Source organism: Oncorhynchus tshawytscha, linkage group LG09, assembly GCF_018296145.1.
Source record: "Oncorhynchus tshawytscha isolate Ot180627B linkage group LG09, Otsh_v2.0, whole genome shotgun sequence".
Lineage (NCBI taxonomy): Eukaryota > Metazoa > Chordata > Actinopteri > Salmoniformes > Salmonidae > Oncorhynchus > Oncorhynchus tshawytscha.
In genome coordinates this window covers 9,534,915-9,679,093 of record NC_056437.1, presented here as the reverse complement: position 1 = coordinate 9,679,093, position 144,179 = coordinate 9,534,915, and the positions used below count along the sequence as shown (strand labels likewise).

Sequence of the window (144,179 nt, the reverse complement as noted above, 5' to 3'; positions counted from 1 at the left end):
GTCTGTAACAGGGAAGAGAAAGTCTGAGAGGGACAGTCTGTAGTAGGGAAGAGAAAGGGAGAGACAGTCTGTAGTAGGGAAGAGAAAGGTGAGACCGTCTGTAGTAGGGAAGAGAAAGAGAGACCGTCTGTAGTAAGGGAAGACAGTCTGAAAAGAGAAAGGAGAGACAGTCTGTAGTAGGGAAGAGAAAGATGAGACAGTCTGTAGTAGGGAAGAGAAAGATGAGACCGTCTGTAGTAGGAAGAGAAAGGAGAGACAGGGAAGAGGAAGGAGAAACAGTCTGTAGCAGGGAAGAGAAAGGAGAGACCGTCTGTAGTAGGGAAGAGAAAGGAGAGACCATCTGTAGTAGGGAAGAGAAAGGAGAGACCGTCTGTAGTAGGGAAGAGAAGAGAAAGGAGAGACAGTCTGTAGGGAAAAGGAGAGACAGTCTGTAGTAGGGAAGAGAAAGGAGAGACAGTCTGTAGCAGGGAAGAGAAAGGAGAGACAGTCTGTAGCAGGGAAGAGAAAGGAGAGACAGTCTGTAGCAGGGAAGAGAAAGGAGAGACAGTCTGTAGCAGGGAAGAGAAAGGAGAGACAGTCTGTAGCAGGGAAGAGAAAGGAGAGACAGTCTGTAGCAGGGAAGAGAAAGGAGAGACAGTCTGTAGTAGGGAAGAGAAAGGAGAGACAGTCTGTAGCAGGGAAGAGAAAGGAGAGACAGTCTGTAGCAGGGAAGAGAAAGGAGAGACAGTCTGTAGTAGGGAAGAGAAAGGAGAGACCGTCTGTAGTAGGGAAGAGAAAGGAGAGACCGTCTGTAGTAGGGAAGAGAAAGGAGAGACAGGGAAGAGAAAGGAGAGACAGTCTGTAGCAGGGAAGAGAAAGGAGAGACAGTAGCAGGGAAGAGGAAGGAGAGACAGTCTGTAGCAGGGAAGAGAAAGGAGAGACAGTCTGTAGTAGGGAAGAGAAAGGGAAGAGAAGACAGTCTGTAGCAGGGAAGAGAAAGGAAGAGACAGTCTGTAGTAGGGAAGAGAAAGGAGAGACAGGGAAGAGGAAGGAGAGAGTCTGTAGCAGGGAAGAGAAAGGAGAGACAGTCTGTAGTAGGGAAGAGAAAGGAGAGACAGGGAGGAAGAGAAAGAGAACAGTCTGTAGCAGGTGAGACAGTCTGTAGCAGGGAAGAGAAAGGAGAGACAGTCTGTAGCAGGGAAGAGAAAGGAAGAGAAAGGAGAGACAGTAGCAGACAAGAGAAAGGAGAGACAGTCTGTAGCAGACAAGAGAAAGGAGAGACAGTAGCAGACAAGAGAAAGGAGAGACAGTCTGTAGCAGACAAAGAGAAAGGAGAGACAGTCTGTAGCAGACAAGAGAAAGGAGAGACAGTCTGACAGAGAAAGAAAGGAGAGACAGTCTGTAGTAGCAAGAGAAAGAGAAAGGAGAAAGGAGAGACAGTCTGTAGCAGACAAGAGAAAGGAGAGTCTGTAGTAGGGACAAAAGGAGAGACAGTCTGTAAGGGAAGAGAAAGAGACAGTCTGTAGCAGGGAAGACAAGAGAAAGGAGAGACAGTCTGCAGACAAGAGAAAGGTAGTAGACAGTAGAGAAAAGAGACAGGGAAGAGGAAGGAGAGTCTGTAGCAGGGAAGAGAAAGGAAGAGAAAGGAGACAGTAGTAGACAAGAGAAAGGAGAGACAGTAGGGAAGAGAAAGGAGAGTCTGTAAGGGAAGAGAAAGGAGAGACAGTCTGTAGCAGGGAAGAGAAAGGAGAGACAGTCTGTAGCAGACAAGAGAAAGGAGACAGTCTGTAGCAGGGAAGAGAAAGGAGAGACAGTAGCAGACAAGAGAAAGGAGAGACAGTCTGTAGCAGGGAAGAGAATGGAGAGACAGTCTGTAGCAGGGAAGAGAAAGGAGAAACAGTCTGTAGTAGGGAAGAGAAAGGAGAGTCTGTAGCAGGGAAGAGAAAGGAGAGACAGAGAAGAGAAAGGAGAGTCTGTAGCAGAGAAGAGAAAGGTGAGACAGTCTGTAGCAGGGAAGAGAAGACTCAGTCGGCTGTTCAAATTGCTTAAACATCCGTCCTCTCCTCCCCTTCATTTGCACTGACAGGAACAGGCTTGATGGGTAAAATACTATATGGTGGAAGAAAGCTCATCACTGTATCATATAGTGGTTTATCTCAGAATTGAGATTAGATGGCAGTAGAGAGAGTATTTCCCAAGGAGGGGCTGATGCCTGATCATGTGCAGTCGACATCAGGGGCAGAATTCAGAATTTATTATTGACATCAAGAACTGCTTCTACACAAACATCCGACATCTCTAGCGAACAAGCAGCAAGACACATTCTAAGAAACAAATAAGAACCATTGACAGCTTCTCTCATGCACGTTGAGCTCTACACAAATAGATTCATATGTCATTTTCAGAGAATAAAAAAGTTACTTCCAAAAACAATGTGTCCTTTTATGAAATACATACATGACAACAACAAAAAACATGGAAATAAAAATGTACAGTATCGTGATCGTTTTCTAGTACAATTAATTTTCTCTTTTCAAATGTAAAACACATCTTGAAATGTAAAGACACTGAAATGAGGAAATGGGTTTCAATTCCAGTCTCACATTCACATTGACATTGTTTAATGTGAAGGAAAGTTTTTTTTCTATTTAATTGGTTCATTTACACTCTGAACTATGATCAGAGAAATGCATTGGCATCCTACAACCTTCCAAATGGTACACTTGGTGTTCAGGAAATCCAGAATCATAACTATTAGCCAGTGTAATCTTGTTAATTTGGCCAAATGAAAAGGCTGATATACAGTATGGTCAATTGAAAGGCAGAAGGCTATATACTGTATCTGTGTGTACATGCAAAGAAAGACACGTTGCTATCATCATAACTCAATTAATATCAAAACTGAGCTGCCAGAGAATAAGGAAATTGAAAAGACAAACATTCCGAGACATTCTGAAACAAAATGTCTCCGGTTTCTTTAAACAAAGAACAGAACGAATTGGCCCATAGACTGACGGAATAGAGGTGTGAAATAGACAGGCTACTCTCGCGTGGTCTAGTCTGGAGTCTGGACTGATTGTCCTGACAATATGAGCAGAGTTCGGGTCAAATCCATTCTATATCAGTCGAGTCAATTCTAGAACTGACTTGAATTGACAGAATTGAAACAGAATTGATCCAAACCCTGTGAGGATGACAAAGTCATGCAGAGATAAAGTGTTTCTTTATAAGTTGACCCCAGATCTGTTTGTACTGCCTAGGCAATAGCCATAGGAGTTGACGGGACAGCACAAACAGATCTGGGACCAGGCTAGTTTCTTCAGACATTCCATGGACATTAGCAGCAGTTATAAAAACGTAACACTGCCAATAGTTGAGAAGTCATCTCCCATGACATAAACATTTATACAGTACCTAACACTTTCCCATACTAGTGAGAAGACAACAATTGAAACCTTTTCAAAATAAACATTTTCCTACAAAAGATCTATCCAACATCCATAGAAACATCTATATCGTAAAGTGTACAAAATGTTCTCATAGATTGATTTAAATACACATACATTTACTTTAAATATATTACATATTTTAAAACACATTAGAAATGTGTATATATATTGTGTATATACTGTATATTTAATATATGTGGGTAGACGAGTCAATGGAGAATGTCTTATTCCTACTCTAGCATTTACAATGCAACATTCTGAGGCAAATTTGGTCAGAGACAACATTCTGGTAGATGCCACTACGCTTCAACAATAGTGTCCCGACGAGGCTGCTCCATCTCTATTTCTCTGTTGCGTTCAATCTCTTAGACCTGATAAAGGCCATGCCATGTGTCCTCATGTGTGTGTTCAAACTCCCCTCTGTCTCAAACATCTTGTCACACACTTTACATTTGGTTTCAGGAGTCCCGTCGTCCAGGCCGTCCCCCGAGCCGGAACCCAACTGGTTCTCTCTCTGGTTCTCATCGGCAGCAACGGTTCCATTACGTCTGGCCAGCTCCCGCGGCTCCTTCTGCTTGTGGATAATGAAAAGATGTCGGGCCAGGGAGCGGGGAGAAGTGTAGCACAGACCACACTCCCTGCACTGGAAGGAGGATCTGTCAGACTTGTGCTGCGGAATGTGGTCGTGGAAGGTGACGAGGTCCTCGGTGGTGAAGCTGCACACGGCACACTTGTGGACCTTGAACACGTTAACCTTGAGCTTCTTTAGGGGCTGGGTGGGTGTGGAGCCCCTGGAGCGAGAACCGGGAGGCCCCTCGTCATCCTGCTGCTTCCTCTTGGGGCTGAGGGCCTGGAGGGGGGCGAAATAGGGACATGAGGGTTGCTGCATGTACAGATTGCCATTCAATCATACACAAATAAACAATCTTTGCATTGCCGTGATTTTTAGAGGCAAATTCCCTCATGTTCGCAGAGATCACGTTTGTTTTAAATGCCGTAGATGTTAGATGACACCTAACCCCCTTTAAAAGCAGTGGCAGTGCACAAGCCGTTAATCTGCGTTTCTTTGAATCCTGGTCACAGTATCAGGGAGAGGAACAGCACAAACTATGGATCAGTGGGTGCAGCTGATTGGTCAGTTACTGTGCCTTGTCGGGAGGGCGGGTGCAGCTCATTGGTCAGTTACTGTACTTTGTCAGGAGGGTGGGTGCAGCTGATTGGTCAGTTATTGTACCTTGTCAGGAGGGTGGGTGCAGCTGATTGGTCAGTTACTGTACCTTGTCAGGAGGGTGGGTGCAGCTGATTGGTTGGTTACTGTGCCTTGTCAGGGGGATGGGTGCAGCTGATTGGTCAGTTATTGTACCTTGTCAGGAGGGTGGGTGCAGCTGATTGGTCGGTTACTGTACCTTGTCAGGAGGGCTGTCCTCTGTGTGAGCTGGGTCTGGCGCCATCTTCCCCTCAGCATCTTTAATGCCACCATGCATCAGCTGGATGTGTTTGTCCAGCATCACACGCTTAGTGAACGTACGGTTGGGGTCTGGACAGTGACTGTAGAGTCATACAAAGAGAGAGAGAGAGTTCTTAAAGAAGAGGCCATACACATTTGACATATTAAATGCAAACATGTCATCACAGGAATTTGTTGCCCTGTTGAATCTGTGTAGACTGAATAGTTGTGCATCCACCTGACTGTTCTGCCTTAGGCATTTAAACATTTGAACATCTTGGCCATATTCTCCACCCGTAGCCAAAGAGGACTGCCACAATAACCTGGTTCCTCTCTAGGTTTCTTCCTAGGTTTTGGCCCAAAACACCTGCATGCTTGCTGTTTGGGGTTTTAGGCCTGTACAGCACTTTGAGATATCAGCTGATGTACGAAAAAAATAAATTTGATTTGATTTGATTTGATGTCATCAAGGAATTTGTTGCCAGAATCTGTGTAGACTGAATAGTTGTGCATCCACATGGAAACAGGAGTAGACCTGTACCCCCCCAAAAAAAATGTGATCCAATCCAGCCCACGGACAGGAGTTGTGCTTGATCCTGTTGTGTCGACACAAGCTGTGGGAGGAGCTGAACGACTTGTCACACTGTCGGCACGGGTGCTTCTTCAGTTGCTGCAATCATAGTGGGAGAAGAAATTGAATTGAACAGTTATGGTTTTATTACGGTCACCACGGCGATAGACTGTATCACAGCAGTCTGAGGCTCTGTCACTACAGACACCCTGGTTCCACTCCAGGCTGTATCACAGCAGTCTGAGGCTCTGCATCTCAGTGCTAGAGGCATCACTCCAGACTGTATCACAGCAGTCTGAGGCTCTGCATCTCAGTGCTAGAGGCATCACTCCAGACTGTATCACAGCGGTCTGAGGCTCTGCATCTCAGTGCTAGAGGCATCACTCCAGACTGTATCACAGCAGTCTGAGGCTCTGCATCTCAGTGCTAGAGGCATCACTGCAGGCTGTATCACAGCAGTCTGAGGCTCTGCATCTCAGTGCTAGAGGCATCACTGCAGGCTGTATCACAGCAGTCTGAGGCTCTGCATCTCAGTGCTAGAGGCATCACTCCAGACTGTATCACAGCGGTCTGAGGCTCTGCATCTCAGTGCTAGAGGCATCACTCCAGACTGTATCACAGCAGTCTGAGGCTCTGCATCTCAGTGCTAGAGGCATCACTCCAGACTGTATCACAGCGGTCTGAGGCTCTGCATCTCAGTGCTAGAGGCATCACTCCAGGCTGTATCACAGCGGTCTGAGGCTCTGCATCTCAGTGCTAGAGGCATCACTCCAGGCTGTATCACAACGGTCTGAGGCTCTGCATCTCAGTGCTAGAGGCATCACTCCAGGCTGTATCACAACGATCTGAGGCTCTGCATCTCAGTGCTAGAGGCATCACTCCAGACTGTATCAAAACCGGCCATGATTGGGAGTCCCATAAGGCGGCGCACAATTTTCCCAGCGTCGTCCGGGTTAGGGTTTGGCCGGGGTAGGCAGTCATTGTAAATAATAATTTGTTTTTAACCTACTTGCCTAGTTAAATAAAGGTTAAATAAATAAATAAATATATTGTTTCAACCTTTCCAATCCTTTCAGATCTACAGTTGAAGTTTACATACACTTAGGTTGTCATTAAAAGTAATTAAAAATCGTTTTTCAACCACTCCCCAAATTTCTTGTTAACAAACTATAGTTTTGGCAAGTCGGTTGGGACATCTACTTTGTGCATGAAAATACATTTTTCCAGAAATGGTTTACAGACAGATTAATTCACTGTATCACAATTCCAGTGGGTCAGAAGTTTACATACACTAAGTTGACTGTGCCAGCTTGGAAAATTCCAGAAAATGTCATGGCTTTAAAAACTTCTGATAGGCTAATTGACATCATTTGAGTCAATTGGAGGTGTACCTGTGGATGTATTTCAAGGTCTACCTTCAAACCCAGTGTCTCTTTGCTTGACATCATGGGAAAATCAAAAGGAATCAGCCAATACCTCAATTATAACAATTATACACCTCCACAAGTTTGGTTCATCCTTGGGAGCAATTTCCAAACACCTGAAGGTGCCATGTTCATCTTTACAAACAATAATACACAAGTATAAACACCATGGGACCACGCAGCCGTCATACCACTCAGGAAGGAGACACGTTCTGTTCTGTCTCCTAGAGATGAACGTACTTTGGTGCGAAAAGTGCAACTCAATCCCAGAACAACAGCAAAGGACCTTGTGAAGAAGCTGGAGGAAACAGGTATAAATGTATCAGTAAAACGAGTCCTATATTGACATAACCTGGAAGGCCCCTCAGCAAGGAAGAAGCCACGGCTCCAAAACCGCCATGAAAAAGCCAGACTACGGTTTGCAACTGCACATGGGGACAAAGATCGTACTTTTTGGATAAATGTCCTCTGGTCTGATGAAAAAAAAATAGAACTGTTTGGTCATAATGACCATCGTTATGTTTGGAGGAAAAAGGGGGAGGGTTGCAAGCTGAAGAACACCATCCAAACCGTGAAGCACGGGGTGGTAGCATCATGTTGTGGGGGTCTTTCCTGCAGGAGGGACTGGTGCACTTCACAAAATAGATGGCATCATGAAGTAGGAAAATTGTGGCTATATTGAAGCAACATCTCAAGACATCAGTCAGGAAGTTAAAGCTTGGACGCAAATGAGTCTTTCAAATGGACAATGACCTCCAAGCATACTTCCAAAGTTGTGGCAAAATGGCTTAAGGACAACAAAGGCAAGGTATTGGAGTGGCCGTCACAAAGCCCTGACCTCAATCCTATAGAACATTTGTGGGCAGAACTGAAAAAGTGTGTGCGAGCAAGGAGGCCTACAAACCTGACTCAGTTACACCAGCTCTGTCAGGAGGAATGGGCCAAAATTCACCCAACTTATTGTGTGAAGCTTGTGGAAGGCTAAACGTTTGACCCAAGTTAAACAATTTAAAGGCAATGCTACCAAATACTAATTGAGTGTATGTAAACTTCTGACCCACTGGGAATGTGATGAAAGATATCAAAGCTGAAATAAATCATTCTCTCTACTATTATTCTGACATTTCACATTCTTAAAATAAAGTGGTGATCCTAACTGACCTAAGACAGGGACTTTTTACTAGGATTAAATGTCAGGAATTGTGAAAAACTGAGTTTAAATGTATTGGCTAAGGTGTATGTAAACTTCAGACTTCAACTGTACACACGTACTACGGGGTATTGGCTCAGGGTTGATTTGGGATTCAAACTAGGACTACACGGTACCTTGCCATGCTCCTGCCTGACGTGGGCTACGAACACCTCTCTCTGGATGAAGAGACGGTCACAGTCTCCACATGTCCAGACAGGAGCAGGTGGCTTCTGGGGGGCTGAGGTAGGGGTGATCTGGGCCTTTTTCAGGGGGGTAGTTGGGGTATTCTTGTCCACCCTGTCCAGACCGTTGGTGTTGGTGTTGGGGCTGGAACTGAGGGGCAGGTTGATACCCAGGTTGGGGGGACCCTCGATGGTCTTTAAGGTACCATGCATCGTCTACACAGGGATGACAAACAGCTCCGGTAACAGGCATATTAACTATTCATACAGACTGCACAAGGACAATGACTTATAATTATCACTTGCTGATTAGGATTATACACAAATATATTTCAAGTGCTTGTCATTACATTGTAGTAGATTTCAAAAATGTTCTGAAAAATAGAAGTGCCTGTTATAAGTTTTTCTAAGTTAAATAAGTTATTTGTTCACATCGAGCACAAGAGAAGAAGATCTTTTCCCCTTCATACAGTACCTTGATGTGGTCCAACATGAGCTGTTTCTGGGCGTAGTGCATGGAACAGTCTGGGCATTTGAAGACAGACACCTTCTGGTTGGCTATGTGTTGATCAAAGTGTGACTGAAGCAGTGTCTGCTGGGTAAACACTGTATCACACATGGAACACTTGTAGATCAACCTGGAAGACAACACAAAGAATGTTTTAACAACATATACCACTCTGAGAGACATGTGGCTTGATAAAAATGAATGAGTTTCATTAAATCCTGTATACAGAAAAGGAATAAAATTAATGTTATCTAATAACAATTATTTTTTTCAATTGTACTAATGCATTGTATACGACAACAGTACCTATTCATGTCCATGAATACACTTAATAATGTTGATGTCCATAATAGGAGTTAATGATTTATTTAAAAACAATCCGTCAGTTCAAAAGGTTGTATCACAGAACCTGGCAGCACACTGTCTGTTCTGTCTGGTCTGTCTGTTCTGTCTGGTCTGTCTGTTCTGTCTGTCTGTTCTGTCTGTCTGTTCTGTCGGTTCTGTCTGTCTGTTCTGTCTGTCTGTCTGTCTGTCTGTCTGTCTGTCTGTCTGTCTGTCTGTCTGCCTGTCTGTCTGCCGGTTCTGTCTGTCTGTTCTGTCTGTCTGTCTGTTCTGTTCTGTCTGTTCTGTCTGTCTGTCTGTTCTGTCTGTCTGTCTGTCTGTCTGTCTGCCTGTCTGTCTGTCTGTCTGTCGGTTCTGTCTGTCTGTCTGTCTGTCTGTTCTGTTCTGTCTGTTCTGTCTGTCTGTCTGTCTGTCTGTCTGTTCTGTCTGTCTGTCTGTCTGTCTGTCTGTCTGTCTGTCTGTCTGTCTGTCTGTCTGTCTGTCTGTCGGTTCTGCTTGCCTGCCTGTCTGTCTGTTCTGCCTGCCTGCCTGTCTGTCTGTTCTGTTTGTTCTGTCTGTCTGTCTGTTCGTTCTGTCTGTCTGTCTGTCTGTCTGTCTGTCTGTCTGTCTGTCTGTCTGTCTGTCTGTCTGTCTGTCTGTCTGTTCTGCCTGCCTGCCTGCCTTTCTGTTCTGCCTTTCTGTTCTGTCTGTCTGTCTGTCTGTCTGTCTGTCTGTCTGTCTGTCTGTCTGTCTGTCTGTCTGTCTGTCTGTCTGTCTGTCTGTCTGTCTGTCTGTCTGTCTGTCTGTCTGTCTGTCTGTCTGTCTGTCTGTTCTGTCTGTTCGTTCTGTCTGTCTGTCTGTCTGTCTGTTCTCTGTCTGTCTGTCTGTTCTGTTCTGTTCTGTCTGTCTGTTCTGTCTGTCTGTTCTCTGTCTGTCTGTCTGTTCTGCCTGCCTGCCTGCCTGCCTGCCTGTCTGTTCTGTCTGTTCTGTTCTGTTCTGTTCTGTTCTGTTCTGTCTGTCTGTCTGTCTGTCTGTTCTGCCTGCCTGCCTGCCTGCCTGCCCTGTCTGTCTGTCTGTCTGTCTGTCTGTCTGTCTGTCTGTCTGTCTGTCTGTCTGTCTGTCTGTCTGTTGTGTCTGTTCTGTCTGTTGTCTGTCTGTCTGTCTGTCTGTCTGTCTGTCTGTCTGTCTGTCTGTCTGTCTGTCTGTCTGTCTGTCTGTTCTGTCTGTCTGTCTGTCTGTCTGTCTGTCTGTCTGTCTGTCTGTCTGTCTGTCTGTCTGTTCTGTCTGTCTGTCTGTCTGTCTGTTCTCTGTCTGTCTGTCTGTCTGTTCTGCCTGCCTGCCTGCCTGCCTGCCTGTCTGTTCTGTCTGTTCTGTTCTGTCTGTCTGTTCTGTCTGTCTGTCTGTTCTGTTCTGTTCTGTTCTGTTCTGTTCTGTTCTGTTCTGTCTGTCTGTCTGTCTGTCTGTCTGTCTGTCTGTCTGTCTGTCTCTGTGTGTGTGTGTGTCTGTCTGTCTGTCTGTCTGTCTGCCTGTCTGTCTGCCTGTCTGCCTGTGTGTGTGTCTGTTTGTCTGAGAGACCACCTGGCACCTGCTCCTGAACAGGTTCAGTCATCAGTGTGTGTGTGTGTTCATTAGAGTGTGTTGACGGTGTTAGGAAAAGGTCAGGGTGCTGGAAAAACACTCAGTTAAAGCTACTGTGTCTAATAACATTAAACGCAAACCCATTCAACATTGAAAATGAAGACGGTTCTGACAGGAACATGACTTGGATATGGATATCGGATAACTTTCCCTCATTAAAGCAGAATTAATTTGTGTTAAACAACTGAGGATGTTGGTGTCACCTTTCCAATCAGTGATAGAACAGCATACAGTAGAATAGAACAATAAGATTGTATATTCTATTAAATAGAAGACAAAGGTCTTCAACATAGAACGAAAACTTTCTAGGATAATATTATGTTTCGATAAATACTTTAATAGACTAGACTAGACTAGACTATACTAGATCACATGAATAATGGGTTGTGAGAATCTGAGACCTACTTGGGCTCTCCTATCTTGACCCCAGGGTGCTGTGTGCGTGCGTGTGAGTGTGTGCCAGGAGCAGACTTGAAGGCCATGGGGCAGATGGGACACTTGTAAAAGATCTCACAATGAGAGCTCTGGATGTGAGTCTTCAGAGCAGCCACGTCAGAGTAGATGACGCTACAGTGCACACAGCTGGAGAGAGAGAAGGGGGGAAGAAAAACATACAGTACATACAGTGAGCACCATAATTAATTGGACAGAGACCATTTTTCTGTTATTTTGGTTCTGTACTTTGAGTTTGAAAGGATACAATGACAATGAGGGTGAAGTGCAGACTGTCAGCTTTAATTTGAGGGTATTTTCATCCATATCGGATGAACCGTTTAGAATTTATAGAAGCTTTTGTACATGGTCCCACCCATTTTCAGGCATCAAAAAACATTGGACAGTTTAACATAATGTAGAATAAAGTAGTCATTGTTAATATTTGGTCGCACATCACCAGAGGCTGGGTATCTTCCCTGGTGATGCTCTGTCAGGCCTGTACTGCAGCCATCTTCAGTTCCTACTTGTTTCGGGGACTTATTGCCTTCAGTCTCCTCTTCAGCATGTAAAATGCATGTTCAATTGGATTCAGATCCGGTGATTGACTTGGCCAGTCAAGGATTTTCCACTTTTTGGCCATCAAAAACGCCTTTGTTGCTCTAGCAGTATGTTTAGGGTAATTGTCTTGTTGCATGATGAAGTGCTGTCCAATGAGTTTGAAGGCATTTGGTTTTATCTGAGCAGATAAAAATAGAGTTCAGAATTAATTGTTCTACTTCTGTCTACAGTCACATCATCGATGAAGACAAGTGAGCCTGTTCCACTGGCAGCCATAGCCTGTTCCCCTGGCAGCAATAGCCTGTTCCCCTGGCAGCCATAGCCTGTTCCCCTGGCAGCCATAGCCTGTTCCCCTGGCAGCCATAGCCTGTTCCCCTGGCAGCCATAGCCTGTTCCCCTGGCAGCCATAGCCTGTTTCACTGGCAGCCATAGCCTGTTTCCCTGGCAGCCATAGCCTGTCCCCCTGGCAGCCATAGCCTGTTTCCCCTGGCAGCCATAGCCTGTTTTCCCAGCCATGGCAGCCATAGCCTGTTCCCCTGGCAGCCATAGCCTGTTCCCCTGGCAGCCATAGCCTGTTCCCCTGGCAGCCATAGCCTGTTCCCCTGGCAGCCATAGCCTGTTCCCCTGGCAGCCATAGCCTGTTTCCCTGGCAGCCATAGCCTGTTTTCCCTGGCAGCCATAGCCTGTTTTCCCTGGCAGCCATAGCCTGTTTTCCCTGGCAGCCATAGCCTGTCCCCTGGCAGCCATAGCCTGTTCCCCTGGCAGCCATAGCCTGTTCCCCTGGCAGCCATGGCAGCCATAGCCTGTTCCCCTGGCAGCCATAGCCTGTTTCCCTGGCAGCCATAGCCTGTTACCCTGGCAGCCATAGCCTGTTACCCTGGCAGCCATAGCCTGTTTCCCTGGCAGCCATAGCCTGTTTTCCCTGGCAGCCATAGCCTGTTCCCCTGGCAGCCATAGCCTGTTTCCCTGGCAGCCATAGCCTGTTCCCCTGGCAGCAATAGCCTTTTTCCCTGGCAGCCATAGCCTGTTACCCTGGCAGCCATAGCCTGTTACCCTGGCAGCCATAGCCTGTTTCCCTGGCAGCCATAGCCTGTCCCCCTGGCAGCCATAGCCTGTCCCCCTGGCAGCCATAGCCTGTTTCACTGTCAGCCATAGCCTGTTTTCCTGGCAGCCATAGCCTGTTCCCCTGGCAGCCATAGCCTGTCCCCCTGGCAGCCATAGCCTGTTTCCCCTGGCAGCCATAGCCTGTTCCCCTGGCAGCCATAGCCTGTTTCCCTGGCAGCCATAGCCTGTTCCCCTGGGCAGCCATAGCCTGTCCCCCTGGCAGCCATAGCCTGTTTCCCTGGCAGCCATAGCCTGTTTCACTGGCAGCCATAGCCTGTTCCCCTGGCAGCCATAGCCTGTTTCCCTGGCAGCCATAGCCTGTTTCCCCCTGGCAGCCATAGCCTGTTTCCCCTGGCAGCCATAGCCTGTTCCCCTGGCAGCCATAGCCTGTTTCCCCTGGCAGCCATAGCCTGTTCCCCTGGCAGCCATTGCCTGTTTCCCTGGCAGCCATAGCCTGTTACCCTGGCAGCCATAGCCTGATTCCCTGGCAGCCATAGCCTGTTTTCCCCTGGCAGCCATAGCCTGTTCCCCTGGCAGTCATAGCCTGTTTCCCTGGCAGCCATAGCCTGTCCCCCTGGCAGCCATAGCCTGTTCCCCTGGCAGACATAGCCTGTTCCCCTGGCAGCCATAGCCTGTCCCCCTGGCAGCCATAGCCTGTTACCCTGGCAGCCATAGCCTGTTCCCCTGGCAGCAATAGCCTTTTTCCCTGGCAGCCATAGCCTGTTACCCTGGCAGCCATAGCCTGTTACCCTGGCAGCCATAGCCTGTTTCCCTGGCAGCCATAGCCTGTCCCCTGGCAGCCATAGCCTGTCCCCCTGGCAGCCATAGCCTGTTTCACTGTCAGCCATAGCCTGTTTTCCTGGCAGCCATAGCCTGTTCCCCTGGCAGCCATAGCCTGTCCCCCTGGCAGCCATAGCCTGTTCCCCTGGCAGCCATAGCCTGTTCCCCTGGCAGCCATAGCCTGTTTTCCCCTGGCAGCCATAGCCTGTTCCCCTGGCAGTCATAGCCTGTTTCCCTGGCAGCCATAGCCTGTTTCACTGGCAGCCATAGCCTGTTTCCCTGGCAGCCATAGCCTGTTCCCCTGGCAGCCATAGCCTGTTTCCCCCTGGCAGCCATAGCCTGTTTCCCCTGGCAGCCATAGCCTGTTCCCCTGGCAGCCATAGCCTGTTTCCCCTGGCAGCCATAGCCTGTTCCCTGGCAGCCATTGCCTGTTTCCCTGGCAGCCATAGCCTGTTCCCCTGGCAGCCATAGCCTGTTTCCCTGGCAGCCATAGCCTGTTTTCCCTGGCAGCCATAGCCTGTTTCCCTGGCAGCCATAGCCTGTTTTCCCTGGCAGCCATAGCCTGTCCCCCTGGCAGCCATAGCCTGTCCCCCTGGCAGCCATAGCCTGTTTCCCTAGCAGTCATAGCCTGTTCCCCTGGCAGCCATACAGGCCCAAGCCATAACACCCCCTCCACCATGTTTCACGGATGAGGTGGTATGCTTTGGATCATGGGCATGTCTTTTTTTCTCTCCACACTTTCCATCATTCTGGTACATGTTAATCTTTGTCTCATCTGTCCACAATACTTGTTTCCAAAACTATTGGGGCTCTTTTAGGTGCTTTTTTAGCAAACTGTAATTGGGCCTTTCTGTTCTTCAGGCTTATCAGTGGTTTGCATCTTGTAGTGTATCCTCTGTAGTCCTGCTGGTGTAGTCTTCTACGTATGGTAGACTTTGACACATCTACACCTGCATCCAGGAGATTGTTTTTGATCTGTTGGGGTGTTGTCAGGGGGGTTTCTACACCATCGAGAGTATTCTCAGTGGTCTTCCTCAGTCTACCGGGTCTTTTGACATAATTGAGTTCACCGGTTGTTTTTTTCTTGTTAATGATGAACCAAACTGTTGACTTGGGCCCAGCGTTTTTGTAATGTTCCTGATTGATTGATGTTCATTTCTGAGCCTTATGACGGCCAGCCTCATTTGCATCGACACTGCTGTCTTCCTCATGTTGTCACACCCAAACAACAACCTCCAAAAGCAATAGCAAAGTCTAGAATCAATCCTCTTCATCAACAGCTCTCCTGCATTCACTAACGACACAAATCTGTGAAGCCAATTCAACAAATACTTGTAGTACCTTAAAATGGGGGGACCATGTACAAAAGGTGCTGTCATTTGTAAACGGTTCATCCGATATGTATGAAAATACCCTCAAATTATAGCTGACAGTCTGTACTTCGCCCTCATTGTATCCTTTCAAACTCAAAGTGCTAAGAGTACAGAACCAAAATAACAAAATAAGTATGGTGCTCACTGTATATATATAAAACAAAAATATACAGGACCTTTTAACTCAACACTTTGGATGATTTTGATACTCAATGCAAGTTACAAAATCAACTGACATTGTAATTACTGTGATTAGCAAGTGGCACATTGATAGGTGAAATAAATCATTTTCATTGTGGAGACTTAAAGGTGACATTATCAAAGAACTACAGTATTGCCTCTTCCAAGTGTGCACCCTCCACATTGGGAAGAGCGGATATGGGTCTCGTTGCTGTTGATTTCTGTAGGAAGAAAGTTGCCTTTCTGTATGACGTCATATTGCTACGTCTACCTGAGTGAGTGGACCTTTTAAACAAAAGTCATCTGACTGCTCTAAAAGAAAATCTCTAGAGAAGAAGAGGAACCATGGTAACAAGCTAGACAGAAGTGTTTCCTGTTCAGGCAGGAAGCAATGTCAGACTGACCGGTAGCCCACCCTGCGGGTGTAGTGCAGACAGTTCCTGGTCACATGGGACTGGAAGTGGATTGAGCGACAGATAGCCCCACACTCAGGGCAGATGTAGGGAGACTTGTGCTGGTGGATCCGTTGGTGCGACGCAAAGCTGCACACGTTAGGTAGTAGCATTTGGCAGATTGTGCAGGTTTTCTACAGACGTAAACAGAGACAGAAATACACAAAACGGTATTATAATTCTCGAGGAGGAATGCAATCTTTGAGAGTTGGTTCAATAATGGAGTTAAATTAACAAAACATTTGATAATTTATATAATTAGCTGGTGCTATAAAGGGATGACATGATGAAAAAACACAATGGCATTAAAGATGGCATCTGCAGTAAAACAGCGCCACTGGCCGCCCCACCACCGTTGTTATTGTTGTTGTTGCTGAGCTGAGGAGCGTCGTGCAGCATGGTGAAAACAAGGCATTAAAGATGGCATCTGCAGTAAAACAGCGCCACTGGCCGCCCCACCACCGTTGTTATTGTTGTTGTTGCTGAGCTGAGGAGCGTCGTGCAGCATGGTGAAAACAAGGCATTAAAGATGGCATCTGCAGTAAAACAGCGCCACTGGCCGCCCCACCACCGTTGTTATTGTTGTTGTTGCTGAGCTGAGGAGCGTCGTGCAGCATTCTCCGTTTGCAGTAACTTCTTTGTTGTAATATCACAGATGGACGTGGTTCATTTACCATAAAGGATTCCAGCTTCAATATATATATATATATATATATATATATTATTTTTTATTCAGTGATGGATGGAGTGTAAAAGGGAGTGTTGATTAGAAGTGGTGACACAGTGGGTGTGACTCACAGAAATACACAATAGACAAGGGAAGTTTAAAAAGGGCAAGAAAACAATCACTCAACACCCGCTTATAGACATAGACACAGTAACCACACATACACACCTGTCCGCTGGACTCTGGCGCCTGCTGATAGTGCATTGCTAGAGAGTTCTCATCCAGGAACATCTCACTGCACTCTAAACACTTCAGACTGGTTCTGCAGAGCCGGGACACATCCTCATCCAGGGGCATGGCAGCAACCGGAGGGGCGTTGGAGGGGGCACAGATCACCGCTGCCTGGGCCTGAGTACCAGCACCCTTCCCTGGGTAGTGGCCGGTGGAGCTGTAGGTAGATCCAGCGGTGGTGGTGGAGGATAGCGGAGGTGATGTAGTGATCATCTGGTCTGTAGGGATGGGCTTGAGGATGAGGTGGGAACACTGCATAACCACCCCTTTGAGGAGAAGAGAAGAAGAGACGAGGTTAGAAGACAAGAGGAGAGGAGACAAAAGGAGAGGAGAGAAGACAAGAGGAGAAGAAAAGAGGAAAGTACAAGAGGAGATAAGAGGTTTTTATTAGTCTCAATTTAGAAGCATTGCAGAGTATCAACGGCAGTGAACGCTTTAGGCATTTCATGTATGAAGAAAAGTCACCTTTGTCTTTGTGTCCCCGGGCGTGGGAGAGCAGACTGCACTTGTTGTAGAAGACCAGGTTCTTGACACAGTGGTTGCAGGTGACCTCGATGCGGACACTGCGGCGGTCGTAATGCTGGCTCAGGCTTCTCTCCAGGGCAAACGAGTCACCGCACTCCAGGCACCTGTAAATAATAATATAAATGAATATACATTCATTCGAACATGTATATTATATACACTGCATTTCAAGAAGCCCAAGGACACTGTATAAAATAGGAAGAAACAATTAAAATGCTATATAGCTAGCTAGCATTTTACCTATAGCCGCGGGAGGGTAGGGAGATACAGGCGGCCGAGGGGGGGCTGAGGTTGGGGACGTAGACTGGGACGGGGTTGATGCTGCTCAGGACCTTATTGAAGGCCTCCACTACAGAACTCTGGGAGCTGGCTAACACCTGGACTCTAGAGAAACCCTTCTTCTGGGCCTGGGCAGCCAGCAGGGCTTGCTTCACCGGCTGCTGCCCCTGCGGCTTGGAGCTGGACAGCACCTGGTGAAACGAACAGACATTCAAGGAGTTACTGAATGAAATGTTAGGGATTTATTGTTGTTATTAATCTATTGAGTTATTTATTTATTAGAATTATTCCTCATGTTTATTTCATTATTACTGTATGACGTTATATTTTGTTGTCTATAGCATGTTAGCATAGAAGATTAGTTCTGATGTACAAAATGAGGTATCTTAATAAACCAAACCTGGTGGAGCTCAGACACAGAGGTGGTCTTAGTCAGAGGGAGTAGGTTGAGGTTGGTGAGGTGGACAGTCTTTGGCACAGTGAGTTTGGCGTTTGCCAGGCTGGATGCGGGCACCATGACGGTCTGCTGTTGTTGTTGATGGATGGCGTTGGCAGCTTTGAGGATGGCGCTGCTAGCACTCTGTACCGACGCAGCAGGGATCACTGTGGCTTTGACCATGGTGTTGTTGGCCAGCTTTAGGTTAATGACCTGAATAGGGGGAGGAGAGGATGGGAAATACAATTGTATTCACACAGTGAATACAGTGAATAAGGCATAACAATAACATAAAAATAACATGGCTTGGCACAGTGGTTAAGGGCGCTGTACTGCAGCGCCAGCTGTGCCATCAGAGACTCTGGGTTCGCGCCCAGGCCCTGTTGTAACCAGCCGTGACCGGGAGGTCCGTGGGGCGACGCACAATTGGCCTAGCGTCGCCCGGGTTAGCCGGTAGGGATATCCTTGTCTCATCGTACTCCTGTGATGGGCCGGGCGCAGTGCACGCTAACCAAGTATTGCCAGGTGCACAGTGTTTCCTACGACACATTGGTGCGGCTGGCTTCAGGGTTGGATGCTCGCTGTGTTAAGAAGCAGTGCGGTTGTGTATCGGAGGACGTCTCTCCCGAGCCCGTACGGGAGTTGTAGCGATGAGACAAGATAGTAGCTACTAAAAACAATTGGATACCATGAAATTGGGGAGAAAACGGGGTGAAAAATAAATAATAATAATTTGTAAAAAAATAACATGGCTATATACAGGGGGTACCAGTACCGAGTGGATGTGCAGGGGTAAGAGGTAATTGCTACAAATGGAGGATTCTTTGACGAAAGCAAAGTTTGAAGGACACAATTATTATTTCAATTAAAAGTCATTATTTATAACCTTGTCAACATTTTGACTATATTTCCTATTCACTTTGCATCTCATTTCATGTATGTTTTCATGGAAAACAAGGACATTTCTAAGTGACACCAAACTTTTGAACGGTAGTGTACGTCCATTTGTAGCAATTACAGCCTTGCAGACCTTTGGCATTCTAGTTGTCAATTTGTTGAGGTAATCTGAAAAGATTTCACCCCATGCTTCCTGAAGCACCTCCCACAAGTTCGGTTGGCTTGATGGGCACTTGTTACGTACCATACGGGTCAAGCTGCTCCCACAACAGCTCAATAGGGTTGAGATCCGGTGACTGTGCTGGCCACTCCATTATAGACAGAATACCAGCTGACTGCTTCTTCCCTAAATAGTTCTTGCATAGTTTGGAGCTGTGCTTTGGGTAATTGTCCTGTTGTAGGAGGAAATTGGCTCCAAATAAGCGCTTTTCCACAGGGTATGGCATGGCGTTGCAAAATGGAGTGATAGCCTTCCTTCTTAAAGATCCCTTTTTACCCCATACAAATCTCCCACTTTACCACCACCAAAGCACCCCCAGACCATCACAATGTCTCCACCATTTACAGATGGCATCAAGCACTCCTTCAGCATCTTTTCATTTTTTCTGCGTCTCACAAATGTTATTCTTTGTGATCCGAACACCTCAAACTTAGATCCGCCTGACCATAACACTTTTTTCCAATCTTCCTCTGCCCTGTGTCTGTGTTCTTTTGCCCATCGTAATCTTTTATTGGCCAGTCTGAGATATGGCTTTTTCTTTGCAACTCTGTCTAGAAGGCCAGCATCCCAGAGTTGCCTCTTCACTGTTGACGTTGAGACTGGTGTTTCGCAGGTACTATTTAATGAAGCTGCCAGTTGTGGTCTTGTAAGGCGTCTGTTTCTCAAACTAGACACTCTAATGTACTTGTCCTCTTGCTCAGTTGTGTACCGGGGCCGCCCACTCCTCTTTCTATTCTGGTTAGGGACAGTTTGTGCTGTTCTGTGAAGGGAGTAGTACACAGCATGGTATGAGATCTTCAGTTTCTTGGCAATTTCTCGCATGGAATAGCCTTCATTTCTCAGAACAAGAATAGACTGACCAGTATCAGAAGAAAGTTATTTGTTTCTGACAATTTGAGCCTGTAATCAAACCCACAAATGCTGATGCTCCAGAAAAAAATCAACTAGTCTAAAGAAGGCCAGTTGTATTGCTTCTTTAATTAGAACAACAGTTTTGCTAACATTGCCTGTGAGTTCAATCTTTGGTTTCATCAGACCAGAGAATCTTGTTTCTCGTGTTCTAAGAGTCTTTAGGTGCCTTTTGTCAAAATAAAAAATCTTTATTTAACTAAGCAAAGACAGTTAAGAACGAATTCTTATTTACAATGTCGGCCTAGGAACAGTGGGTTAACTGCCTTGTTTAGGGGAAGAACGACAGATTTTTATCTTGTCAAGTCTGGGATTCAATCTAGCAACCTTGTGGTTACTGGCCCAATGCTCTAACCACTATGCTACATGCCACCCTAATCATGTGCCTTTCACTGAGGAATGTCTTGCCACTCCACCATAAAGTCCTGATTGGTGGAATGCTGCAGAGATGGTTGTTCTTCTGGAAGGTTCTCCCATATCCACATAGAAACTCTGGAGCTCTGTCAGAGTGACCATTGGAGTGACCATTCTTGGCAACCTCCGTACCCAAGGCCTTTCTCCCCCATTGCTCAGTTTGCCCGGGCGACCAGATCTAGGAAGAGTCTTGGTAATTCCAAACTTCCTCCACTTAAGAATGATGGAGGCCACTGTGTTCTTGGGGACCTTCAATGCTGCAGACATGTTTTGGTACCCTTCCCCAGATCTGCGCCTCGACACAATCCTGTCTCGGAGCTTTAAGGACAATTCCTTCGACCTCATTGCTTGGTTTTTGCTCTGACATGCACTGCCAACTGTGTGACCTCATGTCAAATCAATGGAATTTACCACAGGTGGACTCCAATCAAATTGTAGAAACATCTCAAGGATGATCAATGGAAACAGGATGCACCTGAGCTCCATTTGGAGTCTCATAGCAAAGTGTTTGAACACTTACAGTTGAAGTCAGAAGTTTACATACACCTTAACCAAATACATTTAAACTCAGTTTTTATTACAATTCCTGACAATCCTAGTAAAAAATTCCCTGTCTTAGGTCAGTTAGTATCACCAATTTATTTTAAGAATGTGAAATGTCAGAATAAGAGTAGAGAGATTGATTTATTTCAGCTTTTATTTCTTTCATTTCGGGGAGCCTTCCACAAGCTTCACACAATAAGTTTGGTGAATTTTGGCCCATTCCTCCTGACAGAGCTGGTGTAACTGAGTCAGGTTTGTAGGCCTCCTTGCTCGCACACGCTTTTTCAGTTCTGCCCACAAATTTTCTATAGGATTGAGGTCAGGGCTTTGTGACGGCCACTCCAATACCTTGACTTTGCTGTACTTAAGCCATTTTGCCACAACTTTGGAAGTATGCTTGGGGGTCATTGTCCATTTGGAAGACCAATTTGCATCCAAGCTTTAACTTCCTGACTGATGTCTTGAGATGTTGCTTCAATATATCCACATCATTTTCCTATCTCATGATGCCATATATTTTGTGAAGTGCACCAATCACTCCTGCAGCAAAGCACCCCCACAAAATGATGCTGCCACCCCCGTGCTTCACGGTTGGGATGGTGTTCTTCGGCTTGCAAGCATCCCCCTTTTTCCTCCCTTTTTGTTTCATCAGACCAGAGGACATTTCTCAAAAAAGTACGATCTTTGTCTCCATGTGCAGCTGCAAACTGTAGTCTGGCTTTTTTTATGGCAGTTTTGGAGCAGTGGCTTCTTTCTTGCTGAGTGGCCTTTCAGATTATGTCGATTTAGGACTCGTTTCACTGTGGATATAGATACTTTTGTACCTGTACCTGTTTCCTCCAGCATCTTCACAAGGTCCTTTGCTGCTGTCCTGGGATTGATTTGCACTTTTCGAACCAAAGTACTTTCATCTCTAGGAGACAGAACGCATCTCCTTCCTGAGCGGTATGACGGCTGCGTGGTCCCATGGTGTTTATACTTGCGTACTGTTGTTTGTACAGATGAACGTGTTACCTTCAGGCATTTGTCAATTAGGCTATCAGAAGCTTCTAAAGCCATGACATCATTTTCTGGAATTTTCCAAGCTGTTTAAAGGCACAGTCAACTTAGTGTATGTAAACTTCTGACCCACTGGAATTGTGATACAGTGAATTATAAGGGAAATAATCTGCCTATAAACAATTGTTAGAAAAATGACTTGTGTCATGCACAAAGTAGATGTCCTAACCGACTTGCCAAAACTATAATTTGTTAACAAGAAATTTGTGGAGGGTTTGAAAAACGAGTTTTAATGACTCCAACTTAAGTGTATGTAAACTTCCAACTTCAACTGTATGTATATATATAGAGAGTACTGGTCAAAAGTTTGGACACACCTACTCATTCATGGGTTTTCTTTATTTTTTAAAACTATTTTCTACATTGTAGAATAATAGTAAAGACATCAAAACTATGAAATAACACATATGGAATCATGTAGCAACCAAAAAAAGTGTTAAACAAATCAAAATATATTTTATATTGGAGATTCTTCAAAGTAGCCACCCTTTGACTTGATGACAGCTTTGCACATTCTTGGCATTCTCTCAACCAGCTTCATGAGGTAATCACCTGGAATGCATTTCAATGAACAGGTGTGCCTTGTTAAAAGTTAATTTGTGGAATTTCTTTCCTTCTTAATGCGTTTGAGTCAGTCAGTTGTGTTGAGTCAAGGTAGGGGTGGTAAACAGAAGATAGCCCTATTTGGTAAAAGACCAAGTTCAAACACTCCCATATACAGTGACCTCCATAATTATTGGGACAGTGAAGCATTGTTTCTTCTTTGGCTTTATACTACAAAATATGAGGTTAAAGTGCAGACTGTCAGATTTAATTTGAGGATATTTTCATCCATATCGGGTGAACCATTTTGTTCCCCTAAACTAGTCCCCCCCCCCCAATTTAAGTGTAGAAAAAGTATTGGGACAAACACTAACACTGTATTAAAGTAGTAGTCAACACATCCATCAACACAGGGGCCACTCAGGGGTATGTGCTTTGTTCTATGTCATCTCTGTGGACTGGGGAGAAAATGCAATAACTCTCCCCAAATATGGGGAAGGTTTTCTGTGCAAAATTTCCAAATGACATCTGTTTGACCGGATGTAAGGTAATAGAAAGCTGTGTAAACGACCCAACATGTTTCTGATTAGATTTCAGTTCAGCTTGGATGCATATGGATGTGGTTGAAATACTATCAGCTTTAATGACGCTGATAAAAGACAGCACCTGTCACGTTATGACCTTAGTTCTTTTGTTATGTCTTTGTTTTAGTATGGTCAGGGCGTGAGTTGGGTGGGTTGTCTATGTTCCGTTTTATATGATTTGGGATTTCTGTGTTTGGCCTGGTATGGTTCTCAATCAGAGGCAGCTGTCATTCGTTGTCTCTGATTGAGAACCATACTTAGGTAGCCTGGTTTCACTTTTGAGTTGTGGGTGATTATTTTCTGTGTCAGTGTTTGTTCCACATGGGACTGTATCATTTATTTCATTTATTCACGTTGTTATTTTGTACTTTTCAGTGTTCTATTAAAAGTAAGCAATATGAACACGTACCACGCTGCGCATTGGTTCTCCGATCCTTCCTACTACTCCTCTTCATTAGAAGAGGAGGAGGACAATCGTTACAGAATCACCCACCACCAAAGGACCAAGCAGCGTGGTAATGGGCAGCAGCAGCGATCTTTAGACTCCTGGATATGGGAGGAGATCCTGGATGGCAAGGGACCCTGGGTACAGCCGGGAGAGTATCGCCGCTCCAAGTCAGAGCTGGAGGCAGCAAAAGCCGAGAGGCGGTGGAATGAGGAGGCAGCACGGCAGCGCTGTTGGAATCCCGAGAGGCAGCCCCAAAAATGTATTGGGGGAACACGGGGAGTGTGGCTAAGTCAGGTAGGAGACCTGAGCCAACTCCCCGTGCTTACCGTGGAGAGAGAGGGACAGGGCAGGCACCGTGTTATGCCGTGAGGCGCACAGTGTCCCCGGTGCGCAGGCATAGCCCGGTGCATGGCACCAGCCCTACGCATGGTGTCCCCAGGTTCGCCAGCACAGTCCAGTGCGGGCTATTCCACCTCGCCGCACTGGCCTGGCTACAGGAAGCATCCAGTCAGGTAGGGTTGGGCAAGCTCGGTGCTCGAGACCTCCAGTGGGCCTTCACGGTCCGGTCTATCCGGTGCCACCTCCAAGCACCAGCCCTCCGGTGGCAGCCCCCCGCACCAGGCTGTCTCTCCGTCTCCTCCCTACAGGTGCTCCCGTCTGTCCTGAGGTGCCAGATTCTCCCGTCTGTCCTGAGGTGCCAGAGCCGCCCGTCTGTCCTGAGGTGCCAGAGCCGCCCGTCTGTCCTGAGGTGCCAGAGCCGCCCGTCTGTCCTGAGGTGCCAGAGCCGCCCGTCTGTCCTGAGGTGCCAGAGTCGCCCGTCAGTCAGGAGCTGCCAGAGTCGCCCATCAGTCAGGAGCTGCCAGAGCCGCCCGTCAGTCAGGAGCTGCCAGAGCCGCCGTCAGTCTCTCTGCCAGAGCCGCCCGTCAGTCAGGAGCTGCCAGAGCCGCCCGTCAGTCAGGAGCTGCCAGAGCCGCCCGTCAGTCAGGAGCTGCCAGAGCCGCCCGTCAGTCAGGAGCTGCCAGAGCCGCCCTTCACTCTGGAGCTGCCAGAGTCTCCAGCCTGTCCGGTGCTGCTGGAATCTCGCGTTCGTCCGGTGCTGCCGAAATCTCACGTCCATTCGGGACCCGTGGCTAGGGTCCTCAGTCCGAGGTCGGCGGCAAGGGTCGCCGCTCGAAAGGCGCCACGGAGGCGAGTTAAGAGGCGGATAAAGACTATGGTGGAGTGGGGTCCACGTCCCGCGCCGCCACCGCGGACAGACACCCACCCAGACCCTCCCCTATAGGTTCAGGTTTTGCGGCCAGAGTCCGCACCTTTGGGGGAGGTACTGTCACGTTCTGACCTTAGTTCTTTTGTTATGTCTTTGTTTTAGTATGATCAGGGCGTGAGTTGGGTAGGTTGTCTATGTTCTTTTTTCTATGATTAAGGATTTCTGTGTTTGGCCTGGTATAGTTCTCCATCAGAGGCAGCTGTCAATCGTTGTCACTGATTGAGAACCATACTTAGGTAGCCTGGTTTCACTTTTGAGTTGTGGGTGATTATTTTCTGTGTCAGTGTTTGTTCCACATGGGACTGTATCATTTATTTCATTTATTCACGTTGTTATTTTGTACTTTTCAGTGTTCTATTAAAAGTAAGCAATATGAACACGTACCACGCTGCGCATTGGTTCTCCGATCCTTCCTACTACTCCTCTTCGTCAGAAGCACCTCTACAAACTATCCCTAACTGTGCATTTGCATTCTCTCAAGATTCTGAAAGAAAATTCATTGACCTACAGTCAGTGTCCAGATTACAGTTTCCATTTAATGATGAGTGAGAAAGTTACAGACGCACAAATGTCATACCCCCCAAAAATGCAAACCTCCCCTGTTATTGTAATGGCGAGGGGTATGATATTGGTGCATCTATAACTTCCCACACATCATTTTTAACGATTCATTCAGAATTATCCGTAATCATCCACATTAATGTAGAAGTGTTTAGAAACATATTATATCCATGTTTACAATAAAAATGACACAGTACATTATTTACCATTCATTTCTATTGGGCTAAAATGTTCATGTGACAACCAAAACAAAGAGCAAATACACCCAACAAATTTGTAGTCACAAGCTTGATGTAGTCATTATTGTGCTATATATATGGGACCAAATACTTAACTTTTTACTACTTTAATAAACATTTAAGTGAATTTGTCCCAATAATTTTGCTCCCGTAAAATATGGGGACTACTGTATGTACAAAAAGTGATTTCATTTCTAAACTGTTCCCCCGATATGGATGAAAATACCCTCAAATTAAATCTGACAGTCTGCATTTTAACCTCTTAGTCATTGTTTGATTTCAAATCCAAATTGCTGGAGTGCAGAGCCAAAACAAAACAAAATAGTCACTGTCCCAATACTTACAGAGGGCACTGTACAAAGGAAAAGGTTGGTTACCTGGGAACCCGCCGTCTTGACTGCCGACACAGGGAGGAAAGCAGTGGCCACAGGTTTGATGGTCATCTGCTTGTTGATCTCCATGGCAACACCTGGGGTGGTGGTGGGCAGGCAGGAGGTCCGCGTCGAGTTCGGGGAGGACAGGAAGGAGGAGACCATGATGGAAGACCCTCTCTTCAGGCGTTCAGGGTCTGACTCTACCTGGGCCAACGGCAGCACTCTGGTGACGGTGCGTTTGATCTGGCCAGAGGAGGTCTTAATGGTTTTGATCCGGACCTTTGGGATGACGGGTGTGGACGGGGAGGAGGAGGGGGAACCAGAGCCTCTACTGCTGTCCTCACTGGTGGTTGGGCTGCCGGGGCCCTCTGGCTGTTTGGACTGCAGCCTCCTGGCCACCTAGGATAGGATAGAATAGGATAGGATGAACTTTTTTGTCCCCCGGCAGAAATTTGTCTGGGACTAATCTATTGTGGACAGACTGCATAACATAAATGGTACCGTAGTCGTTAATGGAGCATCTAACCCTTCCTAGAGGTTAGTCTTAGACACATAGTACTGATGTATACAAGTAGACAGTACAGTAAAACATTTACACACATGACTTATACACAATCCATACCTCCAGAGCTGAGGGGGACTCCTGGTCTGGGGGCTTCTCCGGGACCAGGTCCCTGGGGCTCTCCCTCTCCTTGGCCTCCTTGGGTACTTCCCTCTGGGTGTGGATGTCAGGGATGGTGGTAAATGAATCTCTCTGGGTGGTAGCGGGGGACTCAGAGACTACAGAGTTAGTGGTGTCTGATACTGTGGCTTTCTTAGCACTGAGAGCTGCAATAGCAGCAATGCAGGAGGAAAGTTTGGCTGATGAATTGGCTTGTTTGGCCTGCGAGAGACTGGTGGACACAGCCTGGACACAGGGCTCCCCAGCCTCCCTCCCTGACCCCTCCTGGGTGCGAGGGGCCGTTGTCTCTTTGGCTTTCTCTTCTTCAAGTTTCCTTGATTTAGAGGACTCGTAAAGGTTCAGACTAACGGTGACCAAGGTCTTGTTGTTGTTTTTATCAAGTTTTGATTTGTCGCAGTCTCCATTAGACTTGTTCGCAGGTTTGGCCGTGCTATGGGAGTCTGCCAGTACGGCTTTTGTGGTCAGCTCCTCCTCTCTCTTGGCAGGTGGTTCTGTCAGAGGGTTTGTCCTAAAAAATGGCAGGGCGCTCTGCTTGACCCTGTCCAGAGAGTCATCAACTTCAATCTTATCATCATCGTCAAACTCCTCAGCGCTGGAAATGGGACTGAACTGGTTAAAAGTAGAGTGGGAGATGAAGTTGGAGGTGATAGCCAATCCATGATGAGCCTCCACATCTCTCAGAGCCTTTTCGGCTCCGTTGTTCTTACTGTACTGGTCGTTAGGTGACATTGAAAGGTACCCGTTATGAAGCCCATTGTGGTTCACCATGGTGGTGGGGTCAGCCTGAACCACCTCCTCTGGTCGTGTGTGTTCTTCACCGCCGGCGTCCATTTTGTGGACATTCTTGACGATGACGCTGACGCCCACGTCTGGAGCTCCAGGGGGGGTGTGTGCCTCGTCCTCGTGGGGGACACTTGGGTGTTTGAGCTGGCCATCATGAGGGTCCTCGTGGGGGACGCTGGGGTGTTTCAGCTGGCCATCGTGGGGGTCCTCGTGGCCTGACTCTATGGCTGTCTTCGGGTCCACCATGTCTGGGATGTCAAAGGCTGCCAGGAGGTCGTCAAAGTCTGGGGTCTTCATATCGCCCATGTTTTTGATGTGATGATGCAAGAACCTGGAAGAGATATAACAAAAAAAATACAACTAGTTAGCTAGTACACAAATTAATACACAAACTCATTAAATCTGAATAATATTGTCAAGACACAAAAGAAGGGTGAGGAGAACGATTAAGCCTCCAGATTCTACCCATAATGCCATTGGAGTGCTAATGTAACAAAGTCATGACAAGCATTCATGGTTTTGACTAGGTGGTATAGAGCTATGACCGGAAGTGACTTTTTCATAGCAGGTTAGGATAACTAATGTAGAAGGTTAGAATAACTAAATGTAGCTAATTTCCCTCCAACATCGGACACCCCCTAAATTCGGACACTCTCTAGAGGTTGGATGATTAAATCACCGAGCTCAACGGTACATTTTGGGACTGAAGACACGCTTCTAGCTAGCTGACCACAGATTTTCATTGCAGTTTAAGTAAGTTAAGTTAGGTTTTGAGAGTTTTCAATATATATATATATACACACACACATTTTGTAGGACACGCTGTATATTGTCAAATTCGACTGCGAGACAGACCACACATCATTTAATGTCCAACTTTTTACCTAAATTATTCATACTTATTTATATGTTAGTATTAAACTGTTATCTACTTTCTCAAAACATAAGATTAATCTGTAAAATAAACAAGACTTTATTTGGTTACAACACTGAAGAAGATGTTGGTGAAGAACCAGGCTACGCAATGAAAAGTTGACAGGCAAGTCCTTTTTTTATTACTGAAAAGCTTTCCAACTATCTAGTAAACACTTCTGACACGAGGTTGGTGTCTCTTTTTTGAACAAAATTAAATGGATATAACTTGTAATTGAACAAAATAGTAAGGTGTCCAATAACTGGAGATTTTTACGACACCAATAATCACAAAATATTGATAGCTCGATCACGAGACAACACTGTTGAGGGTAATATATTTCTTAAACGCTGTTGAATACTCCGATAATAAAGGGTGCTACGTAGCAGGTTAGGATAACTAAATGTAGCAGGTTAGGATAACTAAATGTAGCAGGTTAGGATAACTAAATGTAGCAGGTTAGGATAACTAAATGTAGCAGGTTAGGATAACTAAATGTAGCAGGTTAGGATAACTAAATGTAGCAGGTTAGGATAACTAAATGTAGCAGGTTAGGATAACTAAATGTAGCAGGTTAGTATAACTAAATGTAGCAGGTTAGTATAACTAAATGTAGCAGGTTAGGATAACTAAATGTAGCAGGTTAGGATAACTAAATGTAGCAGGTTAGGATAACTAAATGTAGCAGGTTAGGATAACTAAATGAAGGTTAGTATAACTAAATGGTTAGTATAACTAAATGTAGCAGGTTAGGATAACTAAATGTAGCAGGTTAGTATAACTAAATGTTTAGGATAACTAAATGTAGCAGGTTAGGATAACTAAATGTAGCAGGTTAGGATAACTAAATGTAGCAGGTTAGGATAACTAAATGTAGCAGGTTAGGATAACTAAATGTAGCAGGTTAGGATAACTAAATGTAGCAGGTTAGGATAACTAAATGTAGCAGGTTAGGATAACTAAATGTAGCAGGTTAGGATAACTAAATGTAGCAGGTTAGGATAACTAAATGTAGCAGGTTAGGATAACTAAATGTAGCAGGTTAGGATAACTAAATGTAGCAGGTTAGTATAACTAAATGTAGCAGGTTAGGATAACTAAATGTAGCAGGTTAGGATAACTAAATGTAGCAGGTTAGGATAACTAAATGGTTAGGATAACTAAATGTAGCAGGTTAGGATAACTAAATGTAGCAGGTTAGGATAACTAAATGTAGCAGGTTAGGATAACTAAATGTAGCAGGTTAGGATAACTAAATGTAGCAGGTTAGGATAACTAAATGTAGCAGGTTAGTAACTAAATGTATAATAAAAATGTAGCAGGTTAGGATAACTAAATGTAGCAGGTTAGGATAACTAAATGTAGCAGGTTAGGATAACTAAATGTAGCAGGTTAGGATAACTAAATGTAGCAGGTTAGGATAACTAAATGTAGCAGGTTAGGATAACTAAATGTGGCAGGTTAGGATAACTAAATGTGGCAGGTTAGGATAACTAAATGTAGCAGGTTAGGATAACTAAATGTAGCAGGTTAGGATAACTAAATGTAGCAGGTTAGGATAACTAAATGTAGCTAAATGTAACAGGTTAGGATAACTAAATGTAGCAGGTTAGGATAACTAAATGTAGCAGGTTAGGATAACTAAATGTAGCAGGTTAGGATAACTAAATGTAGCAGGTTAGGATAACTAAATGTAGCAGGTTAGGATAACTAAATGTAGCAGGTTAGGATAACTAAATGTAGCAGGTTAGGATAACTAAATGTAGCAGGTTAGGATTAGGATAACTAAATGTAGCAGGTTAGGATAACTAAATGTGGCAGGTTAGGATAACTAAATGTAGCAGGTTAGGATAACTAAATGTAGCAGGTTAGGATAACTAAATGTAGCAGGTTAAATGTAGTAAATGTAGCAGGTTAGGATAACTAAATGTATAATAACTAAATGTAGCAGGTTAGTATAACTAAATGTAGCAGGTTAGGATAACTAAATGTAGCAGGTTAGGATAACTAAATGTAGCAGGTTAGGATAACTAAATGTAGCAGGTTAGGATAACTAAATGTAGCAGGTTAGTATAACTAAATGTAGCAGGTTAGGATAACTAAATGTAGCAGGTTAGTATAACTAAATGTAGCAGGTTAGGATAACTAAATGTAGCAGGTTAGGATAACTAAATGTAGCAGGTTAGGATAACTAAATGTAGCAGGTTAGGATAACTAAATGTAGCAGGTTAGGATAACTAAATGTAGCAGGTTAGGATAACTAAATGTAGCAGGTTAGGATAACTAAATGTAGGGTTAGGATAACTAGGTTAGGATAACTAAATGTGGCAGGTTAGGATAACTAAATGTAGCAGGTTAGGATAACTAAATGTAGCAGGTTAGGATAACTAAATGTAGCAGGTTAGGATAACTAAATGTAGCAGGTTAGGATAACTAAATGTAGCAAGGATAACTAAATGTAGCAGGTTAGGATAACTAAATGTAGCAGGTTAGGATAACTAAATGTAGCAGGTTAGGATAACTAAATGTAGCAGGTTAGGATAACTAAATGTAGCAGGTTAGGATAACTAAATGTAGCAGGTTAGGATAACTAAATGTAGCAGGTTAGGATAACTAAATGTAGCAGGTTAGGATAACTAAATGTGGCAGGTTAGGATAACTAAATGTGCATAACTAAATGTAGCAGGTTAGGATAACTAAATGTAGCAGGTTAGGATAACTAAATGTTAGCTAAATGGTTAGGATAACTAAATGTAGCAGGTTAGGATAACTAAATGTAGCAGGTTAGGATAACAAATGGTTAGGATAACTAAATGTAGCAGGTTAGGATAACTAAATGTAGCAGGTTAGTATAACTAAATGTAGCAGGTTAGGATAACTAAATGTAGCAGGTTAGTATAACAGGTTAGTATAACTAAATGTAGCAGGTTAGGATAACTAAATGTAGCAGGTTAGGATAACTAAATGTAGCAGGTTAGGATAACTAAATGTAGCAGGTTGTAACTAAATGTTAGGTTAGGATAACTAAATGTAGCAGGTTAGGATAACTAAATGTAGCAGGTTAGGATAACTAAATGTAGCAGGTTAGTATAACTAAATGTAGCAGGTTAGGATAACTAAATGTAGCAGGTTAGGATAACTAAATGTAGCAGGTTAGGATAACTAAATGTAGCAGGTTAGTATAACTAAATGTAGCAGGTTAGGATAACTAAATGTAGCAGGTTAGGATAACTAAATGTAGCAGGTTAGGATAACTAAATGTAGCAGGTTAGGATAACTAAATGTAGCAGGTTAGTATAACTAAATGTAGCAGGTTAGGATAACTAAATGTAGCAGGTTAGTATAACTAAATGTAGCAGGTTAGGATAACTAAATGTAGCAGGTTAGGATAACTAAATGTAGCAGGTTAGTATAACTAAATGTAGCAGGTTTAGGATAACTAAATGTAGCAGGTTAGGATAACTAAATGTAGCAGGTTAGGATAACTAAATGTAGCAGGTTAGGATAACTAAATGTAGCAGGTTAGGATAACTAAATGTAGCAGGTTAGGATAACTAAATGTAGCAGGTTAGGATAACTAAATGTAGCAGGTAACTAAATGTGGCAGGTTAGGATAACTAAATGTAGCAGGTTAGGATAACTAAATGTGGCAGGTTAGGATAACTAAATGTAGCAGGTTGGGATAACTAAATGTAGCAGGTTAGGATAACTAAATGTGGCAGGTTAGGATAACTAAATGTGGCAGGTTAGGATAACTAAATGTAGCAGGTTAGGATAACTAAATGTAGCAGGTTAGGATAACTAAATGTAGCAGGTTAGTATAACTAAATGTAGCAGGTTAGGATAACTAAATGTAGCAGGTTAGGATAACTAAATGTGGCAGGTTAGGATAACTAAATGTAGCAGGTTAGGATAACTAAATGTAGCAGGTTAGTATAACTAAATGTAGCAGGTTAGTATAACTAAATGTAGCAGGTTAGGATAACTAAATGTGGCAGGTTAGGATAACTAAATGTAGCAGGTTAGTATAACTAAATGTAGCAGGTTAGGATAACTAAATGTAGCAGGTTAGGATAACTAAATGTGGAAGGTTAGGATAACTAAATGTAGCAGGCTAGTATAACTAAATGTAGCAGGTTAGTATAACTAAATGTAGCAGGTTAGGATAACTAAATGTGGCAGGTTAGGATAACTAAATGTAGCAGGTTAGTATAACTAAATGTAGCAGGTTAGTATAACTAAATGTAGCAGGTTAGAACTAATGTAGCAGGTTAGTACAACTAAATGTAGCAGGTTAGAACTAACATAGCAGGTTAGAACTAACGTAGCAGGTTAGAACTAACGTAGCAGGTTAGAACTAATGTAGCAGGTTAGTATAACTAAATGTAGAAGGTTAGAACTAACGTAACAGGTTAGAACTAATGTAGCAGGTTAGTATAACTAAATATAGCAGGTTAGAACTAACATAGCAGGTTAGAACTAACGTAGCAGGTTAGTATAACTAAAGTAGAAGGTTAGTATAACTAAAGTAGCAGGTTAGTATAACTAAAGTAGAAGGTAAGTATAACTAAATGTAGCAGGTTAGAACTAACGTAGCAGGTTAGAACTAACGTAGCAGGTTAGAACTAACGTAGCAGGTTAGTACAACTAAAGTAGAAGGTTAGTATAACTAAAGTAGCAGGTTAGTATAACTAAATGCAGCAGGTTAGTATAACTAAATGTAGCAGGTTAGAACTAATGTAGCAGGTTAGTATAACTAATGTAGCAAGTTAGTATAACAAATGTAGCAGGTTAGGAGAACTAAATGTAGCGGGTTAGGAGAACTAAACGTAGCAGGTTAGGATAAATAGGTTAAGGTTAGGAAAGGGATTAGGGTTAGCTGAAATGTTCTCCTAACCTGCTTCAAAAATTCCCATTGGGCTCTCGAGTGGCACAGCGGTCTAAGGCACAGCAGCGCAGTACTAGAGGCATCACTGCAGACACCCTGGTTCGAATCCAGGCTATATCACAACTGGCTGTGATTGGGAGTCCCATAGGGCGGTGCCATATGCATCATCTGGGATTGGCCGGGGTAGGAAGAATTTGGTCTTAACTGACTTGCCTTGTTAAATAAAAAAATATACTCCATCTAGTCACAACCAGTATTCAGACATGCAACAAATTCCCAAGTTAATTTGGTTGGCATCCTAAGTATGGTGGCTAATAACGCACACTCTAAATCAGTAATGCCTTTCGAGGCCACATGGAGTGCTATTGTATACATTTTAAACAGAGTCACGACAAGCATTCAGCATACCTATTATTCAGACAAGGCACATTCGTGACAGGTTAGTATAACCTCTCATTGAAGCCACAGAGGTTCAAGGCCCACCGCAGTACTGCAGGCATTTTAGCGTGTACATTATATATATATTTTTAAGGCAATCATAGTCCCAATAATTGCTTTTAATACACCACATGCATGTCCTTGAACCGATTATTTTAAAATCGCACATAGAAATTATAAAAAAGAGCAAGAGGCGAAGCGAGAGGGATAACTGGACCCAACATCTGGTCTTCACCAGCAGGTGGCATTTATTTTATTTTATTTGCTCACCAATCAAGTTTTTGTATGGAGGTCAATGAGAGAGTGTAGAATTTGGTTAACGAAAAATGTAATGACTAATTTGCTACCTGTGGCTTATTTGATTGAGTATACTTTTTTTAATGATTAGGTTGTTCCGAGTGTACTGATATCTGGAGTACTTATTATTATTATTATTGGACCATGCTGGTTATTTATGAACATTTGAACATCTTGGCCATGTTCTGTTATAATCTCCACCCGGCACAGCCAGAAGAGGACTGGCCACCCCACATAGCCTGGTTCCTCTCTTGGTTTCTTCCTAGGTTTCGGCCTTTCTTGGGAGTTTTTCCTAGCCACCGTGCTTCTACACCTGCATTGCTTGCTGTTTGGGGTTTTAGGCTGGGTTTCTGTACAGCACTTTGAGATATCAGCTGATGTACGAAGGGCTATATAAATAAATTTGATTTGATAAGTATACGTGATATCCTGGATCCTCAACACTGGGGCCCCACAAGGGTGCGTTCTGAGCCCTCTCCTGTACTCCCTGTTCACCCACGACTGCATGGCCAAGCACGCCTCCAACTCAATCATCAAGTTTGCAGACGACACAACAGTGGTAGGCTTGATTACCAACAACGACGAGACGGCCTACAGGGAGGAGGTGAGGGCCCTCGGAGTGTGGTGTCAGGAAAATAACCTCACACTCAACGTCAACAAAACTAAGGAGATGATTGTGGACTTCAGGAAACAGCAGAGGGAACACCCCCCTATCCACATTGATGGAACAGAAGTGGAGAGGGTAGTAAGTTTTAAGTTCCTCGGTGTACACATCACAGACAAACTGAATTGGTCCACCCACACAGACAGCATCGTGAAGAAGGTGCAACAGCGCCTCTTCAACCTCAGGAGGCTGAAGAAATTTGGCTTGTCACCAAAAGCACTCACAATATTCTACAGATGCACAATCGAGAGCATCCTGTCGGGCTGTATCACCGCCTGATACGGCAACTGCTCCGCCCACAACCGTAAGGCTCTCCAGAGGGTAGTGAGGTCTGCACAACGCATCACCGGGGGCAAACTACCTGCCCTCCAGGACACCTACACCACCCGATGTCACAGGAAGGCCCTAAAGATCATCAAGGACAACAACCACCCGAGCCACTGCCTGTTCACCCCGCTATCATCCAGAAGGCGAGGTCAGTACAGGTGCATCAAAGCTGGGACCGAGCTTCTATCTCAAGGCCATCAGACTGTTAAACAGCCACCACTAACAGTGAGTGGCTGCTGCCAACACACTGACACTGACACTGACTCAACTCCAGCCACTTTAATAATGGGAATTGATGGGAAATGATGTCAAATATATCACTAGCCACTTTAAACAATGCTACCTAAAATAATGTTAACATACCCTACATTATTCATCTCATATGTATATGTTTATACTGTACTCTATATCATCTACTGCATCTTTATGTAATACATGTATCACTAGCCACTTTAACTATGCCACTTTGTTTACATACTCATCTCATATGTATATACTGTACTCAATACCATCTACTGTATCTTGCCTATGCCGCTCTGTACCATCACTCACTCATATATCTTTATGTACGTATTCTTTATCCCCTTACACTTGTGTCTATAAGGTAGTAGTTTTGGAATTGTTAGCTAGATTACTTGTTGGTTATTACTGCATTGTCAGAACTAGAAGCACAAGCATTTCGCTACACTCGCACTAACATCTGCTAACCATGTGTATGTGACAAATAACATTTGATTTGATTTGATTTGAACTTTGAGAAGAAAAAAAAACTTCATATTGACGTTGTGCCTGGTTGTCACTAGTTACCACAAATACAAAGTCATAAACCCTTCCTATTTCTACAATTTATCTTCTTCAAATTTGATTTTAAACCTAACCATGTGCCTAACCCTAACCTTTAATTAAGACCAAAATTCAAATTTTGGGGTTCATGAATTTTTTACGATATAGCCAAATTAGACTTTGTGGCTGTGGTAACTAGTGGAAACCGTTGTGCTTGGTGGTCACACACACGTATCTTCCCTCTCATTAGCTAGAATGGTCCCACCTGCTCTCGCTTCCTCCCGACTGCCTTCCAATTTTTAAGACATTTATTTTCATTATTAGAGTGGCCACTTGAGTTTCTTGTCAATATAATGGATAATCTGTGGTTATAATCTGTGGTTATAAGGATCATTTAATGGTAGCCTATAAGTACCCCTGTCGGCCTTCAACTTGAGTTACTCAATGAGAGGGGGCAGCACTGAGCTAGTCTGCAACGCCACTTCCTGGACTAGCTCAAACTACACATGTTAATGTTTCTATGGCTGCATTTAGGCAGGCAGCAGAATTCAGATCTTTGTTTCACAAATTGTGGGTGGCAGGTGGCCTAGCGGTTAAGAATGCTGGGCCAGTAACCGAAATGTTGCTGGTTTGAATCCCAGAGCTGGCAAGGTGGAAAAATCTCCTGTTCTGCCCTTGAGCAAGGCAGTTTAACCCAACCCGGGGAGCAGTTGTTGGTGGTTAATGTGGAAGACACATTTCGGTTGAAGGCATTCAGTTGTGCAATTGACTAGGTATCCCTTTTCCCTTCTCTTTTGCGATTCCTGTATGCCACATCTTCAATTTAAGCCTAGAAGAGGATGTGTGTCCTCAGGCCTGGAGGGAGGCAAAGGTCATTCTGCTGACCGCTACTGAAGAATAGCAAAGCACCCTTTAATGGTTCAAACAGCCAACCAATCAGCCCGTTACCGGTGTGTTTGACAAAAATAGAATAGTTATTTTAAAGAAAACTCAGTAACAACAGACTTTCAGCATGCTTATAGGGAAGGGCACTCAACATGCCCAGCACTGACACAAATGACTGATGATTGGCTAAAATAAATGTATAATAAGAAGATTGTGGGAGCTGTTTTGTTAGACTTCAGTCAGTCTTTGATATCATTGATCATAACCTATTGGTGAAAAAACTTAGGTGTTAAGGATTTACATCCTCTGCCTTTTCATGTATTGAGAGTTCCCTATATAATAGAACACAGAGTTACTTATCAAATTAAATCAAAGTTTATTTGTCACGTGCGCCGAATACACCAGGCGCCCTTACAGTGAAATGCTTACTTACAGGCTCTAACCAATGGTGCAAAATGGGAGCCTCTGCTACAACCACAAACAAATTTGGTTGAGTGTGGTGTACCGCAGGACAGCTGGCTTGGGCCCATTGACCTTGAATAAAGCCTCGTGTGTCTATGCACGCTGACGACTCAACAGTATAGACGTCATCTATGACAGTAAAATAAATAACACTCAACATAGAGCTCCAGTCAGTTTTAGAATGGATAACTAGCAATAGGCTGGTGCTAAATTTTAAAAAATAACTACAAGCATTGTTTTTGTGACAAATCACTCGCTCAACCCTAAACCTCATCTGGATCTATACTGAATAATGTGGCTATTGAGCAAGTTGAGGAGACTAAACTGCTGGGTGTAACCCTAGATAGCAAGCCATCATGGTCAAAATATAGAGACTCAATGGTTGCTAAAATGGAAGGAGGTCTGTCCATGATAAGGCGTTGCTCTGCTTTCTTGACATCTAAATCAACCAGGCAGGTTCTACAGGCCCTAGTTTTGTCGCACCTAGACTACTGCCCAGCTGTGTGGTCAGGTGCGGCAAAGGAGGACATAAGTAAATTGCAGTTGGTCCAGAACAGAGCTGTACACGGAGGGTGAATGTCAGTGGTATGCATGTCAATCTTTCCTGGCTCAAAGTTGAGTAGATATATATATATACTGCAGAGATAGCCTGCAGAGTTCTGTCTTTCTATCCAGGTCTGTACCCAAACAATTTGAGCTTCTACTTTTAAGAATCCACCTTTCCAGAAACAAGTCTCTCACCGTTGCCGCTTGCTATAGACCACCTTCTGCCCCCAGCTGTGCCCTATATGGGGGGCAATCAATTCACATATGGTGTATACGTGAATTGATTGCCCCCCATCTATCTTCAGAGCTCGTGCTGTTAGGTGACCTAAACTGGGACATGCTTAACACCCCGGCCATCCTACAATCTAAGCTTGATGCCCTCAATCTCACACAAATGATCAATGAACCTACCAGGTACAACCCCAAATCTGTAAACACGGGTACCCTCATAGATATCATCCTAACCAACCTGCCCTCCAAATACACCTCTGCTGTCTTCAACCAGGATCTCAGTGATCATTGCCTGCATCTGTAATGGGTCTGCGGTCAAACAACCACTCCTCATCACTGTCAAACGCTCCCCAAAAGCCTTCAGCGAACAGGCCTTTCTAATCGCCCTGGCCCGGGTATCCCGGAAGAGCAGTTGGAGGCCACGGAAGGAGAGTTGTATGGCATTGAAGCTCGTCTGGAGGTTAGTTTACACAGTGTCCAAAGAATGGCCAGAAGTATACAAAATTGTGTCATCTACGTTGAGGTGGATCAGAGAATCACCAGCAGCAAGAGCGACATCATTGATGTATACAGAGAAAAGAGTCGGCCTGAGAATTAAACCCTGTGGCACCCCCATAGAGCCTGCCAGAGGTCTGGACAGCAGGCCCCCGATTTGACACACTGAACTCTGTCTGAGAAGTAGTTGGTGAACCAGGCGAAAGCAGTTATTTGAGAAACCAAGGCTGTTGAGTCTGCCGATAAGAATGTGGTGATTGATAGAGTCGAAAGCCTTGGCCAGGTCGATGAATACAGCTGCACAGTATTGTCTGTTATCGATGGCGGTTATGATATCGCTCCATTAGTTTCTGTTTCTTTTTCATCCTAAAAAAACTCCCCAGTCTTTATTGATAACACACATACACCTAACATGATACAGCCACCACTATGCTTGAAAATATGGAGAGTAGTACTCAGTAATGTGTTATATTGTATTTCCACCAAACATAACACTTTGTATTTAGGACAAAAAGTGAATTGCTTTTCAGTATTACTTTAGTGCCTTGTTGCAAACAGGATGCATGTTTTGGAATATTTTTTATTCTGTACAGGCTTCCTTCTTTTCCCCTCGGTCAATTAGGTGAGTATTGTGGTTGTGGTTAGTATTGTGGAGTAACTACAATATTGTAGTTACTCCTCAGTTTTCTCCTATCACATCCATTAGTCACCATTGGCCTCACTGTGAAATCCCTGAGTGGTTTCCTTTCTCTCCGGGCAACCGAGTTAGGAAGGCCGCCTGAACCTTTGTAGTGACTGGGTGCTGATACACCAAAGTGTAATTAATAACTTCACCATGCTAAAAGGGAAATTCAATGTCTGTTTTTTTTTTACTCATCTACCAATCGGTGTCCTTCTTTGCGAGGCATTGGAAAACCTCCCTGGTCTTTGTGGTTGAATCTGTGTTTAAAATGGACTGCTCGACTGAGGGACCTTACAGATAATTGTAAGTATGGGGTACAAATAGGGTTGAAAAAAGGCAGAAACAGTCTGGTAAATTTCCATGGCAACTTAAGCCCTGGAATTTGGGGAATTTAGCTTAAATTCATTAAAAAAAAGTTAGCTTATAACAGTGAACCTTTTTTTGTGGGATACACATAAGGCAATTCTAGGTCTTTTGGCATATTATGGTTAAACTATCCTCAATTCAATGGAATTGTAACCCTCTGCATGCACAGTGCACTCTTCCATCACATGCACAGCTGATTCTTAAGATCTTGCACACTAATGAGATGCTATTGAGCCCACACTACTACACTGTCTGAGCCAAGGACTACATGCTTTCTGGTAAGTTTTGATTACAATACTGGGTGGGGTGAATATATTTTATACGACATACATGATTTTTTGTTAACTAGTAAACAGTAGCCTACAGCAAAGTGTGTTTAAATAATTTATAACTAGTTTGTTTCTGCTACCATGTGGGTTTTAGCTTGCTTGAGCCTGCTAACTGAGGAGTGTTGATTCACCTGTTTCCATACATGTTTCATTTTAAAACATTTATTTTACAAAGGAGCTGTTTCATTTAACTGCTTAACTATTTATCTGTACATGGAATTGTATTTGGGTTTTTACTTATTTTTTTTCTAATCTTTACAGGAAAATGCCACAGGCACTATCTGATGTGTGGAGACATTTCACTGCAGCTAATGTAGAAGGAAAGGTTGTGTACATTTGGAAATACTGTGCCAAATCATGTGCATAAGGTTCCCTCAGCGCTCACAACAAGCCACCTCTGACAAAAGTCCCTCTACTTCTTTTCGAGGTGAAAAGGATGAATCAGACAACTTATCGATAGCAAGTTTTTTTTTTCCTCAATGGAGGAACATAGTCAGAGAAATGCTGATGAATGTCTTGCTTCGAGCTGCGTATGCAACTGGTTCACCTCTAATGCTCACAGGCAATGTGTATTGGAAGAGATTTCTGAATGTTCTGAAATACATCAAAGAGCGTGAAGACTTCTGCCTGAAGCCCATACACGCCACAGCGTACATGTTGGACCCCAAATATGCTGGCAAGGGCATCGTGTATGGTGCAGAGATCAACAAGGCCTATGGTGTCATCACTACCGTGTCTCGCCACCTAGGCCTGGATGAGGGCAAGGTTATTGGCAGTCTGGCGTAGTACACTTACAAGCAAGGGCTTTTTGATGGAGATGCAATATGGCAGTTGTGCCAACATATCTCATCAGCCACCTGGTGGAAGGGACTTTGTGGATCTGAGGCTCTTTCCCCTGTTACCTCCATCATCCTCCAAATCCCACCAACATCAGCAGCCTCAGAGTGCATCTGGTCCTTGTTTGGGAACACACATACCAAAGCAGGCAACAGGCTGACCAATACAAAGGCCGAAAAATTGGTGGCCATCCGGGGAAATATGAGGCTTTTTGAGCCTGACAACGAGCTATCCTCAACAAGGTTGGAAAGTGACAGTGAAGATGAGGCCTCAGAGTCTGATGTTCAAGAGGTGGACATAGAGGAGGTCCAGGGAGAAGACATGGAAGCCTGAGAGGAGGACAACCAAAGCTTTAGTTTCTAGACTATCATTTTACAGATGTATGTTGAAAACGTTTTTGGGAGATGCGATGGATCATTGAGGATCATTCAATATTCCCTTCCTTTTGTTGTTCAGTGAAATCATCCCATGTGAAGAGTCAACTCACTTAATTAAAGTTACATTTGTAACTAAATTGTTTTTTAAAATTTCTATTGGAAGGATTTAATCATTTGTAATTATGTCTACTTATGATAAGGTAAAAGGTTTATGTTTCTGTCTCCATATGATATGGTAAATATATCCAATGCAAAAAAACATCTACATTTAAAATGGTATTAATATTAATTTGCATATATTTCCGTTAATTCCCATATATTCCCGTTAATTCCCATATATTGCCGTTAATTCCCACGGAAAGTTTCCACCTCTGAATATTCCCCAAAATGTGCAAGTAGTCATTCAAAATTCATGTTAAAATGCTATTATTGTCAATACAATTTATTGTGACTTTTTTAAGAACATTTTTACGCCTGAACTAATTTAGGCTGACCATAACATACTTATTGACTCAAGACATTTCAGATTTAAAATTTGTAACATTTTTGAAAAAAACATAATTGCACTTTGACATTGAGGCCAGTGACAACAACAACAAAAAAATCTATATTTAATAAAATGTTAAAATCAGTCTGTCACACAGCAAAATGTGGAAAAAGTCAACAGGTGTGAATACCTTTTGAAGGTACTGTACATGGAACTCTCTGTCACCCCAGGTAACTCAAGTTAGCAATAAAAACAGATAAAAAATTAAAAAAAAACAGATAAAATAGCTCCTTCACTGTGAAGAGACTAACATTTTGATATATTTTGTATTATATTATGTATTGCATTACGTAGTGTTATATATACTATGTATTTTATGCATTTTGTTTTGTTTCATGTTTGGACCCCAGGAAGAGTAATTGGGGATCCTCATAAAATCAGAATTGGGCTGCCTGTCTAAACGCAGCCAATGAGACACTATCTTAAACCGACTTAATTTGGCTTCAATGCGCTATTGAGTCTTCACATAGGAATGCATTGTGTCATGTGATCGATGGCTTTGTCCATTCATGTATACAGTCATTGATACAAATTCACTACTTTTTTTGTTGTAGAAAATCGCCCACTAATGTACAAGTAGGAACTCATTCGGCTCCAATTCCCCTCCCAACTCTCAGTTGCCCAATTCAGGGTTTTTCAAAAACCTCTCCTCTGGGATCCCTAGCCGTTCCATGCCATTGAACTATTCCACAGCTGGCACACCTTATTTAACTCGTCAACTAATTATCAAGTCCTTGAATAGGTGAATCAGGTGAGCTAGTTCAAGGCTAGATCAAAATTGTGAAATGTGTGGGGGTCCCTGAGGAGAGGTATGAAAACCACTGCCTTCAATCAAGCCCTCCTAGAGAGGAACAAAGGAAATCAGAGGTAGGTAGTCAACTAGGCCCACTTAAGACCCAGGACATTCAAATCTGGCCACTAATTTCCTACTGCAATCACTTCATCCATAGAATTAGGCTAAATCGCAGTAGCTAATGCCCATTTGAACGTAACAAAATGCAGTGGACCCTCATAAAACCAGCATCCAAATCAAACTCTGTGAATACTCATCAGTTGGAAAAACCAGACTACACTTTTGGTGATCTTCATTCAAATTGGCATTTTTCTCTTCTTTTCACATATGTCAGATGACTTCAGACCAAGGTCACTAGGTGTTTACAGAGAATGAATGACATATCTCCAGTGATTATGCTGGTTTGTTTATGAAGGAAACATGAGAGAGGTATACAGTAACATGGCTACTCAGCGCTAGATGAGCTAGCTTATCATTCTGACCTACTTTATGAATGGGATGGAGACAGATAATGCCTGTCCTCTAAATAGCTAATAACTAGCCAAATTGCTTCATGTACATTAGCCTGTATCTGAAGTATTATAAATAAGTTTATTTCAAACAACCCAATAGCAATGGACAGTTCGGAGGTGGATGTACTGTATGTATGTACAATGCTTCTGAAACAAGTAGTGCTTTTTGTGTTGTTGTACTGAAATGAATTTTCACAAGAGGAATCCTCGTAGGAAATGTGATGGATGAAGACAATGGGCTACGGATATCATATCATGTGGTGCACTGCCTCTTCAGTCTGCACGTAGCATGTAGCCAAGGAGGGCTGCCTGAATGCTTGCTGCCTCCTCATTAAAATGGATGACAGATCAGTCTGCACACTGCACTGCAGTCCTGGCCACATCCATTTCACCTATTAACGTCTGCACTCCCCAGTCTCCCTCCCTGCTAAACCACCAGTGAAATGGCCTCCTCTCCTCAGCTGCAGACAATGAGATAACCAGGCAGTATTGAACAGAACAAGAAAAGTAGAGAACGAGAGAGAGCGAGAGAGACAGAAACAGATTTGGAGATTGGAGAAAAGGAATGGCTGCTGCCGAGCTGAGGTGAGGAAAAGCTGCATCAGAAAAAAAGGAAAGATGGCTGCTGCCGAGCTGAGGAAAAGCTGCAGCAGAGGAAAGAGAATCGCAGGGCCTAGTGCAAGAATACGGCCAATAAAAGCAAAGCTGTCTGACATAGAAAAAATGATATTTAATGAAGAGAGATGAAGAATACTGTACTGTATACATATTGACGCCCAGCTATATTAACCCCAGTTTCATGTATATGCTGTTCTCACCACCACCCCTTTCAAGTGCACATACAGTACATCTACCTACAGAGTAACTCACATTAGGAAACACAGCAGTAGAAAGAAACATGAAACAGTCCTCACCCTGTGATCTGTAGCCAGCCTGTCCCCAGCCAACCACTACTGTAGTCACAAAACCACCTTCCTTCCTTCCTGCTACCACACAGTCAGTCAGGCACAACAACCACCCCCCTTTTCCTGCAGAAAAAAAAATCCATTTCCCAAAGCAGGCAGGGCCCAAAAAGAGGCAGAGAGATGGAGGTGGTGTGATCCCGATCAGTCATCCATTTCCTCCTGTCCTGCACCATCACCAGCTGACTGACAATGACCCTGTGCTGTGAGACAGGCCTCCAGAGTTGCAGTCTCATCCCCTCTCCCCTGCCTGAGCACTGCTCTCTCTGCCTCTGCCTTCAGCGAGGTGGCCAGCCCTGCTTGCCCCACATCCCACAGCCTACACCCTGTATCCCATAGCCTAAACCCCCACACCCAGTGTACTGTACCACCACCATACTGCTGGGGATCGATAGTGCCTTTCTGCAGCCTCCTCTGTTAGGCTACAGCCTTCTAGTTTGGCTGCCATTATTAAGCAGCCAGGGAAGCTCTCTCTCCCCCTGTAGCACAGAGCCGGCATTGTTCCTCAGCCCTCTGTCTGCTGGCTCAAACCTGTTTCAGCCGGTTCCGGTCACCACACATAAAGCCTGCTCTGCTGCAGTACAGCTACACACACACAGACAGGCAGAAAGAGACACAGCTAGTGCCCACTTCTCAGGCTGATCACAGAGCACTGATACTGCACCATTTTGACCTGAAATACAACATCTGGATGTGGTTAAAAGATAACAGATGATTAAAAAGGTAATAGTTTTCTGGGCTCAAAATACAAAAGGTTTGAAGAGATCCTTGTCCAAAACAAATCTGGAATCCAGGTCATTACCCCAGCAACAAAAAAACAGCTAGGCCTCGAGAGTACAAACCATAACATCCTCCTCTGGGTTGTGCAACGGGACAAAATACACACGCAGTTAGAAATCTAACTCTGTTACAGATACAAAACGAGATGGCAGGAAAAAAGCACACAGCTCAAAACACAGACAATAATACAGCCTGAATCCGGATGGCTTATTATGTGAGTCATGACAGTTACGATTCCTGGTCTGGGATGAGGACGTGCCACAACGCTGGGTGAAAATGGAGAGGGAGGAGGCTGAAGCAGCCATGACAGAGTAGTAGTAGTGGTAAAAACCTTGGTCTATACGTGGCCTGCTTGTCTGCATGAGCCCCAGTGTTTTAGTACAGCCCTCGGCTGAGCTGGTGAGGGTCTCTCCACCTCTATCCTCTCTATTCCATGCCCATGGTTCCCTAATCTCTGTCCTAGAGAGGCTGATCTTTGTCATGATAATCCCTGTAGCCTCAGGCAATTGAGCATCCCATCCGTCTGTCTGTGATAAATGACAAGGAAAACAAAGGGCCATCATGATGGCACACACCCTATCCCTGTCACAGGCACAATACATGCAGACACACACAATATATATATATAATATATATGTATCTGATATAGATAGATATAGATATATATATAGATATATCTCTCTATATATATCTATCTATATATAGATAGATAGATATATATACACACAAATACTAGGGGAGGAAAAGGAGATTGTGCCATACCCTTGTGATCCCCTGACTCTGATTTTCCACTAAGAGAGGAGAAATCTTCCTGTTGAGGCCTGCTTCATACACACAGAGTCAATCCAGACTAGCAGCCCCCATCCTGCCAGGCAGCCCCCTATAAACAGTGCTGTGCCTCTGCTCTGTGGCTGCAGTAGGTCAGCCAGTCCAGGCTGCTCCCTCCAGATGAAGCCGAGCGCTGCATGGAAAAAGGGGGCAGTGTTCGACAGGCGAATCAGGCCTTTTGTCTATGCATGTATGTGCAGGGTAAGGGGGTGAGGGGACTCTCCAGGCTCTCTCGGCTACGGCAGGGAGCAGCAGCTGGTGCAGGAAGGAGAGGAGAGGGGGAAAGGAAAATATAGAAATATGAGAAGAGGGCACAAAGAAAAGGATACCAAGAAATCTCCTAAATCTCTCTTGACCAATGACAAATATAGGCTAAATATTGACTTGAAGAAAATAGGGCCTAGTATGGTCTGTGCAGTCTGCATATTGTAGAGATATTGTCATCAATTGATACTGATAGGCTACTTACTCAAATAATTTAACAAAGGCTCACTTTGTACATGGTACTGCATAATGCAATTATTTAAAACCATGTTCTTTCTGAGTAATTAAAAAGATAAATAGCAGACTATAGACTAACTACTTTAAAAAGACAGCACATTATTGTTTATGTTATATAACAGATCCTCACAAGGCCCGGGCCTGTACCTATAAAGTCATCAACCCAAACCCCAGATTCAGACAATTCATCAACCAACACGTGAACAATAGATTATTACCTACCTGGGTAGTGGGTATGGTGACAGATTAGCACATAGCTGTCTCTCTGCAGAATGTTTTTTATATATGACAGCAGCTCACTCTCAGACAATGAAGTCATGGGTAGCCCCTTCTGTAATAGGTTCAGCACCTTTCCATCAGCAACACATCAAAATGCAAAGGCATCAGATTGCATTTTATCTAAGAGGGGGATATAAACTGCCCTGCTCCAGACTGTTGTTTCCAGATGTTGAACATATATGTTCATAATGAAGAAAGGCCTATAAAATACCCCCCCTGCTCACTGCTCTCCGGTGAAGTCTATTCTTTTCTGAGCTGAGCAGAGCAGAGGTTGCTGCTCAGTGCTGCCCACCCCCAAGATTGCCATTGTCACGTGATGAGAAATATTGCCTTGACGCTTGATCATAACGATATCTCAAGTCAGCAGATCAGCCATGTCGTACCTATTATAATGTAGACAAATCAATATTGGAACGTTACGTATGTAAGGTCGTAGGTATCAGACGTTTATTTTATGGATACTTTGTTTTGACAAGATGTGATGACGTTGAAAATCAGAACACAGTTTTCTCACACCCAGAATGCATTTCGCGGTCGTTCAAACGTGTAAAAATAAATAACGCTTTCTTCGGGGAAATATTGATCGTCTTGTTGGCGGTGTCATCACCGATACATTTCAAGGAGCATTCGTTACGAGTCTCGTTTTTATTTCATTTTTTAAATCTGATATATTTGATATAAGTGAACTGCGCTAGCTAACTGGCTAGTTTCTTCTAAGAGCTGCACTTAATCATCAGCTAAATCCATGCAAAGAAATTATCTCGTCCATAGTTCAATACTTACCCGCATCCTCCGTGATTAAAACGGTCATTAATTATTAGGAATGCTGGCTTTGTGTAACTACATTAGAAACGTAAATACTCGAAAGTATTCTGTTTGAATCTTTTGGCAAAATGTATTTTTGGATAGAGCTGTAGACTTGAGTGTCAGTTCCTGATGTGTGTCAGTCATGTATCAACTCAGCCCTCCATCATCACCGTTACAATTGTTCATATTTTCAGCTTGGCAATTATTTTTTAGCATTTGCTTGTTTTCAGAGTTATGCAGCAGCATAATAATGCCGAATTTAATTCAACAGGTTTAGATTTTTTTTTTTAACATCCTTTGTGCTGCACCTTTGGACTTGATAGATCAATTAATCAATCACATGTATTTATAAAGACATTTTTATATCAGCAGAGAGCACAAAGTGGTATACAGAAACCCAGCCTGAAACCCCAAACAGCAAGCGATGCAGATGTTGAAGCACTTCATTGTAGAAGAGCTACAAATGGAAAAACATGTGGTGTTTTTTATTACAGGAATAAGGAATCTGAAAATGGTCTCTGTTCCTATGTGACACCTTTGTTAACCGGAGGTCTTTCCTTGATGGGCTACTACACTAGATCATTTTGTCAAAACGATATATGGCTTTCCTATGACATCATGTGACCTTTTCATCATATTTTCCTTCAGGTCTTTTTGGCTATTGTTCATATTGGTCTTCATTTTTGAGGTAATGGAGTTTATTTAAATTCACGTAACAAAATGTATCCCCCCCTTTTTTTTTACTACTTGTACATAGGCTACATGGGACGTAAACAATTTTTAAAAGCTACTTTGTAAAGTTATTCAAACAATATCTGTGTTTGAATATAACACTTGTCTTGCTTCAATGAAGGTTTTTTACACACGTATCAATATAATTATTTAATGTGCAAGATAGCTATCATTTTGTCATTATTTCAACAAGTGTGATTTCATTTCAGGTAGTTGAATGGAAGGACACCTCATATTTCATATTTGACTCATCCTACCAGTCAGCGATGTGACAGACAACAGAGGTTTTAATTAACACTCGCTGCCCCTTAAATTACCCCTATTACCCATTAAAACGCCACTGTGGACATGTATCAAAAAGAGGACGAATGAAATGTGGGGCTTTTTTAGTCATGTTTGCAAATGTCAAGTAATTGTAGTTCTTCTCAACAATGTACATGGGATCCTGTAATATGACTCCCGTCTAGCCTGCTCCAAGCGATTAGAGGGCGCCGCTATGTAATATGAAAATACAGTATATTTGACTCTTGCAAAAACACAATTGCTACATTCAACCTCTAAAGTGTGTTGAAATGAATATCCGCTAAATTCACTCAACACTGCCATCTAGTGTTCATGCTAGACAGATACAAAGTGTCCGTACAGCCTTCTACAACGTCACTTATCTCATATGTTGGTCAGCTAGTGGGAAATCAATCAACTCGTCGTGACATGTGTCTTGATCGATGGTTGTCATTGATGACTCGGAAAAATACGAGGTCAAATCATGACGTAAGTGATCTTCAGGTCGGGAAGTTGGAGCTCTAGGAAGAGGCCCGAGTTGGATGACCGTCAAATCGATTTTTTTTCAGTCGGAGCTCGTTTTTTTCCGAGTTACCAGTTGCTTTGAACGCCTTGATGTCGGAAGTCGGAGTTATCCGAGTTCCCAGTTGTTTTGGACGCGGCATAAAATACCGATGACGTAACAAGTGATCGTTCAAATGACAGCTAATAATTACGTGTGACCTGAGTTGACTGTGATGCCTATGGCATGAGTAGATGAGCCGGTCTCTGTCTGTCTTACTTTCTATGTGATCATTATCTTATCATTATTCAGACTATTGAATGGCTGACAGCTGCAGAAGTGTTCATGCCAATATCTGGTCACAAACATCTGACTGTATCGTGAGACATATGTTCTAATAAATATTCAATGTGACTCATATTTCTACTTTTCTATTAGTATATTCTAGGACATTGTGAAAAGAGAATGAAGACAAAACATTACATAGAACATCTCCGGAAACAAGTTGTTACATTGACTAAAAAATAACTGACAATATGTGAAACATTGCCAAAGACTCCAGCCACCCAAGTCAAACACTACTCTCTCTGCTACCGCAAGGCAAGCTGTGTTGGTCCAAAAGGCTTCTTAACAGCTTCTACCCCCAAGCCATAAAACTGCTGAACAGCTAATCAAATGGCTCCCTGGACTATTTGCATTGATCCCCCCCCTTTTTTAACACTGCTGCTACTTGCTGTTTATTATCTATGAATAGTCACTTTACCACTACGTACATATTACCTCAATTACCCCGACTAACCTGTACCCCGCACATTGACGCGGTACCGGTACCCCCTGAATATACAGCCTCGTTATTGTTATTTTATTGTTGCTCTTTATGTTTTTTTATTTATTTAAATAACTCTTATTTTTCTTCAAACTGCATTGTTGGTTAAGGGCTTGTAAGGGCTTGTAAGTAAGCATTTCACAGTAAGGTCAACCTACACCTGTTTGATGTGATGTGATATGCTCAGATCTGACTAACTCATGATCTATGTGCACAAAAACCTTATTTCTCTCAAATGTTGTGCATTTGTTTACATCCATGTTAGTGAGCATTTTTCCTTTGCCAAGATAATCCATCCACCTGACAGGTGTGGCATATCAAGAAGCTGATTAAACAGCATGATCATTACACAGGTGCAACTTGTGCTGGGGACAATAAAAGGCCACTCCAAAATGTGCAGTTTTGTCACACAACACATTGCCACAGATGTCTTAAATTTTGAAGGAGCGTGCAATTGGCATGCTGACTGCAGGAATGTCCACCAGAGCTGTTGCCAGACAATTTCATGTTAATTTCTCTACCAACGTCATTTTAGAGAATTTGGCAGTATGTCTAACTGGCCTCACAACCACCGATCATGTGTAACCACGTCAGCCCAGGACCTCCACATCTGGCTTCTTCACCTGCGGGATCGTCTGAGACCAGCCACCTGGACAGCTGACAAAACTGAGGAGTATTTCTGTCAGTAATGAAGCCCTTATGTGGGGAAAAACTCATTCGGATTGCCTGGCTCCTCAGTGGGTGGGCCTATGCATTCCCAGCCCCACCCATGGATGTGCCCCTGCCCAATCATGTGAAATCCAAAGATTAGGGCCTAATTAATTTATTTCAATTAACAGATTGACAGATTTCTATATGAACTGTAACTCAGTAAAATTGTTAAAATTGCTGCATTGTTGCTTTTATATTTTTGTTCAGTATAGTTCCATCGGAGCCTGACTTTTTCCTATGGCCCAAACTGACTCATAATGTTTCCACTTATAGGTTTATTCTCTTGATGTCATCCAATGAGGAAGAGCTGAGTACCAGGCCAACTCACCAACTTCCTGCGGGGCTTTCCTGAGATGTGACAATGCCCCCGGGCACCACTCAACCTTATCAGACCAAATGTTATCTGTATGTACCTTCCAAAGACCGGCGGGTGGACAACGGATCTGTCAACACTAATCCTCTATTACTTTACCTCTGCAATGATCTGTATGTCAATACAGGATATGAATGTCATCATTTGAGTATGAATGTTTCACAAGGATGTGTACTTACAGTAATAGACTCATTTAATTGAATGAAATAACATGGACATGTTTTTGTACATGTTGTTGATCTTTCCTATTCACTGATGCAGATTCCATAATATCATTTCTGCATGGTAACCAACCAATGGTTGTGTGGGTCATTCATTCATCATTGTGTCTAAATTAATGAACACAAGTCAAACCACTTTTGTTTGTTAGCCTTGACCCTACAGTACCATTCTTGGCACCTGTTTGTCAGCTGTGTTTCTACCAGTCTCCAATATAAAACCTCTTTCAGCTGTGTTCCTACCGGTCTCCAATATAAAACCTTCTTTCAGCAGTATATGTTTATTTATTTAACTAGGCAAGTCAGTTAAGAACAAATTCTTATTTTCAATGACGGCCTAGGAACAGTGGGTTAACTGCCTTGTTCAGGGGCAGAACGACAGATTTTTACCTTGTCAGCTCTGGGATTTGAACTTGCAACCTTTCGGTTCTTAGTCCAACGGTCTAACCACTAGGTTTCGTATCGAAACCCATTGTGAGAGTCTTAACACTTGGACAGAAGTTAGTGTGTCACCGGATAGGTGTGGCTGGTCTCATTCACATCCAGTGGAATAGAACTGCAATTACTAAATAGCTATTGGTGTAACGTTTAGTTTGTTTCTAATGTGGGTGATGAAATGTATTCTATTCTACTCTAATGTATTCCATTTAATGTGATTCTACTCTAGGCCTACTCTACTCTAATGTATTCCATTTAATTTGATTCTACTCTAGGCCTACTCTACTCTAATGTATTCCATTTAATGTGATTCTACTCTAGGCCTACTCTACTCTAATGTATTCCATTTAATTTGATTCTACTCTAGGCCTACTCTACTCTAATGTATTCCATTTAATGTGATTCTACTCTAGGCCTACTCTACTCTAATGTATTCCATTTAATGTGATTCTACTCTAGGCCTACTCTACTCTAATGTATTCCATTTAATGTGATTCTACTCTAGGCCTACTCTACTCTAATGTATTCCATTTAATGTGATTCTACTCTAGGCCTACTCTACTCTAATGTATTCCATTTAATGTGATTCTACTCTAGGCCTACTCTACTCTACTCTACTGAAAGGGGATACATCAGATGCACAGCTGAATGCATTCAACTGAAATGTGTTTTCCGCATTTAACCCAATCTCTCAGAGAGTTGTTGCAGGGGCTACCTTAATCGACATCATCGGCACCTGGGGAGCAGTTGTTGGGGGTTAACTGCCTTGCTCAAGGGCAGAACAGCAGATTTTTCCACCTTGCCTGGCTCAGGGATTCAAACCACTGACCCAACGCTCTTTACCGCTAGGCTACCTAATGTTTTCAATTTGATTTTATTATTCTCTACTATCGTCTCTTATACTGTTGTCACACCCTGACCTTAGTATTCTTTGTTTTCTTTGTTATTTTGGTTAGGTCAGGGTGTGACGAGGTTGATATATGTGTTTTTGGCTTGTCTAGGGTTTTTGTATGTTTATGGGGTTGTATCTAGTCTAGGTGTTTTTATGTCTATGGTTGCCTAGATTGGTTCTCAATCAGAGGCAGCTGTTTATCGTTGTCTCTGATTGGGGACCATATTTAGGTAGCCATATTCCTTGGGTATTTTGTGGGTTAGTGTCTATGTAAAGTTGCCTGTGTCAGCACCAGTGTTTATAGCGTCACGGTCGTTTTTGTTAGTTTGTTTAAGTGGTCTTCCTTTAATAAAGAGGAATGTATTCTCATCACGTTACAACGAACGTGACAACTGTACTATACAGTCGTGGCCAAAAGTTTTGAGAATGACACAAATATTAATTTCCACAAAGTTTGCTGCATCAGTTTGTATGATGGCAATTTGCATATACTCCAGAATGTTATGTAGAGTGATCAGATGAATTGCAATTAATTGCAAAGTCCCTCTTTGCCATGCAAATGAACTGAATCCCCAATAAACATTTCCTCTGCATTTCAGCCCTGCCACAAAAGGACCAGCTGACATCATGTGAGTGATTCTCTCGTTAACACAGGTGTAAGTGTTGACGAGGACAAGGCTGGAGATCACTCTGTCATGCGGATTGAGTTTGAATAACAGACTGGAATCTTCAAAAGGAGGGTGGTGCTTGGAATCATTGTTCTTCTTCTGTCAACCATGGTTACCTGCAAGGAAACACGTGCCGACATCATTGCTTTGTACAAAAAGGGCTTCACAGGCAAGGATATTACTGCCAGTAAGATTGCACCTAAACCATCCATTTATCGGCTCATCAAGAACTTCAAGGAGAGCGGTTCAATTGTTGTAAAGAAGGCTTCAGGGCGCCCAAGAAAGTCCAGCAAGCGCCAGGACCGTCTCTTAAAGTTGATTCAGCTGCGGGATTGGGGCACTACCAGTACAGAGCTTGCTCAGGAATGGCAGCAGGCAGGTGTGACTGCATCTGCACACACAGTGAGGCAAAGACTTTTGGGGGATGGCCTGGTGTCAAGAAGGGCAGCAACGAAGCCACTTCTCACCAGGAAAAACATCAGGGACAGACTGATATTCTGCAAAAGGTACAGGGATTGGACTGCTGAGGACTGGGGTAAAGTCATTTTCTCTGATGAATCCCCTTTCCGATTGTTTGGGGCATCCGGAAAAAAGCTTGTCCGGAGAAGACAAGGTGAGCGCTACCATCAGTCCTGTGTCATGCCAACAGTAAAGCATCCTGAGACCATTCATGTGTGGGGTTGCTTCTCAGCCAAGGGCTCACTCATAATTTTGCCTAAGAACACAGCCATGAATAAAGAATGATACCAGCACATTCTCCGAGAGCAACTTCTCCCAACCATCCAGGAACATTTTGGTGACGAACAATGCCTTTTCCAGCATGATGGAGCCCCTTGCCATAAGGCAAAAGTGATAAATAAGTGGCTCGGGAAACCAAACATCAATATTTTGGATCCATGGCCAGGAAACTCCCATTGAGAACTTGTGGTCAATCCTCAAGAGGAGGGTGGACAAACAAAAACCCACAAATTCTGACAAACTCCAAGCATTGATTATGCAAGAATGAGCTGCCATCAGTCAGGATGTGGCCCAGAAGTTAAATGACAGCATGCCTGGGCGGATTGCAAAGGTCTTGAAAAAGAAGGGTCAACACTGCAAATATTGACTCTTTGCATCAACTTCATGTGATTGTCAATAAAAGCCTTTGACACCTATGAAATGCTTGTAATTATACTTCAGTATTCCATAGTAACATCTGACAAAAATATATAAAGACACTGAAGCAGCAAACTTTGTGGAAATTAATAATTGTGTAATTCTCAAAACTTTTGGCCTTGACTGTACTCTACTCTTCTATACTATACTGGACTATACTCTACTGTACTCTACCGTACTCTACTGTACTATACTCTACTGCACTCTACTGGACTCTGCTATACTCTACTGTACTCTACTCTACTCTACTCTACTCTACTCTACTCTACTCTACTGTACTACAGCAGGTAGCCTAGTGGTTGGAGCCTTGGGCCAGTAACCGAAAGGTTTCTGGATTGAATCCCCAAGCTGACAAGGTACAAATCTGTTGTTCTGCCCCTAAACAAGGCAGTTAACCCACTGTTCCCCGGTAGACCGTCATTGTAAATAAGAATTTGTTCTTAACTGACTTGCCTAGTTAAATATAAAAAAATACTATACTGTATTACATTTTGTTTTATTTGTTCTACTCTGGGCCTACCCCACTCTACTCTAGGCCTACTCCCCTCCATTCCACTCTACTCCACTCTACTCCACTACTCTAGACCTACTCCACTCCTCTCTTATCTACTCTACTCTACTCTACTCTACTCCACTCTACTCTAGGCCTACTCCACCCCACTCTACTCTAGGTCTACTCCACTCTACTCTAGGCCTACTCCACTCCACTCTACACCACTCTACTCTACTCTACTCTACTCCTCTCTACTCCACTCTACTCTACTCCACTCTACTCTAGGCCTACTCCACTCCAATCTACACCACTCCACTCCACTCCACTCCACTCCACTCTACTCTACTCTACTCTACTCCACTCTACACCACTCTACTCTAGGCCTACTCCACTCCACTCTACTCCACTACTCTAGGCCTACTCCACTCCTCTCTACTCCACTCTACTCTACTCCACTCTACTCTAGATCTACTCCACGCCACTATACTCCACTCTACTCCACTCCACTCTAGGCCTACTCCACTCTACTCCACTCTACTCTACACTTCTCTACTCTACTCTACTCTACTCTCTACTCCTCTCCTCTCTACTCCACTCTACTCTACTCTACTCTACTCCACTCTTCTCTAGGTCTACTCCACTCTACACCACTCTACTCCGCTCCACTCCACTCCACTCCACTCTACTCTACTCTACTCTACTCTACTCCACTCTACTTTAGGCCTAATCTACTCTACTCTACTCTACTCTACTCTACTCTACTCTACTCTACTCTACTCTACTCTACTCTACTCTACTCTACTCTACTCTACTCTAGGCCTACTCCACTCCACTCTACTCTCCTCTACTCTACTCCAGTCTAGGCCTACTCTACTCTATCTAATCCACTCCATTTAGTTGTATTATATTCTAATCTAGCATAGGCATACTGTAACTGATCACCAGAACACAGGGCATGACACTGATCATCACACAGCCTAGTGGAGAACTGGCATACTGTAACTGATCACCAGAACACAGGGCATGACACTGGCCATCACACAGCCTAGTGGAGAACTGGCATACTGTAACTGGTCACCAGAACACAGGGCATGACACTGGCCATCACACAGCCTAGTGGAGAACTGGCATACTGTAACTGGTCACCAGAACACAGGGCATGACACTGGCCATCACACAGCCTAGTGGAGAACTGGCATACTGTAACTGGTCACCAGAACACAGGGCATGACACTGGCCATCACACAGCCTAGTGGAGAACTGGCATACTGTAACTGGTCACCAGAACACAGGGCATGACACTGGCCATCACACAGCCTAGTGGAGAACTGGCATACTGTAACTGGTCACCAGAACACAGGGCATGACACTGGCCATCACACAGCCTAGTGAAGAACTGTAATAAGTAATATGAATGAATAACCTGCTGTAAGGGGAAGCAATTAACTGCCTGTTATTAATAACAGACTGTCGCAAATGGCACCCTATTTGCTACATAGTGCACTACCCCTTATAGGGAATATATAGGAAATAGGTTGCCACTTGGAATGTCCCAGGCTATACAGGCTCTGCAAAGAGGAAAAAACAACCCGTCAATGTTAATGAAATGACGCTGACGTGCAAATGCAATCTCTACACACACATTATCCAGGCGTGTTTCGTAATGGCAGGTTATCACAATTTGTCACATTTTCATTTAACATCACGGGTGTATTTTTTATTTTTTTTAAGGATCTCTGACGTATAACACTCAGGAAAGGCATTTAACTTTCAACGTCGCCTACTTCAGAGCTATCGCCCTTATGGAGTCACTCCCGTATAACTTCGCAAAGACAACAAACATGAAGGTCGGTCGCGGTATTATATAAATGAACTGATTATGGAAGACCACCATTAGTTTAGGAATTTTTCAACTGGACGGATATACAGCCAATAAGGATTATAATACCTTATTATAACGCTTGCTCCTCTCTCTGCGATATAATGGGCGACCTGTGCCATGCATGGACCTACAAACCTTCCTTATCGATTGCTATTATATTGGTATCAATTTTATGTATGGTGCATTGTTCAGAGAATACTGGAGCCATTGGAAAAGTGTTCCCACGAGGGAATCACTGGGCAGTAGGTAAGATACCTATTATTGTTGCTATTTATATTACAGAATAATATTTTATTATTTATAATAAAATTACAAAGTGTTATTATTGTTATGATCTACTTCGGTTTTTGAGATTCTGCTGGATAGATGAAAAGTTTGTTTCGAGATAAATAAATAAAAATAACGATGGGAAACCACTGCACAAACTATGTTTAATGGTGTATTTTCTGATTGAATTGTTGAACTGATGTATATATATTAAAAAAAATAGGACTTAATGTGGACAGCCGAATGTTGCCTTTGTTTTGATTAATCACCTTGGTTACCCAGAAAAATGAGTATTCTATTTGGTGGGCAAGTTACATTTCCTGTGGAAAGTTTAGGTGAAATGTTCCCGGGTGAGAAAGCTCAGAGCAAACGAAGACATTGTGACGCAGGACATCGGTTGGTCAAATAACAACCCAGCGTTGGCTTGTCTTACTCTCCGAACCAGAATTGGCCTCAAAAGAACACTAACTTCAATATTCAATCTTCCTCAATGTCCATCCGTACATTCTTTATGTATAAACCTTTTTTATTAGGTCACTTGATGGGGAAGAAAAGCCTTGACAGTCTCTCTGGATCAGAAGATAGCAGCGACAGGGACAATATACCGTCTTCAGAGGAAGACACGCTGTTGGATAGATATGTGCAGCCGTCCAAGCTGGTGCAAGGCTTCATCAGGACTCTCTGGGGACTGGAGAACAAGAGGCAGAACCAGACCCAGAGACAGGGACAGGAACATGTTCTCTCTCGAATGGGGGTACTCAAGACCACAAAGTGGGAAGAGACAGATAGACACCGATACCTCAAACAGGTTAGTAATGGTGAGAGGTTAGTGTCAATTAGGTGAATGTTGTTCCTCCGGTCTTTCCCTTTATAGTATGTAGCCTATGTATTCATCGCATCCCCTAATATCCAGTAGGCTATTTATCAGAATATAAATGTTTGACTTCATTCTTAACTTAACGTTTGAGTTCAGTAGAAACAAACATATTTATGAAGTATAATTATTTAAAAACGCATGTTTATGAAGACTGATTATTTAAAACCGGTAATGATATTTTATTGCATGTTTACGTGGTTCAGGTATGAGTGCTAAATCGTTGTTTTTCTGCGTTTCTTCTCCGTAGCTGACAGACCTCATTCGATTGGCTTTCAACATGAAGGAGAACACTATCTTCAACTGAAGACAGTCAGTCAGCTCTAGTCTGCAGCTGTCCTATGATGAACGGCACTACACGCCTCAGAGACTCAGTTCGAGTCGTTGCATCCAGCGCACCTGTTCACAATATTTTGAAAACAATATAGCCTATATTAGAGTTGACTTTATATGATATATAATAACATAATTATCATAATAATTACATGACGTCATCTACTATTTATTGTATCCTACTCAAAACACTACCCCCCCCACAACAATGTGTAAAGAACATTGAATAAATCTGAAATTGTTGTGATAACTGCATTGTGGATATCTGAGTGTTCCTTTACATAACCATACAGAGGTATCCAAAACAAATATTTAAAAAAGACTTGATAAAATATTGAATTTGGCCTTTATTACCATAACCCATAGAAACACATTGAATGACACATTCATAAATGGCAAATAAGACCGTCCAAAAGTAAATAATGAGGAATAAGGTTTTGAAGTGTCTATACCTCCTTACTTCCATAAAACAGTTTTAATGTACTGGTTACCTTCAGATGAGTCCCAAAGGTTCAGTCAAACCGTTCGGATGCTACAGACGTTTTCATGAGAAGACTGATTTTCGGGATGTCTCGTGCTCTGACCAACACCGCTCTATCTCTGGCACCTTTCACCGCAGATGTGAACGTGTTACAAACAACAGATATCGCTAGCTTAAACTGGCAGTATTTTGATGGGGATTTTTATTATGTTAGTTAGATAATGGACTCTAGGAGGTATATATACTATAGTACTGTATGTACTTCATTTTCAACTGACAACGGGTGAAGAAGTGCTGAGGCAACATATTCACCACAAGATGGCAGACAAACGTCTCATCAGAGCCTTTTCACAGTTACGACTGCGTTCCCCATTCCACTTTCTAATAAAGACATTTTTAATTATATCCTCTTTTTTGATTTTTACAAAATGTTTATCTATCTATCCCATATTTAAATCTGACAACTGATATGCATCCTTACATTTCTCTAAACTACCTAAGATACTCAAAGTTTAAAATATAAGCTTCCGTATCAATGAAGTTAGTTCTTAAAGCTATTCAATTTCTGTTAGAAGTTTTCGGGCAACAATTTGGCAATCACTACGATTAGGCTACATTTTGACAAAGAACAAAATACTGGCTTGTATCTTTCAGTGAGCCAGCAATACATAAATCTAATGACAAGCTGATCTTTGTGAGGTATAATGTGCAGACAGACAGTTATTACGTTCCAAATGGCACCCTACTCCCTATACAGTGCACTACTTTAGACCAGAGCCCTATTGGAAAGTGGTGCACCATATAGAAAATAGGATGCTATTTGGGACGTAAAACAGTGTGTAAGGAAGGACTCATGCCTCTCTACTCAGCTGTCCCCTGACAACAATGGCCTCAATTATCTGCTCCAGACTTTCTCACAATGAGAAATCATAATTGGAACAATTTAATTTGGTTAAGGCGCATCCTGTTGGCATAAACCAGGCTTGTTCTCCACTCTGTTTTCTCCCCTCATTTGTCACAGATAATAGTAGATAATATTAGTGGATAATAGTAGATACAGTGCCTTGCAAAAGTATCCATCCCCTTTGGCGTTTTTCCTAATTTGGTTGCAATACAACCTGTAATTTAAATGGGTTTTTATTTGGATTTCATGTAATGGACATACACAAAGTAGTCCAAATTGGTGAAGTGAAATGGAAAAAAATGACTTGTTTCAATATATAAAAAAATGTAAAAGTGGTGCGTATGTATTCACCCCCTTTGTTATGAAGCCCCTAAATAAGATCTGGTGCGACCAATTACCTTCAGAAGTCACATAAATAGATAAATAAAGTCCACCTGTGTGCGATCTTAGTGTCACATCATCTGTCACTTGATCTGAGTATATATATATATATATATATACACTGCTCAAAAATATAAAGGGAACACTAAAATAACACATCCTAGATCTGAATGAATGAAATATTCTTATTAAATACTTTTTTCTTTACATAGTTGAATGTGCTGACAACAAAATCACACAAAAATTATCAATGGAAATCAAATTTATCAACCCATGGAGGTCTGGATTTGGAGTCACACTCAAAATTAAAGTGGAAACCCATACTACAGGCTGATCCAACTTTGATGTAATGTCCTTAAAACAAGTCAAAATGAGGCTCAGTAGTGTGTGTGGCCTCCACATGCCTGTATGACCTCCATACAACGCCTGGGCATGCTCCTGATGAGGTGGCGGATGGTCTCCTGAGGGATCTCTTCCCAGACCTGGACTAAAGCAGCCGCCAATTCCTGGACAGTCTGTGGTGCAACGTGACGTTGGTGGATGGAGCGAGGCATGATGTCCCAGATGTGCTCAATTGGATTCAGGTCTGGGGATTGGGCGGGCCAGTCCATAGCATCAATGCCTTCCTCTTGCAGGAACTGCTGACACACTCCAGCCACATGAGGTCTAGCATTGTCTTGCATTAGGAGGAACCCAGGGCCAACCGCACCAGCATATGGTCTCACATGGGGTCTGAGGATCTCATCTCGGTACCTAATGGCAGTCAGGCTACCTCTGGTGAGCACATGGAGGGCTGTGCGGCCCCCCAAAGAAATGCCACCCCACACCATGACTGACCCACCGCCAAACCGGTCATGCTGGAGGATGTTGCAGGCAGCAGAACGTTCTCCACGGCGTCTCCAGACTGTCACGTCTGTCACATGTGCTCAGTGTGAACCTGCTTTCATCTGTGAAGAGCACAGGGTGCCAGTGGCGAATTTGCCAATCTTGGTGTTCTCTGGGAAATGCCAAACGTCCTGCACGGTGTTGGGCTGTAAGCACAACCCCCACCTGTGGACGTCTCATACCTCATACCACCCTCATGGAGTCTGTTTCTGACCATTTGAGCAGACACATGCACATTTGTGGCCTGCTGGAGGTCATTTTGCCGGGCTCTGGCAGTGCTCCTCCTGCTCCTCCTTGCACAAAGGCGGAGGTAGCGGTCCTGCTGCTGGGTTGTTGCCCTCCTACGGTCTCCTCAACGTCTCCTGATGTACTGGCCTGTCTCCTGGTAGCGCCTCCATGCTCTGGACACTACGCTGACAGACACAGCAAACCTTCTTGCCACAGCTCGCATTGATGTTCCATCCTGGATGAGCTGCACTACCTGAGCCACTTGTGTGGGTTGTAGACTCCGTCTCATGCTACCACTAGAGTGAAAGCACCGCCAGCATTCAAAAGTGACCAAAACATCAGCCAGGAAGCATAGGAACTGAGATGTGGTCTGTGGTTATCACCTGCAGAACCACTTCTTTATTGGGGTGTCTTGCTAATTGCCTATAATTTCCACCTGTTGTCTATTCCATTTGCACAACAGCATGTGAAATTTATTGTCAATCAGTGTTGCTTCCTAAGTGGACAGTTTGATTTCACAGAAGTGTGATTGACTTGGAGTTACATTGAGTTGTTTAAGTGTTCCCTTTATTTTTTGGAGCAGTGCATATACCTGTTCTGAAGGGCCCCAGAGTCTGCAACACCACTAAGCAAGGGGCACCACCAAGCAAGTGGCACCATGAAGACAAAGGAGCACTCCTAACTCACGGACCAGGCAAGGAAGGCATTAATCATAGAGGCAACAAAGACACCAAAGATAACATTGAAGGAGCTGCAAAGCTCCACAGCGAAGATTGGAGTATCTGTCCATAGGACCACTTTAAGTCTTACACTCCACAGAGCTGGGCTTTACGGAAGAGTGGCCAGAAAATAGCCATTGCTTATAGAAAAAAAGAAGCAAACACATTTGGTGTTTGCCAAAAGGCCTGTGGGAGACTCCCCAAACAATGGAAGAAGGTACTCTGGTCAGATGAGACTAAAATGGAGTTTTCTGGCCATCAAGGAAAATATGTCTAGCACAAACCCAACACCACTCATCACCCCGAGAATCCCATCCCAGTGAACCCCAGTGAACCATGGTGGTGGCAGTATCACGCTGTGGGGATATTTTTCAACGGCAGGGACTGGGAAACTGGTCAGAATTGAAGGAATGATGGATGATGCTAAATACAGGGAAATTCTTGAGGGAAACCTGTTTCAGTCTTCCAAAGATTTGAAACTGGGACGGAGGTTCACCTTCCAGCAGGACAATGACCCTAAGCATACTGCTATTGCAACACTTGAGTGGTTTAAAGGGAGACATTTAAATGTCTTGGAATGGCCTAGTCAAAGCCCAGACCTCAATCCAATTGAGAATCTGTGGTATGATTTAAAGATTGCTGTACACCAGAGGAACCCATCCAACTTGAAGGAGCTGGAGCAGTTTTGCCTTGAAGAATGGGCAAAAATCCCAGTGGCTAGATGTGCCAAGCTTATAGAGACATACCCCAAATATTTTGCATCTTCAAAGTGGTAGGCATGTTGTGTAAATAAAATGATACAAACCCCCCAAAAATCTATTTTAATTCCAGGTTGTAAGGCAACAAAATACGAAAAATGCCAAGGGGTGAATACTTTTGCAAGCCACTGTAGTAGATCATAGTTGATAGTAGTAGATAGTAGATCATAGTAGATAGTAGATCATAGTAAATCACAGTAGATAATAGAAGACAGTAGATCATAGTAGATAATAGTAGATAGTATATAATTATCACGCCCTGACCTTAGAGAGCTTCTTATGTCTCTATTTTGGTTTGGTCAGGGTGTGATTTGGGTGGGCATTCTATGTTCCTTTTTCTATATTTTGTATTTCTTTGTTTTGGCCGGGTATGGTTCTCGACAGCTGACTATCGTTGTCTCTGATTGGGAACCATACTTAGGTAGCTTTTTCCCCACCTATGTTTTGTGGGTAGTTATTGTTTAGTGTTTAGTGTTTTCTGCACCTGACAGAACTGTTTCGGTTTCGTTATTCACTGTGTTCTTTTTGTTTCAGTGTTCAGTTAAATAAAAGTCATGAAGTATAGTAGTTGTTTTATTTCTTTACTTACCTACACACACACACACCTGCCTTTTTTTCCCGCACCATTGTTTAGAGCATGGGTGTCAAACTCTGGCCCGTGGGCCAAATTTGGCCCGCGGGGTAATTATATTTGACAATACCAAATTACTACTAGAGCTGGCCCGCCGGTATTATACAGCGCATTCACCACTAATACTACGAATCCCATAATGCTCTGCTGTTTTCGCGCGCCAATCAGGACAGGACCCAGAAACGCTCTCTCCTCTGTGACAGTAGTCATAGCAACATAGACGCTACAACTGTCAGCGAGCTAACCCTTCCCAAAAATGGCGAAAAGAAAGGCAGAAAACAGGAGCTTTCTGGTCAAGTGGGAGGCAGAATATCTGTTTACATATGTAAAAGACAAACGTGTTTGTCTTGTTTGTGGAGTCAACGTGGCTGTAAGTAAGGAGTACAACATTAGACGACACTATGAAACGAAACACCATGACAAATACAAGGACCTGGACATGACTCAAAGGAGCCAGAAAGTAGAGGAGATGAAAATAAGTTTGGTTTCACAACAGAATATGTTTAAAAAAGCCACATCACAAAGTGAGGCTGCTGTAAAGGCTAGTTATATAGTGGCAGCAGAGATCGCAAAATCAGCCCGGCCCTTTAATGAGGGAGAGTTCATGAAAAAGTGCATGATGAAGGTTTGTGACCTCGTATGCCCAGAGAAAAAACAAGCATTTTCAAACGTGAGCCTGAGCAGGAACACAGTAGCTGATCGCACATGTGATCTTGCCACCAATCTGTATGACCAGCTGATGGAAAAGGGAAAAGATTTTGTTGCGTTCTCCTCGCTGTGGATGAGAGCTGCGACGCATCTGATACTGCTCAGCTGTCAGTCTTCATCCGTGGAGTGGACTCAAATCTGTGTGTTACGGAGGAGCTATTAGGATTCAAATCAATGCATGGCACAACCACAGGAAAGGAAATCTTTGAGGTTTCCAAATGTGTAACTGAAATAAAGCTGCCATGGGATAAACTCGTTGGATTAACGACAGATGGTGCGCCAGCGATGTGCGGTAAAAAGAGTGGACTGGTGGGCATGGTTCGGGAGAAGATGCGGGAAGAGAACTGTGCAGGTGAGCTAACTGTTTACCACTGCATCATACATCAGGAAGCACTGTGTGCCAAAGCCCTAAAGATGGAACATGTTATGACCACAGTAACACAGGTAGTTAACTTTATAAGAGCCAAAGGTCTAAATCACCGCCAGTTTAAATCTTTTCTGGAGGAGTGTGGTTCGAATACGCAGACGTGCCGTATCACACAGAGGTGAGATGGCTAAGCAGAGGAAAAGTACTGAACAGATGTTTCGAGCTGCGTGAGGAAATATGTCAATTCCTGGAAACCAAAGGGAAGGATACAGCAGAGCTCCGGGAGCAAAAGTTCCTGTGTGAGCTGGCCTTTCTCTGTGACATCTCGAGCCATCTCGATGCGCTGAACCTGCAGCTTCAGGGGCGGGGGCGCATCATCACAGACATGTACGCTGCAGTGAGGGCCTTCAAAACTAAACTGTGCCTGTGGGAGAATCAGATGCTGCAAGGAAACCCTTGCCATTTTCCCTGCTGCCAATCCATAAAAGCGCAGATCTCTACCGCCGTGTTCCCATGCGCACAGTTTGCTGAAAAACTCAGTGTTCTTGCCGCTGAGTTTAGCCGGCGATTTGCCGACTTCGATGCCCAGAAATGCAAGTTTGAACTGCTTAGTAATCCCTTCGCAGTTGATGTGGAAAATGCACCAACCAACATCCAAATGGAGCTGATTGAACTCCAGTGCAACGACACGCTGAAGTCAAAGTATGATGCTGTGGGCGCCGCACAGTTTCCACGGTTCATCCCTGACAAAATTCCTCAGCTCCGCACCCAAGCTGCTCAGATGCTCTCCATGTTCGGCAGCACTTATCTATGCGAGCAACTTTTCTCCTCGATGAAGATGACCAAAACAACTCACAGGAGACGTCTGACTGATGAACATCTTCGCTCGATACTGAGGATTTCTTCAGCTCAGAGCTTGAGCCCAGACATTGATGAACTAGCATCCAAGAAGAGATGCCAGGTATCTGGCTTGGGCACATCAGATTAGACCAGTGTGCAATAATTAACGTTTTCTTTATGCACTTTTTCTTGCTACAAGGCATGGGCTTGAATGGTTGATTGATTTATTATCATTTTATTTGTAAAATTATTAGCCAGTGGAAAAAGTTTATTTTGGTATTTAAATCAGAAGGCTGCAAATAGAAAAGAGGCATACAATTTTTATTTAAATTTTATTTATTTAATAAATGAATGCCATTGATGTGTTTTTTCATTTGAAATTCGATTTTGCATGTCTCCACTATTAAATTATATATTGTATGGTAATAAGCGATGCTTGTTCCATATTCAATGTTAAAGCAAAACTTGTTTGGGTCCATATTAAAAGGTTAATTTGTTCAATGTTGGCCCGTGACTTTGTTCAGGTTTTACATTTTGGCCCACTGGGTATTTGAGTTTGACACCCCTGGTTTAGAGCCTGTAAGTAAGCATTTCACTGTAAGGTTGTATTCGGTGCACATGACAAATAAACTTGGATTTGATTTGATTTGATAATAGTAGATACTCGTAAATATTAGATTATAGTAGATAATAGTAGATAGTATTAGATAGTAGATCAAAGTAGGTAATAGATAGTAGTAGATAATAATAGATAGTAGATAGTAGTAGATAATAGTAGATAGTAGATAGTAGTAGATAATAGTAGATAACAGTAGATAATAGATAGTAGTAGATAATCGTAGATAGTAGATAATAATAGATAGTAGTAGATAATAGTAGATAGTAGATAGCAGTAGATAATAGATAATAGTAGATAATAGTAGATAGTAGTAGATAGTAGTAGATAATAGTAGATAGTAGTAGATAGTAGATACTAGTAGATAGTAGATAGTAGTAAATAATAGTAGATAGTAGATAGTAGTAGATAATAGTAGATAGTAGTAGATAATAATAAATAGTAGATAGTAGATAGTAGTAGATAATAGTAAATAGTAGTAGATAATAATAGATAGTAGATAGTAGTAGATAATAGTAGATAGTAGATATTAGTAGATAATAGTAGATAGTAGTATATAATAATAGTAGATAGTAGTAGATAATAGTAGATAGTAGATAATAGTAGATAGTATATAGTCGATAATAATAGATAGTAGTAGATAGTAATAGATAGTAGATAGTAGTAGATAATAGTAGATAGTAGTAGATAATAGTAGATAATAGATAGTAGTAGATAGTAGTAGATAATAGATAGTAGTAGGTAATAATAAATAGTAGATAGTAGTAGATAATAGTAGATAGTAGATAATGTTTACTGTCCTAAATGTGGAGGAAATGACTAATTAAAGGACTGCTGCGTTCTTTTAGTAGTGAAATCTAATTTCTAGTTACACTTTGTAACTCAATAAAACATTTTATTGCATTACAAAGTTGAATTAAAATTGATGTAATTGTCATTAAAAAAACAAATATATACACAAAATACTCTGTTATGCCAAAGTGGAAGAAAAATTCTAACAAAAAGTTAATGAAAAATACAAATATTCAACCCCCTGAGTCAATACATGCTAGAATCACCTTTGGCAGCGAATCCAGCAATGAGTCTTTTGGGGTAAGTCGCTAAGAGCTTTGCACACCTGGATTGTACAATATTTGCTGATCATTCTTTTTTTTTTGCTGATCATTGCCAGACAGACATTTTCAAGTCTTGCCATAGATTTTCAAGCCAATTTAAGTCAAAACTGTAACTAGGCCACATGGGAACATTCACTGTTGTCTTGCTGAGCAACTCCAGTGTAGATTTGTCCTTGTGTTTTAGGTTGTTGTCCTGCTGAAAGGTGACTTAGTCTTCCAGTGTCTGTTGGAAAGCAGACTGAACCAGGTTTCCCTCCAGGATTTTGCCTATGCTTAGCTCTATTCTGTTTGTTTTCATTAAAAAAAAACTCCCTTGTCCTCATCGATGACAAGCATACCAATAACATGATGCAGCCACCACCATGCTTGAAAATATGGAGAGTGGTACTCAGTAATGTGTTGTATTTATCACAGGTCAAGTTTTCTCCCGTGAGTGTACTACCTGAGGTTGCCACTGGAGAGCACCCTTGGGTTACATCTGGTATCCAGGTGACCCTCATTGGTCTATTGGGATCACCTGATGGATGACTATTTAGGTTCCTCTGTGGACTGGGTCAGTTGCTCAGGTCTCATGTTTTGTTCAGTGTTCTTGCTATGAAGATCTTCCGTAAATATTCTGGATTTACCCGTACCTCTGCCTGCTGTGTTTCTCTGCTCATGGGTCCCAGTTTGTACTAACACTAATATCACAGTATTGGATTTGCCCCAAACATAACATTTTGTATTCAAGACAAAAAGTCAATTTCTTTGCCACATTTTTTGCAATATTACTTTAGTGCCTTGTTGCAAACAGAATGCATGTTTTGGAATGTTTTTTATTCTGTACAGGCTTCCTTCTTTTCACTCTGTCATTTAGGTTAGTATTGTCGAGTAACTACAACGTTGTTTATCCATCCTCAGTTATCTCCTATCACAGGCATTAAACTCTGTAACTGCTTTAAAATTGCAATTGGCATCATGGTGAAAAGCCTGAGTGGTTCCTTCCTCTCTGGAAACTGAGTTAGGAAGGACTCCTGTATCTTTGTAGTGACAGGGTGCATTGATCCATAGCCTAATTAATAACTTCACCATGCTCAAAAGGATATTCAGTGTTTTTGTCTCTCTTTTATTTTTACCCATCTACCAATCAGTGTCCTTCTTTGCCAGGCATTGGAAAACCTCCCTGGTCTTTGTGGTCGAATATGTGCTTGAAATTCAGTGCTCGACTAAGGGGCTTTACAGATAATTGTATGTGTGGTGTGCAGAGATGGGGTACTCATAAAAAAATAATGTTAACCACTATTATTGCATAGAAAGTGAGTCCATGCAACTTATTATGTGATTTGTTAAGCACATTTTTACTCCTGAACGTATTTAGGCTTGCCATAACAGTGGTTGAATACTTATTGACTCAAGACATTTCAGGTTTTTATTTTTAATTTTTAAAAAATCTACTTTGACATCATGGGATATTGTGTGAAGATTAGTGACACAAATTGTCAGGATGTAACACAACAAAATGTGGAAAAAGTCAAGAGGGTTGAATAATTTCTGAAGGCTCTGTAAGTAGAATTTTCACATGGTCATGTGTTGATGTCAATGGGAAATTAAAAGTATACATTTGACTCAAGTGGAAGTTGAGTCTTAAGAGCTGACTTGGTGAGTTTCAATTCTATTGGCTGCCGCTAAAGATTCACATTACTTTATTGACCAATTGCAAACAAGGTCCAAATGAAATGTAACTTCTTCTTTTAACGCAACCCTTCCGAAAGACACACATACACAGGTGTTTTTAGAGAGGTCAAGGGGGCTGCCACTCTGGACACCTGTTGTTGTGGGGGGTTAAGTGCCTTGCTCAAGTGTACAACAGCAGGTGATGGCATCTAGGATTTGATAGCCATAGATTCTTTGATTGCCAGCTCACTTCCCACCCGTCATAAGACTAATGTCCACTGGAGGGAACCAGACACCACATTCACGTGTTCTGCTCTGTGATTTGTGATTTCAATTCGCAGTATAGAACCACCTGTTTTCTAAAAAGTGAAAGTATTTTGAGTAAAAACAAACCTCTTGGAAAAGACAGGAGTTACATTGTATATTATCTTTGTGATATATGGATAATATACCACGGCCCTTAGCAGTGGTATATTGGCCATATACCACACCTACCCGGGTCTTATTGCTTAAATATGGCTTTTCAGGCTTGACAATTAATGAAAGAAGGATGAGTTTGCACATTGTCAGCCTGGAGGGTTGATGTAAATATACAGGTTTATTTCCATAATATCATTCACGTACAGAGAGAAACTAATTACAGCAAATTGACATTTGTTCGTTTGTAAAGTCAGCAGCACAAAATGGAAAAATACTGAAAGAAAGGTACCTAAATAAGGGTTGGTAAACAACAATACATACATTGACCCTGGGATGGGATTGTCTTAGCAGAATAACAGAAGAGAATTGTTCAAATAGGGATGGAAATTATGACAAGGAAAGCAGGTTGCGAGCAACATAGACAAACATTTCAATTTTCTACTTTCTCCTCAATGGCATCCTTCATTTTTCATTAAAAGCAGACTGGATGGATCTTGGTGAATCCAAGCATAACACTGACAGTTAAAGTTCATTATAAAATGTGAACATCTGAAATTAGACATGGTTGTTCCTCCTCCAATACTGAGAATTCACAAAAAAACACTGACTGGGACGATGATGTAAACCACTGAAGAAGAAACAATAATCTCGTGGAGTCCTCTAGTCCTCTAGCACAGTGAACTTCCATGTGCACAGACTAGAGCAGCAGCACTGCATGAAGTAGTAGTCTTTAAAGTGTTGGCCCCAGTCAGAGGGACGCAGACAGCATCCATCCATCCTCACCATGTCTTCCCAATAGACTGAATATGCTCCTTAGCCTTCATTCTCAGAGACGCAATACTAGAATTACGAGGATCCGTCTCTTCCATGACTAACTTGTCCATGTACCCAGCCACGGCGCACTGGTATGGGGGTGGAGGAAGAGGGCGCGTAGAACCAATGTGAGGCAGGTTATGGTGTCCGAAACTGGGGGAGTTGAGGAAGGCTGGAGGGGAGTAGCTGGAGGCTCCTGGGAGGCCCTGAGAGGAGCTGGTAATGAAGCCGGGTAGGGACTGCAGTGGGGTGGAAGTGATGGCAGTGCTGAGCCATGGCTCCAGCTGCAGTCCGGAGCCCAAGGACTGGGAAGGGGAGCGGCTGAAGGACAGGAGAGAGGAGGTGTCCTGGAGCTTAATGGAACTCACCTCCAGCTTCTCCTGGCGACGCCACTTGGCCCGACGGTTCTGGAACCACACCTGAGATGGAAGCATCACAACATTCTGATTAGACATTTTAGAATAATAACAACATTCTGATTAGACATTCTGGATCATTACTAAATTCAAAATGAGATATTCTAGAACTCACACATTATGATCAGTTATTCTGGAACCACACAACATTCTGATTAGACATTCTGGAACCACACAACATTCTGATCAGTCATTCTGGAACCACACAACATTCTGATCAGTCATTCTGGAACCATACAACATTCTGATCAGTCATTCTGGAACCATACAACATTCTGATCAGTCATTCTGGAACATTCTGAAGTTCAATATTATGAGAACGGGAAAGGATGATTTCATGCTAAAACAGGATTTCAGGGCCATTTTGAACAAATGACAATATTGAAATAGCCTACATTTAACCCTATCAATGATAACACATCTGTAGGTAAGATGAAAGAAAATCAGTCAATCAGGGAGCTTATCTACTGAGATTGACCCTTTGTCAAAACTTGTCATCTTCCAAAAAAATGTTCCTGTGTCAAATCAAATAAACTCAATTGCCTAATTCTCCAAACATGAAGTAAAACTTTGTTCGGCTATTTGAGAAAGAGTTTATTTGCATTTAATATCTATAATGGGAAAACATATTGAAAATTAATGTTGAGTGTCCTCCTTGGTGTAATAAATGAGTTATTGTCATGCAATTAATACATATTGGACATTTTATCGAGAGAAAAAATCGAGTTCAGAATCAAAATAATGTTGAAATTTTAAAAATTGAATTGCTTGATATGACTAACTGAAAATATTAACAAATATAGACCTAATATATATATATATATATATGTATATATATATTGATGGCTACATGTTATAAATAAATTGAGAATTAGCGATGATAGTGAAATGCTTAATAAGAGAACATCTATATGGCGTAATTTTGCCTATTTTAAAAAGTATATAGGCCCTAAACTAAATGAGACGTTTTAAGATAAATTAACACATTTTGACATAATTTAACGAGTTATATTAGACCAATTGAATACATTTTCAATTGATAACATTCTATGTGATGCTAGTTTCAAATACAAACGTTTAAAATAACAATTAACGGTCTATCATCATCAAATATCCAGCGGTTAATATCCAAGTAGCCTATACTTACTAATATGTGACAGTTGACTAAGTACATTACCTACACGTTAATAAACTGAAGTGGGACTTTCAATTGAGGAATTATTTCTAATACTGACATTATTGTTGTACAGGCCTAATTGTAAAAAGCTGACTATTCAAGTCCAGGCAATTAATGCTTCTTTCATGAGCCACGCATTAAAAAAAAATATTATTTGAGAATCATAAATTAATGTCCCACAAATAAGAGAAAGGTATTGTGGAATATTGGAAATTCAGTTGAGCCCCGTAATAAAATATAACTTTCTGTTTTCTTTTAAAGACAGAATCGAACATCATTACCACTGTAACGAGTCTGTCAAGTTGGCTCATATCTATATTACCTGCACTCGAACCTCCGGAAGATTCACTTTCATCGCGAGCTCCTCTCTGCTGTAGACGTCAGGATAGTGCGACTTCTCGAACGCTCTCTCCAGCTCATGCAGCTGAAAGGTTGTGAACGTAGTCCTGTTGCGCCGGTGCTTTTTCTTTGGGTTATCATCATCGGACAGTTTATCCTCCCCGTCAGGTAAATCAGGACTAACAGAGGCCCCCGAACTGCTGCAGCAGACACCTAAAAACACATTATAGGCTAGATCAATATATGAACTTCTAATAGTGTATTTGCCTTTATATGTGACTTTTTACTCTTTTGATTCAAAATAACTACTGGCACATATTTATAAACATGGAATAAATAGCCTACTGGTGTGAAAAATAACATTTTTAATCAATCAAGATTGAACCATTTTGAATCACCTTTTTAACAAGGCCTCTAGCTTAATACACATTGCAGTGTCACTTACTGTCAAAACGTTCCGTGTTGTGTTCTTTCTTCAGGGATGACATAATTCCGTTCCCTCTCCGCTCGGCGAGTTTCCCCGATGATCCATTGTATGAGACAGATTGATTATATATGTTTTCGTCTTTAAATCCCAATATTGCTTCAATACTGTGAACCCTCGCTGCAGCGGCGTTATGGTTATTGCCGGGGTTCCGGACGAAACACGCAGAAGGTGACAGGCGCTCTTCCATGACTTCAGGAGTTGAACCAAGTAGCCACATTTGATGAAAAAATAATAATCTCAAACTAAATTGAAATGACACTGATTAACAAATGTAGCCTAAACTCAAGAGACATGTACTTTTAAAACAAAGTTTTAAGTGTTCAGAATTAATAGCAAAATGTTTTTATAGAATGAAACACTAAATGTTAAATAGATTGAAACAACAATTCCGGTTGTTTTGTTGAAATAAAAATCTAAAATCGAATTGAAAAAAAATCTGCGTTAGTAAGCATCCGTCGCATCTGAGTAGTAGAGGCACCTGTTAGTCTACTAGCTGACACTCCAGTAGTGGTCTTGTCTCATAGAGGAGGCTGTATCTTCTGGGGTTTATAAAGTACTCCTTATGGTAAGACCCCCTTCACTCCGCCCATGTGACAGCCCCCACTTCCCCACCAAGACACGTAAAAGGGGGGTTGTCATGTTCGATTTTCCCCAGCCATGGGTTTAGGGGTAACTACATTGTCCCCATTGAACCAATGCACCAATGCTGAGCTAGGCCACTAACCCCTCCCCAAGACAAGTCTTCTGCCCTGCCTGCTTGTCAGTCAGTCAGTGTTGGTTTATAAACCGCCTTACATAAATCTTAAAACCATATCTCCAGATGTCATGGTTTGTGTCCCAAATACCACCCTTTTCCTTATTCCCTTATATGGTGCACTACTTTTGGCCATTGGCCCAAAGAGCTCTGTTCAAAAGTTAAGAACTATGTAGGCCGGGGATAGGGTGTCATTTGGAATTTACAGGCCATGCTCATGATGGCCTGTAAAAGGAGCAGGTTGGGTAAGAGATTATGGCTTAAGGTAGTCAGAGAACAAAATCATAATTACAAGATGTTCAGTCAGGACGTAGGATTACAAGATGTCAGATTAATGTTTGACTGGTGTCTTAATCAGAGGGTGAATAGATTATTATCAAAACAAGTGACCAAATCACACATTTAGGAGATAATGATATTATTGCAAAAAAGACAAGTCATGTGCTCTTTTGTTTAATGAACAGGCCTAGGACCTACATATAAAAGAGTTGAAATAGTTAAATAGTTATCGATAGGCCTATCGGCGTATTACATGTTTTCTCAGTGAGGAAGTCTACACGTCCACCTCCCAATACTTTAATGTTTAATAAAATAAACATCGTCCTTTTTTTAAAACTTGAAAATAGGCCTAGTTGTTTTATGTAATTTTTTTATTTAGTTAAATACATAAATAAATAAGAAATAAATACATGTGTTTGCTCAATTATCCAGTTATTTTATTGAATTAATGCTCTTTTTTAAATTATATTAAATTAGTTGATAAACCTGGCAACCAAAACACACAATAATATAATATGTGATTAGCAACAGCTATAAGTGTTATCCATGTTAGGCTACAGCCAGTTATCTTGATAATTGGACATATTTCAAGTTGGGTTGAATGTGTTGAATGAGTTGAGTGGCCTGTGTAAGCCGGTTGTAGCCTATTATCTGTGAACAAGAAAGCCACTACAGTTTCTGCTCCATTAACTAACCACTTGAGAGGTCATAGTTCACACCGTAGTTACATCGTTACATCTTTAGGCCTATACAGTATATAACCTTATTATGTGAGAGGTTAACCATACAGACCTTAGTTTAGCCCAGTGGCCCAGTGGGCCTGCCATTGAGGTGCAAATAAAATGGCTTAACTTCCTCAATATTGTGGGGGATATGTGTAATTAACACTAAACAAAGATTGACAGCAGTTTGGTAATCCCTGGCCCACATGCTGATTAAGGGGATTTGTTTTTTTCTTTCTCTAAAGAGGTAAAACCCTTAAAACTATTGAGCTTTTCCTAATTGCAGAAGGTAACATTATCCTCTGTTTGCTAAAGAGTCCGGTAGGCACTGCACAATGCAGTCACGATATACTGTAGCTTGTCATTTACAACACAGGCTTGTAACTTAAATATATGTTTTAGTTACAATTAGGGGATGCATATTGGATATAAAAGGGTTATTGGACTCTTGAATCATTACCATATTTGTAGTTCACAATATTAATTACAATATACAGGGCTGGGGGGGCAACATTGTTCAAGTCCATTTAGTAAATGAATGTCAAGCATTTAAATTACATTTTTTAAATCCTCAATGAGTCTATTGATCCTTGGCCTTGACAACCGTATGAGCAATTTGATAGCTGGATATTATATAGAACAGTTTTTATTTGCTGTTATTGTACCTTTGGCTTTGACATTGTTGTGCCTTTGGCTTTGACATTGTTGTGCCTTTGGCTTTGACATTGTTGTGCCTTTGGCTTTGACATTGTTGTGCCTTTGGCTTTGACATTGTTGTGCCTTTGGCTTTGACATTGTTGTGCCTTTGGCTTTGATATTGCTCTGTCTGTTGAAAAGCAGTCATCTAGCTGGCTCACACTAGTAAAAAGTATGTGATGATCTAATCTCACACCTTTGAGGAGGTTCCAACTACTCCAATGAGGAATATGTGATGTGTGGGTTTCTAAAATAAAATACTGGCTATATGATTTCATCAAGATACAGAAAATATGTCTTCCATTCCCCCGATACAACTCTAACCTTCTGTGGAAACTTGAACGTAACTTGTCTTGTCTAGTTTTCTAGCTAACTGAGTCCAATCTAAATCATTTGAGAGTCTGACATAAGCTGTTAACCTGATGAGGTGGGACAACCTCCTCGGCAACCTTCATCCTATTAACTGCTAATGTTTTACCAGAACATTCCCAACCCAAGGCATTCTGAATCCAAGGCATTCTGAATCCAAGGCATTCTGAACATTGGACTCACGTGAAACTCACAACATGGACGGATTCTTCACCCGAACTAACCTACCCTAACAACAGTTGCTAAATAATCTCAAATTAATTGAAGACCCATTCCTTTATTCAGCCTCTGATAGTGTGCTAGTGTAATTCACATATTTAAAATCTAATCTAGAGTTTCTTTCGATTTCTGTCTGTTATATCACCCTTGAGGAATATATGTATTTGTAAATAGAAGGCTTTGGATCTGTGAACAGCTATAAGAGAAATAATGTCAAATAGTCAGCCATTTTATACAAGTCAGTCGTTTTATTTGTCATTGGCTTCTGCATGAACATGTATAATTCTAACAGCACAACATAACTTTACATTTAATATACATATATTTTAGAGTAATCCAAAATCCTTAACATTAGTTCTCCAGTGTGTCAGTCAATGTTAATGTACAGTTTGTTTAATTATGGAATAAAGAATATATATTTTAGTTAAATGATGGATTGTGCAAAACTGCAAGTATTTATCTCTTACAGGCGTGTTTTATGCTTGTTGTTTTGGATAAACATTGATAGAGGTGATTGTCAAAGATTTACTATTGTGTGTGTGGAGGAGGATATGCAACAGAATGCATTTTGCAACTGTCCAAAATACTGTCAGTTGCAAAAAGTGTAAAAGAAGTGGCCATCATTTCCTAATTAACAGATGAAACATGGAGAATAACACAAATTGGGGAGAAACAATCTAAAACAGCATTCATTCACACACATACAAAAAATACGTACTTTTACAAGTTAAACAAAACAGCAAATTACAGGGAGACTTCAAAACATAAACCGATTCACACAAGAAGTTGTTTGGGAAATTAACTTCCATTTCAGCGAAGACCTGCAACCATTGGATGTCGCCAAGCAGATTTCACAGCTTTGATCATTGATAGGGGGAGATAGAGGACTCTCTTAGACCTGGGTTCAAATAGTATCTGTTTTCTTTCAGCTGAGCTTGATTGAGCTTACCTGGCGCAATTATGGAGCCAATGGAATGGTACCAAAAGTGCAAACCAACTCGGCCCGTCCATCTGGCACTCCCCAGACAGGCTCAATCAAAACACTCAAAGGAGACTTTAAAACAGGGGTGCTCAAGTACTAGTTGAGAAGGTCCGGTCAAACAAATTTCCTATGTGGCTAAGGTCCAGATGGATAATGTCATTTATCGGCATAGTAACAAACCCTACCTCACAACCCAATTGGACCCCAAACTGTTCACACCCCTCTTGTTGGCGGAGAGAAAATGTTGCTGTTTCGAAGCTAATTTCCTGCAGTTCTACACATTTCACATGGGACAGAGAATTTTGTTGCTGTTTCGAAGCTAATTTCCTGCAGTTCTACACATTTCACATGGGACAGAGAATTTTGTTGCTGTTTCGAAGCTAATTTCCTGCAGTTCTACACATTTCACATGGGACAGAGAATTATGTTGCTGTTTCGAAGCTAATTTCCTGCAGTTCTACACATTTCACATGAGACAGAGAATTTTGTTGCAATTCTACACGTCTTATGTGTGTTTAAATGATACCAGGGGTCGAAGCCCGATCGAGTTCCATTTTTTTAACAATAAATAGATGTGGTCCACCAGTTGAGTATAGGAGCTTTAAAATAGCTCAGATACTTATTGTAAACCCAGGTCTGCTCGGTGGAGAGTGGAGACCGTTATAGGATCGGTTTGTTTACAGTCGGTCCTAAATCACTCCTTTTCCCTCCCCCTTGTTCCCTTACACCTCTATGTTAGCATGTCTAATGGTCTTAATAAGTATAGGCAGTGTGGTGGTACAGCTTCCACCATATTTTTCCACCTTCAGATCTGCAAACATTGAAGGGTTAGGGCCAAGGGATCGAATCGGGCTAGAATTGGGACCGGCTGTTCATGAAGTGTAATCTTCCATTTTATTTTTATTTACATGACAGAGCATTTCTCCTCTGCCTTGGCTTTCATCTCCGTCACAGTGGCCGAGGCCTTCTCCTTGAGCTGGTCCATGTCCATGTTCTGGAGGTTCTGAATGCCACCCAAGATGGAGTCCTTGTCCTCCTCCTCCGTGGCATCCTCGTCCACCATCTTGAGCAGCTCCTCGGGTACGTCCACATCGTCTCCAGCCATGGCCAGCATGTTATCGTCCTGCTCGCTCTGGAGAGAGTAGAGACCCATACAGACATTATATTTATTTTATAGTTTGTAATATTATTATTAGGTCAGGACATCAGCTAGTAAGACAGACAGAGATGATGTTCTCGTCCTGCTCGCTCTGTTAGAGAAACAATAGAGATGTTACATTAGCTAGCATCGTTAGTTACTGCTCGCTGCCCTTCTCCCACTAAAAGACCAATGCAGACATTAGATTAGCAAGTGAGACAGACAGACAGCCTGAACCTACTACTCGGCCTTTAAAGGGAGAGACCGATACAGATATAAACAACCTCCTACAGGGGCAAGAAAAAAGTATGTGAACCCTGTGGAATTACCTGGACTCCTGCATAAATTTGTCATAAAATTGTATCTGATCTTCATCTCAGTCACAACAATAGACAAACACAGTCTGCTCAAACTAATAACACACAAACAATTATATGTTTTCATGTCTTTATTGAACACACCATGTAAACATTCACAGTGCATGGTGGGAAAAGAATGTGAACCCTTGGATTTAATAACTGGTTGACCCTCCTTTGGCAGCAATAACCTCAACTAAACGTTACCTGTAGTTGCGGATCAGACCTGCACAACTGTCAGGAGGAATTTTGGACCATTCCTCTTTACAAAACTGTTTCAGTTCAGCAATATTCTTGGGATGTCTGGTGTGAACCGCTCTCTTGAGGTCATGCCACAGCATCTCAATCGGGTTGAGGTCAGGACACTCTAGAAGGTGTAGCCATTGAAGCCATTCTGTTGTTGATTTACTTTTGTGTTTTGGGCCGTTGTCCTGTTGCCTCACCCAACTTCTGTTGAGCTATAGTTAGCGGACAGGTAGCCTTACATTCTCCTGCAAAATGTCTTGATAAACATGGGAATTCATTTTTCCTTCGATGATAGCAAGCTGTCCAGTCCCTGAGGCAGCAAAGCAGTTCCAAACCATGATGCTCCCTCCACTATACTTTACAGTTGGGACGAGGTTTTGATGTTGGTGTGCTGTGACTTTTTTTCTCCACACATAGTGTTGTGTGTTCCTTCCAAATAATCTGTCCACATAATATTTTGCCAGTAGTGCTGTGGAACATCAAGGTGCTCTTTTGCAATCTTCAGAAGTGCAGCAATGTTTTTTTTTTGGATAGCAGTGGCTTCTTCCGTGGTGTCCTCCCATGAACACGGTTCTTGTTTAGTGTTTTATGTATCGTAGACTCGTCAACAGAGATGTTAGCATGTTCCAGAGATTTCTATAAGTCTTTAGCTGACACTCTAGGATTCTTCTTAACCTCATTGAGCATTCTGCACTGTGCTCTTGCAGTCATCTTTGCAGGACGGCCACTCTTAGGGAGACTAGCAACAGTGCTGAACTTTCTCCATTTATAGACAATTTGTCTTACCGTGGACTGATGAACATCAAGGCTTTTAGAGATACTTTGTAACCCTTTCCAGCTTCATGCAAATCAACAATTCTTAATCTTGGGTCTTCTGAGATCGCTTTTGTTCGAGGCATATTTCACATCAGGCAATGCTTCTTGTGAATAGCAAACTCAAATTTGTGAGTGTTTTTTTTATAGGGCAGGGCAGCTCTAACCAATATCTCCAATCTCGTCTCATTGATTGGACTCCAGGTTAGCTGACTCCTGTCTCCAATTAGCTTTTGGAGAAGTCAGCCTAGGGGTTCAAATACTTTTTCCAACCTACACTGTGAATGTTTAAACGATATATTCAATATAGACAAGAAAAATACAATCATTTGTGTGTTATTAGTTTAAACATACTGTGTTAGTCTATTGTTGTGACTTAGATGATCAGATGAAATTTGATGACCAATTTATGCAGAAATCCAGGTAATTCAAAAGGGTTCACATACTTTTTCTTGCCATTGTACTTGTGTGTTCATGTAGGGGTCAACACAGGCGTCAGATTAACTAATGAGACAGACAGCCTACTGCAGCTATACTCCTGCCTCATGCTGGATCTGTAGAAACAAGACATCAACAACACAGCGTCCGCGTGTGAGACAGAGATATCTTCTACAGTTACACTCTGGTCTCTGTAGGGGCCAGCACAGACATCAGATTAGCTAGTGTGATAGAAAGATACCATACTACAGCTAGACCAACACAGACAATCAATCAATAAATCAATCTATCAATGAAATCAATACAAATAAATCATAACTGATGTTTTTATGTCAGCAGTTGTCACAAAGTGCTTTGCAGTACGTTGGATTAGCTACCGAGGCAGACAGACAACCTCTATCATCCTGTCTCGCTCTGTAGAGACAGATGTAAGATTAGCTAGTAAAACATGGAGAGACATCAAATAAATGAGACTAATACAACAAGTGTAGACTTCACTGTGAAATGTTTACTTACGACTCCTTTCCCAACAATGCAGTTAAAAAGTAGGAACATTTCCAAATAGATGTAAAATATATATATATATATATATATATATATATATAGTAACACGATAAAATAACAATGACGAGGGTATATAAAGGCTATAAAGTACCGGTACCGAGTCAGTGTACTGAGGTATGAGGGTGTTGGGGTGATTGATTGAGGTAATTTGTACATGTAGGTTTGGTTAGGTGATTGATTGAGGTAATATGTACATGTAGGTTTGGTTAGGTGATTGATTGAGGTAATTTGTACATGTAGGTTTGGTTAGGTGATTGATTGAGGTAATATCTAGATATAAGTAGGGGGTGAGGTATGAGGGTGTTGGGGTGATTGATTGAGGTAATATGTACATGTAGGTTTGGTTAGGTGATTGATTGAGGTAATATCTAGATATAAGTAGGGGGGGGGAACAGAATGTCCGGGTAGCCATTTGATTAACTGTTCAGCAGTCTTTTAACTTTGGGGTAGAAGCTGTTCAGGAGCTTTCAGGTCCCAGGTATGGCGCTCCGGTACCGCTTGCTGTGTGGCAGCAGAGAGTACAGACAGTGGCGGGAGTCTTTGATAATTTTTAGGGTGTTCCTCTGACACAACCTGGTATCCTGCAATAACTACACACAACCACATGCAAGGCACGGGATGAGCGTCGTTTTAATACCTCACTGGTGAAAACAAATGGTCACTTAGGGATCCTTAGTTTGAGCACACTTAATGCAATAAAGAAGAGGAAGAAGGAACAGATTGACTGAAGAAACTGCAGAAACCTCAAACCTACATTCTAGAACCTGTTGAAACCTCCATTCTAGAACCTGTTGAAACCTCCATTCTAGAACCTGTTGAAACCTCCATTCTAGAACCTGTTGAAACCTCCATTCTAGAACCTGTTGAAACCTCCATTCTAGAACCTGTTGAAACCTCCATTCTAGAACCTGTTGAAACCTCCATTCTAGAACCTGTTGAAACCTCCATTCTAGAACCTGTTGAAACCTCCATTCTAGAACCTGTTGAAACCTCCATTCTAGAACCTGTTGAAACCTCCATTCTAGAACCTGTTGAAACCTCCATTCTAGAACCTGTTGAAACCTCCATTCTAGAACCTGTTGAAACCTCCATTCTAGAACCTGTTGAAACCTACATTCTAGAACCTGTTGAAACCTCCATTCTAGAACCTGTTGAAACCTCCATTCTAGAACCTGTTGAAACCTCCATTCTAGAACCTGTTGAAACCTCCATTCTAGAACCTGTTGAAACCTCCATTCTAGAACCTGTTGGATCCTACGTTCTAAACTCCAGGAAGGCTGATCTGAAACCTGCGTTAGCCTTTCCGTTGTAAACCATGACGACGGCCAGGTGTGAGGATTCTAAAGATGTCCGCCACAGTCTTACACAAGAGACTAATTCCATTAGTTAAATATGCCAGATTTTGCAGTTACTATATACAATCACATTATTCCACCATTCATTGTGTTCATCAGTTGTGATGACTGTCTTGTACAATGCCTTTAATCAAATTTAAAATAATCTTTATGTTGGGTTGTCTGTTATGGTGAAACTATACTTGCTGGACTCAAGTCGTTGTATAGGTTGTATAGCCTTTGTCATGAACATGTCTATTTAAACTAACACGCAAACAAAACAACTGAATCAGTACCTATTCATGATATATGAATATGTTGTCTATTGTTTTGAAGTGTCGTTCCACATATAGAAATGAAAATAACGAACAAGAAGATTGAATATTGAACTGAATGACTTGTGAGTGGCATTCTGCAAAAAGCAAACACAGAAGCCATTTACCTTCACCTCAGTCAGGATGATTTATTTTCAATACTTAAATAATATTAATATATATTCTGCTTTTTGCTACTGTAAGCACAGCTTTATACATGGTAGTGGTAATATAGCTAATACAAATCATACAGTACATACAATACTATACAAATCAAATTGTTAGAACATTGAACTATTGCCTTTTCTTTCAGTAATGACGTATATAAAATCAGAAATCCAACTGTACCTTATTTTCGCTCGTCATAACAACTGGTTAACAATATCTTCCTTATCAAGCAGCTTTCAATAGATCCAAACAGATTCCGTAGATTATTCTACAGAATCTAACCTAGATGTGGTTGTTGTGGCTGTCAACGTCGCTCAACCAACACTGTCTTCACTCCCCAGAGCCACATTAACACCTAGCAGAGCAGATGGCTTCTGGTCTTGTTTTAAGCCCGCGGCACAATATAGGACACCATGTCAAGTCTCCAGGCCTTTTATGGAACATCTTGCCTTCACCGTAATCTGCTGGCAGTTAGCCACCTCCACCTCCCGCTGTACGGCCTAAGGTAAACTGCCCATGTACTAGGCCAAGGGATAAAAACAGCGTCTAGCCTGTAAACATCAACCATTGAGGTGTTCACCACAGCGCTAGAGTCGTCAATACAGACACCCTGTTTCGAATCCAGGCTGTATCACAACCGGCCGTGTTTGGGAGTCCCATAGGGCGGCACACAATTGGCCTGGTGTCATCCGGGGTTTGCCGTCATTGTAAATAATAATTTGTTCTTAATGTTCTTAACTGACTTGCCTAGTTAAATACATTTTAAATGTAAAATTACATAACCTCATTGTTCCATCCAAAGGTCTCTGCATCTGAGCAATGAACGTGTTTGCTATTTTAACATTTGCTCTACAGTATGTAAGCATACAGAATAACATAAAACAGTACAGAATTCAGGAAGCAAAGTAAAGTTGAAATCATCTACTCTAGAGAGTGACTAGTGACAGGGGGCTGAAAAGATTGTAATTCAGGGGGAATGGATTCTCACAGGGGGCTGAAAAGATTGTAATTCAGGGGGGATTCTCAAGGGGCTGAAAAGATTCAGGGGGAATGGATTCTCACAGGGGGAAAAGATTGTAATTCTGAAAAGATTGTAATTCAGGGGGAAATGGATTCTCACAGGGGGAAAAGATTGTAATTCTGAAAAGATTGTAATTCAGGGGGATTCTCACAGGGGGCTGAATGGATTCTCACAGGGGGCTGAAAAGATTGTAATTCAGGGGGAATGGATTCTCACAGGGGGCTGAAAAGATTGTAATTCAGGGGGATTGTGTTCTCACAGGGGGCTGAAAAGATTGTAATTCAGGAGGAATGGGTTGTCACCTTTGGGAGTCTGTACTTGTCTCGTAGGCACACCCGCAGAGTTGCCCTCTCAGCTTTCTTGTGTAAGAAGTCGGCATCTCTCTCCATCCTGAACAACAGAGAAAATAAATGATTGATTCATTGATCGATGAATTAATTTATATATAATGTGACCACATAATGGATAACTTTATATGCATGCATACTGTATACTTGTTTCATTTGTATTCATACAACAATAACGGTCTGAGTATGATCTTGTTTCAACCAAAGGGACAGTCAATATACCATACTAATGCAACACATGATACTGTGAAGCTAAGAGGATGCAGCGCTTACGGAGGTTGACCTTAACAACTTGCTACATGTCTCATGGGTAAACCATCAGAGAGGTAAGGAGGTTCACACTACATATTCTCACTGTTCAGTCATATGATTCTTCTGGAATTTGACAAGAGAACATAGAGGATGTCTGGGCTGGCTGCTAAAATAAATAGATAAATAATAAATAGTTTATTACTATTTACTATCATCTAATGTGCTGCTTGCTTTCCTCCTATTTAGAAAAATCAAAGGCTGTAAAGTCTATGGCTCCAATGATAGTAATTGATTAAACCAACGTTTCAACTGCTTTCCTCCTGTGTCATTATTATGGCTTTACACAACCCGTAGCATGTCATCACAACCCATAGCATGTCATGACAACCCGTAGCATGTCATCACAACTCGTAGCATGTCATCACAACTCGTAGCATGTCATCACAACTCGTAGCATGTCATCACAACCCGTAGCATGTCATCACAACCCAAAGCATGTCATGACAACCCGTAGCATGTCATCACAACCCATAGCATGTCATGACAACCCGTAGCATGTCATCACAACCCATAGCATGTCATGACAACCCGTAGCATGTCATCACAACCCGTAGCATGTCATCACAACCCATAGCATGTCATGACAACCCATAGCATGTCATGACAACCCGTAGCATGTCATCACAACCCATAGCATGTCATGACAACCCGTAGCATGTCATCACAACTGACATCACAACTCGTAGCATGTCATCACAACTCGTAGCATGTCATCACAACTCGTAGCATGTCATCACAACCCATAGCATGTCATCACAACTCGTAGCATGTCATCACAACTCGTAGCATGTCATCACAACCCGTAGCATGTCATCGCAACTCGTAGCATGTCATCGCAACTCGTAGCATGTCATCACAACTCGTAGCATGTCATCGCAACCCGTAGCATTTTCCCACAACCCGTAGCATGTCGCACAACCCGTAGCATGTCACACAACCCGTAGCATGTCACACAACCCGTAGCATGTCACACAACCCGTAGCATGTCACCACAACCCGTAGCATGTCCTCACAACCCGTAGCATGTCCTCACAACCCGTAGCATGTCAACACAACCCGTAGCATGTCAACACAACCCGTAGCATGTCCTCACAACCCGTAGCATGTCACACAACCCGTAGCATGTCATGACAACCCGTAGCATGTCATGACAACCCGTAGCATGTCACACAACCCGTAGCATGTCATGACAACCCGTAGCATGTCACACAACCTGTAGCATGTCATGACAACCCGTAGCATGTCACACAACCCGTAGCATGTCACACAACCCGTAGCATGTCATGACAACCTGTAGCATGTCACACAACCCGTAGCATGTCACACAACCCGTAGCATGTCATGACAACCCGTAGCATGTCACACAACCCGTAGCATGTCACACAACCCATAGCATGTCATGACAACCCGTAGCATGTCACACAAGCCGTAGCATGTCAACACAACCCGTAGCATGTCAACACAACCCGTAGCATGTCACACAACCCGTAGCATGTCAACACAACCCGTAGCATGTCAACACAACCCGTAGCATGTCATCACAACCCGTAGCATGTCATCACAACCCGTAGCATGTCACACAAGCCGTAGCATGTCACACAACCCGTAGCATGTCACACAACCCGTAGCATGTCATCACAACCCGTAGCATGTCACACAAGCCGTAGCATGTCACACAACCCGTAGCATGTCAGCACAACCTGTAGCATGTCAATAGGCATTGGGCAGTCAGATTATACAACGCATGGTCAACTCATTAGTGGATTGACTTTAGGATAATCATTATGAGAATCCTTGGTTGCGATCCAAGTGGCTCCATAATCTCTATATAATGCACTACCCTAGCAGTTAGAGCCCTATTTTCTATATAATGCACTAGCCTAGCGGTTAGAGCCCTATTCTCTATATAATACACTATGCTAGTGGTTAGGGCCCTATTCTCTATATAATGCACTAGCCTAGCGGTTAGAGCCCTATTCTCTAATGCACTAGCCTAGCAGTTAGAGCCCTATTCTCTATATAATGCACTAGCCTAGCAGTTAGAGCCCTATTCTCTATATAATGCACTAGCCTAGTGGTTAGAGCCCTATTCTCTATAAAATGCACTAGCCTAGTGGTTAGAGCCCTATTCTCTATAAAATGCACTAGCCTTGTGGTTAGAGCCCTATTCTCTAATGCACTAGCCTAGCGGTTATAACCCTATTCTCTATATAATGCACTAGCCTGGTGGTTAGAGCCCTATTCTCTATATAATGCACTAGCCCGGCGGTTAGAGCCCTATTCTCTATATAATGCACTAGCCTAGTGGTTAGAGCCCTATTCTCTATATAATGCACTAGCCTAGTGGTTAGAGCCCTATTCTCTAATGCACTAGCCTAGCGGTTAGAGCCCTATTCTCTAATGCACTACTAGCCTAGTGGTTAGAGCCCTATTCTCTAATGCACTAGCCTAGCGGTTAGAGCCCTATTCTCTAATGCACTAGCCTAGCGGTTAGAGCCCTATTCTCTATCTAATGCACTAGCCTAGCGGTTAGAGCCCTATTCTCTAATGCACTAGCCTAGCGGTTAGAGCCCTATTCTCTATATAATGCACTAGCCTAGCGGTTAGAGCGTTGGGCCGATAACCAGAAGAATGCTGTTTTGAATACTCGAGCAGACAAGGTGACCCTCTCTCACCCTGAAAAATAACACATTTCACTGCACTTATCGGGTGTATGTGACAATACAACATATTATTTATTTTGGCCTATGGGATTCCCTAGGGCCCTGTTTAAAAGTAGTGCACACTAAAGAGAATAGGGTGCCATTTGTAACAACAAATCTCAAGGCCATTTTCAAATAACATTTTATTGTTCACATACACGTGTTTAGCAGATGTTATTGCGGTTGTAGCGAAAATGCTTTTGTTTCTAGCTCCAACAGTGCAGTAATATCTAACAAGTAATATCTAACAATTTCACAACATTTACTCAAAACACACAAATCTAAAGTAAAGGAAATAAATATTTGGACGAGTAATGTCAGAGCGGCATAGACTAAGAATATAGAATGTAATAGAATACAGTATGTGCACTGCCGTTCAAAAGTTTGGGGTCACTTAGAAATGTCCTTGTTTATGCCCATTAAAATAACATAAAATTGATCAGAAATACCGTGTAGACATTGTTAATGTTGTAAATGACTATTGTAGCTTTTTAAAAAAAATGGAATATCTACATAGGTGTACAGAGGCCCATTATCAGCATCCATCACTTCTGTTCCAATGACACGTTGTGTTAGCTAATCCAAGTTTATAATTTTAAAGGGCTGACTGATCATTAGAAAACAATTTTGCAATTTGGTTAGCATAGCTAACATACAGACATTCTGATGTACTTGTCCTCTTGCTCAGTTGTGCACCGGGGCCTCCCACTCCTCTTTCTATTCTGGTTAGGGCCAGTTTGCGCTGTACTGTGAGAGAGTAGTACACAACATTGTACGAGATCTTCAGTTTATTGGCAATTTCTCACATGGAATAGCCTTCATTTCTCAGAACAAGAATAGACTGACAAGGTTGTTTCTGGCCATTTTGAGCCTGTAAATGAACTCACAAATGCTGATGCTCCAGATACTCAGCTAGCCGAAAGAAGGCCAGTTTATTTGCTCTTAAACAGGACAACAGATTTCAGCTGTGCTAACATATTTGCAAAAGTGTTTTCTAATGATCAATCAGCCTTTTAAAATGATCAACTTGGATTACACAACGTGCCATTGGAACGCAGGAGTGATGGTTGCTGATAATGGGACTCTGTATGCTTATATAGATATTCCATTTTAAAAATCTGCCGTTTGCAGCTAGAATAGTTATTTACTACATTAACAATTTCTACACTGTATTTCTGATCACTTTGATGTTATTTTAATGGACAAAAAAAATAGACATTTCCCTGTATTTTAAAGAAAAGCTAAGTGATCCCAAACTTTTGAATGGTGTTGTTCATATGAGATGAGTAATGCAAAATATGTAAACATGATTAATGTGACTAGTGTTCCATTATTAAAGTGGTCAGTGATTTCAAGTCTATGTATGTAGGGCAGCATGTATATGTGCCAACCTCATTGGTCGCTGTGGAGAAAAAACTGTTTCCCCTAGCCAATTAAACGTGAGGATTATTAGTTGGCCAGATTGAGGGTTTGGGCCAGATTGAGGATTAGGACAAATTACCCAACACAGAAACAGTACACTGATTGTACAAAACATTACCATAACATAGACTGAACAAGTGAATCCAGGTGAAGCTATGAATCCTTATTGATGTCACTTGTTAAATCCACTTCAAATCAGTGTAGATGAAGAGTCCGGTTAAAGAAGGATTTTTAAGCCTTGAGACAATTGAGACATGAATTGTGTATGTGTGCCATTCAGAGGGTGAATGGGCAAGACAAAAGATTGAAGTGCCTTTGAACAGGGTATGGTAGTAGGTGTCAGGCGCAACAGTTTGAGTGTGCCAAGAACTACAACGCTGCTGGGTTTTTCACGCTCAACAGTTTCCCATGTGTATCAAGAATGACCCACCACCCAAAGGACATCCAGCCAACTTGACACAACTTTAGGAAGCACTGGAGTCAACATGGGCCAGCATCCCTGTGGAACGCGTTGGACACCTTGTAGAGTCAACATGGGCCAGCATCCCTGTGGAACGCTTTGGACACCTTGTAGTTTCCCAATGAATTGAGGCTGTTCTGAGGGCAAAAGGGGGTCAACTCAATATTAGCAAGGTGTTCCTAATGTTTTGTACACTCACTGTATAACACTAACTCCTGCTCTACTCTGAGAGTGATAGGCTGAAGACACCCAACACAAAATGAGGAATACAAGATGGTTATAAGGTGGTCATACACGCTCTTATAATGCATTATAACTGCAGGCTTTAAGTAAAAGTGCTTTAACATTTAACATCAGATCTGTGTGCAGCCATTTTCTTCACTAAATCATGGAGGAAGGGCTAATCTGGTTACATAATCTGGTTACATAATCTGGTTTGGCTGAAGCGTCCATCAGAAGATTATATTTCTGTAAAACATCAACATGTCAAATTAAATCAAATATTATTATTGGTCACATACACATGGTTAGCAGATGTTATTGCGAGTGTAGCGAAATGCTTGTAACATGTCAGTGTTAGGCTAAGGCTATGCTATATTTTGTTGCAAATAGAAAATTATTACACACAAATAATGTAACCTTTATGGTCTCATTTGTTGATTTGCTTAAAATAAATGTAAAAAAAATCTTAATTTTATTGAATGTTTAAAACATACAATCTACCCGCAGCGAAGCAGCTCAACATTGACATTCGGTCATCTAAAAGACTCCCATCCCACAGGAGCAACCAGGGTCAAGTGCCCAGCTCAAGGGCACGTCAAAAGATCTCCCACCAAGTCAAAACGGGGACCCGAACCAGCGACCTAGCAGCCACCAGCCCAAGATCCTAACAGCCAGGCCATCAACCATCCAAGACCCCCCTCCCCCACCCAAAAAAACCTCTCCCTCTGTTGTCGCCAGTTCCAAATCCCAACCCTCAGTTTCCCTCAGCCCATCCCACCTATCTCTGCTGACCACACTCTTTGTATTTCTACACACCATACAGTATCTTTCAACTATGCTGTGATGTAACATACAATTTGAATCTAATTTAATAGAATCCAGAGATTGCGAGTTAATGTTTTGGACAGTCACTGAACATGCCCTACTCGGCAGCAGCCACATCATTTTACATAATAAAACAAAATGGCTGCCATGGCGGTGAACCCACAGTTATGAGCTCTTCCTCCTGTTTGTCAACTAGTACCTGTCTGAAATTGTGGATCTGGATGAATAAACTGGACAGAGTGTTGAAATGATTCGAGATAGACATAGGCAGTAAGATTACTTTTGATCTGTGATTTTTCACTTCACCATCAAAGCTCCTCCTACAACGTCGCAGTTAAATTAAATCACCATGGGTGAAATTCAGCAGCCATTTTAAAATCCTCCTGGAGTCTTAATAGTTCAGGCTCTAAATTAGACTGAACTGACTATTTTACAGACTAATTTACAAACCATTTTAGAGACTATTTTACAAACTATTTTACAGACCATTTTACAGACCATTTGACTTCATTTTAGCACTGATCCTTTTGAGTGTTATTCAAATTCAATGTCAGTAAACCAGTCTGGCTTCAAAAAACATTGTTGATATCACAGCAGAGGGTCAACGATCAGAAATTAATTGTGTAATGGTGGTCGTGGTTGTAAAAATTGCAGTTTGAGTTAAGGTTTTCTGCTCTGACCTTGAGTGACAAAACCATCAAGAAAATAAATAGTGCAAAAAGAAACAAATTGTAATCTGTAACGTCAGGAATAAATGTTGATACATTTAAGTTATGAATTCAACAACATTTCAAATGAACAAATCATTTGCAAGGTGATTTCCTGCAGAATTGCTGCATGGTGCTGGTCAAGGTCAGATAGAATAGGGGTGGTGGAGCCGACACTCTGTAGAGTTAGCCAGCCATGTTGTCTCATAGCCATTCATGATCCAACAACAACAAAACAAAATGGAGGTAACTCGGCAGTCAGGGCAGGTTACTTACTTCTCCTCCACCAACTGTTTTTGGTACTCCTCATACTCCTCGCGTGTCATCCCTGCTGCCTTGGCCGGGTCTGCAGGGGCCGCCTCCGCTTCTTCCTCTCCTCCACCCATAGGATTCAAACCAGCCAGTGGGTTAGGCATCATGGTCTTGATTAGGAACATCTTGATCCCCTATGGAGTTCTGCTGTACTAGGATATATAGATATTATATTATTGTAAATAGGACTAGTTGCTTCCCTGGCTTCTACCGTTGGGTTGGGATTGCTAGCAGTTGGTTAGGTCCAATGGGATCCTGTATATTCTGTCTAGCTAACCTGTCCTGCTGCCTGGGTGTGTAATGAAGGATGCACTGACGGCTAGGGAACAGACACCAACAACAAAAAATACGGTCAGCCGTAATCTGGATTAAACCTCACTACAGCCCCACGAGGCTAAGAGGCAGATGGCCTGGTTTTCTGCCTCTATTTTTAACACACAACTTTAAGGCTTGATATTGATAAATGGGACAGGTTCAATCAATGACAGAATTGGTGTATAGCACAATGCAAAAGGTCACAGTCAAATTTTTGGGATTTCAAGATCCCAAGACATTCTTGTTCCCCTGTCACATTAGTTGTTGCATCCGCCCGCCCACTGCTAGTTAATCACATTACTGAACAAGGTTTGGCCCCTCCCATCTGCCAGAGATATCTGTTTATATCCTGGATGAGTTGGGGGAGGGGGAGCTGAGGGGGGGGGAGCTGAGGGCTGGAGGAGCTGAGGGTGGGGGAGGAGGGGGGGAGCTGAGGGCTGGAGGAGCTGAGGGTGGTGGTGGGGGGGGTTGTTGAGGGCTGGAGGAACTGGGGGGCTGAGGGCTGGAGGAGCTGGAGTTGGGGGGAGAGCTGAGGGCTGGAGGAGGCTGAGGGCTGGAGGAGCTGGGGGGAGCTGAGGGCTGGAGGAGCTGAGGGGGGGGTGAGGGAGCTGGGGGGCTGAGGGCTGGAGGAGCTGGGGGGAGCTGAGGGGGGCTGAGGGAGCTGGGGGGCTGAGGGCTGGAGGAGCTGGGGCGAGCTGAGGGCTGAAGGAGCTGGGGGGGGGACTGAGGGCTGGAGGAGCTGTGGGGGAAATGAGGGGGGCTGAGGGCTGGAGGAACTGGGGGGGAACTGAGGGCTGGAGTTATATAAAGAAATCTTTATGTAACAGCATGAAGAATAACGCAATGTACATTTGTGTACAGAGAGTGCAGAATGCAGGGTTGTATACTTTCATATTCTTATCAAACACTTATGTTCTTTATAATTAGTTTGAAATTACAGACAGACAAGCTGAATTTTACAACCATAGCATTTGCCCTTTTCTATAGCTACACTGTTGATTGCAGTTAGCTGTACTGCGTTGTACTGTGGCGGGGAGGCGGGCGAAGGAGGCCGTTTCCTGTGAAAGAAGTGTCATTATCTCTTATTTATGACGAGTGACAATGCAACAATGCAGTCTGACAATAACAGATTAAGGTGTGCATCTAACATCTACCCTATTGCCTTTGAGGGAGGAGAGAAAGAGAAAGACAGCGAGAGAGAGAGAGGAAACTAATGGCAGAACGTACAGTACTTTCGGAAAGTTTTCAGACCTCTTGACTTTTTCCACATTTTGCTACGTTACAGCCTTATTCTAAAATTGATTGAATAAATACAAATCCTCATCAATCTACACGCAATACCACATAATGACGAAGCGAAAACATCTTTTGCAAATGTATTAAAATTGAAAAACAGAATTATCTTATTTACCTAAGCATTCAGTCACTTTACTATGAGACTCTAAAATGAGCTCAGGTGTATCCTGTTTCCATTGACCGTCCTTGAGATATTTCTACAAATAACTTGATTGAATTCAATTGGACATGATTTGGAAAGGAACACAGTTGACAGTGCATGTCAGAGCAAAAACCAAGCCGTGAGGTCGAAGGAATTGTTCGTAGAGCTCCGAGACAGGATTGTGTCGAGGCACAGATCTGGGGAAGGGTACCAAAAAATGTCTGCAGCATTGAATGTCCCCAAGAACAGTGGCCTCCATCATTCATAAATGGAAGAAGTTTGGAGCCACCAAGACTCTTCCCAGAGCTGGCCGCCCAGCCAAACTGAGCAATCGGGGGAGAAGGGCCTTGGTCAGAGAATTGAGCAAGAACCTGATTGGCACTTTGACAGAGTTCCAGAGTTCCTCTGTGGAGATGGGAGAAACTTCCAGAAGGACAACCATCTCTGCAGCACTTCACCAATCAGGCCTTCATGGTAGAGTGGCCAGATGGAAGCCACTCCTCAGTAAAAGGCACTGGGCAGCCCCGCTTGGAGTTTGCCAAAAGGCACCTAAAGGACTCTCCATGAGAAACAAGATTGTCTGGTCTGATGAAATCAAGATTGAACTCTTTGGCAAGCGTCACATCTGGAGGAAACCTGGCACCATCCCTTCGGTGAAGCATCGTGGTGGCAACATCATGCTGTGGGGAGCTTTTTCAGCGACAGTCAGGCTAGTCAGGCTCGAGGGAAAGATAAATGGAGCAAAGTACAAAAAGATCCTTGATGAAAACCTGCTCCAGAGAGGTCAGGACCTCAGACTGGGGTGAAGGTTCACCTTCCAACAGGACAACGACCCTAACCACACAGCCAAGACAACGCCAGAGTGACTTCGGGACAAGTCTCTGAATGTTCTTGAGTGGCCGAGCCAGAGCCCGGACTTGAACCCAATCAAATATCTCTGGAGAGACCTGGAAGTAGCTGTGCAGCGACTCTCCCCATTGTTATGGTATTTATATGTATAATGACTAAATGATGTATACATTTAACGTAGAAATATAACTAACCGAATACTACCCTGTCACCTTATGATTGTATGAATCTTATTGGAATCATAACACTAAATCTAATGTGTGTAGTTTTAGTCAAGAATTAGAACAAGGACTTTCTGTTCCTTGTTAGAGACAAATGGAGCTATCGTCAGACCGGCTGGAATACTGTGTTTCTTACAGGACATTCTGTCTCTACCCAGGGAGGGGAGAGACCTTGGGCTTGTAAAAGATTGTTTAACAGGTGGCAGACAATGTGAGAAGACTTGTGAACTATGTTGCCATTGTATCTGAGGAGGAGGGACATTTATGAAAAAATGTGAGGTATATAAACCAAATGTACATGGTATTATGACCAGAGCTCTCGAGAATAAACGCTATTGGCTAAGTTGACTGATCTCTGTCCGTTTTATTTAAATAAGAACCTTACAAATTCTTAGAAACAGACAGAGTGTATTAATTGTATTGGTTAATGAACACATAGGAACAACATCCCTCTAACACCCATCCAACCTGACAGAGCTTGAGAGGATCTGCAGAGAAAAAGAGAAACTCCTCAAATACAGATGTGCCAAGTTTGTAGCGTCACACCCAAGAAGAATCGCTGCCAAAGGTGCTTAAACAAAGTACTGAGTAAAGGGTCTGAATACTTATGTAAATGTGATCGTTTTTTTTCTTTCTAAGAAATTTGCTAAAATTTCTAAACCTGTTTTTGCTTTGTCAGTATGGGGTATTGTGTGTAGATTGATGATGGAAATAAATATTTAATACATTTTAGAATAAGGCTATAACGTAACAAAATGTAGAAAAAGTCAAGGGGCCTGAATACTTTCCGAATGCGCTGTATGTAGATTGAGACACATTCACCACCAGTGGTGTCCATTAAAACATAAATGTTTTACGAGTTATGTTACAATATTCATTTTCACTCGCTATGTTGTCATACATTCCCTCAGAGGCTGACAAGAGGATAAAGCCGGTATTTGTACACATGCCATCAGGATTAGTGAGAGGTCACGGTGGTGATGTGACCTGGAAGTATAAATGGTTAACATCATACTGTAGCTCAGGAGAAACAGCATCCACATCACAGCTGCTATAACCAGCTGAATCACAACAAGTTAAACTACATGACCAAAAGTATGTGGACACCTGATTGTCGAACATCTCATTCCATAATCATCTGCATTCATATGGAATTGGTCCCCCACCTTTGCTGCTATAACAGCCTCCTCCAGTCTTCTGGGAAGGTTTTCCACTAGATGTTGGAACATTTGGTGCGAGGACTTCCAACATCTAGTGGAAAGCCTCTATACCAGGCGGTGTGAAAAGAATGCCCAGGAAATCATCAGACCCCAAACACCCAAGCCATAGATCTGACACCAACAGGCTCTTGAACAGCTTCTATCCCCAAGCTATACGACTGATAATAATACATTTGATATGATTTATCACGGTATCTCTGTCACTTCAAATTGCCATTGATAACCTGCAAATTGTGTTCGTTGTCTGTAGCTTATGCCTGCCTATACCATAACCCCACCACCACCACCACCACCACCACCACGGGGCACTCTGTTCACATCAGCAAAGCGCTCGCCCACACGATGCGATCTGCCCCGTACAGTTGAAGATTTATCCATGAAGAACACACTTCTCCAGCGTGCTAGTGGTCAAAAGGTGAGCATTTACCCACTGATGTCAGTTACAACATACTGTATATGAAAACATTTAAATAAAAAAAAAAGGTTATTCAAGTATTAATTACCAAAATGATGAAGATTCCAGAAACTGTTAAATTACAGGTAGCTTTGCAACCCTACCTATACCTCACCACTGGCACACAGAGTTGTTCTCTCTCACATAAGGCCCAGCATAATGTCCTCTGATCTGTCAGAGGCTATTATTGCTGGACACCAGTCTACCGTGCCAGAGACACCAGTCTACTGTAGAGACACCAGTCTACCGTGCCTACATCTAGACCAAACCTTGACCAGACTAAGCACTAAGCCATGCATTAAGCTAATGTCTTTAAAAGGGATCCTGAACTTTAGCGACAGGACGATAGCGCAAACAGATCTGGGACCAGGCTAGTAGGTCAAATTGAACAACAATTAGACTACTTTTTTAATACCTGAAAACCAAAATGTAAACAATAGGATGGCATACAGGAACAAAGACAAAAATGTTGGTTTGTTTTTTGTTTATGTAAATTTGCTTGAGAAGAAAAAAGAAAAAAGCTAGATTGGCATGTTTCAACCATTCAAGAAGACACACATATTGGACATCCACTCTGGCTTTTCTTCAACAGTTCAGAATTCATACAAAATTGCACATTTATTAAATCCACAGTTTTCCAAGCTATGTGAATGGGCATACGGTGTTTTTGTTTTCAGAGAGTGGGAACTTATCAAAAATCAGTCGAAAGATCAGAATATCACCCAACGACTTGTCAAAATACTGTATAGAATATATTACATCATATTTGGAATCTTTTAACAAAATGTCCCACACGAGCATTCATTCACATACCCTATACATAACATCAGATCAAATTAAAACTAAGAAATTAAAAAAGAAACTTCTCAAACAAAATCTAATTTTCAAGTACAATAATTTACAATTTTGAAAAACAAAACCAAATCAAAATAACCAGAAAAATGAACAGTCTCTCATTTACATATTGGCATGATCTTGATGAGTGTTTCATCAAAAGAATTTCTTTGCTGCTGCTTCTTGTTGACTTCTGTAGAGGGAGAAGAAAGAGAGAGTTGAAATTGAGAGAGTTGAAATTGAGAGAGTTGAAATTGAGAGAGTTGAAATTGAGAGCGTTGAAATTGAGAGCGTTGAAATTGAGAGAGTTGAAATTGAGGAGAGAGGAGAGTTGAAATTGAGGAGAGAGGAGAGTTGAAATTGAGGAGAGAGGAGAGTTGAAATTGAGGAGAGAGGAGAGTTGAAATTGAGGAGAGAGGAGAGTTGAAATTGAGGAGAGAGGAGAGTTGAAATTGAGGAGAGAGGAGAGTTGAAATTGAGGAGAGAGGAGAGTTGAAATTGAGGAGAGAGGAGAGTTGAAATTGAGGAGAGAAAGAAATGAGTTATGACAAACATAAGATTTTTTAAATGTATTAGTTATACTATTTATTTATTATTGCTCTTACTTGTACATAATGTAGCTGAAGAACAGGACTGATTGGATGACCACAAAGACCAGGAAGTGTGTGGTACCCAAACAGGAAGGCATTGGAGGGGGATCAGGGCAGTTCATCACCTGCTTTTCACTGGGGTTCTACATGCAGCATAAGACACAAAAATATACAGTAAAAATCTAGATTCCTCATGTCTTCGTTCTTTCCCGTCTTCTCAAAACACATCGGAGGAGAAGGTCTGAGGGAGAAGGACCATAGATCTTCTCTTCCAATGTGGTTGGCGAAGGAGGCGAAGTTCAAGGAATCAGGAACAGACTTGAAAAAGACGTGTGGATAACCCCTGAGATTTACAGTCAAATAGGTTATTGACAAACCCCAGTGCGTGTGATGAGGTGTTCGATGTTCTTCTTGACCACGTGTAGATGTTCCTTGATGTCGTTGAAGTGTTGGACCGTCTCATACGTTCCCATGCCAACTGCGTTGCCCTGATGCTGGCTGGCACCAATCTGCTTCAGAGACTCATAGAACGAGTTTCTGAGGAGAAAAAAAAAACAAAACCAGAAGAGTTACTGTGGAACACAGCCCAAGCTGCAGTAGAAACATGTCAGATCCCTCTCACTGTGGAACACAGCCCAAGCTGCAGTAGAAACATGTCAGATCCCTCTCACTGTGGAACACAGCCCAAGCTGCAGTAGAAACATGTCAGATCCCTCTCACTGTGGAACACAGCCCAAGCTGCAGTAGAAACATGTCAGATCCCTCTCACTGTGGAACACAGCCCAAGCTGCAGTAGAAACATGTCAGATCCCTCTCACTGTGGAACACAGCCCAAGCTGCAGTAGAAACATGTCAGATCCCTCTCACTGTGGAACACAGCCCAAGCTGCAGTAGAAACATGTCAGATCCCTCTCACTGTGGAACACAGCCCAAGCTGCAGTAGAAACATGTCAGATCCCTCTCACTGTGGAACACAGCCCAAGCTGCAGTAGAAACATGTCAGATCCCTCTCACTGTGGAACACAGCCCAAGCTGCAGTAGAAACATGTCAGATCCCTCTCACTGTGGAACGCAGCCCAAGCTGCAGTAGAAACATGTCAGATCCCTCTCACTCTGGAACGCAGCCCAAGCTGCAGTAGAAACATGTCAGATCCCTCTCACTGTGGAACACAGCCCAAGCTGCAGTAGAAACATGTCAGATCCCTCTCACTGTGGAACGCAGCCCAAGCTGCAGTAGAAACATGTCAGATCCCTCTCACTGTGGAACTGCTGAACATGCAGCCCAAGCTGCAGTAGAAACATGTCAGATCCCTCTCACTGTGGAACGCAGCTGCTGCAGTAGAAACATGTCAGATCCCTCTCACTGTGGAACACAGCCCAAGCTGCAGTAGAAACATGTCAGATCCCTCTCACTGTGGAACACAGCCCAAGCTGCAGTAGAAACATGTCAGATCCCTCTCACTGTGGAACACAGCCCAAGCTGCAGTAGAAACATGTCAGATCCCTCTCACTGTGGAACACAGCCCAAGCTGCAGTAGAAACATGTCAGATCCCTCTCACTGTGGAACGCAGCCCAAGCTGCAGTAGAAACATGTCAGATCCCTCTCACTCTGGAACGCAGCCCAAGCTGCAGTAGAAACATGTCAGATCCCTCTCACTGTGGAACACAGCCCAAGCTGCAGTAGAAACATACATACGATAGGAAAAATTCAGACATTTTCAACATCAGCCCACCAGAAAGGTTAGTGAAGAAAAACCTCAGCCCATGGTAAACAACATCTGAAGTAGGCGACAACATTAAACCAGGAATGAATTCCAGCTAATACAGAATGAAGAGGATTAATTGAATATATCTAAATAAGGTATGTGAACTTGAAGTCTAGGTATTTGGAAGATGATTGAATTAAGGTTGGAGGACATGTTTTCCCTATGATAGTATGTCAAATCAAAAGTTTATTGATTGCATACACAGATGTTAATAGCTTCTAGCTCTAACAGTGCAGTAATGCCTAGCAATAAAAACAGCACACACAATCTGTTATATAGGATGAGCCATGACTACAATACAGCATATGTCTAAAGTAGGTAAACAGTATGTAAACATTATTAAAGTTACCAGTGTTCCATGACTATGTACATAGGGCAGCAGCCTCTAAAGGTTCAGGGTAGAGTACTGGGTAGTAGCCGGCTAGTAACAGTGACTGAGGTTCAGGGCAGGGTACCGGGTAGTAACAGTGACTGAGGTTCAGGGCAGGGTACTGGGTAGTAGCCGGCTAGTAACAGTGACTGAGGTTCAGGGCAGGGTACCGGGTAGTAGCCGGCTAGTAACAGTGACTGAGGTTCAGTGCAGGGTACTGGGTAGTAACAGTGACTGAAGTTCAGGGCAGGGTACTGGGTAGTAGTGACTGTTTAACAGTCTGATGGCTTGGAGATTGAAAAACAGCTTCGATCTCTCGGTCCCAGCTTTGATGCACCTGTACTGTCCTACTCCCTCTTGATGAAGTGAGGGTGTGAATGTGTGACTCAGACTGACAGACAGGTTTATCCATGTGGTAAAGCTATTGGACAGTTCTCTGGGAACAACATCCAGACCACTAATCCTGATTGAAAAGAAGGAGATGAGGCAGAGAAAGTGGGCCAGCACAGGTGATCACAACACACACACTGCGTCCTTTAAATGGTGCATATGTTATATTATATATTTTATGTTATACAAATCGTATCCTTTTTTTTTTATTATCCAAAATCATAAATAAATAAAACACACACACACACACACACACACACACATCACAAGTCTAAAGTTAGGACACACCTAAACATTCAAGGGTTTTTCTTTATTTTTTAAAATAATTTTCTACACTGTAGGATAAAACTAATGAAATAACACATGGAATCATGTAGTAAACAAAAAAAAAAAGTGTTAAATCAAAATATATTTTATATTATTTCAGATTCTTCAAAGTAGCCAAGCTAAGCCTTGACAGCTTTTCACACTCTTGGTATTCTCTCAACCAGATTCATGAGGTAGTCACCTGGAATGCATGTCAATTAACAGGTGTGCCTTGTTAAAAGTTAATGTGGAATTTCTTTCTTTCTTAATGCATTTGAGCCAATCAGTTGTGTTGTGACAAGGTAGTGGTGGAATACAGAAGATAACCCTATTGGATAAAAGACCAAGCCCATATTAGGGCGAGAACAGTTCAAATAAGCAAAGAGAAACGACATACATAACTGTAAGATATGAAGATAAGTCAATCTGGAAAAATTCAAGAACTTTGAAAGTTTCTTCAAGTGCAGTAGCAAAAACCATCAAGGGTTATGATGAAACAGGCTCTCATGAGGACCACCACAGGAATGGAAGACCCAGAGTTACCTCTGCTGCAGAGGATGAGTTCATTAGAGTTACCAGCCTCAGAAATTGCAGCCCAAATAAATGCTTCAGAGTTCAAGTAACAGATGCATCTCAACATCAATTATTCAGAGTAGACTGCATGAATCAGGCCTTCATGGTTGAATTGCTGCAACAACAAAGAAACCACTACTAAAGGACACCAATAAGAAGAAGAGACTTGCTTGGGCCAAGAAACACAAGCAATGAACATTAGACAGGTGGAAATCTGTCCTTAAATCTGATGAGAGATTTTTGGTTCTAACCACTGTCTTTGTGAGATGCAGAGTAGGTGAACGGATGATCTCCGCATGTGTGGTTCCCACTGTGAAACATGGAGGTGGTGAGATGGTGCTTTGCTGGTGACACTGTCAGTGATTTATTTAGAATTCAAGGCAAACTTAACCAGCATGGTTACCACAGCATTCTTCAGCAATACGCCATCCCATCTAGTTTGAGCTTAGTGCGACTATCAATTGTTTTTCAACAGGACAATGACCCAACACGCCTCCAGGCTGTGTAAGGGCTATTTGACCAAGAAGGAGAGTGATGGAGGGCCGCATCAGATGACCTGGCCTCCACTATCACCCAACCTCAAACCAATTGAGATGGTTGGGATGAGTTGGACCGCAGAGTGAAGGAAAAGCAGCCAACAAGTGCTCAGCATATGTGGGAACTCCATCAAGACTGTTGGGAAAGCATTCCAGGTGAAGCTGGTTGAGAGAATGCCAAGAGTGTGCAAAGCTGTTATCAAGGCAAAGGGTGGCTACTTTGAAGGATCTCAAATATATTTTGATGAACACTTTTTTGGATACTACATGAATCCATGTTTTATTTCATATGTATTTTCTATTATTCTACAATGTAGAAAAAAGTTCAAATAAAAATGAGTAGGTGTGTCCAAATGTTTGACTGGTACCGTGTGGTATATCCCTCTAGCGCTCTCTCTCAAATATACATACACACACACATACATCCATATCTATGCATCTCTCTATCTACAGTTGAAGTCGGATGTTTACATACACCTAGGTTGGAGTCAATAAAAGTCATTTTTCAACCACTCCACAAATTTCTTGCTAACAAACTATAGTTTTGGCATGTCGGTTAGGACATCTACTTTGTGCACGACACAAGTAATTCTTCCAACAATTGTTTACAGACAGATTATTTCACTTATAAGTCACTGTATCACAATTCCAGTGGGTCAGAAGTTTATATACACTAAGTTGACTGTGCCTTTAAACAGCTTGGAAAATTCCAGAAAATGATGTCATGGCTTTACAAACTTCTGATATGCTAATTGACATAATTTGAGTTAATTGGAGGTGTACCTGTGGATGTGTTTTAGATTGTAGACCTCCACCAGTTTGGTTCATCCTTGGGAGTAATTTCCAAACACCTGAAGGTACCACGTTCATCTGTACAAACAATAGTACGCAAGTATAAACACCATGGGACCACGCAGCCATCATACCGCTCAGGAAGGAGACACGTTCTGTTCTGTCTCCTAGAGATGAACGTACTTTGGTGCGAAAACACCAGCTATGTCAGGAGGAATGGGCCAAAATTCACCCAACTTATTGTGGGAAGCTTGTGGAAGGCTACCAGAAACTTTTGACCCAAGTGAAACAATTTTAAGGCAATGCTACCAAATACTAATTGAGTGTATGTAAACATCTGACCCAGTGGGAATGTGAAGAAAGAAAAAAAAATCTGAAATGAATCATTATCTCTACTATTATTCTGACATTTCACATTCGTAAAATGAAGTGGTGATCCTAACTGACCTAAGACAGGGAATTTTTACTAGGATTAAATGTTAGGAATTATGAAAAACTGAGTTTAAATATACTTGGCTAAGGTGTATTTAAACTTCTGACTTCAACTGTATGTACCTATGGATATATGTATATATATCCAGTATCTATGTATATACATCCATATATCCATGGATGTAAATATCTGAATATCTATATCCAGTATCTATTTCTATATCCAGTATCTATGAATATCCAGTATCTATATCCATCTATCTATTTTGTACCACCTATCCACCTCTAGACAATGTTGTGCATATCAAAACAATAGTTTGTGAGAATGGCTGGATCACAGCTCCTCCACTCCAAAAGTTTGAAGAGAAATGACTGTAAACATACTGTAATTAACAATTTAGCTTAATATGAATGAATCTTAATATTAGTGAATAGTCCAAAATCATCCTTAATTCTCCTTTGCTTTCAAAAGACCATTCATCCTCCAACCCAAAAAGATCATGAATAAAGATTACTTTAGCAATCTCCTCTAAAAACACACTGTTAACCCAGATATACCATATCATAATATACTGTATTCGCAATCGAGCAAAGTTACATTATAGACATAATGTACTGACGCTACTTATAACTAAGACCAAAAGTATTCGTTTTAGTCAAAGGCAAATTTAGGATATGTAATCTCTTAAAATGGGTAGTGACGCATTTGTCAGTTTAATGAGTTTACAATATTCCTGGACGGGGCCGGATTAAGAAATTATACGGACTTTCAAAATAAATATATATATATATATAATTGTTAACAGTAGTGTTGAGCGATTAACCAAACTGTCTGTTATTTGTCCGTTTTTAAACAACTAATTGACCTATATCGGTTAACTGATTTGAATTCCATTTCGTTATGTTTTTTTTTCTTCCTCAACGAGCACATTAACACAGTTTCTCTAGAGATCAGATCCAGCCTGAACTGTGTAATGCAGTAGGGAGTTGTTTAAACACCGCTTTAAATGTGTACATCACACTGCAACAAAATTTCCCCCATGGGGACAATAAAGTCAGTAAAGTAGTTGTAGTTTCCAACAGGCAAATATTCTACATAGTGTAGCGCATAAAATGTGGTAATTAAATATAATCCATTGCGCATCTACTTGTCCAGTCAGAGTTTTACAACTGCCACAGAAGAATCCAATCGTGAGGGGATAGAGAGAGCAGCTGTTGCTTCGCAAGGTCTCTCTACCTGAAAATACATGATGAGGTATTCCCAAACTGGGGGGGGGGGTACGTGCAATGCCGTCGGGGTACACCTGCACATGTCGAAGACACAAGTTGTTCTGCTTCCACGAGCACATCCAATGCTAGCATCAGTAATTCTACATGTTGTTGTTAGCCCAGCTAGCATGGACACTGACAGTTGTGAGTCTGATGCAGCCGAAGAGCTACTGCTCCCTTACCTGGAAAAGCACCGAACAACAGACAGGGACGTTGGACCATCGAAGAGGCGCAAATATGATAACTACATTGATTTGGGGTTCACTTATATTGGGAATAGCACATTTCCTCAGCCACAGTGTGTTATATGTGCAAAAATACTTATTTTCCATCATAATTTGCAAATAAATTCATAAAAAAATCCTACAATGTGATTTTCAGGATTTTTTTCTTTCTCATTTTGTCTGTCATAGTTGAAGTGTACCTATGATGAAAATTACAGGCCTCTCATCTTTTTAAGTGGGAGAACTTGCACAATTGGTGGCTGACTAAATACTGTTTTGCCCCACTGTATGTATGTATGTATGTATATATGTGTGTACATGTATTTTATATATATATACATTTTCTATTTATTTTTGCTGCTTCTTGGGCCCCCACGGACCTGGCGACTTAAACCCCAGGAAGCCCCTGCATTAAATCCAGCCTTGCTCCTGGACAGAGAGTGAGAGGGTGACAGGAAAGCTGGTAGGAGAGAGAGAGAGTATGATGTAATGGTCTGGATTCTAACCCACGCCAACACAGGCATAGGTGCTCTGAAGGCATTGGCACAAATCGATAGAACACCCAAGGCAACCCAGAAACAATTTGAATGATAGTGCGAGTTTCCTACAGTTTGGGTTTTGTTTCCTACAGTTTGGGTTTTGTTAAGTCCAGCCCAAAAAAAATTCCACTCCAGAGCTAAGAAAAGACAACAAACATACTGTAATGAACAATATATAATCTTAATGTCACAGTGAACGGTCCAAAGTCAATCTCTAAATCCTCTTTAGGATCTTCCCAAAAGGCCATTTATCCTTAACATCAGAAACAAAATCTACCATTAACAAAAAAAAAAGGGCATGATTGCTGAATTAATCCCATGTTCTTAACCCAGATGCACAGTATCTTAATAAAAACAACTTAGTGAAATATTATAGATCATATTCAATTTACCAAGGTTTAAAACAGAAAAAAAATGTATTCACACTATTTATAAATAATACCAAAAGTATTGACCTTAGCGGAGGGTAAATTTCAGATTGGGAATCTTTCAAATTTGTTATGATGGTGGCCAAGCCGTGTAAACCACAGCCTCCAGCACACATCTATGGTGTCGGCATGGGTCTGATTCCTGCCTACTGCCCTTTGACACAAAGTTATCTTTCCCCACCGTCATCATCTCTGTTCAATAAAAGTCAGGGGAAAAAATTGAATAAAAAACATATACACAGTGCATTCGGAAAGTATTCATACCCCTAGACTTTTTCCACTTTGTTACGTTACAGCCCTATTCTAAAAATTGATTCATTCACCTTCCAACAGGACAACGACACTAAGCACACAGCCAAGACAATGCAGGAGTGGCTTCGGGACAAGTCTCTGAATGTCCTTGAGTGGCCCAGCCAGAGGCCGGACTTGAACCCAATCAAACATCTCTGGAGAGACCTGAAAAATAGCAACACTCCCCATCCAACCTGACAGAGCTTGAGAGGATCTGCAGAGAAGAATGGGAAAAACTCCCCAAATACAGGTGTGGCAAGCTTGTAGCATCACACCCAAGAAGACTTGAGGCTGTAATCACTACCAAAAGGTGCTTCAACAAAGTACTGAGTAAAGGGTCTGAATTACTTATGTAAATGTAATATTTAAAGGTTTCCCATTTGTAATAAATCTACAAAAAAATAAAATGTTTGTAACTGTTTTTGCTTTGTCATTATGGCGTATTGGATCTGAATAACGCTGTAACGTAATAAAATGAGGATAAAGTCCAGGGGTCCTGAAGCATTCTGAATGCACTGTACATGGGTTGTGATGGACGTCAGTTTTACAACACTCCTTTCTCTGAAATTATTTACTGGTTAGGGGTTAACCTTAACGAGTATAACACATGATATTGTCTATTGAAACCATAATATTTTCTTATTTATTACATTGTGGCTTCTGTTAAAATGTACAAATCAAAAGTGCCCATGTTAAGGAAAATGTGCAAAATACAGAAGTTATAATGGTGTGTATCAAAAGAGCAGAATTAGACTCAGTTGACAGTTGAATAAAGTGAACAAGATCACGTTTCTGATTAAATTACATTTTCTTATAATGTATTATTACTAACAGGAGGGGTCCGTCTTTTCCCATTAATATCGTCTTAAGATTTAAGATGATTACACACCCAAAACACTTGACAAATAAAAGCAATTGGAAGGTTGTAAGTATATAGGTCTAGGGGGGACGGACGGACGGACGGACGGACGGCGACATCAAGAAAGCAATCAGAAGGATCCCATGTTTTGTATCTGTGTTTGAAGGATGTATTTAAAAGACTGAGGTCAAATCCTCCAAGGACAAATGGTGCCTGAGATGCATCCTTTTCTTTCAACCAGCCCAGGGCCACATGGCACAGAGCACACAGCTGAGGGACGGTCAGACAGTAGAAGACATTTGTATAAACAAAATCCAATTTGTTTCTCAAAATTAAGAAGCAGGCAAATCTCCCTGGAGAAAAGAAAGTGAACATTTATTAAAACTGAGTCTAATCTTTATCTTGTCCAAGTGACCCATTTATGAGAAAGCCCTTCTCAGATCAGAGAACATAATTTACCAGAGACTAACAGTAAGACGAGGTCAATCACATAATCATAATTCACATCTCTATAGACTGGGTCAAGACCTTAACGAGGGCATAATAATCTACTAGATTATAATCCCATACAGACCAATCACGTTACTGCATTAGAGTCAGATGTACAGTATGTCTTTACTGTGTTTGTATAGTCTTAATGTTGTGCCGGTCGGCTTGACTATAGTATGCATTCTTTGAAGTTCAATGTTAACTTCAAAATCTCCCTACCATCATATCTAAGCCAATGTCAATGAAAATGTGCTTATGAACTTGGGAAGTGCACAACACACTCCCCGCCTCTCGTCATGGTCCGCGTAGCCACTCCAGAGAATCAGTATATCAGATTTTTGATGGGTCGTTAGCACTAGGGTCACCATAAGGTGACCAATAGACTCAGATCCATTTGGACTGATTAAGTTTGTAGGTGCAACAGTTTTTTTTAAATCCAAATTTACCACTCACAAATCTGCCCAATGAAAACCAACGATGTGCTACTTTTTGGTAGCATTTCTGACAATGCTAACATCTTTTGAGTCGAATCTCAGAGTTCTAAAACAGTCGAGCAACTCGGGTTGCTGCACAACAGTAGCAGCTTGCTAGTAGAAGGCTACTTAGCTGTAGCTAGCACCAGTTGGATGAGAAGCAAAAGGAAGGTAGCTAGCTAGCTCTGTATATTTTGGTACGGAAGGTTTTTCCTATCACTGAAGACAGTCATCTGGGTAAAACGCTGACCTGGACACTTGCGTGTAAATCGGAGCACAGATATGCTTGCGGACCTCTTTGGCTGCTATTATAGCCTGTTAGATGCACAATACTGTGGGAACTTTGGGAAAACTGCCATGCTGCTAATTAATATATAATACATGCACACACCAGACAGACACATTGCTGTTGGAAGATCCAGGGTATTATCTATCCCTTACCACATGTATTAATTCAGTACCTTCCCTCCTCTGTCAATTACATTTTCTTCACATCGTTATCATCTAAATTTGCGCTGACTGACCAACACAGTGTCAAGTTACTTTTCAATGTGTTCCTGAAAACCTGAAGTCGCCATCCACAAGTAAAGAAGAGGTGCGTGTTGCACACAAAGCATCAGCATCATAATCATCTTTTCTTGTGGCGACCTGTGACCAGTCAAAAGACAAAAAACACCATGCTTTGCTAACTTGGTTAGCTATGTGATAAAATGAAACTGTTGACAACCTTTTGACTTTTTATCTGAGAAATAAAGTTTCATCTGTACTGAGTGAATGCCGTTCTGCATATGACTGTTGTACTGCGCCGTTACTAGTCTGCTTGTTAGCTTGCATGATTCTTGCCATTCTCCTTCGACCTCATCAACAAGCAGTTGTTTTCTCTCACATAGCACTGCCGCTGACTGGATGTTTTTTTTTGTTTGGTCACACCATTCTCGGTAAACCCTAGACACTGTCGTGCGTGTAAAGCTCAGGAGGGTGGACATTTCTGATACACTGGATCTGGCGTGCCTGGTAACCGACGATCACACCACGCTCAAAGTCGCTGACGTCACTCGTTTTGCCCATTCTAACATTCAATAGAAAAGTAACGGAATGCCTCGATGCCTCACGGTCTGTAGAAGCGATCTATTTTCATGAACGGGGTGGTGTACCGAATAAACTGGCCACATTTGCCATTTGACTTTAGTGCCTTATTGAAAACAGGATACATGTTTTGGAATATTTGTCTTCTGTACAGGCTTCCTTTTCACTCTGTCAATTAGATTAGTATAGTGGAGTAACTACAACGTTGTTGATCCATCCCTCAGTTGTCATATCATAACCATTAAACTCTTAACTGTTTTAAAGTCCCCATTGGCCTCACGGTAAAATCCCTGAGTGGTTTCCTTCCTCTCTGGCAACTGAATTAGGAAGGATGCCTGTATCTTTGTAGTGACTGGGAGTATTGATACACCATTCAAAGTGTAATTAATAACTTCATGTTCAAAGTCTGTTTGAAAAGAAATGGGAAACAGTGTTTCAAACCTCTTTGGGCTAGGGGGCAGTATTTTGTTGTCTGGATGAAGGGCGTGCCCAAAGTAAACTGCCTGTTACTCAGGCCCAGAAGCTAGGATATGCATACAATTGGTAGATTTGGATAGAAAACACTCTGAAGTTTCTAAAACTGTTAAAAATAATGTCTGTGAGTATAACAGAGCTGATATGGCAGGCAAATACCCAAGGACAAACCATCCAGAAAAAAAAAAAAATCAGCCCACCACTGATTCCAATGGCTGTCATTTTTAAAATGGAGGGAAAACCTCCTAGATTGCTGTTCCTATGGTTCCCACTAGATGTCAACAGTCTTTAGAAAGAGTTTGAAAGAGTTTTTGGAAAAATGAGCTAGAATTAGTAGTTTTTCTAAGTGGCTCCCATTTGGCTGTAGTGTTTTCACGTGCGTGGATGAGAGAGGGTACTTTGTTGTTTATCGCCGGTAAAGACAATAACGATTCTCCGTCTTAAATTTGATTGTTTATTTACGTATTAGGGTAGCTGAGGTTTGATTTTAAACGTTGTTTGACTTGTTTGGAGAGGTTTATTGGTAACGTTTGGGATTCATTTTGTATGCATTTTGAAGAAGGAAACCGGTGGATTATTGAATGAAGCGCGCCAGCTAAACAGAGTTTTTGGGATATAAAGAAGGACTTTATCGAACAAAAAGGACCATTTGTGATGTAGCTGGGACCTTTTGGAGTGCCAACAGAAGAAGATCTTCAAAGGCATTTATTTTATCGCTATTTCTGACTTCATTGGCGCACCTGCCTGGTTGGAAAATATTTGTAATGTGCTGGGAGCTGTCCTCAGATAATCGCATGGTGCGCTTTCACAGTAAAGCCTTTTTGAAATCTGACACAGCGGCTGGATTAACAAGAAGTTATGCTTTGTATGACACTTGTATTTTCATGAATGTTAAATATGACTATTTCTGTAATTTGAATTTCACGCTCTGCAATTTCACCGGGTATTGTCAAGGTGGGTCGCTAGTGCCACGTCTAGCCCAAAGAGGTTTTAAACCCTTTACAATGAAGATCTGTGAAGTTATTTGTATTTTTACAAATTATCTTTGAAAGACAGGGTCTTGTATATATATATATACACACATATTGTATATATATACATATATATACAAAAAAAAAAGAAACGTCCTTTTTCAGGACCCTGTCTTTCAAAGATAATTTGTCAAATCCAAATAACTTCACAGAAGTCTAAACATATATCCCAACATTTGTATCACAACTCAAGTTGCATAAATAACTCTAAATGCAGCAAACAGGAGGATCCATTTCTTTGTTAACCGCTAACACAATAGCATGTGCGACTCTCTCAATTTGGAGAAAATATCCTTTCTATTTTATTCAGCTATGTTCATTTGTATTCTTCATTCATACTACTAAAATATAAATAATGCCACGGATTTCTAAGCAAAGCTTGTCTGCTAAATGAACTAGTGTAGCCCACAGCCATATGGCATAGCCAGATCAGGGCCTAACATGAGGACAACTCAGCGTATGCCATTCTGTTCTTCTGAAATATATGAAGAAAATGTCATCTGTTTCTTTAGACGTCTAAAAAAATAAAAAATAAAATGTAGATGTTTCTAAGGCTCTGTGTGGAAGCCAGGAGATTCTAAATGTGTTCATGTTAATCAACAGTCAATTGCGGTGAGACCGGCAGTTATTTGCTTGACGATCTCCAGCTGACAATATGTTCTACATGACTGAGAAAGCCCTGTAACACAACATGTTCTATATGACTGAGAAAGCCCTGTAACACAACATGTTCTATATGACTGAGAAAGCCCTGTACCACAACATGTTCTACATGACTGAGAAAGCCCTGTACCACAACATGTTCTACATGACTGAGAAAGCCCTGTAACACAACATGTTCTATATGACTGAGAAAGCCCTGTACCACAACATGTTCTACATGACTGAGAAAGCCCTGTACCACAACATGTTCTACATGACTGAGAAAGCCCTGTACCACAACATGTTCTACATGACTGAGAAAGCCCTGTACCACAACATGTTCTATATGACTGAGAAAGCCCTGTAACACAACATGTTCTATATGACTGAGAAAGCCCTGTAACACAACATGTTCTACATGACTGAGAAAGCCCTGTAACACAATCAAATGTGGAAACGTAAAGAGGTGTGAATACTCTGAAGGGTTTGTATATTCTACAGTTATGGAAAACTAGTCAAATAATAATAAATGAACACTAGTTAGCCTTAGTGATGACATTCATCAATATTGATATTGATCATGTCAAATTATCATCTTGATAAGACTATTTGGATTGTCTGAGCTCAATTTTGAGTTTCATGGCAAAGGATCTGAATACTTACGTAAAATGTGATTTTTTAAAATTATAAATGAGCAACATTTTCGAAACCTGTTATAACTAAAGATGGACTATCAGTAACCTTAACCTTAGCAAGCAGTTGCTTATCAACAGACGGTCAATAATATAAACAAACTATCTGTAGAGCATTTACTGATGGAAAATCTGAACTGTCCAAAGTAAAGCGTCATCATTATTTTCAAACACCAAGAGACTTGGAATATGGCTCACCATTATCGTTGAATATTTTGTTTGTGTGATCTGATCCGTCTGTCTACACCTTTGATATCATAATACTTAACAACAAAATATGTTATTGTTATTCGTCAATGGAAAGAAAAACAATTGATGTAACGGATGTTTTTGGAAAAAAATAACGGAGATTCTCATCTTTCATCGGGATTAAGTTACACCATCAAACCTTTATTTGAATCGACAGCCTCTAACAAAAGACTAACACAAGAGTCTTAATCTGCATTATCCTAAGATCATATGAAAAGCCTGGGAGGCCGACAGAAGTATCTAAAGAATAGGGACATGTACAGAGCATTGGGAAAGTTTTCAGACCCCTTTCGACTTTCAACATTTTGTTACATTACAGCCTTATTCTAAAATGGATGAATTAGCTTTTTTCCCTGCTCATCACTCTACACAAAATCCCCAATATCGACAAAGTGATAACAGGTTTAGAAAATGTTGCACATTTATTAAAAATATCACATTTTACGTAAGTATTCAGACCCTTTAATATGAAACTAAAAATTGAGCTCAGGTGCATCCGGTTTCCATTGATCATCCTGGAGATGTTTCTACAACTTGATTGGAGTCCACCTGTGGTAAATTCAATGGATTGAACATGATTTGGAAAGGCACACACCTGTCTATATAAGGTCCCACAGTTGACAGTGCATGTCAGAGCAAAAACCAAGCCATGAGGTCAAAGGAATTGTCCGTAGAGCACCGAACCAGGTTTGTGTTGAGGCACAGATCTGAGGAAGGGTACTAAAACATTTCTGCAGCATTGAAGGTCCTCAATAACATCATTCTTAAAATGGAAGAAGTTTGGAACAACCAAGACTCTTCCTAGAGTTGGCCACCTGTCCAAACTGAGCAATCGGGGGAGAAGGGCCTTGGTCTGGGAGGTGACCAAGAACCCGATGGTCACTCTGATAGAGCTCCAGAGTTCCTCTGTGGAGATGGGAGAACCATCCAGAAGGACAACAATCTCTGCAGTACTCCATCAATCAGGCCTTTATGGTAGCGACCAGATGGAAAGGCACATGACAGCCCACTTGGAGTTTTCCAAAGGGCACCTAAAGGACTCTCAGACCATGAGAAACTAGATTATCTGTTCTGATGAAACCAAGATTGAACTCTTTGGCCTGAATGTCAAGCGTCTTTAGGAAACCTGGTACCATCCCTACGGTGAAGCATGGTGGTGGCAGCATCATGCTGTGGAGATGTTTTTCAGAGGCAGGGACTTTGGAGACTAGTCAGGATCGAGGGAAAGAAGAACGGAGCAAAGTACAGAGAAATCCTGATCGCTCTGGAGCAGGTTCTCAGACTGGGGTGAAGGTTCACCTTCCAACAGGACAACGACCCTAGGCACACAGCCAAGACAACGCAGGAGCGGCTTCAGGACAAGTCTCTGAATGTCCTTGAGTGGCCCAGCCAGAGCCCGGACTTGAACCCGATCGAACATCTCTGGAGAGAAGAATGGGAGAAACTCCACAAATACAGGTGTGCCAAGCTGACCCGAGGCTGTAACCGCTGCCAAAGGTGCTTCAACAAAGTACTGAGTAAAGGGTCTGAATACTTTTGTAAAATGTGATATTTCCCAGGGGTGTTATTGATTTTATACATTTGCAAAACATTTTTTTTTTTTTTTGCTTTGTCATTTTGGGGCATTGCGTGTAGATTGACGAGGGGTGGGGGGAAACAAATTAATCAATTTTAGAATAAGTCTTTAATGTGACAAAATAAATGTGAAAAAGTCAAGGTGTTTGAATACTTTCCGAACACACTGTTATTTCTAGTCTATGGACTAGGAATGACAGCAATATATGATTTGGTTTGAATACCTGGCCACTGTTTCCACATGTTAACATTTGTGGCACAAATTTTAATTTTACCTTTATTTTACTAGGCAAGTCAGTTAAGAACAAATTCTTATTTCAATGACGGCCTAGGAACATGGGTTAACTGCCTGTTCAGGGGCAGAACGACAGATTTGTACCTTGTCAGCTCGGGGATTCGAACTTGCAACCTTCCGGTTACTAGTCCAACGCTCTAACCACTAGGCTACCCTGCCGCCCCAAATGCAATTTATTATAATTTTTCCTGCTTAATTTCCAAGTGATCTATAAGTAAAAAGTAAGCATTTGGAAACAGTAGCCAGGTAATCAAACCAAAGAATGGAATACTGTCAATTGACTGCTTAAAAGGGTAAGGAAACCAATATGCAATTGTTCATTTTGGTGAACTACTGCTTTAATCTATTAGAACCTGAAAATATCGACATATTTAGGAAACAATGGTTACAATGGTCAAGTAACGGAAATATATACACGGATAGGCTATATGTTATATCGTCTCAAAGCACTGACAAGGTCCATGTTAGAAAACAGTCATGATGTTATCAGGAAAAAATATATATATTTTTATGTATTTATTCGTCCTCTAGTCTAGAATGCAGTTTGGATGCTCTATAAAGTAAAGAAGCGCCCACCAGACTCACCCAGCTCATATCCTCATGCACAAAACACAGCGAAAGTCAGCAAACAAAAGCTGAAGGTAAATATGGATTAGGGATGAGCTCCTGGGGAGACAAGGTGTCTATCCCACTGGGGGGTGTGGGGGGGGGTGTAGTGGAGGAGGTTTAAGGTATCATAGTCTTGGGTGGCTTGTAGTTAAGGTATCATAGTAAATCCTACAGACAAGCCAGGGAAGGGGGGTTTCAGACTGGGAAGCAAGAGACAAACAAAATGTGCAGATTATTGGGTCTAGGCTGAGACACCTGCGGCAGCGGAGTATTGTGTTGTGAGATTAAATATGAGATTTAAAAAGGATTTATTTATGGCCTGGATTGAAAAACAATAGCTTGTTTGTCTGGAATATCAGATCTTACGTACAGTACTGTGTGTGATAAATACAGTTAAGGAATAATAACAAAACAATTGCTGTGACAGTACCCACCTCAACTCGTTCAGGTTCCTCAGTACTTCCTGTTGTGTTGCAACCACTGCACCCATCTCTTGACTCGGAGCCTGAAGAATTCAATAAACATAAAAACGATTGAAACATGTCATGATCCTTTTTTAGTAAAATTATAAAACAAGTGTGTTTGTATGCATGTGCACTCGTGGTCTTCCTAGACTTCCTACCTGTCCCACCTGTCCTCCAGACTCTCCTTGGCGCTTGGAGATCTCGTCGGTAGCCACGGATACGTAGCGTCGCTGTTCGTCTAGGATCACGGCCAGCTGATGGTGAAGCTGCTTGATCTCCAGATGGATCCGGTTCTGGCCCTCAAACACTTGGCGGATCTCTCTGTCATTCACACTCTCATACATGTCCTCAACTACACAGATCGACAGAAGAACGTCTTATTGGCATCTGTTATTAGCATCTGTTATTAGCATCTGTTATTAGCATCTGTTATTAGCATCTGTTATTAGCATCTGTTATTAGCATCTGTTATTAGCATCTGGACATATCCAACCCCCCCCACCCGCTAATTTTCTGTAATTCGACAAACTTTCCTATGGGAGGGAGGTAAATGTTTACAGTTTTTAATATGATAACTGATTATCAAAAACAGGTCCTACCCCAGTCAGTAATTCGACCATGATTACTTTGAGTTCAAATAGCTGTCCGCTAGACTAACTTAACAAATCTAAAAACAGCTGACATGAAATGATTGAGTGACTGCTGATGCACGACTAATTTCAAAATCGTACCTTGAGTATTCTATTATTCTAACAGTAAGCTGAAACCTCGACTGATCTCTTACTGTTGAGAGTTATATAGAGGGCATTCAGAAAGTATTCAGACCTGTTGACCTTTTCCACATTTGGTTAGGTTTACAGCCTTATTCGAAAATGGATTAAATTGCCCCACCCCTCTCATTAATTTACACACAATATCCCTTAATGTAATGCAAAAACAGGTTTGTACAAATGTATAAAAAAATATAAATATAATATTGACATAAGTGAATCTAGATGGCCAGGCTCCGATATATATAAGACTAAGGCTACAGATATATAGAGATATATATATCTACAAGGGTTTTTATTTTTTACTATGTTCTACCTTGTAGAATCAGTGAAGATAAGCTACAACTATGAAATAACACAAGGAATCAAGAAGTAACCAAAAAAAAAAAGGAAGGTGTTAAACAAATCCAAATATATTTTACATTTCAGATTATTCAAAGTAACCCTTTGCCTTGATGACAGCTTTGCACACTCTTGGCATTCTCTCAACCAGCTTCACCTGGAATGCTTTTCCAACAGTCTTTACAGAGTTCCAACATATGCTGAGCACTTGTTGGCTGCTTTTTCTTCACTCTGTGGTCCAACTCATCCCAAACCATCTCAATTGGGTTGAGGTTGGGTGATAGTGGAGGCCAGGTAATCTGATGCAGCACTCCATCACTCTCCTTCTTGGTCAAATAGCCCGTATACAGCCTGGAGGTGTCTTGGGTCATTGTCCTGTTGACAAATACAAACAATAGTCCCACTAAGCGCAAACCAGATGGAATGGAGCATCGCTGCAGAATGCTGTGGTTGCCATGCTGGTTAAGTATGCCTTGAATTCTAAATAAAATCACTGACAGTGTCACCAGCACTGTCCTCCTCCATGCTTCACGGTGGGACCCACACATGCAGAGATAATCCTTTCACCTATTCTGCGTCACAAAGACACAGCTGTTGGAACCAAAAATCTCACATTTGGACTCATCAGACCGAGGGACCAATTTCCACTGGTCTAATGTCTGCGGCTCCTTTTTCTTGGCCCAAGCAAACCTCTTCTTCTTATTGGTGTCCTTTACTAGTGGTTTCTTTGCAGTAATTTGACCATAGTCCATCTGTAAATAGCCCACCCAATCTACCTACCTCATCCCCATACTGTTTTATTTACTTTTCTGCTCTTTTGCACACCAGTATCTCTACTTACACATCATCTGCTCATTTATCACTCCAGTGTTAATCTGGTAAATTGTAATTCTTCGCTACTATGGCCCATTATTGCCTACCTCATGCCTTTTGCACACACTGTATATAGACTTTCTTTTTTTCTACTGTGTCATTGACTTGTTTATTGTGTTAATGGCTTGTTTATCCCATGTTATTCCATGTGTCACACTGCTTTGCTTTATCTTGGCCAGGTCGCAGTTGTAAATGAGAACTTGTTCTCAACTAGCCTACCTGGTTAAATAAAAGTTGAAATAAAAACTATTTTAAATGAAGACCTGATTCACCGAGTCTCCTCTGAATAGATGAGGTTGAGATGGTTCTGTTACTTGAACTCTGAAGCATTTATTTTGGCTGCAATTTCTGAGGCTGGTAACTCTAATGAACTTATCCTCTGCAGCAGAGGTAACTCTGGGTCTTCCTTTCCTGTGGTGGTCCTCATGAGAGCCAGTTTCATAACAGAGCGTGATGGTTTTGCGACTGCACTTGAAGAAACGTTCAAAGTCCTTGAAATGTTCCACATTGACTGACCTTCATGTCTTAATGATAGACTGTCGTTTCTCTTTGCTTATTTGAGCTGTTCTTGGCTAAATATGGACTTGGTATTTTACCAAATAGGGGTGGTATACAGAATACAGCCCTACCATGTCAAAACACAACTGATTGGCTCAAACGCATTAAGAAGGAAATACATTCCACAAATTAACAAGGCACACCTGCTAATTGAAATGCATTCCAGGGTACTACCTCAAAGCTGGTTGAGAGAATGCCAAGATTGTGCAAAGCTGTCATCAAGGCAAAGGGTGGCTACTTTGAAGAATCTCAGAAAATATATTTGGATTTGTTTAACCCTTTTTTTGCTTACCTCATGATTCCATGTGTTTCATAGTTTTGATGTCTTCACTATTATTCTACAATGTATAAAAATAGTTAAAAAATACAGGAAAAACCCTTGAATGAGTAGGTGTCAACTTTTGACTGGTACCGTATGTCATTTTTTAATGGGCCCGCAGCCTATTAAAGAAAATGCCCATCCCTGATCTAGAATGTAAAAAAGTAGCATAATAACAAGTATAGCAAAGACAGGATGAAGTCTGGGGAATATTATGGAGTGAAACTAACTGGGTTGTCCCTGAACGTCCGGATGCTCCTTCTGGTAGTCCTCTTTCTTTTTGTCCAGATCCTGCTGAAAGTTCTCAAATTCCTCCTGGTACTTGTCCTTGTCCTGCTTGGGCATCTCTGCTTCAGGTGGGGGCTTCAAATGGGACAAAACAACCCCTGTGAACCAACGCTGAAGAGACTGATGCCCTGTACTCCCCTTACTTACATAATGCTTTCTCATACCTCTATGGAAGAAATAGGGCACACGATTCACTCTGATGTTCTTCCATTTAAAATGGTACTGAGTGGTACTGTAAGTGGTTTAACTTGTGGTAAGTGGAAACTGTACCAGTAACAGTTATGACTATGAATAGTATAACTAAGAAAATCTAGTTACCAGTTCTTGGCCAGGCTCTGATAGTCTGAACGTCAAGAAGGACAGGACATCATGATCGTCTGGAAGGCAAAAGTTACATTCAAACGAAACACATTAAATATGATTAAACAAAATTATTTGTTTCATGATTGACCATTATAACCTAACAATGTCCACATTTTACATTTCAAGCAGTTTAATCTAAATAAATTAGGAATAGTAAACATTTCATTTGAAAGAGATTACATGTAAAAAGAGGGTTTTACATGCTTATGGCAAGTTTAATAATGCATTACAACCACATCATAATGCATTATACCTGCAGGCCTCAATTAAACTGTTACCAAGATAACCACCTGCTAGACCCCCAGTGGCAGCTGAGATGCCGAAGTAGCCCTCCTGTGGAATGACCATGTTGTCCACTTTTGTACAGAACTCATAGTCATCCTTATCTGGCGTGAAACCATTGTTGATCAGCACCTGACAGGACAGACAATGTTATTAGTATACTAACCAAGTGCAATCAATTAAAATGCATTATAATTGTGTAGTGTTTAACCACTTTTCCTCCCCAATTTCTTAATATCCAAATTGGGAGTTACAGTTTTGGCCCATCGCTGTGGCTCACGTACGGACTCGGGAGAGCCATGCGTCCTCCGAAACACAACCATGCCAAGCCTGCACTGCTTCTTGACACACTGCTCGCTTAACCCAGAAGCCAGCCGCACCAATGCGTTGGAGGAAACACCATACAACTGGCGACCGTGTCAGCGTGCACGCACCCGGCCCACCACAGGAGTCGCTAGAGCGCGATGGGACAAGGACATCCCAGCCGGCCAACCTCTCCCCTAACCCGGACGACGCTGTGCCAATTGTGCGCCGCCTCATGGGTCTCTACAAATCCAGGATCGAACCCGGACCACCACAGGAGTTGCTAGAGCGCGATGGGACAAGGACATCCCAGCCGGCCAACCCCTCCCCTAACCCGGACGACGCTGTGCCAATTGTGCGCCGCCTCATGGGTCTCTACAAATCCAGGATCGAACCCGGACCTGTAGTGATGTAGTGCTTTAGACCGCTGCGCCACTCGGGAGGCACGGCGTACCTCTGTGTTTGATGCATTCGGGTGTTTGTCATTTGAATCGTGTTCTCAACAAATGGCCAATATAAAAACACCAGTCAAATTTGTCTCGGGTTTTTGATTGGAGAGAATTGATCATTTACTTACTGTTAGTGTTCTTTTATAGTATGTTATTTTGGCTCTGACAGGATAGGGTTTGTTACGGAAGTCTCTTAAGCATGTCCCCAGGGCCTGAGTCGTGCCATCACTGAAAAGAAACCGCCATTTTTTAAAAGACACATTACATAGTAGTATTAGAAGTAGTAGTACTCCTTTATATATCACAAGAAGGGAAATTCATTCATCCTCACAAGCATCGACAATACAAAGTACAAAAGACCTGGATTTATAACAAGTATAAAGGAGACACACACCACAGCAGCAGGAGAAACAAGTACAGAGAATATAGTGCAACATAGATGGCCATACAAACAGAAAATACATGGGTTTGGAGATCTCAGAAATGAAGGAAAACACTTCCAATTAATGTGTAAACAACACAGAGTAGTGACGACACAGAGGACAGTGGTGTAAACTCCAACACATAGATGGCACAGAAAAGTGATTTCCAGCATTCACTGCCCAGGGAGATTAGGAGGAGAGAGAGGATTATAATCTCCAACCACAAATAAATCATTATATTTTCTAATCTTCTTTTAAGTTGTAAAATGTTCAGTTGGTGATGTCAGCAAGGCGAAGGAAATGTTGACTTACTTCGGGTGATCATAAACAAGTTTGCCATTGTTTCCCACTACCAGCACAGCAGGGTTATTTTTCTAAAACAAACAGTAAAACAAACAATTTGAAATCTACCTAATCTAGGTTTTAAAAAGTTTGTTTCTTTCACTACATCCAATACATGCTATCAGACCTAGGCTACAACTTGAAAATATGAGGGAAAAAAAAATATATCAAGATAAGAAAGTGTGTACAGCATTAACCCACATGTCCTATTATTTGCATTGTAGTATTTTAATTTTAAAGTATTAATGACATTATGGAAAAAAAAACAGTTAATTGACATTTTACCTGAATTAATTTGCAATATCCTTTTGACTTTTTTGCTTTACCCATAATTAAATAAATAAATACATTTATTGTAAATTGATTAAATGAATGTAATAAAATCTGACCACCAACCTTCCCATCGTTGTCGAAGGAATCGAAGAAGATGCCGATACCGTTCCAGTTGTCAGCGGCTCCATATACAGGACCATCCAGGCCTTGTGCAGTAGTGAACCATATCGCCTGTAAGAGGGATGAGGACATGGAGACTGTGAATGTCCAAAAATACTTATTTTAACTGTCTGAATAACTATAGGTAACAGTAGAGCAGCAGAGGGAAAGAGATAAATATAGGGACAGTAGATACAGTAAAATGTACAGTGCAGTGAATGCATAATGTAGGATTTGAACCCGCGACCTTGGCGTTACTAGTGCCACGCTTTAACCCCTCTGAGCCACACAGGGACAGGACAGACATGGAGAGATAAGGGGATTAACCTTTAGTCTGAGCCGAAAGGTCAGCACAACTCCACACTCACTACCAGCAGACTAGCTGCAGGGATATAGGCATAGGTAACTCAATGGACATTAATAGGCATACCTATCACACTATTGAGCTGACACAAAACATACTGTACTGGCTCTAATATTTCATTTTCACATATTTTCCAGCACGGCTCCAGCAACTATGGTGGATGTGTGTGTGACCAGGCCAGTACAGCTTGGCTCAGCTCAGTAGGCTGACTAGGGCTTGAGCATAGAGAATGATAGAGGACTCTAGTGCCCAAAATTGAAAAATAAAAATCACCTTGCACAAAAGAAATTGCCATGGTTATCAAAAAGTCATGCCAGGGTAAGCCTAGAAGAAACACAGCCCTTATTTGAAGTATTTCTAAAATCACCTATGGGAAAAATGAATGATGGAAAAACAACTGGAACCATTTCTTTGTTTGACCACTAGATTTTATGGGTATTATGACTCATACTGTGGTACTCTATTCTGAAGTAGTCAACTGGGTGGGACTTCCTTCCTATGGTTAAGGAAGGTTCACATAATTCCATCCAGGTCATCAGGAGGGATCAGCCAATTAATTGTATTTGTGCGCAAACACAGTAGCAGAAGAAGACAACTGACTACTTCAAAATGGAGATGGCCTCAGCGGAGCTGCCTGTGGGCTCACAGACGCCATAATGGGACAGATACACAGAAGAATCCTCTATCATTCTCTATGGGCTAGAGTCAGAGTATATGGAAGCCATAGGAAGGCAGATATTACTTCTCTCTTGGCTAGCTTCACAATAACAAGACGCATACATATGCTGTAGCCAGTGTTTTTAATGCACACTGCAGTTAGCCCAGGGTTAAGTAATGCTTGTGTGAAAGGAGGGTAGGATAGCCCTGGGCTAAATTTAACCCATGTTTAAGGATAGCCCTGTGATAAGAAAATGCTGTGTGAAAAGGCCTAGTGTGAAGCTAGACATGAGTGAATTTCCCAATCTTTATATAATAGAGGAAAATTGACTTGGCACGGTGGTGTTCCTCTTACCAGGCCGTCCGCTCCCATCCTCCCTCGTCCAGACACACGGAATGTCACCTCTGCTTCCCAGTTGTCAAAGTTGACCGTGGACTTGGTCCAGACCGAGCCCTTCTGACTCCTGAGAGAGGGGGTGATACGGACCTGATCGGCACTGGGGATGGCATCTGGAATAGACACAAGACGTTTGGGGTAAAGTCATACTGTGCAAACCCTTACTGACAGAAGGCTAAGACAGCTCAGTTACCAGAAGCACCACGTTCCGCTATGACTGTAACAGACTGTACGGTACAGAAGCTTTGTGACTGACTGTGAATGTCCAGGAATACTTGTTTAACTGTTTGCATAGCGTAACTAAGTAAAGTAAGTGAGCCTTGCCCGAGCAATAATGGCCCATAGTGCAACTATGTATTGGTCCGGGGTAAACAATTGGCCAGAAGTTATTTTCTTTACAAGCCTTGGGGTTAGTAACATCATTGTGTCTTATGCCTATGTACACATGTACACGTGTTACTGAGATTGTTATTATTTCAAGGTTCTTTGTGCACAACGTTTACATGGATTAATTACATTCTGAAACCTTAAGTAAAGACAATGGGTAGGCCCAATATTGTTAGCATTGCAGTCAAGGGTTTGGCAGACACCCAAGGTCCACAATAGTTTGTATATTTTGAGCCTAAATTAAAAATGTCACAGTAGTTCAATCGTGTGTGTGTGTAAAACATGCCATGTTCTGTACCCTGATAAGAAATGGACATGATCAAATTGACTCCTAAATCAGGGTGAGTTGACACCAGTCCGGGACCTTCGCACTGCTTCTAAAGATACTGATTTGTTAACCCTTTACATTACACAAAACCATGCTAGTAGAGGGACTGATCAATTCAATAGGAAAGAGATAGAGGTTAGTGAGCATTGTATGAGTTTCTAAAAGGCAACGCCTTTTCTCTGATAATATTATGAAACCCAATGCTGCTGTAATGTTTTCCAAGGAGGATTCCAAAACCTGGAATGATCTGTATGTCCATATTTAGTTTCTATAGGTTGCAACGTTAACAAGAACCCCTTCAACTATTATACCGTGTCAGTTAAAATGAAACGTAAGCTTGGCAACACCAGATGGTATACTTTGAGGTAGGGTGATTTAGGCAGCTGGCAAGCATTAACGTGTCAAGGTAGTACTCAATGTAGCTAACGTTAGCTAGCTACTTGGTAACTTTACGGATGTCTGCATATTGTGTATTTCTCCTCTTCTCCTGCTTCTCTCTCCGTCTGATGCTGCTGCTCATTTCACTGCTATGACATGTTGAAACGAGTTTGATATCAGGCCCACTTGCCCCTCAGTGGGCTACAGGCAGTAGCCGACTGGCTACAACAAACGTGTCATAAATGTTCCCCCACATGCAACATGGCTGAGTTACAATCGCTGGCTAGAATGGCAAGATATCCATCGCAGCGGATTCACCTTAGTATAATGATTTATAACGGTCAGCAATTAGCCTAGCCACCGGCACCAGTCACAAACTGAAACTTACTTCCACTGTGTACCCAAAAGGGAATACTCCCGTCGGCTTGAGACAGGTGCGGTCCTTTGAAACTGTACTTGTATTCAAACCTGCGGTTTGGGGCTTCTGCAGTCGAAGCAGCGGCGGCGATATTATTGGCATTACTGTGTTGGAATATTAAAGTAAATATTAATAAACACGCTTCAGCAGCCAGGCGGTTTACTATGGACACTGCCATCTTTTGGTACCACTGCTGACGTAGCATTGAATCAGAGAGGATGATGGGAATGCCTGTAGGGCCAACAGGGCGCTTTCTTATTGGTCGAATCCCTAGACGTTGTAGGCTGAAATTACACGTTGTAGGCTGACACATGCCTGCATTTCTTTCACAACGTAAACAACGACCGCAACCTTTTGTTTTCACAATGTAGCCCAACCAGTCTTACTTTGTTGTATTTTCGTAAATCTTTGCCATATTTAACAAACATATTTTATCGAGTCCTGTGATGTGGCCACATCTTTCACCTCAAGTGACCTATAGGCTGCGTGACCACATCATACAGACATGATTTATAATGATTTGCTATTTGGTGGAGGTATATACCTACTCTGTTGTTATGAAGGATATATACATGTTTCTTTACCATAACAACCATAACATAATGATCCTGAATAACAACAACAATAAAAGTAGTGATGATAAGAAGGGCGCTGGAGGGGATGGCTGCCATTTTAACGGCTCTTAACCAACTGTGCTATTTTGTGTGTTTTTTTTACATTGTAACTTATTTTGTACATACTGTTGATTCTAGCCTCTCTTATGACCGAAAATAACTTATAGATATCAGAACAGAGATTACTCACCTCGAACTGGACAAAGATTTTTTTTCTTTAATGAGACTGAAGTGAAAGATATAATGCTGCTCCCAGACAAGGCCCAAATCCCCATCACTCGCATGACGAAGCAAAGGAAATACAGGGGCGGAGATCAGGGTGCCTTGTGAGAATTTGTCAGCGAGTGTGTAACCCACCTCCAGCATCCATTATATTGGCCAACGTGCGATCACTGGAGAATAAACTGAATGAGCTCCATTCGAGATTACCAACGGGACATTATAAACAGTAATATCTTATGTTTCACTGAGTCGTGGTTGAACTACAACACAGATAATATACAGTTGGCAGGGTTTTCCGTGCATCGGCAGGACAGAACAGCTAGGTACGGTAAGATGAGGGGTGGAGTGTGTCTGTATTCGTCAATAACGGCTGGTGCGCGATGTCTAATATTAAGGTAGTCTCAAGGTATTGCTCTCCTGAGGTAGAGTACCTCATGATAAGCTTTAGACCTCATGATAAGCTTTAGACCACAATCTACGAGGAGAGTTTTCGCCTATATTTCTCATATCCATCTATTTAACACCACAAACCGACCCTGGCACTAAGACGCACTCAACAAGATTTATAAGGCAATAAACAAACAAGAATATGCTCATCTAGAAGCGGCGCTCTTAGTGGCCGGGAACTTTAATGTAGGTAAATCTGTTTTTAAATCCGTTTTTTTTCTCATTCCTACCAGCATGTCACATGCAACCAGAGGGGGAAAAAATGTATGCCGCCTTTACTCCGCATGCAGAGACGCGTACAAAGCTCTCCCTCGCCCTCCATTTGGAAAATCTGACCATGATTCTATCCTGATTCCTGCTTTCAAGCAAAAACTAAAGCAGAATGTACCAGTGACTCGCTCAATACGGAAGTGGTCGGATGACGTGGATGCTTCGCTACAGGACTGTTTTGCTAGCACAGACTGGAATATGTTCCAGAATTCGTCCAATGGCATTGAGGAGTATACCACCTCAGTTACTGGCTTAAGTGCATCGACGACGTTGTCCCTATTGGACCGTATGTACATATCCCAACCAGAAGCCATGGATTACAGGCAACATCCGCACCGAGCTAAAGGCTAGAGCTGCTGCTTTCAAGGAGCGGGACTCTAACCCGGACGCTTGTAAGAAATCCTGCTATGCCCTCAGACGAACCATCAAACAGGCAAAGCGTCAATACAGGACTAAGATTGAATCCTACTACATTGGCTCTGACCTTCGTAGTATGTGTCATGGCTTGCAAACTATTACGGACTACAAAGGGAGACCCGGCCGCGAGCTGCCAAGTGACGTGAGCCTACCAGACGGGCTAAATGCCTTTATGCACCAGCTGTTCCAGACGACTGTGTGATCACGCTCTCTGTAGCCGATGTGAGTAAGATCTTTAAACAGGTCAACATTCACAAGGCCGTGGGGCCAGATGGATTACCAGGATGCGTACTCGGAGCATGTGTGGACCAACTGGCAAGTGTCTTCATTTACATTTTCAAGCTCTCCCTGACCGAGTCTGTAATACCTACATGTTTCAAGCAGACCACCATAGTCCCTGTGCCCAAGAATGCGAAGGTAACCTGCCTAAATGACTACCGCCCTGTAGCACACACGTCGGTAGCCATGAAGTGCTTTGAAAGGCTGGTCATGGCTCACATCAACATCCTCATCCCGGAAACCCTAGACCCACTACAATTTGCATACCGCCCCAACAGATCCACAGATGACGCAATCTCAATTACACTCTACACTGCCCTTTCCCACCTGTACAAAATGAACACCTATGTGAGAATACTGTTCATTGACTACAGTTCAGCGTTCAACACCATAATGCCCACCAAGCTAAGAACCCTGGGACTAAACAACTGCAACCTCTGCAACTGACTGGCCGACCCAAGGTGGTAAGGGTAGGCAACAACACATCTGCCACGCTGATCCTCAACACGGGGCCCCTCAGGGGTGCATGCTTAGTCCCCTCCTGTACTCCCTGTTCACCCACAACTGCGTGGCCAACCACAAATCCAACACCATCATTAAGTTTGCTGACAACACAACGGAGGTAGACCTGACCACCAACAGTGATGAGACAGCCTATAGGATGGAGATCAGAGACACAGGACAACAACCTCTCCCTCAACTTGAGCGAGACAAAGGAGATGATCGTGGACTACAGGAAAACGCCCCCTGCAAACACGCCCCCATTCACATTGACGTGGCTGTAGTGGAGTGGGTCAAGAGTTTCAAGTTCCTTGGTGTTAACAGCACCAACAAACTATCATGACAGTTGTGAAGAGGGCATTACAGCGCCTTTTCCTCCTCAGGAGAGTGAAAAGATTTGGCATGGGTCCCCAGATCCTCAAAAGACTCTACAGCTACACCATCGAGAGCATCCTGACTGTTTACATCACTGCCTGGTATGGAAACTGCTCGGCATCTAACCATAAGGCACTACCGAGTGTAGTGTACATACTACCTCAATAAGCCTGACTAACAGGCTTATTTAGCCTGGCTACTCTTTTTCAAATTTCTTTTTACTGTTGTTTAATTTCTTTACTTACCTACACACACACACCATTGGTTAGCATTTCACTGTAAGGTCTACACCTGTTGTAGTAGCGCACGTGACCGAAAAACTTTGATTTGATTTTAGCGCTTGGCAACGCAGACGGTCGTTGGCGCGTGTAAGCAGTGTAGGTGCCATAATTGAATAACATGCATGTTTAAATGTATTTTGCGCATGCGACACGAGCGATGCTGTCAGCATGTAATTGAACACAAATAATTATATGTTTTCATGTCTTTATTGAACACACCGTGTAAACATTCACAGTGCAGGGTGGGAAAAGTATGTGAACCCTTGGATTTAATAACTGGTTGACCCTCATTTGGAAGCAATAGCCTCAACCAAACATTTGCTGTAGTTACGGATCAGACCTGCACAACGATCAGGAGGAATTTTGGACCGTTCCTCTTTACAAAACTGTTTCAGTTCAGCAATATTCTTGGGATGTCTGGTTTTTGAACCGCTCTCTTGAGGTCATGCCACAGCATCTCAATCAGGTTGAGGTCAAGACACTCTAGAAGGTGTATTTTCTTCTCTTGAAGCCATTCTGTTGTTGATTTACTTCTGTGTTTTGGGTCGTTGTCCTGTTGCATCACCCAACTTCTGTTGATCTTCAATTGGTGGACAGATAGCCTCCGGAAAAAATTATTGATGAACGTGGAAGTTAATTTCTCCATCGATGATAGCAAGCTGTCCAGTCTCTGAGGCAGCAAAGCAGCCCAAAACCATGATGCTCCCTCCACTATACTTTACAGTTGGGATGAGGTTTTGATGTTGGTGTGCTGTGCCTTTTTTTCTCCACACATTTTTGTCCACACATGTCTTCCTTCCAAACAACTCAACTTTAGTTTAATCTGTCCAAAGAATATTTTGCCAGTAGTGCTGTGGAACATCCAGGTGCTCTTTTTGCGAACTTCAGAAGTGCAGCAAAGTTTTTTTTTTGGATAGCAGTGGCTTCTTCCGTGGTTTCCTCCCATGAACACCATTCTTGTTTAGTGTTTTACGTATTGTAGACTCGTCAACAGAGATGTTAGCATGTTCCAGAGATTTCCGTAAGTCTTTAGCTGACACTCTAGGATTCTTCTTAACCTCATTGAGCATTCTGCGCTGTGCGCTTGCAGTCATCTTTGCAGGACGGCCAGTCCTAGGGAGAGTAGCAACACTGCTGAACTCTCTCCATTTATAGACTATTTGTTTTACAGTGGACTGATGAACATCAAGGCTTAAACCTGTTGTATTTGGCGCATGTGACAAATAAAATTTGATTTGATACATGTGTTTTTACAGCTGTGAGTCTTTCTGGGTAAGTCTCTAAGAGCTTTCCACGCCTGGATTGTACAACATTTGCCAATTATTATTTTCAGATTTCTTCAAGCTCTGTCAAATTGGATGTTGATGATTGCTAGACAACCATGTGTTGTCATGTGTTGCTGCCATGCTATGTTGTTGTCTTAGGTCTCTCTTTATGTTGTTGTGATGTGTGTTTTGTCTTATATTTTTTAATCCCAGCCCCCTTCCCTGCATGAAGCCTTTTGCCTTTTGGCAGGCCGTCATTGTAAATAAGAATTTGTTCTTAACTGACTTGCCTAGTTAAATAAAGGTGAAATAAAAATAAAAATGTTCAGGTTTTGCCATAGATTTTCAAGCAGATTTACGTCAAAACTGTATCTCGGCCACTCAGCAACATTCACTGTCTTTTTGGTAAACAACTCCAGTGTATATTTGGCCTTTAGGTGTTTTTAGGTTATTGTCCTGTTGAAAGGTGAATTCATCTCCCAGTGCCTGGTGGAAAGCAGACTGAACCAGGTTTTCCCCTAGCAATTTGCCTGTGTTTATCTCCATTCCATTTATTTTATCATTCTGAAAAACTCCCCAGTCCTTAACGATTACAAGCATACCCATAACATGATACGGCCACCACCGTGCTTGAAAAAAAATGGAGAGTGATACTCAGAAATGTGTTGTGTTGGATTTGCCCCAAACATAACACTTTATTTGTATGTGACAAATAACATTTGATTTGAAGAAGGTAATTGCTTTGCCACATTTCTTGCAGTATTTCTTTAGTGCCTTGTTGCAAACAGAATGCATTTTTTGGAATATTTGTATTATGTGCAAGCTTCCTTCTTTTCACTGTCATTTAGTATTGTATTGCGGAGTAACTACAATGTTGATGATCCATCCTCAGTTTTCACCCATCACAGACATTAAACTCTTAACTGTTTTAAAGTCCCCATTGGCCTCATGGTAAAATCCCTGAGCGGTTTCCTTCCTCTCTGGCAACTGAGTTAGGAAGGATGCCTGTATCTTTGTAGTGACTGAGTGTATTGATACACCATCCAAAGTGTAATGAATAACTTCACCATGGCTCAATGTCTGCTTTTGTTATTTTTATTTTTTTACCCATCTACCAATCGGTGTCCTTCTTTACGAGGCATTGGAAACCCTCCCTGGTTGAATCTGTGTTTGAAATTCACTGCTCGACTGAGGAACCTTACAGATAATTGTTTGTGTCGGGTATAGAGATGAGGTAGTCATTAACAAATATAATGTTAAAAACTATTATGAGGCCATGCAATCTATTATGTGACTTATTAAGCAAATTTTTCCTCGTGTACTTATTTGGGCATGCCATAACAAAGGGGTTGAATACCTATTGACTGAATACATGTCATCTTTTCCTTTATAATTAATTAGTCAACATTTCCAAAAATCTAATTCCACTTTGACCTTATGGGGTATGGTGCAACAATTCAAGAGGTGTGTATACAAACTGAAGGCATAGCTGGGCTTGTTTATGCTGTCGTTAAGTTGTGCACTAATACTACATGCATCTGTAGCAAGTGAACAAGAAATCATTTGACACAGCTCTGTAATTGGGAGGAGAACAAAACACTTGCTGTGCCCTTCTCCAACCCCCTGTATGCATCCATTATGAAGGTTTAAACGAAGCAGCCAAGCGGATATGCTCTTGGAAAAGTGTTAAAAATGAAATTACTGACGTTTTAATTTTCACCAGGCCTTGGCTTAAGACCAGAGTCATTAAAAAAGCTCAAGCAACTCTAAGTAATTGATGGATAGTCAGACAGGATGTTTAGTGTCCACTTTGCTTTTCTCTCTATCAACGTCTGGGGTACTTGGCTGCTTTCGCATAAATCCATCGAGAGATTCTGGCTTAGCTTCTGTACTGTGTAGGCAAACCAGAAAAATCACTCCAACAAATTCACATACAAAAGCCCAACACCTTCCCAAGCTCTTACGCTTCTCTTTTAAAAGTGATTCTGATTCTGAATGATGACTGAATCCAGCCAACTCAAAGATTGTGAATCCAGCCCAAAAAATAATCAAGATTGTCCACGTAACAGGACAATATGTAACAACAATAATCAAGGGCGCGGTGGATACATGTGTAATATAAATTAAAGTCAGTAAGTAACATATTGTACAATGCAAAATAATTATCAACAACAATGACATAGAATATACCTGCAGGCTAGTCAGACGCTGTCCCTCGTCTTGCAAACCCACAGCTCTGCACCTTTCCTCAACAGGATGGGTAGCTTTTTCTCATCGGAGAGGTCTTGGAAACACACAGCTCTGCACCTTTCCTCAACAGGATGGGTAGCTTTTTCTCATCGGAGCGGTCTTGGAAACACACAGCTCTGCACCTTTCCTCAACAGGATGGGTAGCTTTTTCTCATCGGAGAGGTAATGCAGGTTTTAAATTTGGGGAAATAAAACTCTCTAATTGCTTTATATTTTTTGACATTGGCAACCCTGTCTAAGGTTCTGTGGTGGTACAGTGACAACACAGCCTTTCCTCTACAGGGTGCCAGGTTTTCCTGTTTCTACCCTTCTGTACTTTGTCAAGGTTTTTCTAAGCTTTTGATCAGTAAACACGGTCAAATAGTTTACTATGGTGTACTGGTGATTTAGGGCCAGATAGCACTGCATTTTGCTTTGTGCTTCTTGTGTTTGTGTTTCCCAATAGGTGATGTAGTTCTGTTTTGACTGTGTTGTCATTTGGTTTATTCTGATTGATTGGATGTTCTGGTCCTGAGGCTTCAGTGTGTTAGTAGAACAGATTTGTGAACTCAGCCCCAGGACCAACTGGATGAGGGCACCCTTTTCTTTGCTCAGCTCTTGGCATTGCAGGGCTTTGTAATGATATGAGTGGGGGTCACTGCATTTGATTTTTTGGGGGTATTTTCTATTAGTGACTATGGCCTAATGTTGCCCTGCATGCATTGTTTGCAGTTTTCATCTGCATGCAGTGCAGTGTTTCAGTGGGGTGTTTGTCCCATTGGGTGAAATCTTGCTTTTACAAGTGGACCCCACACCTCGCTGCCATGAAGTGCAATTGAAAACCTGCTCCAGAGCTCTCAGGACCTCATAGTGGAGCAACGTTTACCATCCAACAGGACAACGACCCTAAGCTCACAGCCAAGACAACGCAGGAGTGGCTTCAGGACAAGTCTCTGAATGTCCTTCAGCGGCTCATCCAAAGTCCGGACTTGAACCCGATCATACATCTCTGGAGAGACCTGAAAATAGCTGTGCAGCGACTCTCCCCATCCAACCTGACAGAGCTTGAAAGGATCTGCCAAGCCTGTCTAGCTTGCTAACTATTGACTTGATCTAGCTAGCTCGTTGGCAAGCGATCTCGTCCGATTTTGCTGTTTAGACAAACAACGAAACTAACAAATTCAGTAATGTGTCCATTATGAAGAAAATGACCGTTTTTAAATCCTGAAATGGCAATCTTGCTTGCAAGCTAATGACAAAAGTTACAAATAATTATTTTCCAAACTGATTTCAAGGACTAAAGAATGCAGGGGCTGATTATTCATTAAACACTATTACATTGTTGACATGTTGTTCATTTGTTCCACAATGAGGCCATGCTCAGAGAGAGAACAGTCAGAAGCATAATTTGCATTTGATTAAAGGGAGACCGAAATTAAAGGGCCTGAGCACATCCTTTTAACAAGCTTAGATGAAGAGGAGGGGGGGGGGGTCGAAAATCTGGCAGGAATATTCCTACCAAATCCCATCTGGAAGTAATTAATCGAACAGTGTACGAGGGCCAGCCTTAAAAAGAAGTGCCCCTTGTTCCTAATTATATCTTTCCAATCATTATTTAGAACTTCCCACTAACAAAAATCTGAAAGTGAATGAACACCCCTCTCCCTCCTACCCTCCTCTTCTCCCCCTTCATCATACTGCATTCAATTAATTCCCAATGGCAGAGAATGAATCAGTTACTGTGCTGGAATAAAGACATTAATGAGGTAATTTTATTAGCACAGCGGTCCGGCCGGTCCAATCCGGTTCCAAACAGCGGGAGCAGAGAGAACAGAGAGGCGGAGCCATGGACGAAATTAGGGTTACCCTGCGTAGACACTAATTATGTGTTTAAGATATTTAGTGGAGAGCAGCGAGCTCCAAATTAACTGCCCCAAAAAAAACTGCTGCATTGATGATGAAACGAGAAAAAAAAAAGACATTGTTGCCCTCCCATATAATTACAGGACAGTGCAAATTTGTTTCTAATGAGGCGAAAGCCATGCACCCCCTTTAAACATAAAACTAGTCTCCCTAGAAACTGGTGAAAGCTGGCTCTTGGGGCTTGTTGGGACCTAAGTTTAAGGAAGCATTGAGGCAGGGGGACAATGAGGGATTGTATTGTCAGGGTCCTGAGTGCTTTGTGTGTTGTAAACAGGTAAGTGGTGAATAGCTCCCCTTCTGAGACTCCTGGGGGGCCCGTCTTCCCAGCACAGCAAAATTTGGCCCTGAAAAAGAGGTCCAAAGGGGTCCGGTAAAGAGCAGGAGGGCTAGTGAATGGACCCGCAGCAACGAGCTGCTCTGAATGGGTCTAGTGCTTCTTAAGTGATTACACTGTGTTGTGCCGACTCCCTCTCATCGAGTTATCTTTACACAGGCTTTGTCTCCTCTGATTGGACCTGATGAGGGACTAATTGGTAGCTTTTTTACACAACGGCATACTTAAGCCAATGGCAGTCTGTGGAACGTGGTACTTAAACCAATGGCAAGCTGGGGAAGACAGCATGAGCAGAGTTAATGAGAGGCTTTGCACAAATAAAGGCTTCAAAATGGGCCTGTTGTCACACAATGGAGAAAAAGGAAAGTTGAGGATATGCTTTGTTTTTCCTCCACATCTTTCACTATTTTCTATTTTACTTGCGGGTATCTGAAAAGAGAAAGAGGGGTGACGGGGGGGGACACGGTACACATAGAAAGTTTGAGGTACTTGAGGTCTGCATAAAGGAATCTATTCTATATTGTTTGGGGGCCCTTGGTTCAGTGTGTCTATAAATAATGAGAGAGGACTACTCCTCATAATGAATGTGCTTTAGTCCACAGACAATGACATGGCCGCTCTTCATTGAGGCACACTGGACTGTGTGGAACCACTTTGAGGTAAATGTTTTAGTCCCCCTAGCCTAAAGAATAATAACACCTTATGGGCCCACACACTACTTGGGTAATAGGGAGGGAATATGTGCAGGCCAGCAGACTTTGTCCAACTAATATATTGCACTGAAGATAGCATGGGATATGTGGAGCCCAACGTTGAGTCATCAAACAGTCTATATTTTAGTGATAATGCCTGAGAAGCCGGTGTTTGGAGGATATATTGGCACGGGTGTTGTTAGGGTTGAGACAAAGTCGTATATTAGTATATTATATCAAAATATACTATATGTACTGTGTACTTGATAAGCATTTTAAGCACATACTTACACATCCAACCATAAGGCAAAATAAATGGTTATTTCAGATTATTATTCATAGGGATTTACAGCAATCATGTCAATGTGAACCCTTGTTCTAGTGGCGGAATCTTTTCTGCAGGTTCTGGGACATTACGCTTTGGGAATGTAAAGCTATTTGCAGCAGTCATTGAAAATGAAGCCAGTTTGAGTTGATATAGCCAGTGGTTATAGCCAGTGGTTATAGCCAGTGGTTATAGCCAGTGGTTATAGCAAGTGGTTATAGCCAGTGGTTATAGCCAGTGGTTATAGCCAGTGGTTATAGCCAGTGGTTATAGCAAGTGGTTATAGCCAGTGGTTATAGCCAGTGGTTATAGCCAGTGGTTATAGCAAGTAGTTATAGCAAGTGGTTATAGCAAGTGGTTATAGCCAGTGGTTATAGCCAGTGGTTATAGCCAGTGGTTATAGCCAGTGGTTATATATAGCAAGTGGTTATAGCAAGTAGCAAGTGGTTATAGCAAGTTATAGCCAGTTATAGCCAGTGGTTATAGCCAGTTTATAGCCAGTGGTTATAGCCAGTGGTTATAGCCAGTGGTTATAGCCAGTGGTTATAGCCAGTGGTTATAGCAAGTGGTTATAGCCAGTGGTTATAGCCAGTGGTTATAGCCAGTGGTTATAGCCAGTGGTTATAGCCAGTGGTTATAGCCAGTGGTTATAGCCCCTGGTTATAGCCAGTGGTTATAGCCAGTGGTTATAGCCAGTGGTTATATAGCCAGTGGTTATAGCCAGTGGTTATAGCCAGTGGTTATAGCAAGTGGTTATAGCAAGTGGTTATAGCCAGTAGTTATAGCCAGTGGTTATAGCCAGTGGTTATAGCCAGTGGTTATAGCAAGTGGTTATAGCCAGTAGTTATAGCCAGTGGTTATAGCCAGTGGTTATAGCCAGTGGTTATAGCAAGTGGTTATAGCCAGTAGTGGTTTATAGCCAGTGGTTATAGTGGTTATAGCCAGTGGTTATAGCCAGTGGTTATAGCCAGTGGTTATAGCCAGTGGTTATAGCCAGTGGTTATAGCCAGTGGTTATAGCCAGTGGTTATAGCCCCTGGTTATAGCCAGTGGTTATAGCCAGTGGTTATAGCCAGTGGTTATAGCAAGTGGTTATAGCAAGTGGTTATAGCAAGTGGTTATAGCCAGTAGTTATAGCCAGTGGTTATAGCCAGTTGTTATAGACAGTTGTTATGAGTTGTTATAGCCAGTTGTTTTAAATGAGTTGTTATAGCCAGTTGTTATAGCCAGTTGTTATAGCCAGTGTTGAGTTGTTTATAGCCAGTTGTTATAGCCAGTTATAGACAGTGAGTTGTTATAGCCAGTTGTTATAGCCAGTTGTTATGAGTTGTTATAGCCAGTTGTTATAGCCAGTGTGAGTTGTTATAGCCAGTTGTTATGAGTTGTTATAGCCAGTTGTTATAGCCAGTTGTTATAGCCAGTGTGAGTTGTTATAGCCTGTTGTTATGAGTTTTTATAGCCAGTTGTTATAGCCAGTGTGAGTTGTTATAGTCAGTTGTTATAGCTAGTGTGAGTTGTTATACCCAGTTGTTATAGCTAGTGTGAGTTGTTATAGCCAGTTGTTATAGCCAGTGTGAGTTGTTTTAGCCAGTTGTTATAGCCAGTTTGTTATAGCCAGTTGTTATAGCTAGTTGTTATAGCCAGTTGTTATAGCCAGTTGTTATAGCTAGTGTGAGTTGTTATAGCCAGTTGTTATAGCCAGTGTGAGTTGTTATAGCCAGTTGTTATAGCTAGTGAGTTGTTATAGCCAGTTGTTATAGCCAGTTGTTATAGCTAGTGAGTTGTTATAGCCAGTTGTTATAGCCAGTGTGAGTTGTTATAGCCAGTGTGAGTTGTTATAGCCAGTTTTTATAGCCAGTGTGAGTTGTTCTTGCTGCTGTTGAGTTGTTAAATGTTCACTGCAGGCTATTGGAAATTACATTTCCTATTTTACTTTCCTTTGCTGTTTGTCCTCCTGTTGTTGTGGTAATGGCTGCTTGGACTTGTGCTGTTGAGGCATGAATAAACACTATGTAGCAGCCTCATCGAGCTAAGCTTTAGACTCACACTGAGAGGTGAGAAGCCACTTTCACTCTCTCTCTCTCTCACTGCCTCTCTTGGTCCCTCTCTCGCTGTCCCTCTCTCTCTTTCTCTCTCTCTCTCTCTCTCTCTCACTGTCCCTCTCGGTCCCTGTCTCTCTCTCCCTCTCTCTCGCTGTCCCTCTCTCTCTCTGTCCCTCCCTCTCTCTCTGTCCCTCCCTCTCTCTCTCTCTCCCTCTCTCTCTCTGTCTCTCTCTCTCACTGTCCCTCTCAGTCCCTGTCTCTCTCTCTCTCTCTCTAGTGCTCTCTCTCTCGCTGTCCCTCTCTCGCTGTCCCTCTCTAGCTGTCCCCCTCCCTCTCCCTCTCTCTCTCTCTCGCTGCCCCCCCTCTCTCTCTCTTTTCCCTCTTTAAATCTCAGCCTCAATCTCAATATGCAGACCCAATCTCCATCTAACTTATTAGTATAGATAGTGTCAATGAACTAGTGATCCATCTATCTGTCTTTCTCTGATATACTGAGCATACTGATCAACTGAGAGTCTACTGGTTTACTAGATCTACGGCTATCCTTCACTGAGGCATGCTCAATGTACCCTTTTCCTTGTCCTGATCCCCTGGTGTAAGCCTTGGTGTAATTGGCTGGCCAAATATTTGTGCTGACTAATTAGTAACGGTATTCAGAGTCTAAGTGATCCATTAGCTTACTACAGGTCTCTATTGTCTAACATCCAAAGAGACTATTTGCATGTCTATTGTTATGGAAATGTTACATTTCCTCCAGAGAGAGAGAATTAACGTCCTAATGAAGTGAACCCTGGGCAAATGAGAGGGACCTCAATTACTAACTCTCTCTCTTTACCACCCCCTGGGTCAATGACATGGATAAACTAAGACTCTTAGGTCATTCAGGAGAACCTCATGAATATACACAAGGAGAGTACCAATGAATTACAGGTTAGGTTGAATTAGGCAGTAGCGTTATGGTATTGATTTCAATCGTAACAGAGTTGGTTATGTTTTCCACTTGCCACTGCAGAAATAATGCATGTATTCAATATTGATGTATTTCTATTGGTTGGTAATAAGGTAATATGTTATTGATTACGCTTGCAGATAGGTGGAGATCGTCAACGTAATTTCTCCCCCGTCCGATATTGACCTGCAAGCGGTAGGTGACGTTCTGAAGCGGTGCATTCTATTTACGTAGCTTGCTAGCTCTTTACAATGTGCACGACTTCATATGTGTGTGTGTGTGTGTGTGTGTGTGTGTGTGTACGGTACCTGTTAGATATTGCAAGGGTTCCTGGGATGTGCTTTTGTATGTGATTGCTGTAAGAGTGAGTTAGCTAGCAGTAATGGTGGCATTACCTCGCATTCACGGTTATTTCAATTCTAACAGACACATCACGAATCTACAGCCATCAACTTACTGTTGTCCTGCACATCTAACGTGTTTCCTTGTGTCTATCGTCAGGTACTTACAAAAGCACTGTCCAGCTGATTATCTCGAGTATAATAATTACATTGATGTGTAGTGAGGTTAGGTCAAGATGTCCACTGTTAAGAAGTGACACAGCAAGTAGTTGTAAGCCATACAGGGAAAATACCTAGAACCATTTTGTGAGAGTCACCTGTGATCAGAGAAACATAATAGGCTTACTACCTCAGTAAAGCAGTCAAAGTAATTTGTAAGAAAGATACCACTTCCTAAATTCCTATAGAGGGAACACACAGCATTCCCTAAATGTTCCTAAGAGCCATGGAGACAGGAACACACAGCATTCCCTAAATGTTCCTAACAGCCATGGAGAGAGGAACACACAGCATTCCCTAAATGTTCCTAACAGCCATGGAGAGAGGAACACACAGCATTCCCTAAATGTTCCTAACAGCCATGGAGAGAGGAACACACAGCATTCCCTAAATGTTCCTAATAGCCATAGAGAGAGGAACACACAGCATTCCCTAAATGTTCCTAATAGCCATGGAGAGAGGAACACACAGCATTCCCTAAATGTTCCTAATAGCCATGAAGAGAGGAACACAGCATTCCCTAAATGTTCCTAACAGCCATGGAGAGAGGAACACACAGCATTCCCTAAATGTTCCTAATAGCCATGGAGAGAGGAACACACAGCATTCCCTAAATGTTCCTAATAGCCATAGAGAGAGGAACACACAGCATTCCCTAAATGTTCCTAATAGCCATAGAGAGAGGAACACACAGCATTCCCTAAATGTTCCTAATAGCCATGGAGAGAGGAACACACAGCATTCCCTAAATGTTCCTAATAGCCACGGAGAGAGGAACACACAGCATTCCCTAAATGTTCCTAATAGCCATAGAGAGAGGAACACACAGCATTCCCTAAATGTTCCTAACAGCCATGGAGAGAGGAACACACAGCATTCCCTAAATGTTCCTAATAGCCACGGAGAGAGGAACACACAGCATTCCCTAAATGTTCCTAACAGCCATGGAGAGAGGAACACACAGCATTCCCTAAATGTTCCTAACAGCCATGGAGAGAGGAACACACAGCATTCCCTAAATGTTCCTAACAGCCATGGAGAGAGGAACACACAGCATTCCCTAAATGTTCCTAATAGCCATGGAGAGAGGAACACACAGCATTCCCTAAATGTTCCTAACAGACCATGGAGAGAGGAACACACAGCATTCCCTAAATGTTCCTAATAGCCACGGAGGAGAGAGAACACACAGCATTCCCTAAATGTTCCTAATAGACCATGGAGAGAGGAACACACAGCATTCCCTAAATGTTCCTAACAGCCATGGAGAGAGGAACACACAGCATTCCCTAAATGTTCCTAATAGCCAGCTGACAGACCCATGGAGAGAGGAACACACAGCATTCCCTAAATGTTCCTAACCAGCTGACAGACCCATGGAGAGAGGAACACACAGCATTCCCTAAATGTTCCTAATAGCCAGCTGACAGACCCATGGAGAGGAACACACAGCATTCCCTAAATGTTCCTAACAGCCATGGAGAGAGGAACACACAGCAGCTGACAGACCCATGGAGAGAGGAACACACAGCATTCCCTAAATGTTCCGAATAGCCAGCTGACAGACCCATGGAGAGAGGAACACACAGCATTCCCTAAATGTTCCGAATAGCCAGCTGACAGACCCATGGAGAGAGGAACACACAGCATTCCCTAAATGTTCCAAATAGCCAGCTGACAGACCCATGGAGAGAGGAACACACAGCATTCCCTAAATGTTCTGAATAGCCAGCTGAAGACCCATGGAGAGAAACACACAGCATTCCCTAAATGTTCTGAATAGCCAGCTGACAGACCCATGGAGAGAGGAACACACAGCATTCCCTAAATGTTCTGAATAGCCAGCTGACAGACCCATGGAGAGAGGAACACACAGCATTCCCTAAATGTTCCTAATAGCCAGCTGACAGACCCATGGAGAGAGGAACACACAGCATTCCCTAAATGTTCCGAATAGCCAGCTGACAGACCCATGGAGAGAGGAACACACAGCATTCCCTAAATGTTCTGAATAGCCAGCTGACAGAAGGAGAGAGAACACACAGCATTCCCTAAATGTTCTGAATAGCCAGCTGACAGACCCATGGAGAGAGGAACACACAGCATTCCCTAAATGTTCCTAATAGCCAGCTGACAGACCCATGGAGAGAGGAACACACAGCATTCCCTAAATGTTCCGAATAGCCAGCTGACAGACCCATGGAGAGAGGAACACACAGCATTCCCTAAATGTTCCGAATAGCCAGCTGACAGACCCATGGAGAGAGGAACACACAGCATTCCCTAAATGTTCCGAATAGCCAGCTGACAGACCCATGGAGAGAGGAACACACAGCATTCCCTAAATGTTCCGAATAGCCAGCTGACAGACCCATGGAGAGAGGAACACACAGCATTCCCTAAATGTTCTGAATAGCCAGCTGACAGACCCATGGAGAGAGGAACACACAGCATTCCCTAAATGTTCTGAATAGCCAGCTGACAGACCCATGGAGAGAGGAACACACAGCATTCCCTAAATGTTCTGAATAGCCAGCTGACAGACCCATGGAGAGAGGAACACACAGCATTCCCTAAATGTTCTGAATAGCCAGCTGACAGACCCATGGAGAGAGGAACACACAGCATTCCCTAAATGTTCTGAATAGCCAGCTGACAGACCCATGGAGAGAGGAACACACAGCATTCCCTAAATGTTCCTAATAGCCAGCTGACAGACCCATAGAGAGAGGAACACACAGCATTCCCTAAATGTTCCTAATAGCCAGCTGACAGACCCATGGAGAGAGGAACACACAGCATTCCCTAAATGTTCTAATAGCCAGCTGACAGACCCATGGAGAGAGGAACACACAGCATTCCCTAAATGTTCTGAATAGCCAGCTGACAGACCCATGGAGAGAGGAACACACAGCATTCCCTAAATGTTCTGAATAGCCAGCTGACAGACCCATGGAGAGAGGAACACACAGCATTCCCTAAATGTTCCGAATAGCCAGCTGACAGACCCATGGAGAGAGGAACACACAGCATTCCCTAAATGTTCTGAATAGCCAGCTGACAGACCCATGGAGAGAGGAACACACAGCATTCACAGATTAGCGACACGTTGACCCGCTCTCCAGCGAGTGGGCCGTGCAGTAGAGCGTTCTCATTATCCCGACCTCCAGGAGCACAGAGAGTGAATAGCGGAGGTATGGTGTCAGTCCTTAATAGAACCCCCTACCGGGCTTTGGGTCCCCCCCCCTGAAAGAATCTCTCTTCAGGGATCATGTTATCTGAACCCCTCATTAAATGGAGGATTTAAAGCTCTGTGTCATTTTAGCTTGACCACCTCCACAGCAGTCCAGCAGGTAAGTTAACCCCAGATAATGGTTTCATAGATAGATAGTAGATAGTCATTATCAGATCACATGCAGGATGATAAAGCAGCTAATCAGAAAGAGGCCTGAAGATAAATCACCTGCTATTTTTATTTATTTAACCTTTATTTAACTAGGCAAGTCAGTTAAGAACAAATTCTTATTTTCAACGACAGCCTAGGAACAGTGGGTTAACTGCCTGTTCAAGGGGCAGAACGACAGATTTGTACCTTGTCAGCTCGGGGATTTGAACTTGCAACCTTTCAGTTACTAGTCCAACACTCTAACCACTAGGCTACGCTGCCGCGAAACAATCCAAAAGTTACAGGCAAGTGCCATAAGTCTGAATATCATCATATCAAGGTAAATATTTTGCAGTAACAAAATAAATATAGCCTAGTGGTTAGAGCGTTGGACTAGTAACCGGAAGGTTGCAAGTTCAAATCCCCGAGCTGACAAGGTACAAATCTGTCGTTCTGCCCCTGAACAGGCAGTTAACCCACTGTTCCTAGGCTGTCATTGAAAATAAGAATTTGTTCTTAACTGACTTGCCTAGTAAAATAAAGGTAAAATAAAAAATAAAAAAAACAATTACAGATGAAACAGCATCAGCAGGAGCCTGAGACCAGAGGGTATGGATAATCACTGCCATCTTGTGGATTTAACGGGGAGCAAACGATTCAGCCAAGACTCGGATCACTACCGACATCTAGTGGCTAGTGAGTGTTACTACAGCAGAAAGACGTATCTATCTGGCCTATTTTATACAGTGGTAGCATCCAAATGAGGAGTCTGTACCTAAAAGACTGTGGTCAGGGTACATATCTACAAAGTGTCTCAGAGTAGGAGTGCTGATCTAGGATCAGGACCCCACCAGTTCATATAATCTTATCTATTAGGACCTGAAAGGCCCAAACTGATCCTATGTAGATCAGCACTCTGCTCTGTGCAGATAAGACATCAGGCACACGGTAATCTCCATCTCCACAAATTCAGTAGACCTAGGTGACCAGGTATAGCAATACCACCAAATATGATGTAGTGGCAACAGCATTGGTCTCGTAAAACAAAAGGTGTTGTATTTCAAATCTATTTCAAATAGTTCAAGTTTCAAGTGTAATCAGTTGTATGTACAGAACCAAATACTTGCAGGTTCCTTCTGGACAATGCAACAACAATAAGAAATCATTAAAGATAAGAATAGGAACATAAAGTCAATGACATAATAGAATAAACATTTTAGCATAAGTATAACTGAACAGGCAGTTAACCCACTAAACAGGCAGTTTAACCCACTGAACAGGCAGTTAACCCACTGAACAGGCAGTTAACCCACTGAACAGGCAGTTAACCCACTGAACAGGCAGATAACCCACTGAACAGGCAGTTAACCTACTGAACAGGCAGTTAACCTACTGAACAGACAGTTAACCCACTGAACAGGCAGATAACCCACTGAACAGGCAGTTAACCTACTGAACAGGCAGTTAACCCACTGAACAGACAGTTAACCCACTGAACAGGCAGTTAACCCACTGAACAGGCAGTTAACCCACTGTTCCTAGGCCGTCATTGAAAATAAGAATTTGTTCTTAACTGACTTGCCTAGTTAAATAAAGGTTAAATAAATAAAGAAAAAATTAATACAGGATGACACCATTTGTAGTCCAATATTTATATGTGTATTGGGGAAGGGGGAGGGGGGGGGGCAAGTGATTTTAAATTGTACAGTATTTATCAATCGTAATAAGAGTCTGGTAGCAGCTGTTGTGGTGTGTGTGTAGCATGAGTTCAGAAAGTATTCACACCCCTTGACTTTTGTTACATTTTGTTATGTTACAAAGTGGAATTAACATTGATTTAATTGTCAATTTTGTTGTCAACAATCCTTACACAATACTCTGTAATGACGAAGTGGAATAAAAATGATAAGATCTGTAAAAAAAGAAAAGAAAGAACAATAAAATCCATATATAATTTGATTAGATAAGTATTCAACCCCCTGAGTCAATACATGTTAGAATCACCTTCGGCAGTGATTACAGCTGTGAGCCTTTCTGGGTAAGTCTTTAAGAGCTTTGCACACCTGGATTGAACAATATTTGCCACCTATTATTTTGAAAATTCTTCAAGCTCTGTCAAGTTGGTTGGCGGTCATTGCCAGAAAGACATTTCCATATATTTAAGCCAGTTTAAGTCAAAACTGTAACTAGGTCACTCAGGTACATTCCATGTCATCTTGCTAAGCAACTCCAGTGTGGCTTTGGCCTTGTGTTTTAGGTTGTTGTCCTGCTGAAAGGTGAATCACTGCCAAAGGTGATTCTAACATGTATTGACTCAGGGGGTTGAATACTTATCTAATCAAATTATATATGGGTTTTATTGTTCTTGCTTTTCTCCTATAGAGCTCCATTTTTATGGAACGGTCTGCCTACCCATGTCAGAGACGCAAACTCGGTCTCAACCTTTAAGTCTTTACTGAAGACTTATCTCTTCAGTGGGTCATATGATTTTTATTTATTTTAATTTTATTTTACCTTTATTTAACCAGGTAGGCAAGTTGAGAACAAGTTCTCATTTACAATTGCGACCTGGCCAAGATAAAGCAAAGCAGTTCGACAGATACAACGACACAGAGTTACACATGGAGTAAAACAAACATACAGTCAATAATACAGTATAAACAAGTCTATATACAATGTGAGCAAATGAGGTGAGAAGGGAGGTAAAGGCAAAAAAGGCCATGGTGGCAAAGTAAATACAATATAGCAAGTAAAACACTGGAATGGTAGTTTTGCAATGGAAGAATGTGCAAAGTAGAAATAAAAATAATGGGGTGCAAAGGAGCAAAATAAATAAATAAATAAAAATTAAATACAGTTGGGAAAGGGGTAGTTGTTTGGGCTAAATTATAGGTGGGCTATGTACAGGTGCAGTAATCTGTGAGCTGCTCTGACAGTTGGTAATTGAGTGTAGTCTGGCCCAGGAGTGGGAAGGTGAACGGAAAGGCTCTGGAGAAACGAACCGCCCTGGCTGTCTCTGCCTGGACGGTTCCCCTCTTTCCACTGGGATTCTCTGCCTCTAACCCTATTCAGGGGCTGAGTCACTGGCTTACTGGGGCTCTCTCATGCCGTCCCTGGAAGGGGTGCGTCACCTGAGTGGGTTGATTCACTGATGTGGTCATCCTGTCTGGGTTGGCGCCCCCCCTTGGGTTGTGCCATGGCGGAGATCTTTGTGGGCTATACTCAACCTTGTCTCAGGATGGTAAGTTGGTGGTTGAAGATATCCCTCTAGTGGTGTGGGGGCTGTGCTTTGGCAAAGTGGGTGGGGTTATATCCTTCCTGTTTGGCCCTGTCCGGGGGTGTCCTCGGATGGGGCCACAGTGTCTCCTGACCCCTCCTGTCTCAGCCTCCAGTATTTATGCTGCAGTAGTTTATGTGTCGGGGGCTAGGGTCAGTTTGTTATATCTGGAGTACTTCTCCTGTCCTATTCGGTGTCCTGTGTGAATCTAAGTGTGCGTTCTCTAATTCTCTCCTTCTCTCTTTCTTTCTCTCGGAGGACCTGAGCCCTAGGACCATGCCCCAGGACTACCTGACATGATGACTCCTTGCTGTCCCCAGTCCACCTGGCCGTGCTGCTGCTCCAGTTTCAACTGTTCTGCCTTATTATTATTCGACCATGCTGGCCATTTATGAACATTTGAACATCTTGGCCATGTTCTGTTATAATCTCCACCCGGCACAGCCAGAAGAGGACTGGCCACCCCACATAGCCTGGTTCCTCTCTAGGTTTCTTCCTAGGTTTTGGCCTTTCTAGGGAGTTTTTCCTAGCCACCGTGCTTCTACACCTGCATTGCTTGCTGTTTGGGGTTTTAGGCTGGGTTTCTGTACAGCACTTTGAGATATCAGCTGATGTACGAAGGGCTATATAAATACATTTGATTTGATTTTGATTTGATTTGAATTCGTCGTCCAGTGTCTGTTGGAAAGCAGACTGAACCAGGTTTCCTCTATGATTTTGCCTGTGCTTAGCTCTTTTATTTTAAACTCCCTAGTCCTTACCGATGACAAGCATACCCATAACATGACGCAGCCAGTTAGCTCTCTTAGTACATCTAAGGGTCAGCTGTGCTGCCCTGTTCTGAGCCAATTGCAATTTTCCTCAGTCATTTTTTGTGGCATCTGACCACACGACTGAACAGTAGTACAGGTACGACAAAACTAGGGCCTGTAGGACCTGCCTTGTTGATAGTGTTGTTTAGAAGGCAGAGCAGCGCTTTATTATGGACAGACTTCTCCCCATCTTAGCTATTGTTGTATGAATATGTTTTGATCATGACCGTTTACAATCATGGATTACTCCAAACAGCTTCGTCACCTCAACTGGTTCAATTTCCACATGAATCATTACAATATTTATTTGAGGTTTAGGGTTTAGTGAATGATTTGTCCAAAATACAATGCTTTTAGTTATAAAAAAATATATATTTAGGACAACTTATTCCTTGCCACAGCTCTTTGTTAAGTGTTGCAGTCATTTCAGTCACTGTAGTATCTGACATGTACAGTGTTGAGTCATCCGCATACATAGACAGACTGGCTTTACTCAATGCCAGTGGCTAGTTGTTAGTAAAGATTGAAATTAAGGGACCTAGACAGCTGCCCTGGGGAATTCCTGATTCTACCTTGATTATGTTGGAGAGGCTTCCATTAAAGAACACCCTCTGTGTTCTGTTAGACAGGTAACTCTCAATCCACAATATAGCATGGGATGTAAAGTCATAACTAACACTTTTGTTTTTCCAGCAGCTGATCATGATCAATAATGTCAAAAGCTGCACTGAAATCTAACAATCTTTTTTATCATCAATTTCACTCAGCCAATGATCAGTCAGTTGTGTAAGTGCTCTGCTTGTTGAATGTCCTTCCCTATAAGTATGCTGAAAGCTTGTTGTCAATAAAATATCATTGTATCTGGTCAAACACAATTTTTTCCAAAAAGTTTACTAACAGGCTGATTGGTTGGCTACTTGAGCCAGTAAAGGTGGCTTTACTATTCTTAGATAGGGGAATTTCTTTTGCTTCCCCCCAGGCCTGAGGGCACACACTTTCTAGTTGGTTTAAATAGAACATGTGGCAAGTTAGGAGTGGCAAGATCATCCGCTATTATTTTCCGTCATTTTCCATCCAAGTGAGAACGAAGTGGCTTGTCATTGTTGATAGACAACAATAATAATGTTAGATTTGCCTCAAACATAACATGTTCTATTCCGGACAAAACGTCAAATGCTATGTCACATTTTTTGCAGTATTATTTTAGTGACTTATTGCAAATAGAAGGATGTTTTGGAATATTTGTATTCTGTACAGGCTTCCTTCTTTTCATTCTGTTAATTAGGCTAGTATTGTGGAGTAATTACAGTGTTCATTTTTCTCCTTTCACAGCCATTAAACCCAGTAACTGTTTTAAAGTCACCATTGACCTCATAGTGAAATCCCTGAGCGGTTTCCTTCCTGTCCGGCAACTGAGTTAGGAAGGACGACTGCATCTTTGTCGTGACTGGGTGTATTGATACTCCATCCAAAGTGTAATTAATAACTTCACCATGCTCAAAAGGATATTCAGTGTCTGCTTTTAAAAATGTTCACCCATCTACCAATAGGTCCCACTTCTTTGTGAGGCATTGGAAACCCTCCCTGATCTTTGTGGTTGAATCTGTGTTTAAAATTCACTGTCCGACTGAGGGACCTTACAATTATCTGTATGTGTGGGGTACAGAGATGAGGTAGTTATTCATAAATCATGTTAACCACTCTGGTTGCACCCAGAGTGAGTCCATGCAACTTATTATGTGACTTGTTAAGCACATTTACTCCTGAACTTATTTAGGCCATAACAAAGGGTGGAATACTTATTGACTCAAGACATTTGAGCTTTTATTTTTTAATTAACTTGTAAAAAGTTCTAAAAACAAAATTCCACTGAGACATTATGGGGTATTGTTTGTAGATCAGTGACACAAAATCTCAATTTAATAAATGTTAAATTCAGACTGTAACTCAATATTTCAGCAGTCTGATGGCTTGTAGTTAGAAACGGTCTCTAAGCATGTTAGTATCAGACCTAATGTTCCAATACCGTCTGCCAGACGGTAAGGGAGAGAACAGCTTGTGGCTGGGGTGTGTGGGGTCCTTGATGATGCTATGGGTCTTCCTCAGACACCGTTTTTAGTAGATGTTCTGGATGGATGGATGGGAGTACGGTCCCAGTGATGTACTGGGCCGTCTTCACCACCCACTTGAGGGTCTTGTGGTCATATATGGAGCTATTCCCGTACCAGGCCATGATGCAACCGGTCAGGACACCCCCCTATGGTGCAGTGGAAGTATTTGGAGAGGACCCGGGGTGGCATGCTGAATATCTTCATCCCCCGAGGAACATAAAACTCCCTCCTCTCTCTACTGCAGTCCCGTTTATATGGATCGGGTCATATTCC

The 144,179-nt window shown here is 42.2% G+C and overlaps 6 protein-coding genes across 7 annotated transcripts; 1 reads left to right on the top strand and 5 right to left on the bottom strand.

Moving 5' to 3' along the window:
- Nucleotides 1-2,218: 2,218 nt before the first annotated feature.
- znf532 (zinc finger protein 532) lies at nucleotides 2,219-46,980 on the bottom strand. The gene is made up of 15 exons (XM_042326474.1): nucleotides 45,980-46,980; nucleotides 45,191-45,511; nucleotides 26,472-27,645; nucleotides 25,853-26,248; nucleotides 17,756-18,004; nucleotides 17,317-17,546; nucleotides 17,017-17,180; nucleotides 16,489-16,817; nucleotides 15,546-15,727; nucleotides 11,117-11,293; nucleotides 8,720-8,882; nucleotides 8,197-8,460; nucleotides 5,451-5,545; nucleotides 4,835-4,976; nucleotides 2,219-4,278 (listed from the first exon to the last, which is right to left on the bottom strand). Exons 3-15 carry the CDS (start codon nucleotides 27,618-27,620, stop codon nucleotides 3,769-3,771), a joined length of 4,050 nt encoding a protein of 1,349 aa, XP_042182408.1. The 5' UTR covers nucleotides 27,621-27,645; nucleotides 45,191-45,511; nucleotides 45,980-46,980; the 3' UTR covers nucleotides 2,219-3,768.
- An 8,818-nt stretch (nucleotides 46,981-55,798) lies between these two features.
- LOC112259295 (gastrin-releasing peptide) lies at nucleotides 55,799-57,698 on the top strand. Its single transcript, XM_024434018.2, has 3 exons — nucleotides 55,799-56,261; nucleotides 56,816-57,090; nucleotides 57,407-57,698. The coding sequence occupies exons 1-3, from the start codon at nucleotides 56,117-56,119 to the stop codon at nucleotides 57,461-57,463; spliced, it is 477 nt and encodes a 158-aa protein (XP_024289786.1). The 5' UTR covers nucleotides 55,799-56,116; the 3' UTR covers nucleotides 57,464-57,698.
- Nucleotides 57,699-67,558: 9,860 nt separating this feature from the next.
- Nucleotides 67,559-72,004, bottom strand: rx3 (retinal homeobox gene 3). The gene is made up of 3 exons (XM_024434017.2): nucleotides 71,386-72,004; nucleotides 70,924-71,153; nucleotides 67,559-69,427 (listed from the first exon to the last, which is right to left on the bottom strand). The coding sequence occupies exons 1-3, from the start codon at nucleotides 71,642-71,644 to the stop codon at nucleotides 68,975-68,977; spliced, it is 942 nt and encodes a 313-aa protein (XP_024289785.1). The 5' UTR covers nucleotides 71,645-72,004; the 3' UTR covers nucleotides 67,559-68,974.
- Nucleotides 72,005-74,699: 2,695 nt separating this feature from the next.
- cplx4a (complexin 4a) lies at nucleotides 74,700-89,663 on the bottom strand. The gene is made up of 3 exons (XM_024430844.2): nucleotides 89,114-89,663; nucleotides 82,143-82,230; nucleotides 74,700-76,580 (listed from the first exon to the last, which is right to left on the bottom strand). The coding sequence occupies exons 1-3, from the start codon at nucleotides 89,272-89,274 to the stop codon at nucleotides 76,353-76,355; spliced, it is 477 nt and encodes a 158-aa protein (XP_024286612.1). The 5' UTR covers nucleotides 89,275-89,663; the 3' UTR covers nucleotides 74,700-76,352.
- Nucleotides 89,664-89,806: 143 nt separating this feature from the next.
- On the bottom strand, nucleotides 89,807-90,540 carry LOC121847336 (extensin-like). The gene is made up of 3 exons (XM_042327945.1): nucleotides 90,480-90,540; nucleotides 89,953-90,240; nucleotides 89,807-89,868 (listed from the first exon to the last, which is right to left on the bottom strand). Exons 1-3 carry the CDS (start codon nucleotides 90,538-90,540, stop codon nucleotides 89,807-89,809), a joined length of 411 nt encoding a protein of 136 aa, XP_042183879.1.
- A 3,575-nt stretch (nucleotides 90,541-94,115) lies between these two features.
- lman1 (lectin, mannose-binding, 1) lies at nucleotides 94,116-120,811 on the bottom strand. Of its 2 annotated transcripts, none has more exons than XM_042326472.1 (13): nucleotides 120,568-120,811; nucleotides 119,045-119,199; nucleotides 117,633-117,740; nucleotides 117,207-117,268; nucleotides 116,601-116,700; nucleotides 115,717-115,852; nucleotides 115,394-115,452; nucleotides 115,018-115,150; nucleotides 112,084-112,277; nucleotides 111,896-111,966; nucleotides 95,448-95,607; nucleotides 95,086-95,213; nucleotides 94,116-94,673 (listed from the first exon to the last, which is right to left on the bottom strand). In XM_042326472.1, the coding sequence occupies exons 1-13, from the start codon at nucleotides 120,800-120,802 to the stop codon at nucleotides 94,637-94,639; spliced, it is 1,578 nt and encodes a 525-aa protein (XP_042182406.1). In that variant the 5' UTR covers nucleotides 120,803-120,811; the 3' UTR covers nucleotides 94,116-94,636. The 2 variants fall into 2 exon arrangements, with proteins under 2 accessions (XP_042182406.1, XP_042182407.1); XM_042326473.1 differs by having other exon boundaries at nucleotides 115,729-115,852.
- Nucleotides 120,812-144,179: the final 23,368 nt, after the last annotated feature.

Coding starts and splice junctions, on each gene's coding strand:
- znf532 (XM_042326474.1), bottom strand. CDS start 27,620: ATGGGCGATATGAAGACCCCAGACTTTGACGACCTCCTGGCAGCCTTT. Junction 17,181..17,316: donor CTACCCTCCCGCGGCTATAG/GTAAAATGCTAG, acceptor TATTATTTACAG/GTGCCTGGAGTGCGGTGACT. Junction 11,294..15,545: donor ACCCGCAGGGTGGGCTACCG/GTCAGTCTGACA, acceptor CTCTCTCTCCAG/CTGTGTGCACTGTAGCGTCA.
- LOC112259295 (XM_024434018.2), top strand. CDS start 56,117: ATGGGCGACCTGTGCCATGCATGGACCTACAAACCTTCCTTATCGATT. Junction 56,262..56,815: donor AGGGAATCACTGGGCAGTAG/GTAAGATACCTA, acceptor CTTTTTTATTAG/GTCACTTGATGGGGAAGAAA. Junction 57,091..57,406: donor GACACCGATACCTCAAACAG/GTTAGTAATGGT, acceptor TCTTCTCCGTAG/CTGACAGACCTCATTCGATT.
- rx3 (XM_024434017.2), bottom strand. CDS start 71,644: ATGTGGCTACTTGGTTCAACTCCTGAAGTCATGGAAGAGCGCCTGTCA. Junction 71,154..71,385: donor CAACACGGAACGTTTTGACA/GTAAGTGACACT, acceptor ATGTGTTTTTAG/GTGTCTGCTGCAGCAGTTCG. Junction 69,428..70,923: donor TTCCGGAGGTTCGAGTGCAG/GTAATATAGATA, acceptor CTTCCATCTCAG/GTGTGGTTCCAGAACCGTCG.
- cplx4a (XM_024430844.2), bottom strand. CDS start 89,274: ATGTTCCTAATCAAGACCATGATGCCTAACCCACTGGCTGGTTTGAAT. Junction 82,231..89,113: donor AAACAGTTGGTGGAGGAGAA/GTAAGTAACCTG, acceptor TCTGTTGTTCAG/GATGGAGAGAGATGCCGACT. Junction 76,581..82,142: donor ACAAGTACAGACTCCCAAAG/GTGACAACCCAT, acceptor TACTCTCTCCAG/AGCGAGCAGGACGATAACAT.
- LOC121847336 (XM_042327945.1), bottom strand. CDS start 90,540: ATGACACTTCTTTCACAGGAAACGGCCTCCTTCGCCCGCCTCCCCGCC. Junction 90,241..90,479: donor CCCCGCCACAGTACAACGCA/GTACAGCTAACT, acceptor GTTCCCCCCCAG/TTCCTCCAGCCCTCAGCCCC. Junction 89,869..89,952: donor CTCCAGCCCTCAGCCCCCCA/GTTCCTCCAGCC, acceptor CCCCACCCTCAG/CTCCTCCAGCCCTCAGCTCC.
- lman1 (XM_042326472.1), bottom strand. CDS start 120,802: ATGCTACGTCAGCAGTGGTACCAAAAGATGGCAGTGTCCATAGTAAAC. Junction 119,200..120,567: donor CTTTTGGGTACACAGTGGAA/GTAAGTTTCAGT, acceptor TGTCTATTCCAG/ATGCCATCCCCAGTGCCGAT. Junction 115,853..116,600: donor ACTATAAAAGAACACTAACA/GTAAGTAAATGA, acceptor CTGTCCTGTCAG/GTGCTGATCAACAATGGTTT.